Raw genomic sequence first — 125,676 nt, forward strand, 5'->3', positions numbered from 1 at the left:
CTGTGTCTTAAAAGATAGCAGTTCCTTTATGAATCCACTGTTCTGTTGCCAGTGACTATAATCCGGGCTGTGTGGTCCACTAAGCATAATACCACCCGGGTAAAGTACCTCTGTCAGGTATATTTGGATGTATTTGGATGTTGGAAACCAAAGTCTGCACTACTACTTTTCTACCACTAAGTGTCACTTTGTGATGTTCCGTTTTCTCTATGCACCGCTGAAGGAAAAGGGTTAACTTTTGTGTATTCTGTGTTATGTTTTGAATAATCACAGGTGCAGGTGCCTCACACACCAAACAGCCAACCATAGGCTTTCTTACACGTCTTCCCTCTCCTTTCCTCGCCAATCAGGGATGGTCTTAGTTTCCCCTACAAAAGGGTGGAAGTTTTTTTCCTAGTCAGTCTGGAGTGAGGAGCACACAGTTTGTCTGCAGCAGCTTCACCCAGGCCTGGCCTATGGACTTGGGATTGTTTTTCCAAGCCTATTCTACGTAGCCATATCAGGCTAGTACCACAAGTGGTGAGGCTATGGTCCATGGAGAAAAGGGAAGCACCCTATCTAGGCTGAGGGTGTGAAGTCCCACCACGGGTGTTTTTAGTTTGGCACCTGTCGTAAAAGCCCTGTACCGTAGAGTAAAGTGGTAATGAAGTTGTACTCTCAGGTTTTACCACAAGATGTCACAATGTATTATTCTTTATATTGCACAGCTGTAGTCATTCCAGGGTTATTGTTTTATTGTGTGATTATGTGCACCAATGAGAGAGACTCTTTCCTCCCTACCTTTCTCTATTCTCTTCTCTTCTATACACTCTCTTCTCCACCACTCACAGAGGCTGTTACACACACCCTGTAGGAAGTAGTCACATGGGGAGAGGAAGTGTAGGACCACTTTTAGTCAGTTCAGAGCAAGACAAAGATCAGGCATCCCTGCTGCATTTAGCCAGGAGCCTGGCTCTGCCAGGTTCCCTGTCCGGGACAGACCAGCTGTGGTAGTATACATGTATGGAGAATGCAGAGACTTTATTTTCTAAAGTTATACTTACATTCAAGATGCAATGCTAAACATTTAAGGAGGACAAGTCAGAGAACACCTCCACCCATGCCGTGAACCTCTCTATACAGTGCAGGGCGGTATCCTAAAGAAGAGGAACTGACCCAAATAGAGCAAAGCAGCCATAGCCAAGGCCTATGTACTCTAATCTTACAGTGCAGGTCATACCAGGACACATTGCTCAACTCAGGTAACCAAGACTGGGGCTTGTGTCACCCTTGTAGGACGGATACCCCAACACTGCAGGGCAGAAGGTGGTTTATAGCGGCAAAGGTCGACATACGGGCACAAGTTTTCTTCTCTTCTCAAGTATATCTTCTCACACGTTTCGGCAGACCACATTACTAAACTAGGTCGGGGCTTTCCCGACAAACTCGTATGTCAGACTATTTACAGGTCAATAACTATGTTTGTACCTAAACATATACAGATAACAGTGGAAGATTCAAAGAGGACAATGTAAAGCTAATATCAGGAGCAAGCACTGTGCCTGTTATGGACAGCAAGAGTAGACCCGCTGTACTACTAAACCGGTTTAGCTTTCGGCAAAGTGTCCTCTAGGTCTTCACCCTTTATCCTGTTCCAGAATGAGGAAGCGGCTAGAGGATACAAGGTCGCTCCACAAGTATGGTCCCAGTGTGAGAAGCAGCTGGCCCCCAAGGACCAGAGTTGGTGCAAGGCACAAGAGAACCGGACGATTATATGTGGTAAGCAGGCTGGATTATCAGTGAGACAGGAATTGTTGTCAGACAGGCGAAGCATCAGAGCAGGCGACTTAAACACAGGTCAAACAATCCAATTCGGCAAAGAGGACAAAGGTACAGACGAAGGCGAGGCGGAAAGCGTAAACCGAGAAACAGTAATGTGTCAGGATACATGGGAACAATGCAACAATGCTCAGGCAAGGAGGAGCAGATGGAGCAGGTAGGGATAAGCTGGCTCTATAAATTCAGAGCAGGCAGCCACATGTGCACCCTAGTGGCCAAAAGTATTATTGCAGCAGGGATTAGAAGGAGGAAGAAATACACAAAGATGGCTGTGAAGACAAGCAGCCCCAGAATCAGCATGGCGTACACCAGAAGAGTAGACAGGACTGCAGCAGGAGTGGGTCCCAGACAGTGCCATCAAGGCTCAGTGATGTTGATACCTGCTTGTTTGTGTGGCTAGCTGTGTTCCTCAAATGGTACGTAACCTGCCGGGTTGTAGTGGGTCCCTTGGGCTCTTGTCACGGCAGTCCTGAGTGGCAACTGACCCACCCGGACTGTCGGTACTGCCACCCACAGAAAGGAGACAAGTAACCCAAGGTGTGCGGTGCTGTAAGTATAGGTGCGGGTGCCAATGGAAGATGACTGAGTCCTGGTAGTATAAAAATATAACAGCTTTACTGTAAGGCTTCTCAATATAACAGTACATGTCTTTACAAGCAGATAATCTTTACACACTGGAGTGCTTGACCTTTGTACTGAAGGAGATATTTGAGAGTAACAAGAAAGAGAGGAAGTTGTAGCGGTGCTTGTAGACTGGAGTACAGGAGTTGGTCAGAGGAGCCCAAACCGAGTGTAGCAAATACTTTGCCGGAACCTGGAGATATCTTCAATAGTGAAGTGTTACTTGCACTTGTGTATAGACTTTGGTCTGACCACCTTCTGCCCCCTGGTATCGTCGAACCCGTCCAAGTAGGGTATTACAAGCCCCAACTGTTTCAAGGATCCGGAGGGTGTAGCGATCCCGGCTAAACTGACTGCGAGCTAATACTGGGCGTTGTACTGTATGGAGTGGTGGAAGTCTGCCACTCACCAAGTGTAAGTGTCTTAGTTTTGGTTTTTAAGTGTATTCAGATTTTTTTCTGACAGAGACTTGCCGCTCCCGAAGTATTTTTTCTGTTTTATCATTTATTAAGCCCCAGTTGTGGTTATTTGGGTGTAGCTAGGTGTCCGAGGTGTCCCAGTTACCTGCACTGCACAATAGGATACATAGGCATTCTGTACTGGCTGCTTTGTCTTATTAAGGCGAGTCCCTCTATAATCAGGATACTGCCCTGTTTATTGAAAACGTGTTCCTAGCGTGTGTCAGGGTGTTCCTTGGTTACCTCTCCTTTTAGTGTGCTTGAGTGTGTGCAGGAGAAAGATAATAGGCTAGAGGAGCATCTCCTATTGGTCAGCACAAAACACATGGTACACATAAAACATTAACCCATTACTTTCTTCAGCTGTGAAACAGATATGAATATAAAATACTTACATCTAGTGGTGAAACTTTAGAACACTTTATCACCACTTTAACACCACTTTAACCTGAGAGAAAAAGGCTTTTGTGATAGGTGCACAGGAAAGAGAAAAACACCAGTGGTAGGAAACCACACAGTTAGATGCTGTGCCCTACTCCAGCCACTAGGTGTTTCATTACCCCTTGTGCACAGTTGCAGTAGATGTGGAAAGGTTTAGCCTGTGTTTACACTTTGTACACCTCGCCCTCTCTTTCACACACTTTCTGGTAGTTCACTTGTAGTTTGGCTAGAGAAGAGACAACACCTGTTTTATTGAGAGACTGATACCAGTAGCTATGTGCTTCTAGACCTAGACTGAGGGCTGCGGCTCTTAACTTCAGAACAGTTACCCCCTAAGAAGAGATGAAGAGGGACTGATCCACAGTAGAGCACAGATTGCAAGTTGTCGCTCTTGACTGACTTTGCTCAACCTTGTGGGAAAACCTTTACTAGTTCAAGCACTTATTTATGCGAAACTCTGTCATCTCTGTCGCCGCACCTTGCACCTACACCTCACACCAGTTCTACCAAAGTTCTGCGGCCCGCGTGTCCAGGAGGTGGATACTACCACTCCTGGCCACCGTGACAAGTTGCCCCAAAACACCAGAGCTCACTAGCTGCATACATCTGCAACCAGCGCCCCGGGTCACGGCTACATGACATATTTGTGCTCTTTAGAGGGTTATACCACACTGTGGAGATGTGCACATTGTCCATGAGGTCAGATTCAGGAATATATTTTTAGACATGTCTGTCCTGTTAAAATTTTTGGGCATAAATGTTTTAGTTCTAAGCTCCCTCTTTCCCCCTCATCACACAATGGGAGGCATTTATTAAGTCCGGCGTTTTTTACGCCGGACTTAAAAATGCCCCCGCAGCTCCGGCGGTACGGGGATTTATGTAGAGGCGGACTGCCTGTGCGCACCGCCGAAAACCTACGCCAGCTGAGGACTGGAGTAGGTTTTCGGCGTACATTTGGGCGGAACGGATGATAAATCGCGCGGACTCTGAGTCCGCGCCCTCCGTTCCGCCCACTTCCCGCCTACTTTCCGCCCCCTTTCCGACCCCTGGCGTACTCGGCGGAAAGTGCCGATTTGCGATTATTTTATTCGCAAATCGGCCATTTGCGTATAAAATAATACGCAAATCGGCACTTTCCGCCAAAAATCATCCGTCCGCCGGATGATAAATGTGGCCCAATGTGTTGAAGTCTCAGCATTTAGGGAAGACTCCTCCTCTACAAGTCAGGCTCCGGTGACTCCAGACAGAGCAGGATCAGAACTCTGGACATCACTGCTGCTCTGTGTACTAACTTTATAATTTTAAAGCGAATGTACAATCAGGTACATTAGCTTTAAGTGTTAAGCTCGGTTCACACTATGTTTTTTTCATCTGTTTTTTTTGCAAAAACAGGATGAAAAAAAATGGATGCATTTGTGTGCATCCATTTTGATCCGTCTCCTATTTCCTAAAAAAAGGATCAAAATTTTTTAAAGTACACAAAAACGTAGTCAACCTCATTTTGTGTCTATTAAAAATAACGCATCTGTTAATCCTTTTTTTTTTTATAATGGAAGTCAATGGAAAAACGGATGAAAATAAAAAAGGGTTGCAAATATGTAGTGTGAACCCAGCCTTACACATGAATAGAATGGCATCGTCTTTGGGAGGCTAGCGCCACAGTCCATTTTACACCAGTCTCTGTTTCACACAGACAACCCCCCCCCCCCACCCATACAAATAATCACCTGGCTCGGTGCAGTCCCCCGGTGTTTCTTTATTCTCCCAGCTCTCCGGCGCACGAGTGACGTCACTGGCGCTGGGAGAACAACGGCAGGTGTGTAAGGCCGCATTCACACATTCCATGTTCCGCGCGAAACCCGGACGTGGAAGGCCTGTAACGGACTCCCCCCCACCCCGGGCAGCATCTGTGATAGGATACTGGGAGCGGAGGAACTGTGCACATGTGAGCCGCGCTATAATGAAGCAGTCACACGGCGCATATCTGTACAGTTCCCCCAGTCTTGGCATCTTATTACAGATGCTGCGGGGGGGGGGGGGGGGGGTATGGATTGGCCTTCCATGTTCCGTGCGGAACGTGTGAGCTTGTGGTGGTTGGTGTGTTCCAGTCCGGTCCTGACTCCGTCTACAATGCTTTCTTTACACTGTGTTCCAGGTCTGTGTTGGGAAAGCACGCCTGAAGCATACGCACCAGAAGTGTGAAAATGTATAAATATAGAATTGCCTACATCTGTCATTGACTTCCTTTAGTCCTGTAATATATTAAAAAGTGTGTATCCATACAGAAATAAGGGTACACCAACATATAGTAGCTAAATATACGGCAAAAGGGCAGCCCTGCAACGGTTTCAGGTAATATAAGCCTACCTAGGGAAGTGATCTTGTTGTATCTGTGGAACGTACACACAGACTTGAGTCCTGATCTCTGCTGGTAGATATCAGCCCAGGAAAGGGAAGTGATAGTGCCGTGGCCCAGGGCTCTCTGGATAATGGTGTTACAGCAGCTGGTGGGCTCTGGTGTTTTGGGGCGACTTGTCACAGTGGCCAGGAGTGGTAATACTCACCCCCGGAAACACGGGCACCGAACCTTTGTTAGAACTTGTGTGAAGTGCAGCGACAGAGATGACACAGTGCCACTTTAAACAGTGCAGAGTGCAGACATTTTCCTTCTTCATCTTAAAGGGGTTATCCAGTGCTACAAAAACATGGCCGCTTTCTTTCATGACTCTTTCATGACTCTTGTCTCCAGTTTAGGTGCGGTTTGCAATTAAGCTCCATTCACTTCAATGGAACTGAGCAGCAAAACCCTGCCCAATCTGGAGACGAGAGTGGGGCTGTCTCTGGAAGAAAGTGGCCATTTTTTTTTAGCGCTGGATAACCCCTTTAAGGGGGTGACTGTCTTGAGGTAAGAACCCACGGCATAGGCAAAGGTTACCCCAGGAGTGGCACAGGAAAACCAGGAACCTAACTGGCCTAGAGCTAGGCTAGAAATAAACCACACCAAAACTCCTCTTCCCCCCTGGCAAGGACTAGACTCCCTCTAACCAGGAAGCCCCTAACTTATTGTCACGGCCGCGGCGGCGTCCCGTGCTCCGGGCCGCCGCCGCAACCTCCCCCCTGCCCCCATGCAGCCCGGGGTCCATGTGCAGGGACCCGGCACTGCTACTAGTTCGGCCCCTGGGGGCGCCTCACCTTCCTTCGCTCCTGTCTCTTGCTGTGCCGGGCCCCGCCTCCTAGGGCGCGCGCGCGCTCCGGCTGTCTCAGGGTAAGAGGGGCAGTCCGCCCCTAATTGGTTCTTGCACATCACACTCTCCTGTAAATTCCAGCCCTGCCCCACTACAGGTGTTGGAGCCTCTACATGCTTCCCATAGCGTTTGGCCCAGCTCCCTGTTGTTTCCTGACCTCAGTCCCTGTTCCTAGTCCCTGTCCGCTGTCCCGGTTCCTAGTCCCTGTCCGCAGCTTACCCATTGTTCTGTCCACCTGTGGTTAAGCCTACAGACCTCTGCCTGCACTATCTTCTGCCTACTGCTCCTGCCACGCCTCGCCTGCTGTCACTAGCAACCAAGCCAGGGGTAGCGACCTGGGGGTCGCCTGCCGCAGCAAGTCCGTCCCGCCTTGCGGCAGGCTCTGGTGAAAACCAGCGGCCCCTTAGACTCCGCTCCCTGGTGAGGTTAGTGCCATCGCTGGTGACGGTCCAGTGGATCCACTACTCCAGGCGTTACACTTATATAGAGCCTTGTGACAGAAACTGTGTGTGTGAGAGTGTGAAAACAGGCTAAACCTTCCTACATAATAACGATGGTATCTAACAACCATCCTTCTGTGTAATATGTGAACGATTTCAGGTTAATGATAAACAATCTCTTTTGCGATCGTTTATCGTTAGTCGTTAATCGTGACAAAATGGCTCCGTGTTAATAGGACCCTATGTCTACAGTGCCACACCTATCCACAGGCTATGTCTACAGCGCCACACCTACCCACAGGCTATGTCTACAGCGCAACACCTACCCACAGGCTATGTCTACAGCGCTACACCTACCCACAGGCTATGTCTACAGTGCCACGCCTACCCAAAGGCTATGTCTACAGTGCCACGCCTACCCAAAGGCTATGTCTACAGCGCCACACCTACCCACAGGCTATGTCTACAGAGCCACACCTACCCACAGGCTATGTCTACAGCGCCACACCTACCCACAGGCTATGTCTACAGCGCCACACCTACCCACAGGCTATGTCTACAGCGCCACACCTATCCACAGGCTATGTCTACAGCGCCACACCTATCCACAGGCTATGTCTACAGTGCCACACCTACCCACAGGCTATGTCTACAGCGCCACACCTATCCACAGGCTATGTCTGGTATTGCGGCCCATGTACATTGAAATAACTGAGGTTTATCTACTATCATTCAGTGTAATTGCACATTGTTCATTGTTTTCCTTAGATCAGAAGTAATAAATGATCGCAATAACGATTGTAATAACGATGGTATTTAATGACCATCGTTCTGTGTAATATGTGACCGATCTCAGGTTAATGATAAACAATCTCGTTTGCAATCGTTTATCGTTAGTCGTTAATTGTTAAAAATCGCTCTGTGTATTAGGACCCTATGTCTACAGCGCCACACCTACCCACAGGCTATGTCTACAGTGCCACACCTACCCACAGGCTATGTCTACAGCGCCACACCTACCCACAGGCTATGTCTACAGCGCCACACCTACCCACAGGCTATGTCTGGTATTGCGGCCCATGTGCATTGAAATAACTGAGGTTTATCTACTATCATGCTCCCAACCTAATCCCGGATATAATAATTTTAGTATTATAAATATTAGTATCGAGGTCCAGCGTAACATAGTGACAATGTGGTGGTGGGGGTAAAAAAAAAAAAAAAAACCTTAAAAGAGGGAAATATACCTGTCCAGATATGTTAGTGTGCATAAACCTGGGCTGTATCCACAGAGAGCTCAGCAATTGTGCTGTATACTACAACTTCCACTATGCATTGCTGCCCAGGCACCTAAACTACATCTACCATCAGGCATTACAATTCTAACGGACTACAAATCCCATGATGCACAGAGAACGTTGAAAAAATGACGTCGAATTAAGTCAGGGGGTTTCTTTTTCCTTTTTTCCACGCATCATTCACCTAAATACTGTGAATATTCTCTGTTTTGAATAATTAGAATTCAATAAACAACGTGGCGGGGTAAAAAACTACATCTCCCGGCATGCTTTGCCATACCCAGGGCGACGTTATTCTACTTCCTGGCAAATGGAGTTAGCGCATGCGCGTAGGGATCGGTACGTCTGCACGGACTACAGTTCCCGGCGTCCCTTACTTCTCCTGTGAGAGGCCCAGCAGGGAGGACTCCATGTCCCAACATGCTCCGCGGCACTGAGGGAGAGGGGGGCGGTGCCAGCGGCGGGCGGAGGCGGCTCAGAGGCACTCAGCGCAGAGACACGGAGGAGGAGAGGGGAGAGCGGCGCTGAGACCGGGGATATACCGAGCAGACAAGCCACAGCGCCAGATACATATCCTCGAGGGATAGACGGTGCCTGCGCGGACGGGCGGACGGGGCGGCACCATACCGCGGGCTTGGCTGCTTCACCAGGGGAATACCTGGAGACGGAAGCGAAGACGCAGCAGAAAGAACCGGCGCTCACCGGGACACGCAGGGGTCTCCGAGCCCGCCGCGGCCAGCCGAGAGTCCCGGCAGCCGAGGGCGCCTCTCACCTCACCCCCCGGGGAATATCCGCTTACCGAGGCCCCGGGGACCGCACGGCCCCGTGATGATGTGACCATGCTGAGCGTGCCCGGACCTGGAGCAGCCATGAGCGGCCGAGAAGAGCCGGAGCCGGCAGGGAGCGGTCAGTGTGGGCACCGGGCACGGGGACACGTCCAGCCGGAGCGGGAGGAGGGAGGGAGGGGGAGCGGCGGGTGCCAGGGGGTTATCCCGGGGCATGTCTGCCGTGTGTGCGCCCGGTGCCAGGGAGAGGAGGATGGAGGCGGAATCCTCGGGGGGCCTCCCGGAGCCTATACAGCTATATACCCTATGTGTGTGTATATACCCTCCCCGGGGGGCCTCCCGGAGCCTATACAGCTATATACCCTATCTATGTGTATATACCCTCCCCGGGGGGCCTCCCGGAGCCTATACAGCTATATACCCTATGTGTATATACCCTCCCTGGGGGGCCTCCCGGAGCCTATACAGCTATATACCCTATGTGTATATACCCTCCCTGGGGGGCCTCCCGGAGCCTATACAGCTATATACCCTATGTGTATATACCCTCCCTGGGGGGCCTCCCGGAGCCTATACAGCTATATACCCTATCTATGTGTATATACCCTCCCCGGGGGGCCTCCCGGAGCCTATACAGCTATATACCCTATCTATGTGTATATACCCTCCCCGGGGGGCCTCCCGGAGCCTATACAGCTATATACCCTATCTATGTGTATATACCCTCCCTGGGGGGCCTCCCGGAGCCTATACAGCTATATACCCTATCTATGTGTATATACCCTCCCCGGGGGGCCTCCCGGAGCCTATACAGCTATATACCCTATCTATGTGTATATACCCTCCCCGGGGGGCGTCTCATCCTCCAGCACTCACCCCAGCAGCTGTCTAATCCTCCAGCACTCACCCCAGCTGTCTCATCCTCCAGCACTCACCCCAGCAGCCTGTCTCATCCTCCAGCACTCACCCCAGCAGCCTGTCTCATCCTCTAGCACTCACCCCAGCTGTCTCATCTTCCAGCACTCACCAGAGCGGCACTCACCCCAGCTGTCTCATCCTCCAGCACTCACCCTAGCAGCCTGTCTTAAACTCCAGCACTCACCCTAGCAGCCTGTCTCATCCTCTAGCACTCAACCCAGCTGTCTCATCTTCCAGCACTCACCAGAGCGGCACTCACCCCAGCTGTCTTATCCTCCATCTCTTACCCCACCAGCACTCACCCCAGCAGCCTGTCTCATCCTCCAGCACTCACCAGAGCAGCACTCACCCCAGCCGTCTTATCCTCCAGCACTCACCCCAGCCGTCTTATCCTCCAGCACTCACCCCAGCCGTCTTATCCTCCAGCACTCACCCCAGCCGTCTTATCCTCCAGCACTCACCCCAGCCGTCTTATCCTCCAGTACTCACCCCAGCAGCCGTCTTATCCTCCAGCACTCACCCCAGCAGCCGTCTTATCCTCCAGCACTCACCCCAGCAGCCGTCTTATCCTCCAGCACTCACCCCAGCCGCCGTCTCATCCTCCAGCTCTCACCAGAGCGGCACTCACCCCAGCCGCCGTCTCATCCTCCAGCTCTCACCAGAGCGGCACTCACCCCAGCCGCCGTCTCATCCTCCAGCTCTCACCAGAGCGACACTCACCCCAGCCGCCGTCTCATCCTCCAGCACTCACCCCAGCCGCCGTCTCATCCTCCAGCACTCACCCCAGCCGCCGTCTCATCCTCCAGCACTCACCCCAGCCGCCGTCTCATCCTCCAGCACTCACCCCAGCCGCCGTCTCATCCTCCAGCACTCACCCCAGCCGCCGTCTCATCCTCCAGCACTCACCCCAGCTTTCTCTGGTTCCGTCCGCATCCCCTGCATGTCTGCCCGCTGGCTGCCACGCATGTGCCCTGGGTCCCCCGTGGGCGCTGCACCCTGTCTGTCAGTGTAGGCCTCTCTGGCCCTTTAAGCATGATGTGTGTGCATGCACTAGTTATGGGCGAGTATCTCCCACTTGCACACCTGCACTCCCCAGGTCAGTAAACTCTCTGTCATCGCCTCCCCTATAGCTTGCACGGCTCAGTAAGCTGTCACTTGCGGTAAGCTCTCCCTCAGATAACCATTATCACCTTTACACTTGCTTCTCACCTTTAAGATCACTATAGTTTTTACCTAAAATAAGGGATGACACCATCTCAGCCTGTTATCTCCCCTCTCCCCCTCCTCCTCCTCTCTCTTCTAATTAAAAGGTGCCATTATACCCTGGGAGAGGTGGAGGAGGGGCGGGAGGGTCAGGGGACATATGTCCCAGCTCAGGTGACAGGCATTGTCTGAGTGCCTCTGCTTTCTCCCTCTTCCCTTAACCCGTGGTGGTCAGAACAATGGTCGGTCTGTATTTCCGTGCAGCTGTGTTATTTCTCAGCAAAAAAAAAAAAAATCCTATAGCGGGTAACGTGTGTGTCCTTTTATTGTTGGCCCCAGAGATGTGCGGGTATGGGTGATGGGGGGCCGCTCCGTCTGCGGAGGAGAATGTGGCGTCTCCAGGTGACATCACGAGCCCCGGGTCTCCTCTGACATATAGTGTTTATTATTTTTGGTGTGTATTATATAAAATGTGTGTGTCCTAGGCAAAAACAATGACACTGGGAGGGCGGCAGCCAATCGGTGGCAAGGGGCGGTGCCTGGGAAAATATCACACTCATATATACATATTTACATTTACACAGTAGTCTGGAGGAGCTTGAGGTGGCAGAGAGAAGGGAGCAGGGCAAGTTAGACGTAAGTGCTCGCCGGCTTCATGTCTAGCCACCATCTCGACTGGCAGTATTGATTGTCACCAATCCTGTATATATATATATATACTGCTGTATACACCCTCTGCGTCTATATGTTCCTGCTGCTCATTCTATCGTCTACTGGTTTCAATGATTTGCCGGCACCATGCAGCCACAGCTCACACATTGTCACTGTCTCCATCCTTTTTTTTTTTTTTTTTTGTATGCACGGCTTTTGTGTTGCCCATGTGTTGTATTTTATTATATATATATGTGTGTTTTAATATATATCGTTATAGTTGCGTCCGACGTTAAGGTTGTTTGTAAACTAGTTGGGTTTTGCTCACTGTGGAGGATCTACTAAACATACAGCAAAGATCAGAGCTCATTGTGTTACAGCAGGGAGCTCTCTATATGTGAGGAGGAAGAGGTAGTAGCTCTTGCACTAGGAGATGATGGTGTTCTATACAAAGCAGCCGAGGTCCTTTGAATGTATGGAGCCTTTTTGGATGTGTGTTGTATAGGGATCAGGGCTTGTTGTGGATATCTGTGGCTAAACCAGGGACCAGTGTTGGTGATGTCTGGTTATTCCTTTCTTCAGCTAGGGGGCAGGGAATCTTTGGCTCTCCAGCTGGTGCAAAACTACAACTCCCATCATGCCTGGACTGCCAAAGCTTTAGCTGGAGAGCCAAGGTTCCCTGCCCCGGAGCTAGGCCATTTTTGGTCATCTGAGGATATTTTTTTTTTCTTGCAATCATGGCACTGGTATATGGATAATGTCATATTGTATGATACTAGTCAAGGCAATATTTCACTTTGTATTGGTAATATTATGTTACTGTAATCTGTGGAACTGTGCCAAGACTTGGTGGAGGTTAGTGACCTATAGCGCCGGGTGATGGACTGAACCAGACTAACATATTCCTTTTTCAATCCTAATTTTTTTTTAACAACTAGTGGGACTGCTTATTGTAAAATGTGCTGATGGGATAGACATTTTATTGGTTTGTCTGGTCGGCCAACACATTCATCATTACCCAAACAACTCTCCGAGCCTCCATAAGCGGGCACACACTTATCCCATGTCCAGGTGGTTACATGCTCATAATCTTGGTAGTTTCCATCCCAGATAATTCAGCTTCATCTGATCTATTGCTGTCACCCCTCTGTATGGGACTTTCCAGCATGTAGGTTCTCTTCTGTTACTTTCTGGCATATGTTTGAGGGATGGTGTCATGTTTTAAAGGCTCCATTCCAGTCTGGAACAAAGCGTTATACTAGCAGGGACACTCGCAGTTCTCTCCCTTGTGTTAGGTCTTGTCTGTTAAATTTTGGAGTTCTTATGGTTTCCATCCAGAATTGCTCCTCTAAAACACTATTACAGCCATGGGGGGTGGGGGGTATTCTAGCCTAGGTCATGTATTGACGATGCTGGGGTATACTTCTGTATTCTGCTGTAAATTAGTGCGCCCTTCCGGTCAGCTATTACCTTCTCTTGATGTTTAAAGTTTTTTTTTATCAATGTAGCTCCAAAAGCGGTGAATATAGTAGATGTTCCCTTATATTCTGCATGTAAAGACTGTTCTTCTGGGGGTTGTGAAAATGCTGACCAGGAAGCATGTGCGGTGCGGCCTCCCTGGGGTTTCCATTAGCCTTCATTAACAATACAATCAGGTCATTAGACAATGGTACATAATGAAATGCCATCATTTCTAGTGCATTGTATATGTGATCATGGTGGAGCCCTATAGCGTGCAGCTATTTACTATGTATATTGTGGTTTTGTTGTTATTTATAACATTGTATAATCTAATAACCCTGACATGCCTCGTCATACATTGTTTCCAGTGGTGGAATGCTACATAGTAACAAGCATGGTTCTCGCATAAGGGTTATATAGGGGATGGGGATATAGTGTAGAAATGCTTATAAGACTCCAATTAGATCAGGTAGAGAGAATCCTATAAATTATTTTGGGTTTTATGAGTCTTTGTATCGTTGTGCCATGTCTGTAGAATACTTGCAGTTCTAAATTTAAATCCAGGATAGGGAACCTTAGCTCTCCAGCTGTTGCAAAACTACAACTCCCATCATGCCTGGACAGCCTTCGGCTGTCCAGGCATGATGGGAGTTGTAGTTTTGCAAAAGCTGGAGAGCTAAGATTCCCTATCCCCGCTTTAACAGAAACCCCCTTGCCCATTTATATCATGGCTATAATGGAGAAAGTAGGCACCTGTTTGTCTGACACGCTGGATGAGTTTATCACCAGATTGGCTCATTGCGGTAGAGTCCTTTTACACAGGCTGATTATCAGTAATGAGTAATATTTCCTGACCCCATGATCGGCCTGTGTGACAGAGCCAGTGATCGGCCGATTTACTTATTCATCGGCTGAATCTTTTGTGCGGCCGTGTAAATTATAGTTGTCGAACCCACGTTGAATTTTAATGGTCGTACGATTCATTGAGCTGCAATCTGGCGCTGATCTCGCTGATCGCAACCTGGGCCCCGGCCCCCAGACATTGCGCTGTGAGCTGATTATACTTATCTGTGTACAAGACCCTACAGGTTGTGATAATGAGATTAAAGGGTTCAATCAGGCCACACGTAATGCTTAAAGGGAACCGATCGTCACAGAATCCGGGCCAGAACCTATTAACCTAGCGTAATATAGGCAATAGCAGTCGTCCCAGACGTAAAAATACTCAGTTTCAGCGTAACTCGTAACCCCTTGAAGAGTAAGTTTTAAAAATATGTAAATTGCTGTAATCTAGTCATGGGGATGGTCCTCCAGCACAAAGTCGTGAACGTATCCCCTGTAATCACGCCTGTCTGGGTGGGATTCTCCATGTCAGAGACCCCCACCCCCCACCCCCGTGTCATAGGGGGGCCGTCCTGTAATCGTCCCCGTGCGATGGGGGCTCAGACTCAAAGAATCACACCAAGAGAGGCATCATTACAGAGGAATGTTCACGCCATCTGTGACTACTTTGTGCCGTAGGACCGCCCCCATGACTAGATAACAGTCATTTACATACAGTGTGGGAATTTTTCTAAATCTTGACTTTTGGGGGTTAAAGGGGTTATCCAATACCAATCACCACAAAATAGGGCCAGAACATAGCATAATATAGGCAGTAGCAGTGTTCCCAGATATACAAGTACTCTTAAAGGGGTTATCCAGCACTACAAAAACATGGCCACTTTCTTTCAGAGACAACACGACTCTTGTCTCCAGCTCAGGTGCGGTTTGCAATTAAGCTCCATTCACTTCAATGGAACTGAGCAGCAAAACCCTGCCCAAGCTGGAGACAAGAGCGGGGCTGTCTCTGGAAGAAAGTGGCCATGTTTTTGTAGCGCTGGATAACCCCTTTAAGTGTAATGCTGAGTACTTGTATATCTGGGAACACTGCTCCTGTCTATATTATGTTCTGGCCCTGGTACCTGGGGTTGTGCCATAGTAGTGTGGACCCCATTCACCATCATTAGTGTACTAAACATTGCACAACTAATGTAGTGCAACCAATGTAACTGTATAGTGAAAAAACAAATGGGGAGATGTATCACGAGGTCTTATAGTCAGATCCCCTGTTGCCCATAGCAACCAATCAGAACTCTGCTATCATTTTAGCAGAGCAATGTGAGAAATGAAAGCTGGGCTCTGATTGGTTGTTATGGACAACACAGGCGGCTTGATGAATCTCCTCACAGGCCTGCTTACCTCACCACTGCCAGGACATCTCTGCTCCTTTCCCTCCTCCCTCCCAATGGAAATAATGGGAAGGGTAATTTAGCAATGGGTTTTTTGTATAAAATGGCTTATTTTGAACCAGTTTCTTACTTAGCTATTTGTCAATTTTTGCGCATAACAAAGGAAAGGTCAATGTCGGGCAAAAACGTGACTATAAATGCCCCCGACGTGTTCACAGCAATTTTATAACACCTTTTTTTTTATATATATATATATTCTGTACACTGCATGGAGCTGTATATGTGTGACTACATAGGGCGCTCTTACTGATGATCCTTGTTTATCTTGTGTGTGTGTATGTATATATATATATATATATATATATATATACTGTACATGTGACTACATAAGGCGCTGTTACTGATGATCCTTATTAAATAAATATATATATATATATATATATATATATATATATATATATATATTTATGTACGTGTGATGACATAGGGCACTGAACTGATGTTTAGTGAATGACAAGTAGCTCGTCTTGGTGAGATTTTCCGTTCCTAATTACGAAGCCCCCATCACATGGCGCAGACCCTCCTCCTATGGATAGTTATTACCACTTTTTGTGTGTTATCTGCACAGGAAGGGAGAGGTGCCAGCTTAAGCTCAGTTATCAGATCGATGGTAGAGCCCTGTCGGATTTCTCCCCCCACCCTCCTCCCCCCCCCCTCGTGCCCTGGAGCCTGTGCTGGCGCTCTCTTCCCCCCTCCCTCCCAAACTGCTGCAGCAAGGAGCGGTTGGGGGTCAGCGGAAAATATGTGGCAAGGACCTGACAGACAGCAGGCATCAGAGAGTAGGCCGCATCCCAAAGGAGAGGGGGGGGAGGAGAGAGACAGGGCTGATATTCCTGAATAAGGCAGAAGGCTCGGAAAGGGAGGGGAAGTACGGGGGATAAATTGGAGCACAGGAGATAGTAGAAAGACACCAGGAAAGGGGAGTTGACAGGTAGAATAAAAGTGGTTCTGTACCGGGGGTTTAGGGGGGTTCAGCCTAATGGAACGAGGAAGTAATTGAAAGCAAATAATTTTCCAGGTGGCTGGAATGGGAAGCTGAAATCCAATTAACGGCCATGAAAGACTAAGGTGACGCATTTTAGGATTTGCTTTTAGTTTTGTTCCTGCACCCGATACCACCGATGCTTATGTGCAGAGAACGACCTGTTGAATTTATTGATAGAGCATAATAAAACTGCCTCATTGTGTGCAAGTCCGAAGCGCAGTGACCCAGACTTCATCAATCTATGGAAAAGAGCTGGGGTCATTTGCCCGGAGCAGCCAATCACATCTTTGTTTTACCTTGTTAAGGGTGTCTATACACCTTTAATAAAACCGTTTAGCCGACTGTTATGTCTCGAACGTTGATGTGTTATCCCTTCGGAAAATGGAGGGTCACCGTCGGACTGCCCTGGCTTATCTCTTAGAGAACAATGGGGTCATGCAGTGAAAATACATCACAGCTGACTTCTATTTCCACCAATATCTGTTAGTAGAGACTCAAGCCACTATTACATGGGGCGACTTGAGGTGTCAGCCATTATATGCAGCGGCAGCGAGCTGGTGAGGGGGAGGTGCGGGGGGCTGCCCGGGTGATCGCTAGATTGTCTGGTTAGCCCACAGAGGATAGCGGCGGTCTGCTACCGCCGCTCCTATTCCCCAGAGCGATGGCAGCAGATCGCTGCTATATGAGCCGTTTGTCTTTCAACTTGTTGAAAGACAAACGACTACAACGATCAGCCGACATCATTCATGCCGGCTAATAGTTGTTTTCTATTACACAGTACACCCGATAATCGTTTCGTGTCATAGGGCCTTCAGACGCCCCTTCATGCACGTTATACCGACGGCCTTCCCCACTGCCAGTGGCGGCTTTGGCTGACTAGTATAAAGATGCAAAAGCTGAGTTGTGATTGGTTGTTATAGGCACCAATTACACCAGTTTTTGTTTTGCACAGGTTGATAAATTGTATGGATGCTACTAACCTTGCTTGATTTTGATGTGGCTTTTGTGGATCCACTTTCCATTCTTAGTGGGAATTGGCGCTGTAGTTGATTCGATGTGGATTTGGGCCGAAACTGATATGAATTGCAGGGAAAAAAAGAATAATGTCACTTCCAGGTGTCCTGGATGCGGATTAGCCCTGTGGAATGAGAATAATCCATGGCCAAATCCACAGCGTACATGAAAGATTTGCCTTGGATTTTTGCCAAAGGCTTTTCTATATGTACCAAAAAGGTAAAATAGATTGTCCTCATGAGCAGTTTATTATTTTTTGTGCCAATTTTATTGTTTTATAATAAGTAACATCAATAAAATTTATAGTGCTGGAGTGTGTGTTCTGCTTTGATTTATAGGGATATCGCACTATTGCTTAGTGAGCTAGAGGGGCGTCCATAACTTGAATGCCAAATGAGAAAATATTTACTGAAATAGTAGTAGATGCTTGGAACAAACTTCCAAAATCTACAATAACAGAATGTAAACCTACCTGAGATATATAGGTATCTTCTCTCTCTCTCTATCTATCTACACTAATAGGGCAGACTAGATGGACCAGGTGGGCTTTTTCTGCAGACATTCTTCTATGTTTCTAGAATAAGGCGTCTGATAAGGGGTTGCCCATTGTACTGCTTTGTGTGATTAGTCGTTTCCATACATGATGCAGATAACAGAATACCTCACCAGCAGTTGGAACAATCTGAAATATCAGCTTCCCACCAGTTGCCCTGGGTGTCATTTACAAGGTATGGACATGACACTGTATGACTATGGGGTGAAGATGCTCCACAGACCATGTGTATAGCGTTGAGCGAGCTTCGAGCACGCTCAGGTTCGTCCAACCTCGAGTGTGCGGCATTTGATTAGCGGATGCAGTTGAATGCGGCTCTAAGGAGTCCTGAAAAACATAGATACAGCCATAAGGCTTTGTTCTCACACTGTTCAAATTTATTTAATTGCAAATAACGGCCAATGTTTTGCATTGACAGTAATTATTTGCCTTTAATGACGGCCATCCTCTCAATTTTAAGTGTGTGAACATAGCCTTACTGTGTTTTCAATCCACTCCTGGTTTTGGTTGCAAAATACTGTGTTGAAACATAGTCACAGGCCGTATCCAACTACTGCAACCACACGCTCTCGTTCAGATGAACCCGAGCATGCTCGACATTCACTCTACTTTAACCATATGGTGTTGGTGTCATGTGTACACGTAAACAGATATGTATAGTATCTTCCAGGGGGTGTAATGCCTCGCTTGCTCTGACAGAGTAGAATGGGAACACTTTGGACAACCATGGCCAGTATCATCCATCAGATGAGGATATGGGTGCACTTGCTTACAGCCCCGTCTCCATCTTCTCCACATCATATTCCTGGCAGCTCTGGCGTCCTCCTTTCTTTATTATCCCCCTTTTGAGGCATCTGATAGTTGTACATTATGATTTCCAAGCATTGAAGGAATTGACTTGATGTGCAATATAACTTCTCCTGCCTTTTCAGCATGTCTTTGCATAGTTCATTCATACAGTCTTACATTTATCTTTTCATGTATCTGGGGAAGTGACATGAAAAAGAATAAAACTTCTGTTATGAAGTGTGAGAATGATAGGAAATATATACTACACCCCAAGATTACTGGCAGCTGGTCCCTTACCATATATAATACACACAATTATACACGTATTGGCCCACTTTAGTAATGTTTAGGCATGTGTAATAGATACTGAAACAGATTGCATTAACAAGACCACAAGAGTCATCATGGGGCGTTTCAACATTAAAACCAACAGAACAGTAATTCCCATTTCTAAGATATACACTGGTGTATGGTTTATGGTGAGGTATTACAGTGGTGGTTTTCTCGTTCCTAATGATGGGCCTGGACCAGGGCGGATGGTCTTGTGACTCACCATTGTAGCGTGCGTACGATTGATCCCATAGGACTTTGTTTAGCAAAGTCCTATATGTATGACCAGCATTATGGTGAGTTCTCATGTCAGTTTAGTTGCAGAAATTTTTGTAGCTGCACCCATTTATGTCAATGGAACTTGTGGGAAACAAAGTGCTTGCTGCAGTGTCAACCATTTAGAAGATAGAAGCCCCATTTGAATTCACCCTTATTGGTAGAATTTATTTCTTTTCATTGATATCCTGGTAACTTGGGGTTCTTTTACACGTTCAGGTAAATCGCTTAAGCTTTGGTTTAGCTGAAGACAAACTATGTTTTTTTTTTTTCTTTCTTTTAAACAATAGGTGTTAGACAAGAAGATAAATCGATGGGAAAAGTCGTAATTGCATGCGCATACTGTATGTACCATGAATGATCATAATTGTTTTTGTATCTATATACTGTGATGATTATTGCGTTCATATCTATATACTGTGAACAATGAAAGAGCCCTATTACACAGAGCGATAATCAAGCGAATCGCCCCGATTCGCCTGTAATAGAGACAATGATCAGCCGATGGTACTAGACCTAAAACCATCGTCCGTGCTGCGCTACCTGTAATAGTGATGCACGGCCGACAATTTACATCACCTGTCCATATTCCCGGTGTTCTCTTGCACTCTTCTTCCGGTCCCGCACGCTGCAGCTTCCGAGCGGCCTGTCTAAGCTGACAGTCCGCTTATCCTATAACTGGCCGCTAACGATGTCTCTGCAGCCCTTGCTAAACGATTATCAGGCCATGTAATAGGCCTAGTAAACGAGCGCCGATCTGCTTGATTGTTTACAGAATTGATCAAACTGCAATCAGCCCATGTAATAGGACCCAAAGACTTTTTAACAGCATTTAGCGTTATGCTTTACAGCCAGTCCCGTGGACCTTGACGAGAATAGACCAGACCTGCCCAATTGAATTGAGTGTGAAACATTATGCTGCGTTTACACGAAACGATAATTGGCCCGATCGTACGATTAACAATGTCGGACTAACGTTTTTTTCATAACTATCAGCGTTTATACGGTACAATATATCGTACGGGAAATTCGTTTTGCGGTCGCTTAAGCCTATCTCACACGTTGGTTAAAATTGTCGAACGACTGTCCACACGGAACGATCTGCGAACGACTATTTGAGAACTTGTTCAAAGATCAAAATGAACGATTTTTCTCATCTTTTGATCGTTCGCTGCGTTTACACGTACAATTATCGTTCGAATTCGATCGTTATCGCGCAAATTCGCACGATAATCGTTCTGTGTAAACGCAGCATTACTGAGCGTGCTTTGTGACCTTTAAAGTGCTCTTTCCACAGGGAGCTGCTATTGGCTCATACTGGTGCTATCTTACTACTGGTGCCGCCTTTTACTGTAATGCTGAGAATGGAAATTGCGAGATCTCAGGATTATTTTTTATGTGCAAAGTGCAACATGAAGCATTAGAGAAAACATCACCAAAAAGTCTTTAAAATGTTTAATATAAAGTGTAATTTTCAAATTTATTGTGCTGCTGGAGCTACTGGAAACATAACAGGTGTGTACTTACCTGTCCCTCTTAGCCGCAGGTTCCCAGGCCGTCTGGTGTCTGCCGCTATACGCTTCTTCAAAACTTCCACTCATGTCTGGTGTGTTCAGGAAATGATCTATTCTGTATATTCTAGGCGGCTGGAACTAGCAGTTGCAGTGGATCAGGACAGGTAAGTATACACCTATGTTATGTTCCCTGTATCCCCAGCAGCATGGTAAGTTATCAATTTACACCCAACTACCCATGTAAATCAAACAATAGGTAACTTTCTGATGATCCTTTCCCTTTGTACAATTTAGAAATGGATTGTTTGTACCTAAAGACATTTCTTAAGCTAGTAGCAGAGAAGACAGCTGACTTTAAGGTCCTCATACACCTTAGACCTATGTCGGCCGAACCCGTCAGTCGCAGCGAGTTTGGCTTCCGGTATAAGGTGTATGGGACTGGTGATTTGCAGAAAAGTGTTTTTTCTAATACTAGGTAACCCCTAATGTAGCATGGAACCAGCAAATGAATGAAGCCAGTAAACAACATGAATATTCCTTTAAGTGGATCACTGATGGTAGCTTTTGCTACCTTGGGAACCATTTCTATAGCTCGCAGACTGCCAGTATAGCTGCATGGAAATTAGAATTCCAGACCCATAGCCCTATAATGAATTGTGTGTGAGCTGCTGATGTTGCCAGAACGCCAACCACTAGTGCCTGTTAAAGGGAATCTGTCAGCTGAAATTCAGGATCCAAACTGCTGACACCAGTGGATAGTTATTAGGATAAGGGACCACATGGTACCTTCCATAATATACATCTGTACCTCCATACCATACAAAAATGCTTGAATTTTCTAGTGGAAAGAGTCAGAGGCGTTCTTCAACTTCTCCAGTACAGCCAGATTAAGTGCTTCCTCGCTCCCCCTCCCATCCATATTGCTGCTTGATTGACAGCAGTGTTATAGCTCTCAGCAGGTCAGGAGCTTTGGAAAGCTTTTTTTGACGCTTTGCACTGAAGAATATAAGCATGTTTTATGTTCTGGAGGCTCAGGCAGATAGGCAGATATATGGGAGGTACTATGTGTCTCCTTGTGTGCTTGTCCTAAAGGTAGCCATACAGCTTCAGTAATTGTCAGCCGGCCTCCCCATACACAGCTAAGTGGCTCAGCTGAGTGTTCTCTATAGGAAGGCGTATGGGCCCTATTCCACCGGACGATTATCGTTCAAATTATCGTTAAATCGTTCGGTTGAAATGCAGTTAACGATTAAAAAACCGAACGAGAAATCGTTGATCGCTTTATAAGACCTGGACCTATTTTTATCGTTGCTCGTTCGCAAATCGTTCGCATTGAATAAGACGTCGTTCGCAGTAGATACAAACGCAATAGCGAAGAAAAAACGATTGCAAATATGATCATAAGTAACTATTATCGTTCCATGGAAATGAGTGAACGTTTTCAGGTGTTTCACAATAGCGGTCTTTTGAGATCGTTAACGATTATGCAAACGATAATCGTCCGGTGGAATAGGGCCCTTAGCCACAGCCAGACGGCTCTGGAGGTGGCTTATCTTCTCCAGAACAAAAGGGTCAGGTAGTAGTTATCCATTGCATCTGATCTTTGTCTCCAAAGTGTATGTAGAGTGTATGGGGACCTTAGCAGCTATCTTTATCACCAATTTGGGATTGAATTGCAGCTGACAGATTCCCTTTAACCACGCCTTTAAAATCCAAAAGTTCAACTGCAACCTCCAGAATGTTACTTAAGGCCCTATTACACGGAACGATTATCGTTCCATGTAATAGAAGGCAACAATCAGCCAACATAAATGATGTCGGCTGATTGTTGCAGTTGTTTGTCTTTCAAAATGTTGAAAGACAAACGACTGATAGCAGCGATCTGCTGACGTCGCCCTGTGAAATTGGAGCGGCAGCAGCAGACCCCCACTCTCCTCTATGGGCTGCCTGGACAATCGAGCCAGTCAGATGTCTTTTCCTTATGCTAACCTGCTATTTAATAGGGTTGCTGCACAAACACGTTAGGGCATATGTGCATCGTAGAAAGGGCTCACCTTTTTGGACCCCTCCCAAAGAGCAGAAAACATCAATTGATTCTCGTTAGCAAATAAGAGTTGACTTATATATTACCGTACATGGTTGGCCATTCATTAGAATTGTCACCTGCAATACCTTAATGTTCAGCCTGTAGCAGTTTCACCCGGAAAATAATTTGTCAGAAGAGCGAGAAGCCGGACCTACGGCTACATCCTAAAAAGGTGGTGTTACTGGTCATCCTATTCTATTCACTAGACTGGCCTAACACGTGCTATGTGATTGTATTTTTTCTGTAGCTACCCAATATTTGAGGTCATAGTAGTGAGCAGCAGTGCATATACAACAGGTCTGTCTGTCAGTGCAGATGCACAATCTTTCTTGAAACCATGAGTTCTCACACGGCAGATTTGTTGCGGAAATTTTGGCGACTGTTCTATACCTCTGAATTGAGTTATCTAAAAATTATGCACGAAGACCTCCATTCAGGTGTATGTAACCATTATAAAGTGAGTGTGAACGATCCTTATGCTGGTTTCAGGCAGGTGTAAGGTGCTTTTATACGAGGAGATAAATCGCTCATTTGAAGATCGTTTAGCATTTGTTTGTGGTTTGAGTTGATTGTCATTTGGATTGCTCCAAAAATGTATTGTCTTGATGACTTTAATATCGTTGATCATTCGTGCCTTTAAGACCAACCCAAACCAGGGTGAATCTGCGAACGACCGTTAGACGAGCCAATCTGAGAAATATCTGCGAGCGACCAGCAACAACTTTACAAGTTGGAAGACCACGATTAACGATTTATTGCTCTTCCGTTAGCCGTGTTTACATTTTGATATCATGAATTTTTGAACGATTATCGCTGCGTGTAAAAGGACCGTGAGACCCAGTTTTGCATCCATATCATGGCTGTGGGTCCCTGCCCAATTGTGGATCTGATGACATGAAGTAAAAGCATCATAAAGATCTATATTAGTTCAGGTCATTAGACCCACAATCGGGCCAAGGCTTGTGGTTGTAGCAAAAAAAAAAAACCTATTACACGTCTGAAACCACCTTTTACCTCTGGAAAGCAATTTTTTTTTTTTTTTATTTAATTTTTACGTTCTTTTCGTGCACTTAAAGAGGTTGTCTGGGAAAAATTAACTATTCCTCTATCCACAACACATTGCAAGGGGGTACGAAGGTCGGATCTAGATATCGGGCCCCCGGCTTCTTTGTTATGAATAGAGCTGTGGGTCATGTGCCATACCTGCGTGTCATTTCATAACAAAGTAGCCGGGGACCAGATACAGAGATCGGTGGGGGGTGCGGATGTCGGACCCCCGGTGATCTTACTTTTCCCCTATCCTATGGAGTAAGTTTTTCCCAGACAACCTCTTTAAGGCCGAATATTCCAAATAGTAGTAGGGTTGGAATTTTGGAGGATAGGGAATAAAATCTGTTTTAAGCAATTTTGCGTTCTCTGCCAAATGCATGTTGGATGGCAGGCTTGTTCTATGGTGGGCACAGGTGGATGTAGGATCCCCATGGTGTGTTGGCCATAGACACGGATGAGTTGAGTTGCACATTGAATTTTAGCCAAGCTAATCATTTTACTGGTGATGATTCTGCGTTATTGTCCTGACGTCTGCTCATGTGGACAGACCTGAGCTGCACGACAGATGAATGAGGAGCCCGCACACTTTACACCATTCGTGACTCGGGAATACGTTGGTTTTTGCCCGAGAATAAATAGTGTCACAACAATGCATTACGGAAGGCAATCCAAGGGGCTGTGAAGTCTTACAGAACATTTGTCTACTTAGGCTGTATAGGTCTTCTGTACGGCATTACGTTACTATGGAAACACCAGAACTTAAAGAAATCCTGCAAATCAAACTGAATTTAAATACTTTTTGAAGGCGCCAGTCACTGAACCTTTTGTGCTTAAAGTGCTCGAACTTTTTTTTATTTTTCTCCTTAACTCTGTGTTGTGCAACAAGGTTGCTTGTTCTTTACATTTGTGTTCTACCCCCGTCTGCGGGCGAGAGGTTTCATGAACATCTACTTCACCCATTCACATCGTAATATTTTCATTATTCTAAAGGAAAGCAAATCGGACAAGTGGCGTCATTGATGGCTAATCTGCATCCATTGAAGTGTTAAGGTTTTTCTAATTCACTTTTTTTTTTTTTTTTTTGGTTACTCGGATAGAAATCACCCCATTGGCTGAGTAGACTTCCTAGCTACTGGATGGATATGGATTTAAAACTCACGTTAACGTGTGGCCTGCTTACCAGGCTTGGGGTCCTATTAGACAGAGATTTTTACTACAATCATTTACTCCATCTGATCCCAGAAAACAATGTGCAATTACACTAAACAATTGGTGAGCAAATAGGGAAATACAGCGAATGATTAACAATGATTTTGGTATCGGTACCAAAGAAACTATGAAGATTTCTCGTCGGTAGTATGATCTCCATCTGCATTTACACAAAACAATTATTGTTTGAATTTGAACAATATAGCGCTAATTTACATGGAAATGAGTAACAAAACCTGGGGTTGTCTCTGGGAGAAAGTGGCCATTTTTGTGTAGCACTGGATAGCCCCTTTAAGTAGACTACTATTTAAAGGGGTTATCCAGCGCTACAAAAACATGGCCACTTTTCCCCTACTGTTTCCAGTTCAGGAGCAGTTTGCATTTAAACTCCATTTACTTCAATGGAACGGAGTTTCAAAACCCCACCCAAACTGGAGACAACAGTAGGGGAAAAGTGGCCATGTTTTTGTAGCGCTGGATAACCCCTTTAAAGTGGTTATCCAGCATTAGAAAAACATGGCCACACACTTCCAGAGACAACTCTACTCTTGTCTCCAGTTCAGGTGTGGTTTGCAGTTAAGCCCCCATTCACTTCAATGGAACAAAGTTGCAAAACCTGCAAACAAACTTGAGGCGAGTGGTGCTGTCTTTGAAAGAAAGTGGCCGTGTTTTTCTAATACTGGATAACCTCTTTTAAGCTATATGGGCTCTCTAATAACAATCTAGCTGATTATATAGTTCACAATGGATTTTCTGTTATCGTCGACATAAGCAAGTATGGATGGGTCAGATCATTTGTATAAAAAATGTATTGATCCTAATTGTAATGTATGGCCAGCTGAAACCCAGCCATAGACTTGAGCTGATTACCTGCAGATTATTGGCAAACCAGACAAATGTAATGGTGCCCATACAAATAATGATTGTTGGCCCAACCTGCCAATTTTATCAGCACCTGGCAACCATCTATTGTGTATAGGCGTCTCCTGATTCTTGTCCATTAGCAGATGTCAGACATGCCCTAACCTGTGTTCTCATAGGGAAATAAGCCACTGCCAGAGGGAGCAACATACTACCCCCTCCCATTTTACATATGCACGGTGACTGAAGGGCCTTTTACATGGGACGATTATTGGCAAAGAGCGTTGCTAGAAATGCTCCTTCAGCCAATAATCGGCCTGTGTAAAAGTGATGGTGGATCAGCTGAGGAGCGGGAGAACGCCTGATCCTCTGATGATCGCATCTTTTGTGCTGCTGAAAAACACATCTTTACATTTCCCCGAGTTAACAGGGGATGTGTGGGGAATTGCAATACATTTAAATGGCCGCGTTAACAATACAGTGATCATGTGTGCAGCCCAGCCCCTGCATCATGTAGCATTATGATGCCAGGAGCTCCGAAACTGTTTAAATCTTTGGTGGTACTGTGTTGGTACATGATTCTGGGAGTTCCGATAATTCATTCAGTTGCACACTGTATATACGCTTTGCACAGAACGTGGGAATAAGGCCTAAGGGAGCTGACAAAGCCAAGCACTGAAGGAAATGGGGAGTCTTACCCAGTTATGTATGCTTGCAGGTACTTTTTGGAGCTATACTAAAAGCAGTGCTAAAAAAACTGAGCTCTGTGCCCCAGATTGTTGTCCAGCGATGTGGGTGATCACATTTGCTTTTGGCTTACAGACTTTCTCCTACAAGGGCAGTTAGGCTAGGTTCACACTGTGTTTTTAGCATCCGTTTAACAGATCCGTTTTTTGGAAAAAAAACTAATTGCAAAAAACGGATGCATTTGTGTGCATCCGTTTTTCCATTGACTGCCATTTAAAAAAAAAAAAAACAGATCCAAACGGATGCGTTTTTTTTCACTCACAATAAAGTACTGTTGACGCTACTTTTTTGACCGTAAAAAAAAAAAACTGATCCGTTAAACGGATGCTGAAAACGCAATGTGAACCTAGCCTTAGCCGAATTATGTGTTTTTGTTTTGGTTTTTTTTTGCATATTCATGTTGTTTTTTTTTCCTTTGGTTAAATGTGTCTGCTCCATGTTACCATGTCGTAGGTATGGATACCATTTTTCAGTGTTTGCTACAGTGTAGGTGGTTTTTCAATAGGATTAGCTCCATGTTAGAGGATTATTCTAAAAATAAAGCGGGTAGTAAGGGGTTGTATTGAAATGGCATGTGTGTTATTATACGGCATGTTTTATGACAGCCTGTGTCTCCGGCTCACTAAACAGACTACAATGCTCTCACCGTGCCGCCGCTATGAGGTATGGACCATACTCTGCCCACATGTAATGGATGTTTTACCCGCAGACTGAATTGCAGGGCTGGGGGTTATATTTTATTCTTTGGGACCACGAGTCTGAATTGTTGGCAAGATCCCCTGGTAAAGGCAGCTTTACTTTTAGCCATCTGTCAATCCATAAGTGAACAATCCGTTTTGAGAAACAATCCTTTCAGGGTCATAGTTGATTTTTTTTTAATTGATACTGAACTATTGCCCAGAGACGAATGAGTTTTAGTTATTGCTAAATGTACACTGGTTATTATTGTGTTTATGAGGGGGGCATTGGAGTTACGTTTATTTTTATTCTTGGGGTCCTTTTACACAGTTATCTGACAGATTTTTGAAGCCAAAGCCAGGAATGGATTTAAAAAAGAGGAGAAATCTCCATTCTTTCCTGTATGATCTGTTCTCTGTTTTTAGTCTGTTCCTGGCTTTGGCTTCAAAAATCTGTCTCTGTAAAAGGACTCTTCACATACCCGTAGTGCGGGTAGCGGTGGCTTCATGGAGCACTACATTGCCGCTTCAGCAACATAGCAATCAGTATCGCAAAATGCAGTCAGCATGACAGCACGTCCTATGTATGGACGTGTGAACAGGGCCTTTGAATAACATTGGTCCTATGTTCTGTCCATGATTGCGTGCCGCAATTGCAGACAGAACGATGGACATGTGAATATAGCCTGCCTTTAACATGTAAAATGGGAAGAGTTTTAGTGAGACGTAACCTTATTAGAAGGTGAATTGAAGAAAACTGAAGACCTCAGCGGATCACTTGAAAACACCTAAAAAAAGCAGATAGAAATGTTATAGTAGGTCAACTGCCTTAAGTGTGGTTTTTTTTAGACCGTGGTTGAAGTCTCTTACTTTTAAAGGGGTATTCCAGCATTTTTTTTTCTTTCAGGTCAACTGCTGTCAGAATGTTATGTAGAAGTAACTTATAAATTTGTATAACTTTCAGTTAATTTAAAATAAAACGTTTTTGCCGGAGTACCCCTTTAAGTCTGGGGAATCGGGGAGCCAGGGTAGTACTTGGAAGTCTCGACAAGTGTCAGAGATTTTTAGCTGTGTTAATGTGTCCCATCCGCCCCAGGGAAGACCATCTTTAGGTATGGTTGTACATGATCTGCAGTTTGTATTCCTACCCATATCTGTTGAAAGTGCCTTCTACAAGGTCGAGTGGGCCCAGAGAATGCCATGAAAGGAGTCCCCAAACCGTAATGCTGCCACCACCACCACCGGCTTGTTTGTTCTTCCAGCAATGGTTGCAGGGTGTTTGTTCTCTGACGTCTCTAGCGTGACACACCAATGTCCATCTGTTCAGTGAAGGAGAAAATGTGACTCATCTGAGAAGGCGACCCCTTTGGCAATCAGCGGAGGTCTAATTCTGATACTGCCGTGAAAATGTAACCTTTTTCTGCCGACGTAACTCCATTAACAGAGGTGCGATGACCATCCATTCTTTGAAAGCCCATATGAAGTAGGGTTCATTTGTCTGTTTTGGGCACATCTGGTAGCCCCCTGGTTCATTTTGCTCCACTTTAGCATGTCTGTTCACCCTTGCATACTTACATAGCCAATGTTTACCTCGATGGGCTGTGGTGCTCTGCCGTTTCCATTTGGCTTATTTGCAGTGGTGCCATTTATGCACTTGCGATACTTTCACCACAATTCATACACTGCCCTGCCCTTTTTGTAACTGTGATAAATTGCCCCTCTTAACCCTATTTTTTATTCAGCAGCAATCGGTATCATCCTTTTCTGTTAAGTATATGGTTATAATGGACCACCTACACCACCTTCAGCTTGAAGGTATTATCCAGCATTAGAAAAATATAGCCGCTTTCTACCAGAGACAGTGACTATTTTCTTCTCGGTTTGTGTGTAGCATGGCAGCTTAGTTCCATTGAAGTAAATGGAGCCAAGTCGGAATACCACACACATCCAAATTTCACCTGAAGAATGGATTTAGACTTGGATTTGGAAGTCAATAGGAGTTTTCAATTCTTCTCCGAAATCCTATTTAATTCAACGGCGGAGAATCCAGTCAGCCTCCGTGTCATACTGGGAGTCTATGGGAGGCTCACGCGCCTCCTCTCTCTGCGCTGAAGAATGGACATGTCTATTCTTCAGCGCAGAGAGGAGGAGTGCAAGCCTCCCATAGACTCTCAGTATGACACGGAGGCTGATGGGATTCTCCGCCATTTTTACTCGTGTGAAGGCACCCTTAAGCTGTATTTCAGCAAGGACATTTTCTGTCTGTTTACTCTGTGTACATGTACGTTAATACTAAGAAACTAAGGCCTTATGCAAAAAGTGCCACTATTTTAGTCTAGCACAGGGGGAGGGAACCTTGGCTCTTCAGCTGTTGAAAAACTACAACTGCCATCATGCATGGACAGCCAAAGCTATAGCTATCCAGGCATGATGGGTGTTGTAGTTTTGCAACAGCTGGAGAGCCAAGGTTCCCTACCCCTGGTCTATCAGAAAGTGAAAGCTGAAGTCTGGTTGGCTACAATATGCAGAACTGCCCCTTTTCTTTAAAATAACTGCAGCTTGGGAAATTCGAGTTGTTTTTACATATATGTGACTGGATATAGTAAAAGTTTCAGGGCAAAATGTTAACAAGCACCTACGGTTTGAGTCATCATAGAGCTGCCATAGAGTTACACGGGGGCCCCTGCTGTACTGCCTCACCATACTTTTTGCAACTATCTTCAGCGCATGTACCAACATAGGCCCGGGTGTATATCCCAGCTGCAGCCGTATGCACCCATGTGCCCAGTTCATGCCGAAAGTGTGTCCTCTTGGCATAAATTTGAGAAAAATCATAGTGCCCTACGCTTTTCACAGCCAAAGGTGACCAAGACTTTTCAGTCCTGACGCTATTTACGACTATCCGAGATGCAGTGATGTCTAGTTGTAATTATACCGTTGGAGTAGCTTTAAAGGGAACCTGTCAGGTGCTTTTAGGCTGCTAAACTACCACCATGACACATGGGAATAACTGTACCGCATGCTGTGTGCTAATTATAGTTGGAACGTCATGGGGCGGTGCTGCCATCCTGGCCGTTCTTCTCAGCCTCCCCTCCGTGCGTGATTGACATACCCATAGCCACTCATCACTGCAGCTTCCTACTACCAGACTCCTCCAGATCTTCTCAGCATACAAAACAAAGAAATGGGGCAGAGTACATCTGGCTACACTGCGCATGCCCAGGAAATTGTGAAAGCGACTGAGATGTCGCTTTAAGGGTAGCTTCACACACACTATATCGCAGCGGATTTTATCTAAATAACTGAACACCGCATCAAATCTGCAGATCTGCTGCGGATCCTGTACGTGTGAACGCACGCTAAAGTGGTTCTCCGCTGTTAAAAAAAAAAACATGGCCACTTTCTTCCAGAAACAGCACCACACTTGTCTCCAGTTTGGTGGCAGGTTTTGCTACTCTTTTCCATTGAAGTGAATGGAGCTTTAAGGGGTTATCCAGCGCTACAAAAACATGGCCACTTTATTTCAGAGACAACATGACTCTTGTCTCCAGTTCAGGTGTGGTTTGCAATGAAGCTCCATTCACTTCAATGGAACTGAGCAGCAAAACCCCACCCAAGCTGGAGACAAGAGCGGGGCTGTCTCTGGTAGAAAGTGGCCATGTTTTTTGTAGCACTGGATAACCCCTTTAATTGCAAACCACACTGGAGAGAAGTCGTGCTGTTTCTAGAAGAAAGCGGCCATGTTTTTCTAAGCCTGCATAACCCCTTTAAGTTCATTTTATACATAATACAGCCATGTAGAATCCATACAAGGATGTCTTTTTAAATCTGTTCCCAGTTGGTAATATCCCATGCCTGGCAGTTTTGAAGCACAAATCCCGATCCTGAAGAGTTGGCGGTTTTTGTGGCATATATGGCCATGATAATGATAACTCACATCTGCGACGATTAGTCTCCGTCCCGACTCTTCATAATGCAAAGCTTCACCCCTTCCATCTGATGTGGCCAGACAGAGAACCTGTGCATATCATGGCGTTCTATGGAGGGACATGTGACCCCAGCTCAAGGGAGGTGGCTGAGATACGTTGCACAGGGACATGCTCCCTATAGGGATCTGGGTGGGATTACTGGATGGATACAGAGAAGCAGAGCACCGGATATTACACAGAGTGGGGGGGGGGGCTACAATAACAGTCCTAGGAGCTGTAAGTTCTCATTATGGCCATAAAACTGACTGTAGAAAGGAGAAATCAAGAGATGCCGGCCATTAGGTTTAATTTATTAAATTAAATGCTTAATTTAGCATTCTGATATATATTAATCTGAATATTTGTGAAAGAACTGCAAGCGGAATGCTCTGCTTGTCAAATGGGTGTGTCCACTCACTAAACAGACTATGCAAGGTCCCGCCCCCAACTGGTAACACCCAGCTGTCAACCTGTCCATAGCATTCCAGGAGGTGTCACTGAGGAACCATTACAGGGGTCTGAGAGGGCTTTCTCTTCACCCATATTGTGACCTGCTTAGCTCTGTGTGACGTCGTCTGACCTCTTACAGTGCAGGAAAACTTATAGGTGTAAAGGAAAGTCTTATTTATCTAAATATTAACTGGTAGGTTTATGTCTCTTTATTGGCTGTATCTTTTTTTTTTTCTTTTTTTTTTCCCCCAGGTTAATGTTATAGTTTTAATACGCCACCGCCAGTTGTTTCTATACCTAACCTGGGGCAATATGTAAACAATCCAGGCCCAAGGGTAGATGACATGTGACCACATACTCCACGTATCATCCTGTAACCAGAAGGTAATAAGTCTATGGTAGAGTCACATGACCACTCGGCTTATACCTGCGGTCACACATAACTTGTCGTTAGGTTCAGTATCTACAGGGCACATTATATATAATATATAATCTCCTTGAATATTAATGTAATCCAATTTGGTGACTAGTTACATCATGAGTGTAATTTGCTTTGGATGATTTTGAGTTGTTCAGGTCCCTGCATGCTATGAGGCTATTTCTGGGGGTTGGTTGAGGAGAGCACATGTGTTGCACAGTCAGAGCCTCCCTTCTAGGGGGCTGGCCAGCTGTGTCCTACCACCTCCTCTCCTCCTCCACCCCCCCTCCAGCCGCTGGTGTCCTGGCCTCTTCTCCCCTGGTTGTGCATGGAGGGAGAAGTAGCCAGCCGCATTCCTGGAGGCTGAGGGATGTGCAAAAAACCAGTGGAAAATTCCAGCCCTGCAGCCGGGGAGAGAGTGAGGAGAGGAGGAGGAGGGGGGAGTAGGATTTGGACGCTGAAAGGAGATTGAACAACATGCTATTCCTCTCTCCTCTCCTCTCTCTCTCTCCCCCCATCTGTGCTCTGTGTTACATGCTGAGGGCTGGCACTGCCAGGTCCCCTGCCTGCTGCTAACTGCTGCCTCTCTAACTCCTCTCTCTCTGTCTCCCTCCCTCCCTCCCTCGCTTCTGTCTTTTTTAATGCATTCCTTACAGCATGATTCTTTTTTCCTATATCTTTGCCTCTTGCTAATCGGTACCCCACCAGCGTGCAGTCAGACTCCCACTTTCCTGACTTGTGCGCTTCCTGATCTCCCCTACTTTTCCACCCCACCCCCCTCCTTCTTCTTCTCTTTCTGGCCATGTCTCCCACACCTTTGCTGAGCTATTTTTTTCTCCTCGCATGCTTTTCACGCTCATTCTCTCTGCTTGCATCGCCAACTCTCTCCCCTCTGTCTCATTTCTGCTGTTCACACTCCTTGGCTTCTCTCTCTGAAGCTTTTTTTTTTTTTTTTTTTTCCTCCCTTCCTTTCGTTTCCACTCTGTGGCGTCTGCACTTTTTCCCCTCACTCCCACCCCTTTCCTTCATTTTGCTCTGTCCTCTCCCCTCTGCTGTCTCCCTGGCTCCCTCATTTTGCTTTTCTTGCTCTTTTCCTCTTTGTGCTCTCTCTGCACTTTTCTCCTTCGGATTTCATTGCACTCAGCTTTTCTCTCCTGTGCTTGCTCTATGATGCATTTGTTTTTGCTCCAGTCTCTGGATTTGGTGTGTTCTCATATATTTAGTCCTGCCGTCCGTTGTCTGGTATTTGCTCTTATCATAGGGGACACTATTGCTTCCTCTTCCCCTGCATCCTCTCTCCTGGTTGTGCCGACTCTGGCACCTCTTCCTCCTCCTCCTCCTCTGCACCCTCCCCTTTTTCCTTTTAAACTTCATTGCCTGTGTATGCCATGTACCACCTTATCCGGTACTGTCACCTCAGTGTAACGTTTGCGGCTGAAGTTTTTTTTTGCCTTAGTTTTTGCTCTCTAAATGACAGCATTGCCAGTATGAGATGCTAAAACCCATCTCGGCTTGTGAGTAGAGTTGCTGAGTACAAGTAAGTATGCAGCTAAGCAGATGGTTACCATGTGGCTTTTGTCCCCCCTTGGGGCAGAGTCTACAGGGAGGAAGTGTTTATTTGGAATTCCCACCCTGTAAATAGTGCCAGGAAGGGAAGGAATAAAAAAAGCTTTGTAAGTGCACTCTCTGTACTGCAGTCCTTATGCACAGAGCTCCTCGCCACTTCCTGAGCGCAGCTCTGCAGGTCAGCATGAGATGTATAGATGTATATCGCTTTGTATATTTAACTGGTGAATATAACCTAGTGACAACTTAGAAAGTTACCCCTGTCCACAAGAGCTTACAGTCTGATGTAGTTTCTTTGCACAGGCAGATGCTCTTTTTTTCCTGTATAAGCTATATTGGTTGTCAGTGGATTTGACACAGGTCTCTCTGTGTCGTCTTCTTCTTCCTCCCCCTCCTCCTCCTTCCCCCCATGTCAGGTCCCACACAATGCTGCTCCTGTGAGCTGAGAGCTGCATTGTGCAGCCTAGCTGTGTCCTGCCAGGTGTGTGCTGATAGGAGGGGGAGGAGCGGCCAGGCCTGCAGCTGGGAAGGAATTCACTGGAACCCCCCCACTGCCACTGTCACTTAACCCCTCGCTGGAGGAGGACCAGCAGCCTGCACTCTATTGCATTTGACCAATAACACCTATATGGCTATGTTTTAGATCCGGCTGCTGCAAAACTTCAATTGCTATCCAGGCATGATGGGAATTGTAGTTTTGCAACAGCTGGGGGTCCGAAGGTTTGACATCCCTATTTTAGATAGTTCTGATCTAGAGTGAGTGCTGACTAGTGTTCTAGGTGGAATCTTGTTTGGCGATTTAGTAGGTTCCCTCTTCCATTGTACTTGTTAGGCGACAGGAATAATTGATGTATGGATATAAGTCGCTCCCTTCTGATCGAGTTCCCAGTGTGTTGTGATGAGATTCCGGATTTTACTTATTTTATATGTTGACGCTATAAATAAAGGATATTGGGAGATTTATCAGTCTTATAGTAAAAATGTTCTTTGTTGCCCATAGCGACCAACTGGAGCTCATTCATATTTAAATGCCGAGCTCTGGTTGCGAAGGGCAACAAGATTGCTTGATAAATCCCCCCAAATGTATTGGGTTGATAGGCCCCGGCTTCCAATTTATTTGTTTACTATATAGCAGCAGTAGGGAACCTTGGCTCTCCTGCATTTGCAAAACTACAACTCCCATCATGCCTGAACAGCCAAAGCTTTAGCTGGATAAGAGTTGTAGTTTTGCAACAGCTGAAGAGCCAAGGTTCCCTACCCCTGCTATAGATGCTCCTTGGTGTACTGATGTGTCCTCAGAAAACCAATAACAATTATAACTAAAATAACAGGTGTAAAAGTTTCTACTCTAGTAATGTAGGCCACATCTACTTGACTTTTTTTTTTTTTCTGGCTGTTTAAACGGACGTTGATATCTATACATTTTTGGGCCCAATATGACGGCCATCAGACAGCGTGTGGTCGTGGCCTTGATCTGGTTTTCATTGCAGCCATGAAGTGGTGAACTTCCTGTGAAAATCTCCATTATATTCTTTGGAATATATATATAATATATATATATAATATATATCTCCACACACTGTCTGTAGCACCTGGCATTGCCTGCAGAAAAGGCACAAGTTATTTTTGTAGACCAACTGATTTATTAGTTTGGGGAATAACATAGCTATTGTTTATAAACAAGTCAACCTGGATGGGACAATGGGGGGCGGACAGGGGACTAGCAAAATGTATTACCAGAATAGTTTACTTGCAGTGCTGTTCCATACAAACCAGGTAAACTAATACTACATATTCTATCCATATACATTCTGTATATACATAGGAAGCAATGTATATAGGATATAATGCCTCAACTGTGTTTAGCCCATTTTTATAACGTTTACCATAGTGTTTATGATGTTTTGGTATCTTTTTATTTTTATTTTCAGAGAATGTCACAAAAGTCCTGTGCACCTCTCCCGCACCCGTGCTCTGTGGTACACTATTCCACCAGCATTGCTGTCAGAGTAAGTGTAGAAGGAATCAAAGTTACCAGGTCCTCTTTTAAAAGATAACTTTGATCATTTTTGTGTTAAGTTTCCAGCACAAGGGCCAATTTCAATTCAGTATAGTACAGATGGACCCGCACAGCTATAAATACACACAAAACATTGTTAGCCGTTCAGTAATCTTAAACAAGCTTAAAATAAATCTGTAGTTTAGTATAAATGATAATAGCTTTGTGTACCAACCATTTCTGTTCTCATTCTGGTAATACCTGTCTATGCCCATTTAGGCAGGCTTGCCTTTTTGTGGGTTTTTCGTGAGAGACCCCATGAAAGCCATAATAGCCGAAGAATGGAGAAGAAAGTAAAGACTGCCTTTTTTAAATTTTATTTTTATTTTTCTTATCATACAGGGGTACTTCACACTTTACAGCCATATCAGATGGCCCGCTTGCCGAATAAGCAAGCAACGATCTGCTAGGTCGTCGCTTACTTAACTATTGTGTGGCAAGGGCTGTATATATTATGTATGATGTCTGTGCAGCCCTTGCTTTATATGATAAACAATAAACATCAATACTTACCTGTCTACGCTCCCCAGTGTCCTCCTGCCTCTTTCCAATTTACCAGAGCTGCCGTTGAAACTTCTCCACCTGTCTCTAAAATGAAAGGTCGCTTAGCCAATCAACGGCCGAGAATGGACAGAAGCATGGCCAGTGATTGGCTGAGCAGCCTATCACTTAAGACATGGGTGTAGAAGCTTCAAAGGGGGCTCCGGTCAGTTGGGAAGAGGCTAGACACTGGGGGGCATGGGCAGGTAAGTATATAAGTTTTATTATTTTCCATATCCTTCCATATCATCGGCCGCAAACCATGCACTTCCTATTACACAGGTAAATCAACATGTTGAACGAGAACAATCGGCTGATGATTGGCTCTTCAGCTCATTCTTGTTTTTATTACACGGGGAGATAATAGGGCCCTTAGCCACACAACAGTATCAAACTTACGCTGAATGCTACTGAAGACTGGGGTGGATACTAGGGATGGTCCGAACAGAGTTCCCTCGGTAATGATTCCCGCTGTCTGCCCGCTCCACGGAGCGGGCAGACAGCGGGAATCTGATGCCGAGCCTTCGGGTTCATACGAACCCGAACCTCGGCAGGTTCGGACCATCCCTAGTGGATACCACTTAGTGGCATTTCTGAAGCCAGAAGCAGACTTTAGGTTTGGCCATATGAAAGAGTCTTGTAGTTTTCTCCAATAGAAATAAATGGACCACACCATTAATAGGAGTCATGAAGTATAAAAGATGAGTACCGCTTACATGTATGTTATCGAGGACAGATGTGGTGTTTAGTAACGTATCTTGCATCCCTGTATACCACCTTTCTTTATGTATCTGATCACTTCCTGTGTTTTCCGTGGCACAATGCCATTATCTTTTACAGAAGTGGAACAGAACTTCCCATCTAAACTTAATCTAATGATAGTGTAACTTTTGACAGTCTTAACTTTTATAGGGCATTAAGGTCCTGAAGTATACTTGTGTTAACTAGTCTAGAGAAGCTACTAACTACTGTGGTCAGACATAGAAGTGAATCTGAAGTTCTAGATGGCTTAGTTGACTTAGAAGGATAGTCATTCTGCAAGTAATGAAAAGAAATAGGGGGTGGGGTGGTATTGTATGATGGGAAGCTGCCATGGCATCGAACAGTTGATAGGATTTTCAGTAATCCTAGACATTAAAGGATGCGTATCACTAGGACAACAGCATGGTTGTAGCTTGTATGAGGGAGTTCATTCTTTAGAAAATGTTGAGCAGGTGGATGTGCTATGAAGGAGACTGCAGAGAACAAGGTGACTTCTAAACCTCTATATACGAATGTGCGGAGAGTTACTGTGACTTAGGGCTATGTTGTGAAAATGACGGCAGGAACCAACCCATTACATGAAGGAACCATATGCTGCCCAGTGAACTCTGTTTACTAATATGGAGTATGTGTGGTTTTTTGCCCTGGATCAAACATTTAAAGGGGAACTCTAAAAATAAAAAAAAACACAAAAAGCATATCTGTACGCTCACTGATCCCCCGCTGACTGTTTGACACCTTTCCCACTTGTCTACTTTTACATCATGGCATCCGGCTAGGAAACTACATCTCCCAGCATTTATCGTCTTGTAGTATCGGCCCACCACTGGCTTCATCTGCTTCTCCTTTGCACAGTTAACACAGTATCAATCTATTCATCTTCATAGATATATAAGAGAAAGAGATGAAACAACAGTGTCTCCTTTCCCCTATGCTACTCAGGAGAGGCTGTTTTCCTGCCCTTGTTCAGGTGATCACTTTGTAATGTAATGTAGTGTGTGGGGTTACAGATGAGATGTTACAGCTTGCCTGGCCACAGAAGAGACAGATCACGTGACCTCTGTCTCAGAAGAAAGGGGGAGGACATGAGTGGAGACAGAGTGGAGCAGACAGTGAGGATATTCAGCAGCTTCAGGGTGAGAGTCAGGATGGGCTGCAGACAAACGGACCAATTCATGTAACAGAAAACTATTACACACAAGCTTAGATTATGGCTGGGGACTGAACAGGGATAAATCTGAACTGAACAAAAGCACACTGCATGTCACTCCACTCAGGGATTTTTGCTGAAATCAGCGACAGAGGTTTCCCATGCAGATGTGAACAGGACCTTATGACTGTGTTAGGCATACTGTGTGCAAAATGCATTGGCAACATCAGACCTGGTATTGTATAGTTTTCTCATTAAGTTATTTATAATAGAAAGGCAAATGTGTGATAAAATGTGTTAGGGGACATTCCGTAAATTCAGAGTTCTGTTTTCCCGGCATCATGATTCCTTATGATCCCGGGAGCTCCGAACTACGTATTGTCCATATTTACGGCACAGATTTAAAAGATGTTAGACATTAAATATAACCTTTGGGGGGGGGAGGGAGTGGCACTCACTGGCCATATTTTATAAAGCCTCCTTGTTTTCCAGTTTGGGGGAGTAGTTCTGTTTGTTCAACAAATTTATTAAGTGTTTGGTGTTTTCTGTAGCAAAAACTGGACATCTTACAAAGTCATAGCCAGGCTAGCAGAGTAAGCCTGATGGCTATGACTATATCGCAAGTGGGCATGCTGTAAAGGCTTCTAGCTGCCCCTTCAGTAAACTCTGTACTATTTTTGGTAATAGGTAAAGGCCGGCCTGAAACATTGTGCAGTCAAATCTTTGTAACCTGAAAACAAAATACTTTTTCCACTTGCTTTTGTGCTCAAGTCCATTGTACTTCCTAGGATTTGCATAAATGGTTTATTAAACCAACTGAGGGCAATCCGCCACAAAAGAAAGTATACTGTAATTGTTTGCTCTTATGAAAACTTGAGAAAATAAGGAGAAAATAAGAAGAAAATCTATTTAGTTGGCCATATTGGTCCTTGTATTTTTTTATTTTTTTTCCCTGTGTTTAAAAAAAAAAAAAAGCAAGCTTAAGTGTGGTTGCTATGGAAGACAAGGCCGCTCTTCCTCCGAGATGGGTTTGATGCCTGAAGCCCTGTGTGTATTAGTGTGCAGAACATATTGCGTGTCCACACTTCATATCGTACCCTGCGGATTTGCCATTGCCGGTATACACTCAATGGCTGATATATAGAATTACCTGCGCACAAACCTGACACTTGTCACTTTCCGGCAAAAAAGCAGTGGGAAAAATGTTTTTCTTCCACTTAAGGATGACTACCTTATGGTCAATAGAAGATGTCATTACATACATTATATAGTAGTGAAGCCCTTACATGACCGCTAGGTAGACTAGGCCCAAAGTGCAGCATGTAAATGCATTTATCCCTTTGCAGTGTAAGGTCATGTAACGCATCATTCCAGTTTTTACTGATCAAAGACGGGTAGAGTTCGTTCCAACCTGAGCGTGCAGCATTTGATTAGTGGTGGCTGCTGAAGTTGGATAAAGCTCTAAGGCTGCCTGGAAAACATAGTTATGGCCTATTGCTTATGGCTGTATCCATGCTTTTCTGGCAGCCTTAGGGCTGCATCCAACTTCAGCATCCACTTTACTTAAATGCTGCACGCTGTGGTTCCGATGAATTTGAGTGTGCTCAAAGTTTGCTCAACTCTGGGGACTGGTACTAGAATACAGAATAATTTTATTAGTTTTTTCTGATTCTGTCATTTTCTTTCTTGTACAATATTATGAAGGCTGCCATCTTGCCTGAACTTTACAGCAAGCCCCATAGGCAACAATGGTCAGGAGCTCTCCGATTCAGATGAATAATGAAGAAGGCTTTTGAGCAGTTACCATTATTCTACAGGAAATTGGATGCTTAGTTGCAAGCAACAGCTATTTGTGCGTACCTCTGTTATCTATATACTGGTGTCGCCTGACACTGTACTTCTATGAATAGTAAAATAAAAAAGTAAAAAAATCACCTGGAAATTGAGTACCTTAGTTCTGGTAATGTTACATAGTTCTTTGGGAAAGGGTACCCATATTACCGTCATTTAGCTGCCTGTGGTTCCAATATGCTACAAAATGCCGTTTTATGTTGCAGTAAAGTGCCAAAGAGGCGTAGTCCATGCTATTAAGAGGTATAATCTGTCTGGGCCACGCCTCTTTGGCACTTCATGGCAGCATAAAACAGTATTTATCAGCACATCGCAGTCACTGACCACTAAATGAAAACTATTCAATATTGTTAGCACTTTGGTGCTCAGTTTCCAGGTTTACTCTACTGTTGTGTTTTTACCAGACCATCGGCACTCAGGGACGCCCCGCAGTGATGCAAAGCATGCCTGCTGCGTGTCACAGAGGGGCGTTCCAGACAGGCATGATAAACAGAAAAGTTTTTATTTCGGTGCTGAGAACCCACATGCCTAGCTGAAGGGTAATTTGAATACAACATGAGACAATTTTTTATGTTTTTGGGGGTAATGTGGAAGTCAGATTGGCGTCAGTGAAATGTTTGGTGTCATTTGGCCGGGGCCTTATTGCCCTATATGAATAGCTTAATGGGCATTTTTCCAGCAATTTATTCCCTTTAATGTAAAAACTTGATTTAACCAATAGGGCTTTTTCTGGTTGCACGTCCCTTTAATGCTACATATAGGTTTTGGTTTTCATTAGAGGAACTATTGTTCCAGTTGGTAGCCTTAGCCTTTATGTGTATCTTTACAGTTCACCGCACAGTGGATAGTAATACATGACAAGGCAAAAGGAGCAGTTTTTCTTTGGCATTCAGGTTACCCAGCTCTTCGGGTTTGTCTGGCTCCAGTATTGTAAATGTCACATTGTGGGACTTCTCTGGCCTAGTTTGCAGGATAGTGTCTATATATTTTTTAATTTATGTATTATTTTCCAGCATTTCTGAGTTTATTTTTATTAGGCGAGATATACATATGTATATTTTAGGGGTTGTCTGACAACTTTTTTTTTTTTTTGACAATTCTTGCAAGGGGGGGGGGGGGGGTGGATGAACACTGTAACACCCACTTACCTCCCTAAGTCTCCAGCGCTGTTGACCACATTTCTCTGCCCTGGTCTCCAGGGTCTGGCCACTTTCAGGGTTCCATGACGTGGCAGTCCCAACATCCCACCTCTGTAATTGTTTTCACCCACCCCTTCCCCAGCATTGACAACAAAAAGGGGGGCCCAGACAACCCCTTTTGAAGAATGTTGTCCTCAACAATGGGAAGAAAAAGTGAGTCAGGCACTTGTTAACCTGTGCCCCAATGCAGGAAATATGGGCACAATGTATACATTACATATCACAGATACAACTATAGATATTCTGGCCCATGTCTCTAGTCCAGCGTCCCCCCAACTCCAGTCCTCAAGTACCGCCAACATGCCATGTAGTGTTTCACCGGAGATATAACAAGTCAGTGTTCTTTATATGGAATACCTTCATATCGTGATATGTTGTTGGTCCTATAGGCCTAGAACCTTCTGTAGAGTATGGAGCACCTCCGCTATATTATAAAGAAAGCCTCTTCTGTAATAAAATGATGATCCATTGATGAGCAGTAGGGCAGGATGGAGGTGCCGGCCACTACACTGACTCATCTCTGGATATAAATCCACCATTAGTTGTTCCTTAAATAGCCCGGCGTTCAGCAGGCCATTACTTACCAGGCAACTAGACTGTCCTTTTTCACTCCTCCAGCGGCCTTGGTTACAGTCTTATCGCCTCTACTTGTTTACTTGGCTTAGCCGCCCCCCCCCCCCCCCCCCCCCCAGCCCCCAGTAAGATCACTAAGGGCATATGGTGTGGAATTTAAATCCCCATTGGGAGCCGTGCAGCATGACCCTTCTTGGCCATAGTGCTTTAGCAAGCACTGCAGTATAACCCATGCCGCGCCACATAGATCTGTGTAGTGTGTCAGCGCCTTTCTCCCCCTCCTCCCTGTTTCCCTCCTGTGTGCCTGTGTGGTTATTCCTGGTCTGTCTCAGATGTTGGAAAGAGGTGATAATGTCTTGGCGGATCTGTCTCCCTCCCCCTGCTCTTCCTCTCCCACACTCCCCCCTTCCCCAAACCTTCTCTGCCACCCCCCTCTCCGCTCTGTTTATTCTCTCCTGTCTATGTCTTGAATTCCACCCCCCCCCCCCCCCCCCCGCCCCCCCCAAGCGCCCCTGTTTTCATCTTCTCACTTATTTCTCTCACCCTTTTTCTCCTCCTTTAATCTCTACCAAGTTTTTCATTCTGGTATTTTTTTTTTATACTTTTTTTTTTTTTTTTTTTTCCCCCTCCCTTTTGCACTCACAACCTATTCATGTTTATTCCAATTTATTTTGTCCTTTCCTCTAAGTCCCCATCTTGTATCTGTATCGACGCCTATTCGCCGTCCGTCCGTCCCTCCCTCCCTTCCTCTCTCTCTCTGGACATTGCTTCACATATGTTTGAGAAGACAGTATCCTCTCTGCTCCCCCCTCTCCCCAGGGCTGCAGGCCTGGAATCCCAGCTCTGCCCTCTTCTGCTCCAGGCCGGATTAGAAGGGGGGTGGAGTGATGGCCATGTGGTGTTAGGGCAGAAGAACAAGCAGGGTGTGAGATTACAGAGCTTGTTTATCCCTTCTATGGCTAGTTTTCAGCTTTTCCAAAGTCTCCTTACACATAGAACTAGCAAATAAATGCTCATTGAGTTCCTGTGTTCTTGGCTAGCGTGCCATAGGGAGGTGTGCGGAGCTGCCAGGTGAGATAGCGGGCAGGATTTATAATGTGCGATTGCTGGGAGAGTTGTGACAAGGGGAGGGGGACACAATGCAGGTGAGGCAGGAATTCTGCAGGGACAATGATGGTATTTTCCAGCTGTATAACGTGTGAGGTATGTGTTCTGTGGCTGTATGGCCGAGGGCATTCTCCTCTCTCCTCCCTCTCTCCTTGGCCTTATCTTCCTGCCTCCTAATCTCTTTCCCTCTGTCTCTCTCCCTCTTGGCTCTCCATAATTACAGGGTGGAACAGATGTCCCTGGATCTGTTTCAGATCCAGCATCCATTAGAATAACCTTCAGCACCATGCCTGGAGGGAGGCCCGTATTCTTGGTGCAGTATATACCGGGACTGAGCACATTACTCAGCTTCATTATACGTTTTATGTTCCTTATCCGGGTGCAAAGATAATGCTCGTGTTATGCTGCATAGCCTTACGTTTTATACCGCCATGAGAAGCGTACGCAGGGTGCAAGTCGTGATGCCCACAATAGTTAGAAGCACCCTGTACATCATGGCTAGGGAACCTTGGCTCTCCAGCTGTTGCAAAACTACAACTTCCATCATGCCTGGACAGCCGAAGGCTGTCCAGGCATGATGGGAGTTGTAGTTTTGCAATAGCTGGAGAGCCAAGGTTCCCTACCCCTCCTGTAAAGACTATAGTGGAAACGTCAATGTTAACCCGCTGAATGGTAAACCACTGAATTCGCACACAGCCATTGCCGTTTCTTTGTTGGTGGTTTAAAAAAAAAAAAAAAGCCAAAAAGTTTGACATTTTTTTTTTTCCCTGCATGTTACTCCTAAAATGTCAAAGCATTGTGCTCCACCTAAAGCGTTGTGCGGTATTGCATCGTCTCGATTTCTAATATTTGTGACATATAATTGCCATACCGGTATGACAGGCTCGCCTCACCGTCCAGGGGAAGTTGCACAAATTTCTGGCACACAATGGTTTCACGGATGGCATCATACATACATGCAGCACTGTGTGCACATAACCAGAGTTGTCATACTTAGTACACATATATTCACATATACAGTGCCGGCCTTATACAGAGCGGCAGCTGGCACTTACGGCCTTGGATAGAAATGACTGCAGACACACAGTGTTGCCCATAGCAACAAATAAGATCAGTTTTCTAATTCTCTGATCTGCAGTAGAGGAATCCTGGGATTGGAGTGGTCACTTTGGGGGGCACACCTTACTGAATAGGTATATTGCTGGTTAATGTATGGTGCACGATCTTAAATTACCTGTTGTGAAATGTTGCTTTTTTCCCTTCTTCCTTGAATAACATCAGTAGTATAGTATAGTGTGATAGTGTGGAGATTAAAATTACTGCTGTGTTAGTAAGTCAAGTAGAATTCTGAGTAAGTATGAATGGGGGGCTTAGACCTGAGACCCCTCGAAAGTGGGGTCCAAAGTCTCCTGTTGGATTCTCAGCTGTCATAGAGTACTGCATGTCCATAATGTGGTGATTTTTTTTTCTTTTAAGACAGTTACATAGATTTGTAACTTACTTCTATTTAAAAATCTCCAGTCTTCCAGTACTTATCAGCTGCTGTACGTCATGCAGGAAGTGGTGTATTCTTTCCAGTCTGACACAGTGCTCTCTGCTGCCACCTCTGTCCAGAGCAGGAGTAGTTTTCTATGGGGATTTGCTGCTGCTCTGGACAGTTCCTGACATGGACAGAGGTGGCAGCAGAGAGCACTGTGTCGCCCTGAAAAGAGTACACAACCTACTGCAGAACGTACAGCAGCTGATAAGTTCTGGAAGATTGGAGATTTTTCAATAGAAGTCAATTAGATATCTATCTTTCTGACACCAGTTGATTTGAAAGAAAAACATTTTCACTGGAGTACCCCTTTAATAGTGGCATAACCCGTCTAAAGGCTTGTCAGGGTTTTCTTTTTTTTTATTTTAAGCTGACAGGTTTAGTTTTTTCTGTATTTTCTGTTCCCCCACCCACAAGTCTAGGTGTTCATTCACATAGTGCACAACACAGTACAAGTACATTGTTCTATTTAGTAGCGTGTATGTAGGTTTGTACAAATGTCCAGGATCAGACCATCTAGTGGTAGCAAGCGGACTCTTATCGAGGTTGTCCCAAGAGGAACGTCCTTTACTAAGAAATGGAGATTGCTTTTACCTGATCAGAGATATCTGGAGAACACTCCATATTTATTCTGCTAGTTCTTATAGATAGGAGGACACTGCTGAAAACCTCCTCTCCTCTCACACCCCAACTTGGAATACTTCCTGCCCTCTTATGAATCATCCGTCTGGTTGTCAAGTACGAACATATACTCCAAGTAAGCCCTGAAAATAAGCCAGCCGCCATACTAGAATCAGAAAGCTGCAGCAGTACATTGGTCTGATATCTTGTGTCACCAGTCACTCATATATTCCTGAACATCAATGGGCAATGATGAGATTTGAAATTATAATGATAAGCCTGAACAGCTGGGCTTCAGGTCAAGTAAATAAGTTGTCGATATAATGTACCACTCCGTCGGACCCTTCAATGTGGCCTTCAGAGGTGAGCACGATTTAGGGCCATATTACACCAGCAGATTGTCTGACAGACAAAGCCAGGAGTGGACTATAAACAGAGAACAGGTAATAAAGGAAAGACTGAGATTTCTCCTCTTTTCAAATCCATTCCTGGTTTTGGCTTAAAAAAATCTGTCAGATAATCTGTTGGTGTAATAGGGCCCTTAGGGTAGTATTACACAGCCCAATAATAACTGTAAACGAGCACCAATCTGCTAGATCGGCGCTCGTTTACTGGGCCTATTAAGCTACGTTTACACAGAGCGATAATTCGCCCAATCGATCGTTAAACGATTTTGAAGCAACGATTTGTTTTTTTATAACGATCAGCGTTTAGACTAATAAATCGTTAGAAAAATCGTAAGATTCGTAAGAAAAATTGTTATTGCGATCGTTTTTAAGATTGTTTAAGCCCATCTTTTACATAGGGTAAATCTTTGAAAGACTGTTTACACGAAGCGATCTGCGAAATTTTAGAACGAACGACGATTTGAGAACATGTTGAAAGATCAAAATGAACGATTTTTCACTCGTCGCTTGATCGTTTGCTGTGTTTACACGGAACGATTAACCCTCAAATGCAATAGTTATTGCGAAAATTCGAACGATAATCGTTCCGTGTAAACGCAGCATTACACAGCCCAATAATCCTTTAACAAGGGCTGCATGGACATCGTTACCGATGTCCTTGCAGCCCTTGCTTAAACTGCATACATGACCTATCCATGGTCCTTGGCTCCTGCTTACCGCTTCTCCCCGGCTCTCGCTCTCTGCAGCTTCAGAGCGGCCTGTCTAAGGTGACAGGCCACTCAGCTAATCACTGGCCACAGCGGTCCTGGCCAGTGATTGGCTTAGCGGCCTGTCAGCTCAGACAGGCCGCTCTGAAGCTGCAGCGAGTGGGACCCGGGGAGAAGCGGAACACAGGAGGAGCCCTGGACCATGGATAGAAAATGTGTGCACTTTGCAAATCGTCAGCTGCTGGCTGCGCACTGCTATTACACGTAGCGATACTCAGCATTAGTCACTACACATTTTTGTATTCAGTTTAGTGGTGTATATGTAGGGGCTCATTTTTGTTTTGCATACTATACGGAATTGTTCAGCTAACGGAAAATTCTGATTAATATCTGGCTGTAGCCCAGGCTTCAACACATTGGCATTGAGTGTTTCTTGGAGAGTCCACCACCTTGTCATTATGGTTTAGATTCTAGGTGGTAGTGCGTGAACAGGAGGATGCATGCACGTCATTCATACATAGGAGCTCCTTTTTAGGGGATTTAGCTTTTTTTTTATTGTTTCACTTTCAATACACCGGTAAAGAACGACGTGTGGACAGTCATCTGCAGGTAGTGAGGTCTGTAGTTTAGATATTGACCAGTTTTATGTGCCAGGTGACTGGCAGAGCCTAAAGTCTTGAAGTGAATGATCATGGGTACAAACTGCCTGAAGACTTACATGTTCACCTGCCATGATGTGAGGTCCACTCCAATGGGGTCTGATATCCCCCATGTTGTAGGCCATGGCTCCTTTTGTTGATGGTGTAAGCAGTGGGGTAAGACTATTCAATGGCCTGTAAGTTACCATAAACCTTACAGGAGTGTTGTTTGTAAGACAAGTGCTTTACCATTCAGTGATCTATGTATGAGGTGTGTGTAGTGTGAATAGTTACTGGTGAGTTCGAGGAAAGAGAAACTCCACCATCCATTATTACATGTAATATTCCTATGGTCCCTGTGCCAGGCCCATCATCTACAAACAGTACTGTACTATAAATGCGTATAAGGGTTAGACATATCCGTGGTGCCAGTTAATGTATATACATGTCCTCTTCAGCTTACTCGCCGATCAGTGTTACTTTTACATTGTACAGTTTTGTTGACTTCCACAATTTGCATCTTTAGTGATTCTCACACTGGAGATGGGAGAGAATTTTTTCCTCTCCTTTTTCTTTTTCTTTTTTCCTTTTAACACATCAGAGGTTGTCTGGGAAAAATTAAGAGATCACGGGCGTCCGAGCTCTGTACCCCCCAGCCGATCTCCGTATAGGCCCCAGGCTGCTTTGTTATGAGAAGAGCCATGGGTACGGCACATGACCCGTGGCTCTATTCATTCCTATGGAAGTGCCGGAAAGAACCGAGTGTAACAGTCTTCTGGTTTACTTGACTGTTTCTGGCACCTCCATAGAAATGAATAGAGCAGTGCATCACATGCCGTACCCGCGGTTCTATTCAAAACAAACAAGCCAGGGGCCCAATATGGGATAGGCAGGGGTTACTGAGGTCAGATTCCCCCTAAAATTTCTTACTTTTCCTCTATTCACATAGGGAAAAAGTAAATTTTTCCTGAACAACTTTTAAGTTTTTAGAAATCTCCCTTAAAGGGGTATTCTCAATTGCAGTTTGTACCTTCGCTGCTCTGCCCCGCCTGCTCACTCTTCCTGGCTCTGTTGGTTGGCGGGCTCCTTTCCATTGATTGAAACCTTCCATAGCAACATCGGGACTTCCCATGACATGACAACTTGCATCCCTGACTCACACGCACTATACATAGAGACAGGTTTAAGTGTTTTATAACTAAATAAAATGTACAGACCTAAAGTAGCACACCATCTTGTGTTAAAGGGGTTATCTTGAATTAATTTTAAAAAATTGGTTGCAAAAACAGCACCACGTCCGTCCGCAGGTTGAATGTGGTATTAATATGTTGGCTCCATTCACTTCAATGAAACTTGGCTGCCATACCGCACCCAAACTATGGACAAGTGTAGCGCTTCTTCTAGAAGAAAGCAGCTATATGTTTCTGATCCTAGAGAACCCCTTTAATATAGATGTACATGTGTAAATAAAGTGGAGGCGTCCCTGGTAGAGTTAAAAATTTAGAAAAATTGGCTGAAATCACCATGGCCTGTGATGTACATGTGACCGTTCCGGAATACCGCCATGAGCCATGGAACTTGTGGCCACTAGTTATCATTGAATTGTGATATTGAGTTGCTGTATGTCCTGCAGGAAGGGGTGTATCCTCTCTAGTCTGACACTATGCTCTCTGTCCAGAGCAGTAGCAAATCCCCATAGAAAACCCTCTCCTGCTCTGGACAGTTCCTGACATGGACAGAGGAGGCAGCAGAGAGCACTGTGTCAGACTGGAGAGAATACACCACTTCCTGCAGGACATACAGCAGCTGATGAGCACTGGAAATTTTTTAAATAGAAGTAAATTATAAATCTATGTAATTTTTTGAAAGGGAAAAAAAATTGTGTTCCACATTATTGCTTGCTTTATGCTTGCTGTTGGCTTTATTTCTGGAGCACCAGAGGTCCATTCAGTGCATCATGCTGCTCATCCTTCTGTATTTCACTCTGAGCTGGTGGGCAGGCCCTTAGATCTGTTAGTTTATTGAGCACAGGGTTGTGCACGGCCGATGGCTAATCAGATTTCATCTTCATTTGACCAGTCTAAGCATAGGGACAACTGACATCACTTCTTGCATTTGGTCTCTTTTTTTTCTTTTTTGCTGTTACAAAAGACAAAATGGCCTTAGTGACGGAGCATCGACAGCAGTTCCCAATAAGTGAGACACCTAGTGGCCGATTTTATAGCATTGGTTCTTTTTATATAGAAAACAGGCAAAATATGAAGTAAATTGCAAAAACTATGCTATGATAAATATTGTCTACGGCTCCAATACTGTGGTAATATCCACCTGCCAATAAGCTTTTAGATGTAAACCTGAAGCAGAGTGTTATGGTATTTATGACCTGTAGAAACCTTTTTGGGCTCCTTGCAGGATATGTTTGTATACATTTTCCTATTAAACAGAGCTTCTGATAAAACCAGAGCAAAATAAAATCAAGCTGGCGCCTTCTAATGCTGTAATATACTATGCTGTGGCGGCCTTCTCTGCCCCAGGTCTACCTGGTCTCTCTGCTTTCCTGATGATGCTCTGTCTGTCCCACCTCTCCCGATGACGTTATCCGCAGAGCAGGGAGAAGACTTCATCAGAGGGACAGGGGCGACCCAGACTGGTGGCATTGGGGCAGGTGAGTATTGTGTAGGTTATTTTACACCCCTTTAAATAAGCGTGTTCCTGTTGTAACCTAGAAATGTGGTATGAATTGAGCATGAGTGTCCAGCTAGCAGCTTGGGGGCTTCATTTTGGCCCTTATGTGCTGGCACTTTGGGAAGGCAGATTTGTATTCTGCAGCTGCTTTCCCAGCATAGTAATGAGATTTAAGTGCGTCTGTGCCTAACCCTAAAGAACAGCAGCTCTGTCTTCCTTTCTTTTACTGTGTATGTTTTTCATTAGGTTGTATGTATATATGGACATAACGATTTAAGGACCCCCCCTCCCCTCTCTCATACACACTATTTATTTGATTGATCTCTATTGGAATATAGCCATTGGGATGCAATAATATTAAAAATGTGTTATTTTTAATTGATATGCAAAAGGCACTTACATCATGTTGCATCCACAGGTAAAAAAAAAAAAAAAAGAAAAAAAAAATCAATCACATTTCCTTATACCTTCATAATCCCGTCCTAAATAGCAAAAAAATAGAAGGGCTACAATGTCTGATGAGGTTATAGGCAATGGGTAGGTCTGTGTCGTGTGTAGGTGGGCTTATACAAATGGGGGTGGTGGTAAGGTGTTGCATGTACTTGCATGAGTAAAGTATGGCAATGGAAATGCATGTTAGTAGCAACAACTTTATTACTATAAAATAATATTCCATGTATTATTCCTACAACTCAAATATGACTGATCAATAATGGTTACAATATTAGGCTATGTTCACGCCGAAACAGCTGTCTGTGGATACCTGGCCTTGGTTTTTCCCTTGTCATTACGTTGACTTATAGGGCCACTTAATATGGTGGTTTTGGTGGTTTCCTTACAGGAGCCACCCCTTGGCTGGGTCCTTCCCGGAGGGATATCTGGCTAGTCCTGTGTTTGGAGACTTTTCGATGAGGCTCCACGGGCTCTTCTTTTGCATATTCTGGTCTGTGGGGGGCAATTCCCTGGCAGCACCCTGGTCTGCTACCTGAGGGTTATCTGATATAGAGCTATGCCCCTGTGAATGGCTACAAGGAGACTGCAACCCATGAGAAATTGGTACTCTTGTATATTGAAAAAATTGTGTAACTTTACATTATACAGTAACTTTCCTTTATTTGCATACTCTGTACAACCTCTTTATGTTATGGCCATATTACAGCCATATGACTGAAATGTGCCGCAAGGGCTACATTGTCCAGCCCTCGCTTTATTGGAGTATTCCATGTATGTAGATAATATTGAAGTTAGGCTTACCTGTCCACGCTCCCCTGGTGTCGTCCTGGGTTGTTTCTGCGTTCCCCACTGACTGCAGCCACTGCAGTCACTTCTGATCCTGTCTCTGCAGTGACTGATGAGACAGCCCAGTGAGCTGAGTGTGCAGAGACTGGATCGGAAGTGTCAGTGAGGAAGGCACAAACAAGCCAGGAGGACACCGGGGGAACACAGACAGGTAAGCATATCATCTTAATTTCTCTCACTTGTTACATAGAGCGATGCACGGTCCGTGGCCAATAATATTCAAACATGTTTAAAGCCAACAATCAGCCGATCATGGTCTTTTATTCGGGTATATTCCCTATGAGAAATAGGTGAGGAATTCAAGAGGAAAGTTTTCTTCTTCTCTGCTCGAAAATTTAGCTGTGGGGACAACAGAGCGGAAATCTCATAGAACAGAATGGGACGTTGCACTGTACATGTTTTATGGGCAAAATTTCAAGCCGAATCCGCGAGAAATTCCTCGCCTATTCCTCAGTGGGAACATACCCTCATACAGAGTGATATGTGCCCGAACTGAGAGGATAGGATTCCGCAGAATGGGAGTTATGGGATCTTCTGCTTTTCCTTAGTTTGAATGGACCAATGGCCGAGCATACATGGCGCCTCTCTGTTAAAGGAGAAGCCTGGCGAAAATTTTTATTAAAGTATTGTATTGCCCCCCCAAAAGTTATACAAATCACTTTATACGGGAAATGCTTATAAAGTGGGGGTTTCCCTGCACTTACTACTGTATCAAGGCTTCACTTCCTGGATAACATGGTGATGTCACTTCCTGGATAACATGGTGATGTCACTTCCTGGATAACATGGTGATGTCACTTCCTGGATAACATGGTGATGTCACTTCCTGGATAACATGGTGATGTCACTTCCTGGATAACTTGGTGATGTCACTTCCTGGATAACATGGTGATGTCACTTCCTGGATAACATGGTGATGTCACTTCCTGGATAACATGGTGATGTCACTTCCCGACTCCCAGAGCTGTGCGGGCTGTGGCTGCTGGAGATGTTGCTAGCAGGGGGACACTGAGGGACACAGGGCATCGGAGGGACACTGAGCATCCCTCTGCCATCATCCTCTTCAGCACAGCTCTGGGAGTCTGGTCGTGACATCACAGTTTTATCCAGGAAGTGAAGCCTTGATGCAATAGTAAGTGCAGGGAAAAAAGCACTTTATAAGCATTTCCTGTATTAAGTGTATATTGGTGATGTGTATAACTTTTAGGGGGCAATACAATACTTTAATAAAACTAAACTAAAAATAATACTTTAATAAAAATTTTCGCTGGACTTCTCATTTTAAGCTCTGTGGAGTCCAAAAGGTGGTCCCAGCTGTTACCCATTCTGTGTATTAGACAGTCACTAGGAGTGGTGGGTAAGTTTTTGTGATTTCCTTACAGTCCATTTGAGCTTTTCTTCCCCATTTCAATTAAGTTTGGTGTGAAATGAGTCTCTGGTTTCATGAAGTGTTTGTGCCATGTAAGTGTATATGGTGGTATTGATTTCTCACACTAACTGATGATTATTATTGTAAGTCTTTATAAATAGCATTTTGTGTCTGTGCTCATCTGGATGCGTGTACCTGTGAGCGGCCTCCTCTGCTCGCTGGATGAGACTTACACATACATCTATGGAAGTGATTGATCCCAGTGTGAAGATGTATGATTCATTTGTACAGGCTGTAGCATTTCTAATGGAAGCACACCATTGTCAGCAGTGACACGGAGGAATCTGGAGCCTTGGAAGTACTCCTTGTCCCCAGTCACAGGAGGATGGTTGGGGGGGTTGGCTGTTCTGTCCGTGCCGCTACAGATTTCTTATAGCCCTTCTATGATATTGCCCCTAGCCTCTTCCTGTGTCTGAAGGAGATTATTAGCTTGTCGTTTACAGACTGATCATATGTAAACTGCTATGGCGATATACATATATACAAAGTGCCAATCCTTTCTAGGATTTTAAAGGGGTTATCCAATAAAAATATTTTTTCTTTCTCCCCCCTCCCCCACTTTTTTTTTTTTTTTAAAATCACCTGGTTTCAGAAAGTTATATAGATTTGTAATTTAGTCTTGCCATACTTATCAACTGCTGTATGCTCTGCAGGAGATGTTTTCTTTTCAGTCTGACACAGCGCTGTCTGCTGCCACCTCTGTCCAGAGCAGGAGAGGCTTTCTATGGGGGTTTGCTGCTGCTCTGGAAGTTCCTGACCTGGACAGAGGTGGCAGCAGAGAGCGCTGTGTGAGACTAGATAGAATACATCACTTCCTGCAGCAGCTTATAAGTACTAGAACACTGGAAATGTTTTAATTACAAATCTATATGCCTTTCTCAAACCCATTTTATTTGAAAGAAAAATATTTTTACTGGAAAACCCCTTTAAATAGTCTACGATGTCTTCTATGTATAACAGTTTTCTTGGTCTCTGGGTCTCCTAGGTTGCTGTGTAGTATTGGCCCTTATGTTTGTGTCTTTCTAAAACAGCCGACCACAATATCATCATTACCTTACATGAATAGGTGACACTATAAAAATTACGGGAAATACATTGTGCACACCTACATCTGCAAAACAGGCCCACATTACACAGTAACTGCTGCAGGCTACTCATACGCAACCAATCACAGCTCAGCTTTCATTTTAACAGAGCTGCAAGCTGGGCTGTGATTGGCCGCTGCGGGCAGTTACTCTGTATAATACATATCCGGGCCTGTACAGTGGGGGAAATTTATCAAACATGGTGTAAAGTGAAACTGGCTCAGTTGCCCCTAGCAACCAATCAGATTCCACCTTTCATTCCTCACAGACTCTTTGGAAAATGAAAGGTGGAATCTGATTGGTTGCTAGGCGCAACTGAGCCAGTTTCACTTTACACCATGTTGGATAAATCTCCCCCCAGTGTTCTTATACCCATGTACCAAACCAGAGTGGGCCGTGGATTCTCCAGTCCCTTGTGGGCTGGAATAATGATGGATCCACATGTAAAACACTCAGGTCGGGTCCACGTATAATCCGTTAGGTCGGGTCTGCGCAAACGTCCTAACGGATTATACGTGGACCCGACCTAATGGATTATGTGTGGACCCGACCTAACGGATTATGTAAATGGGCCGGTGGCCGCTCGTCGTGAATGGGGTGACCACTTCAGCCGTTAAAATGCTCTAAAAGTCTGTTTTGAGAGAGTCGCTTTCATGGCTTTGTTCTCTGTATCAGTTATCAGCGGCCAAGTCAGCTATACTGGGGCCCATCTGCTCTCTATTTAGAAAGCTCCAGCAGCATCGCCATCTCTAGCCACAGAGTCCGAATCACTGAACTGATTATACTGAGAGAGGTCAGACTGTGAGAGACCATTCACTGCAGTGTGGTGGCAATGTGTAACCCTTTCCTCCCCGCCCCGCTCGTCTCATTGCCGCCTCTGTAGAGCTCTGTATCGCAGCACCCTGCAGAGCACAGCCATGGAGTAACACTTTCCTTGCTGAGCTCTTGTACCTATGGTAACCAGCACCTTGTAAGTAAGAAAACACCCCTCCCTTGTCATATGATGTCACTGTCAGCTCTGGGGATAATGTGACCTTGTCACCTTCCAGCCAGAGACAGCTCGGAATAAAAGCTTCCTGCACACATAATGTGTCTATAGATGTACAATGTCTGGGGGAGAAAGGGAAAAAAAATTCACTTAGCTGCGCTAGAATTGGGAAGGAAAATCAATCGTCTTTAACAGATGCTCTCCGCACCTTGTACCGTATATAACAACCATGTGATGTGGCGGTATTAACAGGACGGGCATGTGACTACCTTACATTATTTACGGTCTTGTCTGACGAAAACGGAGGCATCTGCGGCGCTTTTTTTTTTTTTTTTTAGTTTGCACAGTTGTGTTGAACTTCAACAAATAAACCTGTGTTCTAATCCCACCTGCCTTCACTTCTTACCCAGAACTAGGTTGGATCATTCTGCCATGGTGGCGCTCGCTTTCCACCCTGCTGCGATGCTGTATACGTGAGTAATAGTAATAGCGGTCAGGAAATAGGCAACGATTATTTGGAGTTTTCCTCCAACTTTTTAATTTTTTAACTTTTTTTTTCTCTTTCTTATGTAAAACTTTATCTCCATCACATAGTTGCAATGCATCTGATTGTATTTCGACCTCGCCGGTACTCGTGCTCGAGTGTACAACAGGTCCCTGGCTCGCCACGGGTTAATGGCGAGCACTCCCCGTTCGGATGTCACCGTGTCCCCACTGCTGCATGACCCACTTCCACATTCGGTATCCAGGCAACATGCTCCTGCTCCCTCTGCCCTACCACATGTAACGCCCGGTACAGCGGCATCCTGTTAGAACAGAGAGTGGCACTGAGTATCTGTACAGAAAATGCACACGCTGAGCTGTATAATGATGCTGAGTATCTGCACACCCCCTCTCTGTTTGTAGCTGTGTATTTTATCTGCCTGTCTGACAGATCCTGGATCCAGCGGGGAGCAGCTAATCTGTGCACACAGGAGGAAGCAGATAAATAAAGGATGAGAGAGACAGAGGAGACAGGACAGACAGGAGAAAGGGAGGGAAGGAAGGAGTTAGTGTGTAGGGTCTTTGTAGTGGGGAAAAGAAGTAAAGAGAGACATCTGCTGGGAAGAAGAGATTTTTCTGCATTGGGCCGAGATGTGATCACTTACCGATATCGATGGCGGCGGCGATGTATGTATAATGGATGAGGGGCCCGATGGCTGTGAGGTGTTGCAGACAAGTTTCATTGCATTTTTAGCGTTTTCACTTAAAGGGGTTATCCAGCGCTACAAAAACATGGCCACTTCCTTCCAGAGACAGCCCCACTCTTGTCTCCAGCTTGGGCGGGTTTTTGCTGCTCAGCAAAGTGAATGGAGCTTAATAGCAAACCGCACCTGAACTGGAGACTAGAGTGGTGCTAAGAAAGTGGCCATGTATTTGTAGCACTGGATAAGCCCTTTATTGCAGGGGAAGGGTAACCTTGACTCTGCAGCTCTTGCAAAACTACAACTCCCATCATGCCTAATACAGGGGTAGGGAAACCTTGGCTCTCCAGCTATTACTAAACTACAACTTCCATCATGCCTAATGCAGGGGTAGGGAAACCTTGGCTCTCCAGCTATTACTAAACTACAACTTCCATCATGCCTAATACAGGGGTAAAGAAACCTTGGTTCTCCAGCTGTTGCTAAACTACAACTCCCATCATGCCTAATACAGGGGTAGGGAAACCTTGGCTCTCCAGCTATTACTAAACTACAACTCCCATCATGCCTAATACAGGGGTAAAGAAACCTTGGCTCTCCAGCTGTTGCTAAACTACAACTCCCATCATGCCTAATGCAGGGGTAGGGAAACCTTGGCTCTCCAGCTATTACTAAACTACAACTCCCATCATATGGGAGTTGTAGTTTTGCAACAGCTGGAGAACCAAGGTTTCCTTATCCCGACCTAATGGGATCTGCTGGAGTTTGGCCCTATAAATGTGGAGGATAGAGCCCAGCAGTAGGCCATTAACTTCAGCCTATCCGCAGAACATGGACTGCTTTACCTCCACTAATAATGTGCTGGGCTAGGAATAAACCATGAATAACTAAATTAAAAAAAAAACTGAATAACTAAAAAAAAAAAAAAATTAATATTTTTTTCCCTTTTATTTAACGTATGCTTTTGTGAGCGCAGAACATGCCTGCACAATAAATACCAGGTCAGGCTGCGGATGTCATTTTGGACAGGGAGAGGTTCTAGAAGGTTTCGTCGGAGCGGAAAGGGTTATACTGTCACATGCTGCTCTCAGGCAAGAAAGAGGTTGGTCAAAATGCCAAGGTCTGCAGGGCTTTCTGGCTGGAAAGGGAATGCTTTGCCAGGATGTGGTTCCCTGGCTGAGTGCTTTCTGCCTCAAAGCATTCTGGGAGGAGGGCAGCTATAATTAGTCCTGTGCCTGGAATCCAATGCCTGCTCCCTCCTCTTATCACTGCACCATCTGTCTGCCCTCTACCCTTCCCCCACACACACTCAGCTGTGACACAAGCTCACTTCCTGATGGCTCACTATATAGGTATATGAGCACAACCTACTTGCTGAAAATCATCTGCCACTGGCAGCCTATGCACAAGGTACATTCGTTTGCTCAGTCGTACACCTTTACGGTGCGTTAATGATCATTTTCTCTTACGGTTGTGGCTTCCTTCATCTTAACCTTTGTGTACAAGGCCCATTTGACCTCCAAGCACCTCCAGGCTGTAACTGTCTATAAGAGAGAGGATAAAATTTGGCACAGTGACTACTTACACCAGGGGTAGGGAACCTTCAGCCCTCCAGCTGTTGCAAAACTACAACTCCCATCATGCCTGGACAGCCAAAGCTTTAGCTTTGGCTGTCCAGGCATGATGGGAGTTGTAGTTTTGCAACAGCTTGCTCGCTTTGGCTGTCCAGGCATGATGAGACCTGTAGTCTTGCAACAGCTTGCTCGCTTTGGCTATCCAGGCATGATGGGAGTTGTAGTTTTGCAACAGCTTGCTCGCTTTGGCTATCCAGGCATGATGGGAGTTGTAGTTTTGCAACAGCTTGCTCGCTTTGGCTGTCCAGGCATGATGGGAGCTGTAGTTTTGCAACAGCTTGCTCACTTTGGCTGTACAGCAATGTTGGGAGTTGTAGTTATGCAACAACTGGAGAGCCAAGGTTCCCTACCCCTGGGCCCTACACCTTACGTGGTTGCACCATCCCACTTCCCTTTCCAATTGTGCAGACTGACATCTGTTTACCTTCATTGTCACAATTGGTCAGTTATATACAATAGGACTCCGTGGCAGCTTTTGGCCATGTGACACAAGGTTGTAGTGTTGCACGGCCAATGCTAATAGTCGCACTGAAATCATGTAGGTTTAAAGTTCTGCCGACTGTCGTACCGAGCAGGCCACAGCACAACCACCATCGGCAACATTAGGTGTGATGTAGGCGCGTGACATTGCCGTTATGTTACACAGCCCTCTCTTGAATTTCAGTTTAAATATTGGTTTTCGGTCACTTTTTACACCCTTAAATATTTTGGATCTTACTTAGCCTTTTACTATTCTCTTTTTTATGCAGGTTAAAAGGGAATGTGTCAGCTTTTTGTAATGCTGGTGTCAAGCAGACAGTGCCGCAGCGTGAATGTCTCCACCCTCCCACTCCTCCCTGTCCTGAATGATTGATGCTTCCAGCACAGAGCTCTCTACCTAATCAGTCAAGGGGGGAGGAGGTGTGGGGGAGGGAGGAGGCATGCATGTTAGGCCTTGGCACTGCCTGCTTGACACTTGAGCTCTGAGCTGCCAGATTCCCTTCATGGAAGCGCTTTCCAATGGTGTAAAACCTGAACTTTATTTTTTGCTTTAAACCTTTTATAAGTAAAGCATCCTCCATTGTCCACTTCAGTGTTTTTGTATATCCTTACTGCAAGTTGTTCCCTTGTCTTTGCGATAACATGTCCGTATGTATGTATGTCTATGTGTAGCTGGTTCTTCTAGGTCAATTTATGTTTCCATTAAAGCTGTGCTGTTTAGCTGTTTTTTGTGTCTTCACGTCGAATACACAATCGGGCTATTGGTTTGTTAGTAAATTAGTAATCTTACCCATCTACCTAATGGTGCGTTTACACAGGCAGATTTATCTGACAGATTTTGGAAGCCAAAACCAGGAATGGATTTGAAAAAAGGAGAAATCTCAGTCTTTCCTTATAACCCGTTCCCTGTTTATGGTCTGTTCCTGGCTTTGGCTTCAAAAATCTGTCAGATAAATCTGCCTGTGTAAACGCACCATAACGCTGTGTACTTAGTTTAGATATTAGGACTGCTAAGGTTTCCATACACCTTAAGGCCCATATTACATGGCACAATTTTCCGGGGAAAGTGAGGACTGACCTGTCAGCTTGGCACTCTCTCTTTCCCCCCTTGTTCTCCACTCACAGGCAGGGAGGAGTGGGAGGGGGCACCCGAACGATCCTTAGATTGTTCCGTTGGCCCATTGAAGTGAGTGGTGGTCTGCAGCCACTGCTCCTAATGCTACAAGCAGAAGACAGCTGCTGCACAAATCATGATTTTCTAGAATGTTCAAAGACCAAGATCAGCCAATATCGTACTTGTCAGCTGATTTTCCTTTCAGCATTCGCTATGATCGGTTGGTAATTGGCCAAGTAAGGCAGATAATCATTTAGTGTAATAGGGTTTATGTGTGTTTATATGTGTGTGTAATAAATATATATATATATATATATATATATATATATATATATATTATACATATACACACACATTCCTATATTATGTACTTGTAGGCTCTCTTTTACTTAGATCAGATGGATAGCATTGTTTCACATAGACGGAGAGGCATAAGGTGGCCATACACCTTCAGGGTCCATCCACACGCACAGGAGCTGCAGCGGATATCAAAGTGAATAAATGATGGAACACCGCATCAAATCTGCTGCAGAGCCTGAATAGCCCCTCTTGTCCTCCCCATACACTCAAATGTTCCGGATGCAAGGGGTTAACTGCAGCCAGACTGGACCAGACTCTGGCAGCAGCTTATCTCTCTCAGAACAAATGGGTCGGGAAGTGAAATACAGCCACTCCCGACCCCTATCTTCCCCATTGTCGTGAGTCTAGACAGATCCCATACACTTTATACTGACATGCGAACATGAGCGTCAGGTTTAGCTAACATAACTATAATGTGTATGGGGACCTTTATTCACATAGGAATGTTCCTAAATTTGTGCTGGTTTTGCAGAGGCAGAGAAACCCTTGAATAGACAGGTGCTCTGAGGCCGCAGGTGCACACATGCGCACGTAAACTTCCCTCGGCACAACCATGATAAAGGCACATAGAAAAGGTTGGCATTGGATTAGCGCCCGCAGCCAGGGAGCACATCGTTCTGTATAATGGTTTGTGGAATGCATTGTCATATATTGGAAAACAGAAGAACAAGGATGAGTGCCGGGGTATATAGGTCTTGTAGGATAAGTGAGTTATAGATGGCAAAGCAGTGGCTGCAGTGAGAAAGCATGAAGCCTTGAGGGGAGGCGTGAGGAGATCATGGGATTAAAGGGGGGGGAGCGTGCAGCCCTGAGGTGAGGACCTGTGTCAGTATGTGCAGAAGAGAGACACATTATATATACACCACTCTGCTGGATACTGCGATACAGATAACAGGAAAGAGAGAACGGAGGAGAGAGGCAGGAGCAGAGAGACAGCAGGGGAGAGAAGAGTAGAGGAAATAGGGGGAGGAAAGGGAGGGGAGAAGCTGGGAAAAATGTGGAGAGGGACACGAAAAAGCTAAACAAGTCCAAAGGTTGTCAGAGAAGGGTTTTGTAAGAGGTATGGCGGATGCAAGGCGCGACTTCACATACTGCTAAATGTTCAAATGCACGTTTTTGGTTTTTGTTGGATTTATTTGCATGAATGTGCGGAGAGCGTTTGTACTGTGCTTTATGTAACCAAAGGCTAGCAATCGCACCCCTAGACAAGTGGCGTAAGTGTATTGTTTTTGTTTTGTTTTAAAGATGTCAGTGCTGCTGGCCTTGTCCCTCCTAGACTGGAAAATGGAGATAGTCCTGCCGAAAAGCGTCCTCCACACTCAAAGGAGACCGAGAGGGGTCGCAGAGTGACCCTAGTCTGTAGACACCCTCGTTCAAGGTGAGCATCAATGTGCAATGAGACTTGTGTTTGCATGTCAGCTGTATGGAAATATTCTGTATGTCGTCATTTTTTGCATAGGGATCCATTTTCAGCTCCGCTACTAAATCGGCAAGTTTTTGTTTTTTCACTAGTAGGAAACTACTTGTGGATTTACATTATATATATATATATATATATATATATATATATATATATATATATATATATATATATATATATATATATATTATGCTGAGGGTTTTGTTCCAAGGCGCCAAAGATACTTCTGGAAAGCTATTTACTCTGAGCATACTATACCTGTAGACCTCGCAATACGCTTTTTTTTTTTTAAACAAAAGGTTGGCAAGTGGCACTGCTGGGCACCAGTTGGTTATTTGTTGTCAACCTTCAAACAACTTGATGGTCTTAAATGGATTGTGTCATCATTGCTTAAATCAAGTTTTTACGTTAAACATAATTTTTGAGAATCTGGTGTTTGTTTTTTTTCCAGAATTTCTATTGTTGGAGCCAACATGGAAAATCTCCCATATGAGGATATTAAACTTAATTTAATATATATGTGTATCATGGACTGAGATTGATGGGAGCAGCTGAGATTCTGGGGGAAAGCTAGCATTTTCCAGGGGGCTCATATTTTTACGTTAAACATAATTTTTGAGAATCTGGTGATTTTTCAGAATTTCCATTGTGTATTAAAAAAAAAAAAAAAAAAAAGAGTTACGAAATCTTCTAGTTACGAAATCTTCTATCTTCTAGCAGATATCTCCACATGTAATGAACATAACAATCAGCTGAGGAGCGAGCAAATGTTCACTCATCGGCTGATCGTTGTCTTTCAACTTGTTGTCGACGGCTGGTGAAAGCCCTGGCTGCACGTTTATCAAACCCTGTACTAGGTTCGGTCTAGCGATCTAATACGGCCTTAAGCTGAGACTTCATGTTCTGTCTGTACTAATAAGAAGAGGGCTGCTGTAAAGTGATCTGTTCAGAATTAGTGACATGTGACACCAGTAGATAGCACCAGTATAAGAGCTCTATTACGCAGAGCGATAATCTGCTGAATCAGGCCGATTCACCAGATTATTGCCCCATGTAATAAAGACAATGATCGTTGGTTGATCGTGTCTTTTGTTCCTGACCTTAAATCTTCAGCCACAGACCATGCATCGCTATGCCTAATAGCTGATTGCAGTCCACGGTGTCTTCCTGGCTTTTCCCCCCAGCCACCGATCTTAGTCCCAGGCTGAAGTCACAGGCTGCTCAGCCAATCACTGGCCGGGACAGCACCACCTTAGCTAGTGATTGGCTGAGCGGCTCTCAGCGCTTGAATTTTATCTTCCTGATCCATTTGTGGCAGTGGCATACCCTCGGTTTCCATTCAGAGCATATTTTGGAGGAAGATGTTGTTGCATATACCCTGTTGAGTGCTCCCCATGACCATATATTTCATACATGTCCATTGTCTTGGAGTCTTACTGCATTTCCCTATTAGAAGTTTTTACCTTTTTATAGTACTCATGAATCTTATTGCCCTGCTTTTACATGTTTCTCTAGTTGTCAAGCTAAGACTTTTTCTTAACTTTTTTCCACAGAGACCACAAGTACAGCGGGAGAAGTTCCAAGCAGGACAGACAAGAAAGTAAGTATATTTGCAGCATCCGCATGATTAGGGTGTGTTACATTTGATCCACCCCAAATTTACTAATGAATTTAACAATGTGTCGTGCATTAATAATAAAGTCTTAACATAGAATTAAAAGCCACATTAAATGACAGTCATTACGTAAGATGGTATATTGCTCTTATTTGTTCAGTCAATGTCCGTTAACAATGTTAAAGGGGTAGTGCGGCGCTAAACAATTATTCATTAAATAACACACATTACTAAGTTATACAACTTTGTAATGTATGCTATGTTAGTGAATGGCCCCCTTCCCCGTGTTCCCACCCACCCACGCTAGACCTGGAAGTGTAGTGCTCTATACTCACCTGATTCGTGTCAACAAGATGGCGGACGGGGGTCGACACAAATTAGTTGAGTATAGAGCACTACACTTCCGGGTCTAGTGTGGGTGGGGGGGAACACGGGGAAGGGGGCCATTCACTAACATAACATACATTACAAAGTTGTCTATTCCCGAGCACTGACCCGGCATGAAACACTGGAGGCAGACCCTGGTCTTGCACCAAAAGTGAATGAGAAATGTGTAATGGTAAAAGGTTTGGGCTTAGTCTACTTTGTCTCCAGCTGGAAGGTAGTTTCCTGTTGGACGATACTTCCCTCACTGGTTTGTCTACATTGTAGGCTATTCCAGCCAAGACTTACCTCCTTTGAGATGTGCTAGCAAAAGATGAAGACAACCAAGAGTTAAAGGATCCATGTTCCTTGCACATTATATCAGATTGACAAACTGGTGTTTTTCTCTCTGGTTTCCATCTTCTAACTCATTTTAGGGGTATTTTTACGTTAAGGTATCTTTGTTAGGTTGCATGAATAAGCTATATTTTTTTGCAGCTCCAATGGATTTTTTTTAAGGTACATATTCTTAATTTTCATTATATTCTTGGTTTCGCTTTCAGATTCAACATCTATCCAGCTTGAACACCAAGGAGAAGACAGCCGATCCCAGCATTCTTGTGGCCGTTCAAACAAATCCTACTGTCGGTCATCTGCTGGAACCACAAAGCTAGGTGTCGATGGAATCATTGCTCTTCTTAAAAGCAAATGTGGCAATGGTCGTGTCAACCTACAGCCAGTTGTACGCTTGATGGATATTATGAAGGACCTTAGCCAACTTTCAAATGACCTACGATCCAGCGGTGTTCGTCTTGACTATACCCATGTTGTTAGCCCTCCATCAGAGAATGAGGATGTAGATCCTGGATTACAGTACAGCTTCTTTTCCTCTCAGAGCATTGCATGTGGACTGAGGAGCCCAGAAGAGAAACCTTCCGATACAGTTGATACCAAGGAGCCAAGCCCTGTCTCACCTAACCCAGACTCAAGTGAATCTGCCAGCTCCAATGTTCTTAGAGAGTTAGCAGCCCTTGCCTGGATGGAGCCACAACCAACAGAGAGTATGCAAGAGAGGCAACAGGAAGAGTTAGGCAGCCAAAGTTGGGAGGAAAGTGCAAATAAAAAGCAGACAGGGCACAAAAATGAAAATAAAGATGATTCATCAGGGGATGAGCAGGGCTATGATAGGCAAGAGATGGAGGAATCTGGGGAAGAACAGGAAGATAATATACAGGAAGGGGAATCTGGTGAAGAGCAAGAGGCAAGTAAGCAGACAGAAAGCTTTAGGCAAGAGCAAAGGGAACGAAAACAGGCAGAAGAATCATCAGGTGAAGAACAGGAAGACATTAAACAGGAAGAGGAGTCAGGGGAGGAGCAGGTTGATGGTAAACCTGAAGAGTCATCAGATGAGCAGGAAAATGAATTAGGAATAAAAATGATGAAGGAGGAGGAGATAAAACCTGAAGGGGAACAGGGTAATACACATGCAAATCAGGAAAGAAATTTAAGTGTTAAAGATGAAGAGAGGAGAGAAAGTGAGGATGAAGGGGAGTCATCAGATGATGAAAGTAGGGCTGAGCAGTGTAGAAAAAGGCTAGAGAAATACAAAGAAAGGGAAGCTATAGCAGAGCCCAGAATGGAAGAGATGCCCTGGATGCTACCTCTCTTTTCTCCAACATCAGAAACACTTAGACGAACCCCCTTTTCAACTCGTGGAGGCCACAGGTTTGGTCTCAGAGGCCGCAGGGGGGACAGACCTGGAAGGGGCCGACGAAGAAGACCTGGAAGACCTCGATCATCTGAAAGCCTTTCTCGTGCATATGTAATGCCTCCTTACCACCGAACACCAGAGGAGCCAAGAGCTTATCGAATGCATGAGCAGAGCTCCATATTCCCTACTCCTGATCAAAAAACATCTACCGTTGACATGAATGAGGAGCAGGGTCCACCACAAAAACCGAAACGAAGAGGTGTACGCAAGATGGTAGTGCGGATTGCCAGAATCCCAATGCCAATGGGAAGGAGAAATAAAACAAGCTATAAAGTATCTTCATTCAGTAGCACTCTCAGTGTCGAAGGAGGAGAACTGATTGGTGGTACAGGCCCTGGTCCGACTTCTCTACTAAAGATGAAAAACAATGGCCGAAATGTTGTAATGGTTTTTCCTCCTGGTGAGCTTCCAATCATCCTAAAGAGGAGAAGAGGGCGACCGCCTAAAAACCTAGTCCTGGCTAGAGACACTCCACCAATGCTGTCTCAGCCTCCCTCTATTGAACCATCTGTACCACCTTCACCGAATCCCCAGCCACCCCCAGCAGTATCTGATGGGGAATTTGTGAAGAAGAGAAGAAGAAGAAAACAAAAATTGCCATCTCCTCAACCTTCGTATGTAGCCGACACCAATGACAGCAAGTGTGAATACAGTGATGTTCTGGCAAAGCTTGCTTTTCTGAACCGCCAGAGTCAGGGCGCTGGGCGGACTTCACCACCTCGTTGTTGGACACCTACACTGCCTGACTCAGTACATCAGGCTCCTGAAACTCATAATATCTCACAATTCCTACACAGAGTCCAGGGTTATCGAAGAAGAGGTGGTCGTGGCGGAGGACCTGGCCGTCGCGGTGGATGCAACAGTCATAATGCTGAATTGTCTCGATGTTCATTTAGTGAGTTTTTTGAAGGAATCGGAAAGAAAAAATCTAAGCCGAGACCTGTTGACCCTTTAAAGCCAAGAAAACGTAGACAACCTAAGGCAGAACCAGATCCTAATGCCAAGCCCAAACGCAAGAGAAGATCTAGAAAAAATGGTGCTTTGCTGGGTGAAATGGGAGGGGAGTCTGGTTTAGGATATCAAGGCATGTCAGAGTGGGGAAGTGAAGGCAAAGGTGGGCCTTGGATGACACAGGTTTCCCATGGACAGTCAAGTGGCAGACACTGTAATTACCAAGGACCTGAGCACAGAGGCTTTTCTGCCTTGCATAGTGGATCACCATCGCGCCCAGGTTACTATACTGGAACAAATGCTTCTTTGTCTCAGGCTGAAAGTGGAGGACAGGATCACCATGGACTCTTTACTGGCTATTTCCGATCTCTGTTGGACTCAGATGATTCCTCAGACCTGGTGGATTTCGCTTCTGTTGCTCAGAGACAGGAAGCAAGAAAATCTGCATCTGCATTTTCTGGGTCATCAGCTTCCCCAAACCCAAGGGCTCTCCAGTCCTACTCCAGTTCTCGAGGTGCAAAATCTGGTACCCAAGAATCACCATACCAAAGTTCAACAGCTGCCAGGCAACCATTCCCTCCAAACCGGGGAAATGCAAATTTTGGTTCTCTTTCCCAACAAGAATGCCGTGGGTCAGATGCCTTTCAAAAGCTGCTGTCACGTTCGCCCAACTCCCAAAGTGCTGGAGGCTTTGGCCAATTTGGAGGCTTTTCTGGATCTAGTGGACAGAATTTACCTGGTCACGGTATATTTGCACCAAATAAACAGTATCCAGCTCCTCCTGACTGTTTAGGTAGTAAGGACTGCAGCTTTTCCTTTAGTGGTGGAGGTAATAGCCTTCCTTCATCACCAGGCAGTGCCCATAGTAGCACAAGTTTCAGCCAGCAACAACAATTATCAGCAGCAGGGACAGGTACTAACACAGCTAAAACTCCCTTTTTCAACACATCAGAGTTGCCGCCATTCCCACCACTTAGGAGTGAAAGTCGTTCAAGCACCTCTTCACCAGCCGGGTACATGATGCCCAAAGTTTCTGGTCCATTGTTTCCTGGTGAGAACAACCGCAGCTTTCCAGGATCTGTAGGGGTAGGTCAGTGGGGATTTCGACAAGGTTATGGCCAGTCAGATTGGGGAAATGAGAGTTTTGGTCAGCTTTATGGGCCGGGGTTTGATTGCCACATGACAGAATCTAATGTTATCTTGGACATTAGTAATTATACACCACAGAAGGCCAAGCAAAATACTGACAACATGTCAGAGTCATCCTCTGACAGCACACAGTACACACAACCTGGTGCTGGTTATCGAAGGGCCAATAGTGAAGCCTCCTCCAGTGAAGGTCAGTCAAGTCTCTCCAGCCTTGAAAAGCTTATGATGGACTGGAATGACACATCATCTGCACCAGGATATAGTTGGAACCAGACTGTCCTCTTTCACCAGTCTGCTAAACCTGGTAGAGGACGCAGGAAGAAAGCAGACCTATTTGAACAATCACACCAACAACACCATCACCTAGGCTTCTCATCATCCTCCCCATCTTCTTCCTCATCATCAGCTGCTGCTCCACCAGCTGGTTTTCCAACCAAGAGAGGTGGTGGCCCCAGGGGTCCAAGAGGAGGACGTGGTGGCAGCTGTGCAGCCAGCAAGAAAGAGAGAGGTTCAGGCAAAGCCAAATTTTCCCCCAAACCACCTGCTCCACCACCTGCTTCCTCAGTCAGTTCCCTCTTTCAGGACACCTCAGACTTAGGACTGGACTGTTATAGTGGGGACAGCAGTATGTCCCCTCTGCCCTCCCACTCGCGGGCGTATGGGGTGGGTGAGAGGGAGCCTACATGTGATTTCTCTGGACCTTATTCCATGAACCCATCTACCCCTTCTGATGGCACATTTGGCTTCCAGAGTGACTCTCCTGGGCTGGGCCCTCCGTCAACAGAACTTGATCCTGGTAAACACTTTCCCCATCTCCCTACAGTTGGCAACACCAATACTGGTGCACCTCATCCACCACCACCCCCACCACCACCTGGCCTGGGATATGATCACCCACTACAAGACTCTCCTTTTTCACCTAATTGCTCCCCCACTCTAGAGCTACGGCCGGGAGAAGGAAGAAAGCTTGTACCGCCTCCCCACTCATCTTGCGATCCCTTAAAACATAGCCTCCCTCCCCACTTGCCCTCCTGTAGGGAGCAACTGCCTGCCCAGCCATCAACTCACCACCGCTATGACCCTCCCAGCTGCAAAAATGCTGGTTACTGGTACCCACCTCGCAGCCCCCCCTATGATGGAAAGGGTGGGTTACTTTCAGACTTCATGGGTAGGCGGGGAGAAGGAGTATCCTGCCTGAGCCCCCATATCCCAAGCCCCAAAAGAGACAAAGAGACGCTGGACATGGTAAGGGGGCACCATAGATCATCATACCCTTGCCCTTTGCTCAACGATATTACCCATTCCCCTGTGCAAAGAGACTCAATGGTGCAGCTCCAGGATTCTTATCGTTACCCGGCCTTTCCCCCCCAGGGTCCCCCAGTGCTGTCGCCCCCAAATCTGAAGGGTGGCTTCCTGGGACCTGAGAATATCCCAGAAGAAAACTTCACAGTCACCTCCCTCTAGGGGGAGTGGCACGTCCAGAGTCATCAGGAGCCGCGCAGTCAAAGGGGTGAGGTGAGACGCTGCAAAGTTTGTTTTGTCGTAACAAAGAAACTAATTTTATCTGCAATCTAGGCACGTTTGGTTACTCTTTACCACTGACCATTTTTTTACTGATCTTGAGTAATTTCTTTTTAAATTTCAGTATTAAAAAAGGTTTTCACATGTCTCAGAAACATGTCAAACGTTTTGGTCGGTCAGTGTCTGGTTGTTCAGACCACCCCACCAATCTCTAAAATGAGCCAGGAAAAGTGTGTGGTAAAACGCAGAGGTCTTCAGCCCCGTTGCATGAGACGTGCTACATTATAAGTCTATGGAGCTAATCTCAGGCCATCATGGAGTGAGGCACTCCACAATGCTTCTCCCAGCTTTATCTAAGCTATGACACAGACAGATATATCTGACAGATCTTTGAAGCCAAAGCCAGGAAAAGACTATAAACAGAGAACAGGTAATAAAAGAAACACTGAGATTTCTCCTCTTGTCAAGTCCATTCCTGGCTTTGGCTTAAAAAAATCTGTTATGTATATGTCTGTGTAATAGGGCCTTAATGATTGATGGGGGTCTAAACATCCAAAGCCCAACTGATCAAAACATTCGACACGCCAAAAGTTTGTTCCAATTTCACTTAAATGATTTGTATTTTTTTTTTTTTTTTCAATCTCCATAACTCATACATTTCTGTTGGTTTACTTTAGATCCTTACTGCCTTTTTTCTTTTCAAAATTCTACAGCTGGACACTGTTTTTATTTAATATACTGTGTCCATATTGTGAAACTCTACAATACAGTTTTAGTTAATATTTAAAGGGAACCCGTCACCATGAAAATGCTACCTAAGCTATCACCATCATGTTATAGAGCAGAAGGAGCTGAGCAGATTGATATATATCTCTATGGGAAAAGATTTAGTATAATTTGTCACTTATTATTTAAAATCTGTTTCCTGGCTAAAGAGTCCAGACCCCGCCCACTGGACTCCTTATCACAGAATGATCAGGGATTTCAATTAATAAATTACAAGTTATACTGAATCTTTTCCCACAAAAATATATATCAATCTGCTCAGCTCTTCCTGCTCTATAACCCGATGGCGATAGATTAGATAGCATTGTACTGGTGACAGGTTCCTTTTAAATATCAAGGAAGAGAAAAACGAGCTTTATTATTATTATTATTATTATTAAATAATAATAATAATATTATTATTATTATTATTATTATTATTATTATTATTATTATTATTATTATTATTATTATTATTATTATTATTATTTATTATTTATTATTATGTCACACTTGTCTTTAGCCTGTGTGTGGTATTACAACTTGACTCCATTAACTGCAATGCAACTGAGCTGCTGCTGTACCACACACAAACTGAGTATGCGAGCGGTGATGATTCCGAAAGAATCCAGCTATGTTACTGTAATCCGGGATAGTTATTTCTGTAATCAATTTTTTTTGTTGGCTATTTTAAGTCGCCATTTTTTAACAGTAGTCAAGCAGTCAGTACATAGTATAGTACATAGTATATCTTTTATTTGGATTAGTGTGCTTTAGGCTAGGTTCACATCTGCGTTATTTTTTTCAGTTCATCAGCTCCATTATTGATGCAGAAAAATGTAAAAAAAAAAAAACTGAGCTGGCGAATCTGCTATATGACAGTCCCATTGGGGGGGAAAAGCTAATAGTATAGCCTTTTATTTTGTAGCGTCTCTTTTATAACCTCAGTGTGTGGATCCCCTCGTATTTCTTGTTGTGGCACGTTCAACTTTTACGTAGTCATACACAACAGTAACAAATCTAGAAACCCAAAAATACAGACAAGATAAGTTCAAAAGGTCAGCATGTTCACACCTGTGTAGGGTCAGATGATAAATCTGTTCTTTCCTAGAAGGGTGGCCATGGCAATGAATTAAAAAGTATGGCATACAGACAAAAAAAGTGACTTAGAGGTACTCTGTCAAAAAATAGTTTTTCTTTCAAAATAACTGGTGTCAGAAAGTTATATAGATTTGTAAATTATTTTTATTTAAAAATCTCAGGTTTTCCTGTACATATCAGCTGCTGTATGTCCTGCAGGAAGTTGTTTTCTTTCCAGTGTGACAGTGCTCTCTGCTGCCACCTCTGTCCATGTCAGGAACTGTCCAGGAAAGGTTTTTTTTTTACGGGGATTTGCTACTGCTCTGGACAGTTTCTGGCGTGGGCAGAATTGGCAGCAGAGAGCACTGTGTCAGACACCTCTTCCTGCAGGACATTCAACAGCTGATGAGTAATGGAACACTTGAGATTTTTAAATATAAGTAAATTACAAATTTATTTAACTTTCTGCTAATCATTTGATTAGATTTTTTCCCACTAGAGTACCCCTTTAGGTAAATCATGTCCAATAAGGTTTCCAGCATGTGTGTGTCTTTTGACCTAACAAAAAAATAATAAAAATCTTGTATTCTGCACTATTTTGTCTGGAATATGTGATTGACGCAACCGACTGAGCCTCCAGCGTAGATGTGAACCTATCCTTATTCTAGTTTGCAGCTGGACTAACTCACTTGGGGACTTTTTTCAGCATGTGAAATACCGTAGAAAGAAAATCCTATAGAAACAACCCACCCGGCTTATAATACAGGGAATGTTGCATTATGGTCACCAATGTGTGAGAAACTACTTGGTGTACATGAACAATGTGAAAGGGGTTGTAATAAGTATACAAGTACTCAGGGAACAGACTGCATTGGAGATGACAGCATTTCCTGTGATATCTTTTAGGAGCAGCGTTGCCAAGGAGACTGGATCCAAAAAACCATTCACATCAATATCTACACATCAGGCGCACGTCCGTATTTGATATCCGTATCACACGGATCCTGAATGTGACTCCACTAGGAAACTGTTGCATTAGTAGAAAAAAAAAAAAGTTTTTGGCACGCACTAAAGGAGTACTCCGGCAAAAAAAACATCTTTCATATCAGCTGGTTTTAAAAGGTTATATAGATTTGTAATGTACTTCTATTTACAAAATTTCAATTTTTCCAGTACTTATGAGCTGCTGTTTGTCCTGCAGGAAGTGGTGTATTCTCTCCAGTCTGACACAGTGCTCTCTGCTGCCACCTCTGTCCATGTCAGGAACTGTCCAGAGCAGGAGAGGTTTTCTGGTTCAATGTTTTTATTAGGTTTTTTTAAGAACAAATTACAAAAGAGAAAATCTATAAGCCCTGACTTTAGTGCCAACAGTATAGTTAACGTTTAGAAACAACAGGAATAACATTCGGTATATTATATAGATATAAAATTGTGGTTTTTTTATGGGGATTTGCTGCTGCTCTGGACAGTTCCTGATATGGACAGAGGTGGCAGCAGAGAGCACTGTCAGACTGGAAAGAATACACCACTTCCTACAGGACATACAGCAGCTAAAAGTAAAGAAAGACTTTAGATTTTATATAGGAAGTACATTTTTATATAAATTTCTGACACCAGTTGATATAAAAGAAAAACATATTCACCGGAGTGCACCTTGAAGTAGAAGCTAATGTTTTGAGAATTTATAATGCAGCAAGCACATGGGCCTGTAACGTCAAGTGATGAGTATTGTGCTACCTTCCCAGAGCTTAGAATAGAAGACACTGTAAACTGATTGTATGACATAGTTTTATAAAGTTATCTCCATGGGCCCATCCGTCCTGGGAAACAAAGGTCAAACTTTCCTTCAGATTTAGAAGCCGATCATTGCATAACATGGTGTATAGTTTCTTCTATGTATGGCCATCTATTACCTATGATGGCAAATGTTGTGTGCGCGTGTGTGGTATACATTGGTCTATTGGTAGAAAGGCATCTATAGCAGGGTTATGGGGAATCTTTGGCCCTTCAGCTGTTGCAAAACTACAATTCCCATCATGCCTTGAATTTGGCTGTCCATTCATGATGGGAACTCTAGTTTTGCAACAGCTGGAGGGCCAAAGCTCCCCCATCCCTGATCTGTACGATAGCCGACACTTTATTGAACCGAATGCGTTGTGGGTTTAAAACACAAATCTTTGAGATATAATTCTGACACTTAACTTCCTCCTGATTTTTGGTTGAAAACTGACTGATGGAAATACTACGTCAACCCGCCCCAATGGGATTCAAAAATGTGGTCACAAACAGACCGAACTTGGTCAATAGTGGTCTAAACTTAGTTCCCTTTAAAGGGAACTTGTTACCCCCCGTGCCAGGACAGAGCCCCGCCGACGAAACCACCCACCCCCCCGGTGTAGACGAATATACATACCGCTTCTGAGAAGTTCCGGAGCTCGTCTTGCCGCCGAGACATCCCATCTGAAGCGGCGCGCGCTCACCAGAGATGTCTGACGCCCATAGAGAATGACGGCTACAGTCATTCTCAATGGACATTGGACTCATCTCTGGTAAGCGTGCATGGCTTCGGACGGGGATATCTCAGCAGCAGGATGGGTTCCTGGACCAGGACTTCTCGGAAGCAGTAAGTATGTGTGTCTGCATCGGGGGTCGGCTGGGCCCTGTCCCGGCACGGGGGGTGACAGGTCTCCTTTAAGTAAATAGGCCCCTGTTATATAGCAAGCTGCCAGTGTGCTGATCTATACCATGCATACACAGCACTTTTTGTAATGTGCAACCAGCTTAAATATCCTGGTGGGTGACATCAGGCTTTTGGACTACTAAAATAGAGTATGGGCTAGCTGGGTAATATCACAAACCACATGTTCTGCCTGTTATCTCATTGTAAGACACCGCCGTGAATTGTGGGAGATGTACACATTGGTTGCTGATAGTGTTGAAAAGCTGATCTGTGAATGTAGTTACTGGTAAGGTATATTAGACGATATTGCTTTGTTGTGCTTTCCTCCGGTCTTTGTTAGCAGCCGCTTCATAACTGTTTAGAAGTAAAGCTAGTAAAAGCTCCGGAACAGGAGTCACAAATCTATGTTTAATGCTGCCCTGTGTAATGGGAGGATTATTATAAGGACCAGGCCATTCTCCTATTAGCTAAGGCTATGTTCACACACCATATAAACAACCGTTATTTGGCACTCAGGTCAGCGGCCGATGTTTTGCATAAAAATTGCATTGAAGGCTATAGACAACAGACGGAAATAATTGACACGATCATCATTTCAACGGCCGTTCAATTCATTGTGTGGAACTACGGCCAGTGTTTGCATTGACTTCAGTGCAAATCATTGCAGTATAAAAAGAATGGCCATTGTTTTATTTGAAAACAATGGAAGTTCTTTTAATAGAAAGTAATAGGAAGAAAAAAGTTAAAAACAGAATAATGGTGCACCCACAACTATAATCCATTATAACAAAATGACATACATTATTTAAGTCCCAAAAATAACATACATAACAAAGATTTGCACTTACATTTAAAAACACTTGAACCCCAAAACGAGTGAACGATCACTTGGAGGTTGGTGAAAATATACCTAACCACCACCGGAGACCTACCCAGCCCCCCAATCTTATCAGAGCTCCTGTTGTAATACCAAGAATAAAAAGTCATCACATACATATAAACACCATTAACATAGGACAGTCAGCACAATAGATTTAAAAAAAAAAAAAGATAGCCTAAGTAAATTTTACCTAGGGCTGTGCCAGTGCACTCCGTACAAGTGTCGTCACTTGCCATGACTTAATCATACTCCTGATGGCCCAATGGTACTTACACTCTTTTATTATCCTGTGCCTGTCTGGTCGGGGAGAAAATACCGCACACATCCATTTTGTAGTTAAAGGGGTTATCCAGCGCTACAAAAACATGGCCACTTTCTTCCAGAGACAGCACCATTCTTGTCTCCAGCTTTGGCGGGGTTTTGCTACTCAGTTCCATTGAAGTGAATAAAGCTTAATTGCAAACCGCATCTGACCTGGAGACGAGAGTCGTGTTGTCTCTGAAATAAAGTGGCCATGTTTTTGAAGCACTGGATAACCCCTTTAAGACTTTTAATAGAAAGTACCTTGTGTGAACATATCCTAAAATTGCAAAGTATTGTGCCTTTTGTCTAATAGGGGGTCCGCCAGAGGAGTGCTGCTGCGTTCCACCACTACTAATGACCGTCTGCTGGGTATCTGTATATACAGCAGCCACTTGCTCTATGGCTATGTAGATTGCTGGTGCTCTTGTATAGTAGTCTATAGTGTAAGGAGGCAGACCTTGATCTATTACTGCACTTAGGAGGTACCGCCGATGCAATAATGAGATTTCACCCCCTCTCTGCTAAGCCGGATGCACCTTAGACGCCAAATGTAGACGGCATTAGGAAACCATTTCAGTGGAGAAGTGGAAATAAGGTTGAAAACACTACATAAGCTAAAATATAGTATAGTTATAAATTTACAGAGATATCACTTTTTAACCCCTTTAGGACCCTGGAAATTCAAATTTTTTTTCCTCCTTTCCTACTAAAAGCCATAGCACTTTTTGCAGAGACAAACGAAGCAGGGTGATTCCTTTTTTTTTTGTAATAATCATTAAAGGGGGATTATCATCAGATTAGACTAAGCTGCTCATAGCTCCCTAGTGGGCACCAGATGCTGAGGATGATGGTATATCTGTTACCTTCATCCTCAGTGCTGTTTCCGTGCTGTTAGCTGTGCAATCGTCTGTGCTGTAAGCTGTTAGGCGCCCTGGGGGTGGGGCAGATCACACTAGAGAGCAGTGTGGACCAGAAGTGGCATACTATTGGAGAAAGGTAAATCAAGGCTTCCATCCCAACAGCAGTTCAGTTCTTAGTGTAACCCCTTCCTTACTGTGCTGCTATTTTTTCCTTTCTGCTCACATAGCACCATGCAACACCGGTGCATCAGTAACCCCATTCTTCCTACACATTCCATCTGTAGTTATGAATAGTAAATTAGTCCCTAGCAAAGTGGCAGTATGTTAATCGTACCCCTCAGAAGGGTAATCTAACAATACTACGTAGGTTTGTAAAAATCTTTTGAAATTATAGGGATGGTCCGAACCTGCCGAGGTTCGGGTTCGTACGAACCCGGACTCTCGGCAATGGTTCCCGCTGTCTGCCTGCTCCGTGCAGAGGGTGGATACAGTGGGAAGACCGCCTGGAAAACTTGGATACAGCCTATGGCTATGGCTGTATCCAGGCGGTCCTCCCGCTGTATCCACCCTCTGCACGGAGGTTTAAGACAGCGGGAATCATTGCCGAGAGTCCGGGTTCGTACGAACCTGAACCTCGGCAGGTTCGGACCATCCCTACAAATTACAAAAGAAAAAAAATCGCTATGTGGCTCAAGGCTCTAGTAGGGTGCACAGCCCTCCGGTTCCAGACCCAGGTCCCAGAAGTAATACAAAACTGTAGAAAAAGGCGGTACTCTAAAATTAGTGATCAAAAAAAGTGGTTTGGTTTATTCACCCAACATGCAGCGTTTTAATCTTCTCAATGAGATCTTTATGGTTGCTCGATAGAGATCTCATTGAGAAGATTGAAACGTTGCATGTTGGGTGAATAAACCAAACCACTTTATCACTAATTTGGGAGTGCCGCCTTTTTCTACAGTTTTGAAATTACATGTTGGCTTTAAAAAAAATAAAATGTAGCAGCAGGTTAGGCGATCCCAGCCTACAGATAGATTTTTCATAGGATAGGGGACTGGGAGGCCGCATTCACCTGTTTATCAGTTTGCTGAGTAATGGTGCGTTTACACAGACAGATTTATCTGACAGATCTTTGAAGCCAAAACCAGGAACAGACTATAAACAGGGATCAGGTCATAAAGGAAAGACTGGGATCTATCCTCTTTCCAAATCCATTCCTGGCTTTGGCTTCCAAAATCTGTCAGATAAATCTTTCTGTGTAAACGGACCCTAACTTTTGGTAATATGTAAATTAGGGTGTTCGGCACCCTGGGGGCCGCCCTTCAGCCCTCAGTATACAGATTTGCCCGTCCACCTGCCCCTGCACTACTGATGTATTATTATTATTAGAGATGAGCGAACTGGGTTTGGGTTAGAGTCCATCCGAACCCGAACGTTCGGTATTTGATTAGCAGGGGCTGCTGAACTTGGATAAAGCTCTAAGGTTGTCTGGAAAACATGAATACAGCCAATGACTATATCCATGATTTCCACATATCCTTAGGGCTTTATCCAACTTCAGCAGCCACCGCTAATCAAATGCTGAAAGTTCGGGTTCGGATGGACTCCAGCATGCTCCAGGTTCGCTCATCTCTAATTATTATAAATTATTCAGCACTCTGCAGTGAACAGCAGCCTAGGGAGACGCGAGCTTAGGCTACATTCACATGTTCTGTGGTTTAGTCTGTAATCGCGGATCCACAATTAGACAAATTTAGGGCCCATTGTTTTCACTTGGGCTGTTCTCACTGTCAGTATATTTACAGAGCACCAAAAATTGCCTCTGCAGAAATGACTGACAAGCTCTAGTACGGACCGTAATTGCAGCACAGATTGTCCCACAGAAGTCTATGAGAACGTCCCTAATTTTTACAGATCTGTCATTTTTACATATGAGAAATCCATAACATCCGCAAATCCGTACAAAAAAATTATGTATGAGTAAATACTTTAAACCATCCCCACTTGTCACCTTCCCCTTTTTAGTGATCTGCAAAAATTATGGTTTACAGATGCTTTACTGATTTTTATTTTTTTTTTCGCCTGATTTGCAGACATCACATACGGTCTTGAAAAATTACTGAATTTGTGAATGTAGCCTTAAAGGGGTTATCCAGAATTAGAAAAATATGGCCGCTTTCTTCCAGAGACAGCCTGATTCTTGTCCTCAGTTCAAGTGTGGTTTTGCAGTTGTATCACTGTCATTTGGGCAAATTTTCGACATGTCACACAGACGTGTCAAAAGTTTTGATCAGTCTGCCTCTGAGCAATCTGACCCGTACCGATTGGAAGAAGGAGCAAGGAGAAGAGCGCACTAGCTCGTGTCTGGTGATGAGTCGGGCTCCTAATGGAAGTCTTTTAAAGTGAATGGAGCTTTATTGCAAAACCACACCTAAACTGGAGGCATGAATTGTGCTGTTTCTGGGAGAAGGCGGCTATGTTTTCAGAAGAATCGCCTTCAGTGCACTAAAAGCGCTCATTTACATGTTAACAAAAGTCAGTAAGTCAGTCAGTAAGACATGTCAATTCTTTGAGCAGGGAGCAGAGGCGTGCAAGCCATCCCATAGAGACACTGTGTATGACACTGAGGCAGGCGGGGTGCAGGAATTTTGCCTGTGTGAACATACCCTTACTCAGTAATGCCGCAGCACCTAACCTACTGCTATATTCCCCATAAGTCACTTGCCTCATCTTTTCAGTATGGTAAACAGTACTATGTAACAAAGGTCCAAGCTTTTTGTGCTTGTTTTGTGGTTTATTTTGCATTTATTTCCATGATGATGTAGATGCTTTTGTAGATTAGATTTTTTTTTTGTGACTTTTTGACGTTTTTGTGATTTCTAGTGTTTGGCCTGCATGGTTTACTTGTCATGGCTTTTCACTATACTTTGTAATGGTCACAACATTTTTGCTCGACGTAATAGGTTGGGCACAAAGCACATGACTTAGAAGCGCAGTAACAAAAATGTACAAAGTCAACATATACATCATGTTACACAATGATACATTCTGGTCAATCAGTGATAATGTGAAAGCTAGAAAAATAGGGGTGAAAATTTCCAAATGATGGATTACCCCATAGTGTTTTTCAAGTTCATAAGCAGTTCAAGGGCTAGCAAAACTTTTTGTTGCACAATGTTGTGTGACGCTAGGGCATATATCATGGTGCTATTGCCAAAAGGGCAGAAAGTAAGGGTGTGCTCCCTCACTGCTGATGGTTCTAGGCCCAGCCCTAATGTTCAGCCCATTGGAAGCAAGGGAAACCTATCTACATGGTTATGTCCAGCCCTCGTTTCCCACACAGCCAAGTACTGGGGGAAGAATACCCAACGTATTGAAAATATTAGATGTGGGTGATCTGTAAATGCTCTATTAGGAGTCATTTTTATTTCAGAGAACCTTTTTGAATGGATTGGGGTTATTTTTGCCTCGGTACAATGAGAGGAACATTTACAGTGGTGCCTTGTATTACGAGCATAATTCGTTCCGGGACCGCGCTTGTAATCCAAATCCACTCTTTAACCAGAGCAAATGTTCCTATAAGAGATCATTGAAATGCCGACAATTGATTCCACACCCCAAAAATAATGATTTAATATTCTGAATAACATGTAAAACTAATGAAACAAACATTCAGAAACAGCTGAATCTGTGATATTATAAGTTACTGTACAGTATAGCAATCAGCATGTGGAGTATAATGTATAGTAACTGCATAACCCTGAAGAAACAGCAGCAGTTTGTAGATACAGGAGGAGGTGCAAAATCCCATAATGCAGTAGTGTAGTACAACAGGATAGCATAGAGGAGCAGGGCTGCTTGTGTGTGATCTGCATGGACCAATCAGGACTGACAGACTGCAGGGAGCATGAAGGAATGAGCAGGGCAGATGTGGGCATATAAATGCAGCGCTCTGTCTGGGGAGAGAGGGGTTACAGCTATAGAGAGATGACCCCACCACCACAGTCCTGTCCCCTTATGTAAGCCCCAGCCTGAAGTGGATCTGCTATGATTTGGGAGGTGAGGGAGACTTCCTGGGTAAGAGTACAGGGCTATAGACCCCGCTATGCAGACCATGCCATTCCCCCACTCCCATCCAGTACCAATACAGCAGATTGTTATGGATGCCATGCAGAAAGCTTTGGGGCAGAGGCCTGAAGGGCAGGTTTAGTGTCTCCAGACTCGAGGCCTGTTACTCTCTTCTCCAACCAGGGTAAACTTATTATCTCCCTCTGTCCTCACCAGATTTAATGATCTATCTATACATCTGTATAGACTGCTATATAATGTGCATACTATCCCCTAGCAGCACCAAACCAGTGTACAGTGCAAAAGTATGTACTGCTCCACCTGTAGTAACCCAACACTACAATACACACTGCTCCACCTGTAGTAACCCAACACTACAATCCACAATACACACTGCTCCACCTGTAGTAAACAGACTACAGTGCAGCAGACCTGTCCCTGTTCCCACCCTCGCACACACCACTTTCCCCAGGACAGGTTGTCACTCTCTGGTAAATATATTACCCTGAGAGCCCAGGAGATTCTGGAGGAGGGTCATGAGCTTCACCTCTGCTCAAATGATGGAGGTGGGAGGGGGAGAGTTTCACCTGTTCTCTCACAGCTCCCCTGTACTGCATCTTGGGTAAAAGACCTGGTGTAAAACATAGAAAATGTATGACCTGCCACGATTAGGGATTTTCCACCCAGATTGTTCCACTCCTGTCAGTGTTGTGCTTACACGCTTTTAGGGTAGAGGGTCTGCTGCAGGTTCGATGTTGTGTTTAAAGGGGTTATCCAGTGCTACAAAAACATGGCCACTTTCCCCCTTCTCTTGTCTCCGGATTGGGTGGGGTTTCAAACTCCGTTCCATTGAAATAAATGGAGCTTAATTGCAAACTGCACCTTAACTGGAGACAAGGGAGGGGGAAAAGTGGCCATGTTCTTGTAGCGCTGGATAATCATTTACTCCTATCTGCTGCAGATCATGTATGTGTCAAAATACCCTTAGGCTATGTTCACACTATGTAAAAACAGCCATTATAAAATTAACATAGTGTGAACATAGCCTAAGGGTCCTATTACACGGAGCGATTTTTAACGATAAACGATCGCAAACGAGATTGTTTATTGTTAACCTGAAATCTTTCACCATATTACACAGAACGATGGTCGTTGGTTACAATCGTTATTGCGGTCGTTTATTCCTTCTGATCTAAGGAAAACAAAGGGCAATGTGCTATTACACTGAACGATTAGTGAAAAAATGCTGAATTACAGCGAACAATTAACGATAATTTTAGGTTCAGATCTAAATCACCGATCAACGACATACGAACGGTTTTTCGATCGTTGCCTGCAATTACACAGAACGATTATTGTTTAAATTCGAATGATATAACGATTTTTCGTACGATAATCGCCCCGTGTTATGGGGCCCTTAATGTTAATTTTAATTCACAGAGGCAAAGGTTGTGTTCTCATATGGTGTTTGTTTAGTGTTTTAAGTCCAATGAAAGTTAAGGAAGGCAGATGGGGGTGTGAGAACTTAATAAGCAAAGTGCACTTACCAGTCCTTGTGCCTCCGTAACACTGCACCTTCCATACCCAGCCCTTCCAGCTGCTGTGTCACAACCCGGCTGATCGATTGCCTGCTCAGCCGGTCAGTAAGGGTGTGTTTACACAGAGATTTTTCTGACAGGTTTTTTAAGCCAAAGCCAGGAACAGACTATAAACAGAGAACAAGTCCTAAAGGAAAGACTGAGATTTCTCCTCTTTTCAAATCCATTCCTGGCTTTGGCTTCAAAAATCTGTCAGATAAATCTTAATGTGTAAACACACCATAACTGAGGCAATATCTGGCTTGGAGGGCAATCGATCTGATTGGCCGGATACATAACATTGCAGCTAGAAAAGCTGCAGAAGGCCGGCGAATGTCAACTGGACCTGGGTGCGGCGCTACGGGGGCACGAGAATAGGTAAGTATACTTATGTTCCCGCACCTCCATATATTGCTATATTATCACTAGTGCACAACGAACTGTTGCCAGATAGCGTAAAAATCCTGGTGAAAATGCATAAATAACACTAATTAAACGCCATGTATGAACATAGCCAAAACCACAACAAATGGGCGTGTCTAGTTTTAAACGGGTGATTGTGTAAAATAAAGCTGCATTACACGCCTTACCAATCTTGTGCCAACGCTTCTGTGTTTCCCTGTTGGTCTTTGTTCCCTTGTCTAGCGAGCAGGTAATTGGTGGATGTATGGGCAATGTGTCTATGGTGGATCTATGCCTATACAAACCAAGGTGGGAGCTGCAAAAAATCTACACACGGATGCTGCCCATGTCCCAACCACAGAACATTCGGAAGACATAGAAAGACAATAAATAAATAAATAATATTATAGTATTCAAGCACATGGTCACTTTTTGGATGCGTTTAGATAACAATTTTTTCATTAAGTACTTATTTATTTAACTATTTATGCATTTCTGTGAGCACGTGCACTTTAGAAGGTATTTATCACGAGTGTCATCATCTGAGACATATTTGGTTATAGAGTGTACAGGGCCTGGATATATTTTCTGTGTTGGGGCTGCGGTGGGAGCGATATATATATTTTCATGTGTGTTCCCTGTGATGGTTTATCCTTATTGGGCTTTTAAGTGTTTTTATGTGTGTGTCCATTTGTTGTGTTAGTTGTTGTATTTTTTGATAATAAAGAAGCTATTGAGATATTGATTTTCTTGTTAAATGTTTGTGGGTGCGCCATTTATTGTCTTTCTATGTCTTCCGAAAGCATGTTCTGTGGTGGATGTATGGGCAGTGTGTCTATGGTGGATCTATAGGCAGTGTGTCCTATGGTGGATCTATGGGCAGTGTGTCTATGGTGGATGTATGGGCAGTGTGTCCTATGGTGGATCTATGGGCAGTGTGTCTATGATGGATGTATGGGCAGTGTGTCCTATGGTGGATGTATGGGCAGTGTGTCTATGGTGGATGTATGGGCAGTGTGTCTATGGTGGATGTATGGGCAGTGTGTCTATGGTGGATGTATGGGCAGTGTGTCTATGGTGGATGTATGGGCAGTGTGTCTATGGTGGATCTATGGGCAGTGTGTCCTATGGTGGATCTATAGGCAGTGTGTCTATGGTGGATGTATGGGCAGTGTGTCTATGATGGATGTATGGGCAGTGTGTCCTATGGTGGATCTATGGGCAGTGTGTCTATGGTGGATCTATGGGCAGTGTGTCCTATGGTGGATCTATAGGCAGTGTGTCTATGGTGGATGTATGGGCAGTGTGTCTATGATGGATGTATGGGCAGTGTGTCTATGATGGATGTATGGGCAGTGTGTCCTATGGTGGATCTATGGGCAGTGTGTCTATGGTGGATCTATGGGCAGTGTGTGCTAAATTAGCAGCAATATATTTTACGTTTTTTTTTTTTTTTTTTTTGTGGTCAGTTAGGAAAATCTGTACCAAATTTGTGACCCATTCATGACAAGCATTGTAGTGTCTGATCAGCTTTCCTGGTATTTATATTCTGCTTCAGATTTTACCTATATTTGCTCTCTCAGCTAACCACTGGGTGGGTGGTGCCCACTATGGGATGGCCCGTGAATGGCTGAGTGGGCATTTTCCCTGTGTATTTGTGCAGTCAATTTACTCTGTATGTTCATGGCCTCCTGACATCCTGTTTTACGTTTTTTGACACTGAAATGTTTGCTTTCCTTTAGCTGCTGGGTAGGTATAAGGGTCCGGTGACATGTTAAAGGGAATCTGTCAGGTCCGTACCCGGTACAGAGCTGCAGACACAGGCCGATAGGTCACGGGGGAGATAAACAAATGATACCTTTTAACTTTGAAGGGGATGAAATTTCACAGTTATGGTGGTTTCATGGAATAGAAGAAGAGATTGGTGGCTCCATACCATAAAGTGCCAAGGTGATTGGAAAAGCCATAACCACCTACCTTGCTGTCTTTTTGGTCTGCGGTACAGCTCATGAAGTAATCTGGGGTAAAGTTAACACAGTAGGCTGTTTTTTCTATATATATATATATATATATATATATATATATATATATATATATATAATATATAAATATTACATATTCCCAACCCTGGCATGGGGAGTCTTCTAGCAGTGTGACTTGATAGAGCAAAAGTGACACTGTTTGATCATATATATGGGTGTGTGCCATGTTTTCTGTGGCAGATTATGTTGGGATCAGGCAGGTTGGGTTTTTATGCTCATTTCAATAGTTTTCAAATGAAATAGGTAGCCACCAGGGATGAGTGAATTTACAGCACTAGCAAAGCACCCTGCTAGGCTCGACTGATGCCTTTGGGTGCCTGGAGAACATGGATCCCAGTCCTGGTAAACTGGGAGAAGGCGTGGATCCAGCTTTTCCTGGCAGCAGGCTGACAAGTTGATGGCAGAGCCTAGCGAAGCGTTTTACTAGTGCTATAAACTCACTCATCCCTAGTAGCCATCAAAGGTGTCTGGTAGCAGCCAATGGCCCTCCCCCCACACACTTTCTCCTGTCCATAGATCAGCCATGGAAGCAGAACAGCTTTGGTTTGGCCATTATTACACGTAGATCGTCAGCCAATCCTAATGTAATGTGTATGGCCAGCTTGGGTTAAATTTGAATATTTATGACAACTTTGGCATCACCTGAAATTCCAGCCGTTAGTAAATGACTAGTAGTCGGCCTTTGGAATGGTTGCCAGTCATGATCAGAGTAATGCAGCCTTTGTTGTGGTTCTCTCAGAAACAAAGGGTTGTATTTTTCCCTCTCGTGGTCGCACTACTTCTTCAGAATAAACAATTGTTCTTGGTTTTGTTTAACCATTCACTATAGAAAATTAGTGGCCCATCTAGTAAGACCAGGGTATTGAATAAAGTGCATCCTTTGGAGAGGGTCTCCTTGCTGCATATAGACTCCATGTGATTTACCATTCAGGATAGTGAGCCATGGACTCCAGCGGCCGGTGGTAACAATACCATTTCCTACTTCTCTGCTCTGTGACTGCAAAATACTTTGAGTGTTTTGTTTATAATTTGAAACCTATCGAGAAATTTGTATAATGATATTGTATAGCCTGCAGATGTCACTGTTTCTGCTTCTGTCGGTGCTGATCTTGCAGCTTTATCAAATACTGTACTTTGAATGCACAAAAATTTGAATACTGACACCTGCTGGGCAGCTACAGGTACTACACAATTTTCACCAAATAACAATGTGAAATTGTAATTAATGAAACCTTTACTCTGTATTTATAAATGTCATTAAATACTGTAGTGTCCATTTGAATATTCCTTACAGTTATCCATTAGAGAGATGCGTCTTTCGATCTTTTTATTTGAATTTAATAAGCAATAGCTGTCAGATATAGCACAGTTTGTTTATTTTATCCTGGTGTTCACCATTCACACACTGCTTTGGTATCTCTCACGTCTGCCTTTTTAATGACAGCCCTAAACAACGTAGCTTTCCCGGCTTCAGTCATTGGATTAGTGTAAGGTGGTGATACATACTGCTCTACAAGGTTATATGCTTGGGTCTCGTATGATCTATCAGGCGGCATGACTATGGTAACTGACTACATCACCAGGCCAACCCTTTGTATCAGCTGAATTTCTGTTGTCATATTTGTACTAATCCTTTATACTGTTGTATATTGTACAGCTTCATGAGTCATGTCTGTATTGTGTCTCTTTGCTACAGTAGTGTTCTGCCTTCTCTCTGGTTACTGCGGACTAGGTTACTGACTTTATTTTTATATTTCTTCCTAATATCCGCAGCTGAGACCATCATTCCCCTCTACTGAAGCCAGAAGCAAGGCCGTGGGACCCCCTTCTGAGCCTGCACCACCTACATCATGAGTGCTCTCCCTCTCTCACCTCCTCCAGCTCTGGAATCTCCTCTCCTCCAGTTCTCCCCCCTAAGAAGAAATTTGTGTTTTTCTTTTTTTTTATTTGGTTAATTTTTTTTTCTTGTTTTACTTTCTTCACAAAACCAGCAAAAATTGTACATAAGAAATTTTTTTAAATGTTTCAAAATGTAAAAAAAAAAGATGAAATATGGGTAATGGGGAGTATGTGAGGGGGGAGGTAGGGAATGTGACAGGGTGGAAAATCTGATCTTCTTTCCATATGATGTGAGTTGCCTGCAGTGCACTGGCACCTCTGTCATGGAGATGGTTACACAGTCCAGGCCCTTTCTCTCACATACCCCCCCCTAGTCCTGCACCACCACCCTGTGTCCCCCATCTACCGGCTGCACTGAAATTGCGTATGTTAAAAGCCCTACCACCACCCTCGGCGGTTAAAACTATTTATTGTAAATAAGGATTTCTCATAAATTGTGTATTGTCCAAAACCAGCCTTGTGTCTTCAGTCTGAGAGAGTGAGGATCCAGACACGACTGTGTGTGTGTGTGTACATGTGCGCTCCTCCCGGAATCTGTATACAGAAGTGTTATTTGAGTAGTGTTCTAATCCAAGGTGACAGTGATCAGGTCTCGGTTTCCATTAGGCTTCTTTGTGCCTCCTTTCTTTCATCAGTACTTGTTTCTCTATTACTTCTCACAAAGCCTTACCCAGCTTTCTCTGTTTTCTGATCACTTCCCTCTTTTTCTCATGTCTTTTTTTTTTTTATCTTTTATCTCACATCATTGCATTTCTTATCTCTCCCTCGCACATTCTGCCTTGCCTCCTTTATGTTATCGTTTATCATCTTTATTTCACCTTTTATATCATCGTCACCCTCTCCTTGACGGTGCAACTCTGCCCGGCCGATCGCTTTGTCAAATCCTTCCTGTGTGTAATCTGCATGCACATTAACTTTTAGACCTTTTGCGGTGATCTTTCTCCTCTCAGCTGTTCCCTGCTATCATCCCTTTCTTTTCCCTGACCTTGCCAGTGCTCCTACCATTTCCTGCCATACACATTTCCACCCCTTCCAGTAATTCATCATATAAGCTTGGACCAAAAATCTGCCTTTTGTGTTCCCTTCTTGCTATTTTGTCAGAATTCTGTGTGTATTTATTAGCCCTGTTTCTGCGCTCAGCAGTTGCCGTACCCTGCTCTCCTCCCCCCCCCTCCCTCATCGGTTCACACCAGGCTCTTGATGTCCCCATCGTCAGTTCCTCTCTCCTAGCTGTGCCAGCAGTGTGACAATCTCCTGCTGCTCTATGACCCTTCCTGCTCAGAACAGACTGTCCTCCCACAATCCCCCCAGGCCTATACCACTATCGCCCTCCAATACTAATTATCCCAGATACACCTCATTGCTTGGCGAGAGCCTTTCACATACTGCGGTATCCACGTGTAGCGCACACACATACATACATGTACGTATAGATCATCGTGAACTTGCCGCATACGATGTTACTGCTTTTAATGGATTATGCATTTTGGTCTGGAAATGTTGGTTTGATTCCCTCTAGAAGGAGCCGTTCGATGCTTAGCTTTGAGTGTTTTCTCAGGCTCGGTAGAGGTTACATTGATACGCTCTGAAGGGTTTATACATTGCTATGCTTTGTATGTCTTTCCCCGGTTGGGGAAGGGTTACTTTTCAAAGCTCTGCAGGGTTCTCTCTGGCAGGGTGCTAGTTAATCCTCTGTTCTGGCCTTGCTGTAGATTAGTGGGGGGGTGGAGGTCACTGCTGCTCCTCCAGATTTGCCTGCAGGGGGGTGTCTCACTGCCAGGTAAGTGGCGAGTGGGGGGGCTGCGTTGCCCAGCAACAGCCCAGATGTCTGACCCTGTACAATGTGCACTGACACAGCTGTGTGTGAGAGGTGTGCACGCAAGAAAGGGAGAGCGTTGTTTGCGAGATATAATGGATGTGTTTGTGCGAAAATGAGAAATATTTCCAGGATGGCCGTGTAGGATTGAAATCTGTTGTGTTTTTTTTTCTGATGCAGGTATAACTTCTCATGCACACGCATGTAGTTAAGGGAGAGGAGCATGGTAGAGATTTTTTTTGACTGTAAAAAAAAAAAAAAGATATATTAGAGATGAAACAAGTCCCTGCGATAAGCCATGCTGTATCAGTTATCCATGTATATGTATGTGCAGTGTGTGGAGATAATACCCTGTTGCTCCCAAAATAAGCCCTACCCCCAAAATAAGCCCTAGGCTTAAAATATAAGCCCTACTCTAAAAATAATCCCTAGTTACTGTCAGCACCTCCAGCACTAGGTTATGTCACGGGGTATAGGCATAGCGTGGCTTCCGACCATCCTGGACAGGGGCCCTGCTACCTACCTCCTGCCATGGGGGGGCCAAATCTGCTCACCTGCTTCAGAGTCCCCCTCCTGCCTCCCGACACTGCAGATTTGGGCTAGATAGATTTGCTCATCTCTAAAGACCCTATTACACGTAGCTAGAGATGAGCGAATCCCTCGTCTAAATGAAGCGAAGCTCTTCGTTTGATTGGAAAGCGGCTTATCAGCCTGCTGTCTTTCGACTCCGCTTTCTGCCGCTTCATCCCAGGTGCCAGAAAAAGCTGGATCCAGTCCTGAGATTAGCCATTTGCCAATCAAACTAAGCACTTTGCTTTGTTTATACGGGCAATTCGCTCTTCTCTACACAGTGATTATCATTTAAAAATTTACTATAACCGAAAGTGATCAATTATCTGTCAGTGTAATAACAACCTGTGGTCAAACAACAAACGGTAAGTCGTTAATCGTTGTCTTTCAACATGTCGAAAAATCATCGTTTGTAGATTGCCAATCGTTCTCGTATCTGTTTATTAGTCGATCACAGATAAAACATGCTGTGTGGGTTTTCCTAAGTAAAGATTAGCGACCATATAATGATGCAAAAAACAGCATCGACGAATGTAATAACATCAGAATCGTTAGCTACTAAATCGCTAATTTTCACTAGCGACCAATTGTTATAGCGAATCTTCACACAATAATCCATACAGGTAATAGGGCCTTAACTGGTGTCTTGTATAGGTAACTGTTTACCCCCAGCCGAGGTGAGTTCAAGCTACTATGTGAAGTACAAAGAGATTTTTCATGGGGAGGTGAATAAGACCTACCCTGAAAATAAGCCCTAGCCCTTTCTTTCAGAGCAAAACAACAATATAAGACCCTGTCTTATTATTGGAGAAACACTGTACTGTATATCCTCTCTAGGAAAGTAAATAACATAGTCCATCTCTATACACAACCGTATATTTATCACAAAATGGCATGGCAACATTTCTAATAGAAGCAATTATCCTTTAAACATGCATCAAAACTGCACATCACTGTGTTCCCACACGCCAAGGAACACGTGCAGCTGAAACACGGCCTTGTGGATTCACCGATAGCCACACAATGTTACCAGCAGCGTTGGTGAACTGCATGTGCTCCTCGGCGTGGTGAACGAACAACAACCTACTTATGAGTCTTGACTTAAAGTAGAACTGTGGAAAACGTAAAAACTGTGCAGACAGTGGGTACATATTAAGGAATGTATACTTACCTGTCAATACTGGCCCGCAGTGCTGCATCACTTGCTCTCTGACAGCCGCCAGAACTCATTTTCTGATTGATTGGCTGCTCAGTCCGTCACTGATTGGCTGAGTAGGCAATCTATAAGATGTGATGTTGTAGCTGCAGGGTACTGGCGGGGGCCCTTAAGTGGCACTGCTGGGGGCACAGGTAATTATAGATTGTTTATGGGGTTACCCTCACCCCCTGCTTGCACAGGATTTTCAGAACCTTCCGAACCTGCAGTCTAATTCTGCTGCAGTGGTGGGGCACCCCATCCCCTTTCTGTGCAAAGCCAGATGCTTTATGGAAAATGTGGGCAGCGTTAGGAAATCATTTCGGTGTTAAAATAGAAATCATCATTAGAAACCTATGCCTGCCGCTTCGGCTAACACAGGTAAGTGTTAAGAATATATATAAGAACCTCTACCTTGTTCTCTGATGGCCTATGCTGCACTATGGGTATGTTTCCTTCTCTTCAGCACTGGCGGAATGCAAGCGGAAATTGAAAGCCTCAGTGACTTCTATTGGATTCCACTAGCAGAATCCGCCCAAAGAATTGGCATGTTAATTATTTGGGTGGATAGCTGATCCGCAGTGGAACATTCCACGTGTAAATTCCGCCGTGTGAACAACAGAACAGGAATCCCATGGAATGGGACATTGCTCTGTACATATAGAGGTGGAATATGCATGAAAGTAAAGAAGTCTGGATGTATGAAGAACTCTACAGGCGGCAGGGGAGAGGATAACAAGCAGTCCTTACCTCTCCCTGTGCCTAAGTTGTGCCACGTGACCGGCTCTGGAACCCTCACCGGAAAACATTTTACCCCGTTGTGATGACTACCTGCCTGATGGATAGAGATGATGGAACAGCGCTGATGTTCTGGTTCGTTCGAACTCGAACCATCGGCATTTGACTCCCGCTGCCTTCCTGCTCCGTGGGGAAGGTGGAGACAGCCCGAGTACCGCCAGGAAAACAGGAATAGGCTGTATCCCTGTTTTCCAGGCGGTGCTCGGGCTGGAACGGGAAGGCAGCGGAAGTCAAATGCCAATAGTTTGAGTTCAAACGAACCTTAACATCAGCGCTGTTCGATCATCTCTACTGATGGACAGCCTCTCAGCCAATCGGTGACAGGAGCAGTGTCTCACCCCAGTCACTGATCGGCTGAGTGGGCTGTCCATCAACTAGGTCGTAACGTCTGCTTAGGTGGATATCCCGGAGCCCGGTGGTGGTGTCCTGGGGGGGGGGGGGGGGGGGGGGGGGGGGGGGGGGGGGGGGGGGGGGGGGCGATCCGTCGCAGCGGAGGCATGGGGAGAGGTTTTGTTATTTTCACCACTGCCCCTGCATATGGGAATAAACTGCCTATGGCTGGACTTCTCCTTTAAGCGCCGATTCCGCTTGAAATTTGTCACCAATTCCTCAGTGTGAACATAAATTAAAGTAAAAAATCCTGTAGTAGTGCTTTTGTTTTTTGCAAATTCGAAAACAATGATTTGCAAGTTTAGTTTGTTTTATTGTTCTGTAGTGCTTCCTTAATGTTAGTACTATAATATCTGAGGGCTATGGAGTCATGCATCTATGTAATGTCCCTTGCTGTCTATGTGGTTGTTGCTATGTCTAAGATGACATGCAAAAGGTGTCCCCAGAGGTTTATCAAAATATAAAAGGTTGTCACCGGCATTTGGTTTAGTATACCACGATATGGATCAGCATCATATTTGTCCTCTCTTCTGTTGATAGGTAGCAGCCATGCTTCCAGATTTCAGGCATGTTTTTCTTCTGAGTGGTAAAGCCATATAGAAGTAAGCAGCTGGAACGGACAGGCATAGGGTGCTGCAGCGCTGCTCTTACTGGAGGTCACAGCTGCTATCACCGTTTTCATCCAGCACAATTTATGAGCCTCTTGGGCACTGGCTCATTGTCTTGGGGGTCGTTTTTTCCTTCCAGATTAAGGGGGGGGAGAAGGGTATGTTCACACATGGCAAATTTGTTGTAGAAATTTCCAGGTCAAGTCAAGGGGTCATCTACATATTAAGTACACATTACATGTTTATTTTGTAAGCTAATGCAGGAGTTGGCTGATCATCACTTGTCATAAGGGTGTATTCACACAGCAGATTTTCCACATTGAAATTTTTATTTCTGCATCCAAATAAGTAACAGAAAAGCTACACTATATTGTGCAGATTATGTTCATGTTCCTCATTGAAGTGAATGGGGAAAATCACCAATAAACCCGCAGCATTTCTACGGCATAAGGGTGAGTTTACGTAATAAGGCAGATAATCCGCCGCAGATTCTGTCGCTCGCACCCATCTCTGCCCGTGCCATACACTCCATTTTATGGCCAGGAGGTTTCCGCCGTCCGACAAAAGAATTAACATGTCAATTCTTTTGTCGGACAGCGGAATTCACCCGACCATAAAATAGAGTCTGGCACAGGAAGAGATGCGTGGGGGCAAATGATTATTATTATTTATTTATAAAGCGCCCTTAATTCCAGAGCGCTATACAATAGAAAGGCAACAGGCAGGAACCATACAAGATCAGAAAACATTACGTGACGGCAAAAGACAGACTGGTACATGGGGGAAGAGGACCCTGCCCGCGAGGGCTTACAATCGATGGAGGTTATCCGCCCGGATTCCTCAGTGTGAACCCATTCTAAGGCCTTAAAGTGCATCAATGCAATCAAAAGCACTGCTCGAAGAAATCCGTGCCTGCATCGAGAGTGTGGCAGTCCGCTAAACTTTATAGTTATCCTTTAATGTTGTATTACTAGAAGAGAAAGCCTGCGCTGACCTGTCATATCAACAGTTGCTTCCACCTCGTTCCCTGCTCGCTGTCTGGAACAGTCGGTAATCTGTGAGTGTAATAGAGCCCTCTACGTTCCATGCACAGACCATATATATGTATATATATATATATATATATATATATATATATATATATATATATAGTAGGGATGGTCAGAACGAACCCGAAACCTCGTTAATGATTCCCGCTGTCTGCCTGCTCCGTGGAGCGGGTAGATCCAGCGGGAGGACCGCCTGGAAAACTGTATCCCAGTTTTCCAGGCGTTACTCCCGCTGGATCTGCCTATATATATATATATATATATATATATATATATATATATATATATATACAGTGTGCAATGAAACGGATTATCAGAGTTCCTGTCATCAAGTATCGTAAAAGAGCTTAAAGTGACACGATCACCCCCATTTTGCATTATGTGTAAAGGGTAAATTTTGCAGTTTTCATACCCTATTGTATATCATACGTCATGGTGCTTGTTCCAGTTAAAAGTGATCTTTTATCATCTGTGGATTATGCCACCTGGGCAGGACTTCTGGAACGAAGCGCCACTTAGCCGTGCCCCTCTGTGACATCGTAGCCATCTAGGCCCACCCCCTCGACGGCCATTGGCACGAACAGGCCTAAAGGTCTTTGTTGCACACCAAAGTAAGGGAGCATTCACACGTACGCAAAAAAAATTTGTGCACGGCCAGTGTTCATTATAATGCTGGGAGGTCCAAAACTATTTAAAAGTTTGCCCTACTGTACTGACAGTCACGCGTGATATGGTCAACTTAAAGGGGTACTGTGTTGTCAAGTTAAAAAAATAAAAAATGCAGTAGCATATAGAATTGCTTACCATTCTGTCCCAGTTTTGAAACCACCAAGAATCCATTTGTTTTATGTGTCTGTTATCCCCCCCCCCCCTGTCCACTTTCTACACCCTGCCAACTCTCCTGCCACAGCACTTCTGCCAGTTGCTTGTCCAGGCCTGGTGCAGAACATTATGTATCATTTCCTGTCTGCTCATTTTCCTGTGGCATTATTCAGCACAAGGTAATATGCTGTAAACACAAAGAGATTTATACATAATCTGTGTATGTGGTGGTAGGGGCTGGGCAGAGGCCTGAGAGAGCAGAAAATCGTATGATGGAGACAATATTATGTTGAGAATTAAGGAACTGCATAGATTTCTGTTGGGTAAACTAAGCAAAACATGCCAAAGCCAGTACTATTAGTGATAATACTATGTTAATATGTTTTGGCATGTTAAATTTATTTTAAAAGAATTTTCTGATGGCGAGACAACCCTTAATGGGGTTATCCAGGATTAGAAAAACATGGCCACTTTCTCTTGTCTCCAGGTTGGGTTTGGTTTTGTAACTGAGCTTTAATGAAACAGAGTTGCAAAACCTCACCCAAACTAGAGACCGATTGGTCACACTGGGGGCCGGCGAGTCCACCTCCAGTCCCCCATGCTCGGACGGTGCTGTGCACGGGAACCATGCAGTGGACCATCCCTGCGCCGGTCTGTTCATGTAAAAAACACCAATCAATGTACCTGATGGTCTTTGCGCTACTGTGCTGACATGCTGGGTGAAGATTTAAACTGTTTCAGAGTTCAAGGCATCGTAATGACACATGATGACGGAAGTTCCAATTTGTTTCATTGCATACCATCTGTATGTAAGGAACGTGTGCATGAGACCTTAGTGTCACTGTCGTTTAAATTTTTTTTGCAGAAATCAATAGTACAAGCAATTTTAGGAAACTTTGTAATTGGGTTTATTAGCCGAAGAATGCATTTTTATCATGAAAAAGCAGTTTGAAGCTCTCCGTCCTGTCTTCATTGTTCTCTATGGAGAGGGGAGGGGTGGAGGGAGATGAAGCACCAAAACAGGACAACAAAGAGTTAATTTACAGCTACATCACTGGGCTATCTCCTCTGAAGTCAGCACTGACCTCTCTGACCTCTGAATAAAGCTGTAACACAGGTCTCGCTGTGTAATCCTTTGTTCTCTGCTGCCGACTAATCTCCCTCCTCCATAGAACAGACAGGGGCCAACTGATGTAAACTAGTTGAGATTTCCTGATAATGAGCAGTGAATGAGAGAGGAGGAAGGGGGGGGACCTGGGGAAAGGCTTTTTGAATGCAGATAATGGCATATTTGCCTAATAAACCCAATTACAAAGTTTCTTAAAAATTGCCTGGACTATTGATTTCTACAAAAAGAAATAATAATAATTTAAACGACCGTGACACTTTAAAGTAAAAGAGGTTCCAAAAAAACAAAAATTGCATGGCCTTACTGCTTTTCTTTTCTCCTGTTGATCCCAAAATCCCCCACCCCTCCATTATTTTTCATCCTGTCTGTTCCAGTGAGTGTGAACATAAGCCTGAGAGGAGTTCCACCACTGTGCTGCCCCCAGTTTCTAGGGTGCTTCAAGCTGTCCTCAGGCCGATGAGCTGCATGCACTGCTCGGTATGTTCGCTGCCCCCCCCCCCCCCCATGCCTGTTCCTGAGTAATTTTCAATAAATCAATGTATAAAATGACACAAAGTTTAGCTGCATGTAATTTGCCACCACAATGTGTATATGTATATATATACAAGTATATATCCTGCACAGTGCAGCAAAGTGCACATATACTGTACGTGGATGTGGTTTGCTATACCCTGCCATCCATGAATTTACAACAGGGAGGTGAGTTGGATGCGGGCACTGTTTCTATAGCTACTAAAATGCTTGAGAGTACCAACTAATCGATAAGAGTCACACTTTGTAGGGAAGCTAAATACAGTGGGCACAATGAGAGCGGGATAGCAGAGGCTCAACATAAGGGTATACAAATGGTAGACACGTCCCTAATGGTAATGCGGCCAGTGTCCTTAGAAGCTAGCCCAAGGCATGGGTAAACAAAGGTAAGGATGTCCGCAAGTTATTTCGAACCACAACAATAAATTCCCAATAAAACAAAAGTGATCTAGATTAGTGGTGGAGATGAGCGAACCTGGAGCATGCTGGAATCCATCCGAACCTGAACATTCAGCATTTGATTAGCGGTGGCTGCTGAAGTTGGATAAAGCCCTAAGGCTATGTGGAAAACATAGATATAGTCATTGGCTGTATCTATGTTTTCCAGACAACCTTAGAGCTTTATCCAACTTCAGCAGCCACCGCTAATCAAATGCCGATCGTTTGGGTTCGGATCAACCCGAAACCGGTTCGCTCATCTCTAATTAGCGGTAATAAAAGTTGAGAAGAAGCAATTGGGGTTCAGGATGCCACAGACCCCTTTGTCACGTTTCAACAAAATAAATTTTATTATTAAATAAAACCATATACTGTACTAAAATAATTTAATCTCTTGGTTTTACTAATGGTAGTTTTTGTTCTATTTTCTGCAGATGTGGGCCTCCATCTTGCCTAGGCAGCTGTTAGCCGCATTTAGAAATTAGCTTTACAATTCCCATCATGCCTGGGCAGCCAAAGCTTTAGCTTTACAGCAACCACATGGATTATAGAAAACTATAGTCTGGAGATAACTCATTGATTTCTATGGGAGTGTTTTAGGCATGCTCTGTGACCTGTGGAGGTAAGAAGAGTAGGGAAGCCGTGACCATTAGAGATGAGCGAACTTTAAACACGCACTGGTTCGTCCGAATCTGAGCGTGCAGCATTTGATTACCGATGCAGCTCTAGGGAGACCTAGAGAACATGGATACAGCCATAGGCTATATACTGTATGCATGCTTTTCAGGACTTCCTAGTGCTGCATTCAACTTCTTTAGCCACCGATAACCAAATGCTGCACACTTGGGTTCGCTTATCTCCAGTGACCATGACTTATTGTCCATGGTGTACATCTGCGTTTCTACATATAGTTAGTAATCCTGTCTGTGATGATTAGATGGCTACTGAAGAGTTATTTCAGGAAGTGTCGGTCTGTTACGAGTCAATGAGGCCATATTATGGAAATGATTTACAACAGGGCAGTAAGACCCTGACTAATCAAAACTGTTGACATGTCCCTGGGACTGGTATGCTTTGAGCCTCCTTTATATGAACACACAGGCTGCTGTCAGGCCCCCTTTAGGGAGCCTTCACACGTAGCGGATCCGCAGCGGATTTCACGCAAATTACAGTGAAATCCGCTGCAGATCCAGTGCCATTTTTGTGAGTATGTGAGTTAACACCCCCCCCCCACACACACTGCCCGCAGCCCGCCACTGAGAGCATACATTACCAGCTGGCGCTGCCAGCCGGGAGCCTCACATGCAGCCGCAGCGCCGAGCAGGTAATTCTCGGCGGCGGGCAGTGTGTGTGTGTGTGGGGGGGGGGGGGGGTTAACTCACATACTCACAGCGGGTTGTCAATCCTGCTGCGAGTATGTGCTGTCATAGGGATGAATGGCACTGCATCCACTGTGGATCTGGTACATGTGATGGCACCCTTAAAGGGGCTGTCTGGAATTAGATCACTTTTATTATACTGCTGCTGTTATAGAAAACCCTTTAAAAAAAAAAAAAAAAACGAAAAAAAAACACCCCTATGCTCACCTCTGCATACTCCCCCAGAGTCGTCCTACGGGTCTCTAGTCTCCCCCCACTGATCGCAGTCATCACCACTTCTGAGATGAATTTGTCTCAGGAGTGACAGCCCGCTCAGCCAATCACTGACTAAGGGTACATTTACACAGAAAGATTATTTGCCAAATTATCTGCCAAAGATTTGAAGCCAAAGTCAGAAACAGACTATAACCAGAGATCAGGTTATAAAGGAAAACCTGAGATTTTTCCTCTTTTAAAATCCATTCCTGGCTTTGGCTTCAAATCTTTGGCAGATAATCTTTCTGTGTAAATTAACCCAAGACAGGACAGTGCCGCAGCCAGTGATTGGCTAAGCGGGCTGTCACTCTTGAGACAAGCTTATCTTCAAAGTCGTGGCGGCTGCGATCAGTGGGGGACACCAGGGGAAAGGGAAGCATAGGATTTTCTTTGTTTTCTATATAACAGCAGCAATATATTAACAGTTGTCTAACACCGGACAACCCCTATAAGTTTGTATTACTGGGGATTGCATCTGAAAGTTAAATGAGAAGTCCAGCGAAAATTTTTATTAAAGTATTGTATTACCCCCCACCCCAAAATTATACAAATCACCAAAATACACTTATTACAGGAAATGCTTATAAAGTGCTTTTTTCTCTGCACTTACTACTACATCAAGGCTTCACTTCCTGGATAACAGGGTGATGTCACTTCCTGGATAACATGGTGATGTCACTTCCTGGATAACAGGGTGATGTCACTTCCTGGATAACAGGGTGATGTCACTTCCTGGATAACATGGTGATGTCATGACCCGACTCCGAGAGCTGTGCGGGCTGTGGCTGCTGGAGACGATGATGGCAGGGGGACACTGAGGGACACAGGGCACTGGAGGGACACTGAGCATCCCCCTGCCATCATCCTCTCCAGCAGCCACAGCCCGCACAGCTCTGGGAGTCGGGTCATGACATCACCATGTTATCCAGGAAGTGACATCACCATGTTATCCAGGAAGTGACATCACCATTTTAACCAGGAAGTGAAGCCTTGATGCAGTAGTAAGTGCAGGGAAAAAAGCACTTTATAAGCATTTCCCGTAATAAGTGTATATTGGTGGTTTGTATAACTTTTGGGGACCAATACAATACTTAAAAATTTTCACCTTCTCCTTTAATCTGTTTTGCCATGTTTCCTGCAAACATCCTTTACATATCTGCATAAATGGCTTTTATAATTCGCCTACTTCCTGTATCCAGGTGGAGGTGAAAATAGTGTAAAAAGTTGTTGTTATAAAAAGAACAGCACACTAATAAAACAAATACACTGAAAGCTTATTTTGCAATCATTAAATCATCACTTTTTAACTGGTGTTAAACAGTGCCGACCAGTGGTCAAAGAAAACATAAATGTTAGGAAAATATTGCAGTTTGATTGGTTAAATAAATGTAACCCCTTCTCGCATAAGGATGTGCCGGCATATTCAGTTTTATAATAGCTTTATAAGGCTTCTTGTTAAGACAAGAAATTAACCCCTCAGGACCAGGGACGAAACCTTAAAGCGTAACTGTCATTTCAGGGTCATTTTTTTAAAAACATTAAATATCAGTAGTACAAGCGATTTTAAGAAACTCTGTAATAGGTTTTATAAACCAAAAGAGTTTCCTTCTGGACTGAAAAAGCAATCTCCCAGCCTCCCCCCTCACTTCAGAAGAAGCAGGATTTCTATGTCCATTATGTGGCTATGGAAAGGGGAGGGGCTGTTAGGAGTGACTGAGCACGGAGCAGTCCTGCACAGCACAACACCCTGCAATCTTCTCTCAGTAAGTTCATAGATAAGCACTGACCTTTCTGACCCCTGAATCCTGCAGTTTAGGTGCCCAGAGAGTCTACAAACAGCTGACCTTCATGTCACCTCTTCCTGCTCCCTCGGCCCATCCCCCCTCCATAAGGATAGAATGGAGAGAGCAGAACCCGTCTTCACTGGCATCTCTGTAATAAAGACGTGTTTGGTTGATAATGCACAGATAAGAAGTCAGGGGGGGAGGCTGGGAGATTGCTTCTTGAGTACAGAAGGAGGGTTTTTTGGCTAATGAAACCTATTACAGAGTTTCTTAAAATCGCTTATGCTAATGATTTCTGCAATAAAAAAAAAAATATGACGGTTACGCTTTAAGTCCAATTTTGAGGTATGTTCTTGCTCATGGACATAGTTACGTCCTTGGATGAAAGGACAGGCCTCTGTGCCCCTCCCATCCGCAGCAGGTTCTAGCTGTCAGTGATAGCCGGTCACCCGTCACGACTACTGGGACCTGAGCTGTGCTCCGATCCCAGCAGTTAACCCTATAGATGCTGCAGTCAGTGCGATTGCAGCATCTGTAGCGAAGAAGGCAGCTATGACAACTGGAGATATATATATATACATTGCAGCGGAGTGCCGACTCCAATATTATACTGAACTTTAGCATTTTTCTAACTTTACATTTTTTGAGGTTAACGTGTGGGTTTAGTCATGGGATAACTTTATTGCCAGTATTGTTACGCACGTGGCTATACCATGTATACTCTAACTTTATTACATCGGTGGACAGTGTCACTTAGGTGGAGCTTCAAAGTAGTTTGGTCTTATCTCCCAGCTGGGAGGAGGGCCCAACTGGCATGAAGCCCCACCCAGGTGACAATGTCCACCGATGTAATGAGGCAATATTAGAGATGAAAGAAGAAACAGACATGTTTTATACAGGTATATATCATATGTGCAGCATCTAAGCTTGTGGATGGTGCGGAGAACCCCACAGTGTGTGTGTGGTGGGGGGGGGGCGCTAAGTTTACGTGACGTGGACGATTTGCACAATAATACGACTAGAGATAATCCTGATTTTGGTCAGGGAAGAATGTGCAGCGTGAATATAAAGATGCCTGAAAGTGTGTGGTGATGCATAACTGTGCGAGGAGGTGTGAGAGAGACATGGCTGTGAGTTCTGTCTGTACAAGGCACATCCCTTTCCACTGTCACTCAATGTCAGGGGCTGGGGACAGAGCCAGGAGCTGTGTGACATGTCAGGGACAGAAGGTGTGAGGGTGACACGTTGCCATGGATACAAGAGGAGAGGAGGGAGAGAAGAGGAGGAAGAGGCCTTCACTGGTTTTTGTCTGTCTCATGCTGTCCATTTAAGGTTTTTCCCTGTCTTTAATCTCCTCAGCACCGCTGTCTCCCTCCCTTTGCTCACCTCCCCCTCTCTATTCTGCGCTACCTCTTGTTTCCCATCTTTTAGGAAAGAGCAGCCAAAACACCTAACGGAGAAAAGAAAGGTTCAAAGGTAGATTGGAGGTGGGGGTAGTAAGACGGCGGCGGCGCGCTATTCACCGACGATGGGAGAGACTGCAAAACAGTGAATGTTAGGAGATTTGGGGAGAAACAGACTCTGCTGGAGAGAAAAAAAAGGAGGGAGTAGAGGGGTGTAAGTAAGAGAGAACAGATGGAGACCAGGGAAAGGAGTGGGGGATGTCTGCTGTAGAAGCCTGAGGTGTCAGTAATGAGGTCAGCAGGAACTGGCACCAACAACACTGCTCCCACTTCAAAGGCCGCACAAGAAGACGAGTCTGTCCCTTCTGAGTTGCTTTCTGGTGTTAATGAAATATTACATGCTAATAGGCATCTATCTCATCTATCTATCAGCTTTCCTCCGATCCAAGGGTGGTGATTCAGCTGTGCCCGTAATGACAATGACGGGAAGGCCGAGCCTCCGCTGCTCTGTCCAAGCATGCAATTGGCACATGATCCTGCACACTGGCTGATGAGATTTTCTGTGCATGTCCAGTCTGTTGCGGTTGGCGTATTCCCTGCTCCTCAGTAGACAGTCATATACGCATGAGGCCTGCTCCGAGCCTGTGGTCAAACATGTTGTCAGATAGAAGTATTGCACAGAAAATGTTGTACTTTTCTCTGTACATATTATCAAGCCTCCACATTAAACTGGATATGATGCTTTTTGTGGGGGTGACAATAAAGAGCATTTGGTCATCCCGGGCAATAGGATGAAATGGAGCCATAAAGGGCTAACAAGAGCGTTGCTGTTCACATTATACTTTAGGATTTGTTCCAAGCGTAATTTTGAGTAAAAGGGGAACTCAGAAAAAGGGGATCACAGAAAAAAATAAAATGCACAAAAAACCTATAGGAGCACGCGCCAATCCCCCACTGATTGTTTGACACCTTTCCCACTTGTCTACGTTGCTCTTAGCCCCAGATTTAAACTTTTACAAATGATCCCAGTTTTACATCATGGCACCCGACCAGAAAACTCTCCCAGCATGCATTGCACCTGCTGCCTGGTATACACCCCTGTCTTGTAGTATCTGGGTTGTGTTAAAAGTGTTATCCAGCGCTACAAAAACATGGCCACTTTTCCCCCTCTCTTGTCTCCAGTTCAGCTCCATTTACTTCAATGGAACTGAGTTTGAAACCCCACCCAATCTGGAGACAACAGTAGGGGGAAAATGGCCATGTTTTTGTAGCATTGGATAACCCCTTTAAGGCCATATTACACACCCCTAAGTTCCGGGGGAAGCAAGCACTGGCCTGTCAGCTTGGCGCTTGCTTCCCCCTCGTTCTCCACTCGCTCGCATGGGGAGCGAGGATTGAAGTTAGTGGTGGTCTGCTGCCGCCACTCCTGTTACACAGAACAACGCACAGCAGAATGTCGCTGCACACATCGTGATCTTTCAACATGTGCTATTACGTTAAATGATTATCGACCTGATTGGATGGTAATTAGGCCGAAGTTAGGCCGATATTCGTTTAGTGCAATAGGGTCTTTAGTGATGTATGTTTGTGGTTTTCTCGTTTTCTCGTTATGTATCTGACATATTGGAGCTTTAAAAAGTACCAGCCATGGCAGACCTGTATAGCCCCTGGGCCACATCCAGGACGCTAATTTTAAACAGCCCGCATCACCTTTCAGTATCACTCAAAGCTGCGGTCGTGCAGCTTCTAGGGATGCCCCTCCGCTGTCCTTTTTAGCCCGCTGACTGTAGTGCAGGGTGAGCAGGCTGAACATAAGAAACAGAAAAGAGCAGCAGGATCTGTCAGTATTCTGCTCCTCTATTTATTGTCATTACGCTATTGCGCCTGCTGGTAGATCGGTCCCACGGCTCACAGGGTGGAGTCAAAAGATGAGGAGAGCTGCTTACAGGCATGGGATGGGTGAGTGATTTTTTTTTTAAATTATGTTAGAGCACAACAGGGGGGATCATCATTACTATGGGTGGGGGGTTGAATACAGCAGGGGGCAAATTACTGTAAGGAACTGTTATTAACATGGGGCATTATTACTGTTATTATTACTGTGGATGGTAGGGGTGCATAGCTGGGGCATTATGTGAGAGGGCACAGTAGGAGGCATTATTATATTGGGGTGCACAGCAGAGGATATTATTACTATATGGGGGATCTTACATACAAAGGCAACTCACATACCTACTTTTCTGCACATGACGCCAAACAACTGGATTATTATTGTATGGGAGCCTATAGGTAGGAAAAGGGGAAGGAAGTTGATGGAAAAGTACAGAGCCTAAGATGTTTGTCAGGCAGGTTCTGAAGAGATGAATAGCTGGAAGAAATCACGGAGGCCTGGGCCAGATGGAGAGGAAAAGGGAAAGTGAAGACGAACAAAGAGGGCGTCAACTGTTAGTCTGCTCTCCCATAACCCCCCAACCCACGGACACACACTCCCACCTCACTGCCGTCCTCACCAGAACAGAGTCAAGTATATTAGTCTGGCCCTCCAAAACAATTTCTCATGTGGCCCCATGGGAAAGTGAATTGCCCACCCCTAGCCTATGGTCGTATTTAGAAGTTCTAACTTTATTTTTATTTTTTTTGGTCCTTGTAATGTTTAATACACCAGACTAGCATTACTCCATCTGTTTGGGACTTGTCATGTCCCAATGGATTCTACTGTGCTACAAGATCTCAAATAAACCCTTCCCAAATTACAGCTCCCCTGGCGTGTATTCACAATCCAATAGCCAAATAGAGATAACGTGAAGAAATTATGTACACCTATATTGATCCTTTCTACTTGACATCTTCAATTCTTAGATTGAATAATGGGCAAGTATGAAAAATTTCCCATGATGCCAATGTTACATAAGCGCCTGGCTAGTAATCTGTGTATAAGGTCATCCCAAAGATGTACCATGGGTTTAATGCCAGGAATCAGTGTATACTAGTCAGGTTCTTCCCCATCAAACTCACCCAACCATGCCTTTATGGACCTTGCTTTGTGCTCTGGGGTACAATAATACTGGAACAAGAAGGAGCCTTCCCCAAGCTGGTCTTACAAAGCTAGAATCGTAAAATTGTCCAAAATGTTTTGGCATGCTGAAGGGGTAAGATGTAAGGGAAATGCAAGTACCTGCTCCTCCCCGCCATCATTGCGGGGTCCCAGGCCTTCTGCTTCCCGCCAGAAATGGAAGCCCAGTATACTTTACACTGGCTATACTGAGCTTCCATTTCCAGATGGAACGGCGTGTCATCGGATGTTTTGAAAATGCTGGTGGTGGCAAAGACGGCGGAACGGGACCAGTATGTACAGTATATGTATATATGTTCCTGACATTTATCTATCTATTTCTACAGCTAGAGCTAAATAAATGGGCGGTTTCAACCACATTCAGGTTATGTTCACACACAGTATTTTTGCTCAATATTTTGGTCAGTATTTTACAACCAAAACCAGGAGTGGATTGAAAACACAGAAAGGCTATGTTCACACACTGTTGAAATTTAATGTCAAAATAATTGACGCTATTTTAAAACAATGGCTGTTGTTTTAAAATAATGACTGTTATTTGCCATTTAAATGACTGACATCCACTCAAGTTCCACAGTGTGAGAAGATAGACTTTCTGTGTTTTCAATCCACTCCTGGTTTTGGTTGCAAAAATACTGTGTGTGAACATAGCCTCAAAATGTATTTCAAGCGCAAATGCAGAAACACGGGCTACATGGGCTAGGCCTCCCATTGAATAATATACTGTAGAATAACATTCAATTTCATCATTATAATCCGTGTAACCACTAGATGTCAGCATATGTGAAAAATATTATGTTTTAAAGTCACACACCTAAGCACTGCCAAATGTCTGAAGATATTGTATTTGCCTTTTGTTTTGTTTTGTTTTTTGTTACAAAAATCTGATAAAGTCGGATCCTATTAATTTCCAAGTGTGTGCGTCCTCATCAGTTCTCATCCTTGTCCTCATCTCATACAATCTGCTCTGCCATCATTATTTTGGTCATATTATTAAAGTCTATAGGTTATAAGTTTAAAACTGCCAATGTTATACCAATCCACAAGAAGGGGAGTAGAGAAGAGCCCAGTAACTACAGGCCAGTGAGCCTGACATCTGTAGTAGTGAAAATGATGGAAACTCTTCTAAGAAAGAAGATAATGGATCACCTAAGAATCAACAATTTGATGGATCCAAACCAGCATGGCTTTACTGAGGGCCGATCATGTTAGACTAATCTCATTGATTTCTTTGATTATGCCACAAAAGTGCTGGATGAAGGTGGTGCTGTGGATATCGCCTATCTGGACTTCAGCAAAACCGCAGATACAGTTCCCCATAAAGAGCTGATAGAGAAGTTGGAGAAGATTGAACTTAATCCCTGGATAGTTCAGTGGATTTGTGGTTGGCTGAAGGACGGATATCAGAGGGTTGTTGTTAATGGTGTATATTCTGAGCAGAGACTGGTTACAAGTGGTGGCCACAAGGGTCTGGTCTGGGTCCTATTCTTTTTAATATGTTTGTAAGTGACATAAGAGAAGGTTTGGTAGGTAAAGTTTGTCTGTTTGCTGATGACACAAAAGTGTGCAATAGGGTTGATATTCCTGGAGGTGTCAGTAATATAGAAAATGATTTAGCTTTGCTAGATAAGTGTCCAAACAGTGGAAATTGAAGTTCAACGTTTCCAAATGTAAAATAATGCACTTGGGGAGGAGGAATCCTCTATCCGAGTATCACATCGGCAATACTGTGTTGGAAAAGACTTCAGAAGAGAAGGATTTAGGGGTAGTGATATCTGACTGCCTTAAAATGAGTCACCAGTGCAACCAGGCGGTGGGGAAAGCAAATCGTATGCTGGGGAAGTGTATATATATATATATATATATATATATATATATAATAATATGCTGGGGTGTATAGCTAGAGGTATAACCAGTAGGAAGAAGGAGATTGTGATCCCGCTGTATAGAGCTCTGGTGAGGCCACATCTGGAATACTGTGTCCAGTTCTGGAGACCTCACCTAAAAAAGGACATTGATAAAATTGAACGGGTCCAAAGACGGGCTACAAAAGGTGTGAGGCATAAACCATATCAGGAAAGACTTAAGGATTTGAATCTGTATAGTCTGGAGGAAAGAAGGGAAAGGGGGGACATGATTGAAACCTTTAAGTATGCTAGAGGACTGAATAAGGTTCAAGAGGGAAGTGTTTTTAGTAAAAAAAAATTGAGCTCAAGAACAGGAGGACACAGTGAGAGGTTAGTTGGGGGAAAGATCAGAAGCAATATGAGAAAATATTTTACTGAAAGAGTAGTAGATACCTGGAACAAACTTCCAGCAGAGGTGGTTGGTAAATCTAATATATACAAGAGTAGTGAAGGAAAAAAGTGATTTGCTCACCATGTAGCCGCCAACTTCGGGTTATGAAACCCACTGTGCTCCAATTGTAAGGAGCAATATACTGACAGAGTCGATATGACTTAAATCTTTTTTATTTTCTTCTTTTAAAGTGAATGCAGCATAAAGTTAACATGCTCACAGCTGATGTTACTCTCAGACTCGGACGCCCAAGTACGTCCTCCTCGCGGACGTTTTCGGAGGTGTGGAGGGTGCTCATGAGCATTATAGTGCGTGTTACTTTTTGCTAAGTGGTTGGTAAATCTACAATAACAGAATTTAAACACGCCTGGGATAGACATATATCTTGTTAGGATCCGGACAGCAGGACAAGACAAGACAGTGAGCCCTAAGCTCAGCCCCGCCCACTGTCCTCAACCTACTTGCCACAATCCGCCCTAAGATGGCGGCGAGCAACTTGGCGGCGGTCCCTGCACTGGCTAGGTGGGACACAAAGACAAGACAAACAGACAGACAGACAAACACAATGAAGAATAGTCAACAGTCCGGGTCACAACAATCGGGCAGCAAAAGTACAAAATCACAATCCAATAAACGTAGTCAAAGTCCAAGCAATATGGTCAAGGGCAGGCGGCAAGCAAGGGAGGTCAAGGAATAAGGCAAAGATCAGGAATAGCAAATACACAGAAGATACAAGCAGGCAGAGACTAAGTCAATAACCAGCAATGATATCCCAGACTAAGGAGGTTATATAGGAGGCCAGTGTTCTGATCCAGAACATAATTGGACCATCCCCCTGATCTCCAAGCACAGACAGCTGAGAACAAACCAGATCCACTGGCAGGATGACCTGTCAGTCACAGCAGAACCAAAACACAGATTAACCCTGACATGGCCAGACAGAACTCAGCAGGTGAAGTCGGGTGTGTCTCTCAAGGTGAGCAAATAACCAGAGTTCACACACTACAAAACAAAACACAGAAACAGAATGGCAAGAAAATCAGCGCCTTCTCGGCCGCACAGCACGAGCCGAGGGGCGCATAATGCTCCGCAAAGATACAGTCCTGACAGTACCCCCCCTTTTATGAGGGGCCTCAGGACCCTCACAGGACTCAACCTCACTTAGAAAATTGCCATCTGACTCCCATTCATCAGAAGACGAGTCCATGGCATGGAGAACAGGCTTACTGACAGGACGAGCAGAAGAACATGATAAATTCACATCAGATACAGGCAAATAAGGTACAGCAGAACTAGAAACATTTATTTCGCCGGAGGGTACCTGTGCGCCCAAGTGACTTTCCTGGGAGTCACCTGAACGCTGATGATCTGAGTGCAGGTTTTCTTGCCGCTTGGGACCCTTGTGGCAGAAACTGATGTAATGGCCACTGTCACCACAGTAGTAACATAGACCGTTGTGTCTCCGGTGTTCTCGCTTGGTCCTGGCGTCCAATTGTCCCAGCTGCATGGGCTCGTCCTCATGAATATCAGGGATAGCAACAGAGTTTTTGACAGAGCAGGGGACAGAGGTCTTAGAAGGGTCAGAGCCTACTTTTTCCCTATGTCTGTCACGGAGCCTACGGTCGATGCGAATAGCCAAATTCATGGCCTGCTTTAGGGTGGAAGGATCTGGGTGTCCTGTCCAGGCATCCTTAATGCCATCAGATAACCCCTGCTTAAACTTGCACCTAAGCGCAGGATCATTCCATCCGGATGGAACGCACCACTGGCGGAACTCAGCACAATACTCCTCCACCGGTCGCTTGCCCTGTCTCAAAACTGTCAACTGCCTCTCAGCTGCTGCTGCCCTGTCAGGGTCATCATAGAGTAACTCCAATGCAGAGAAAAACTGATCTACAGAAGACAATTCCGTGGCATCTGGAGGCAAAGAAAAGGCCCACTCCTGCGGAGGTCCTTGTAAGAGTGACATAATGATGCCCACTCTCTGGCTCTCATCCCCAGAGGACCGGGGACAAAGTCTGAAAAACAACTTACATCCCTCTCTGAAGATTCGAAAGGCCTTTCTTTCGCCTTTGAACCTATCAGGAAGCTGCACTGGAGGTTCTGGGGGAACAGCAGCAGATAGCATGGCATTTTGGCCCAGGAAAGACTCTACCTGCTGCACCCGTTGCGTAAGGTCCAGAACAAGCTGGTTGAGACTTTGCATTTGCTCAACCAGAGCTTTCATGGGGTCCATAGCAAGGTGGAGAGAGAGAAAAAAAAAAAGTATGGCTGGTTATTCTGTTAGGATCCGGACAGCAGGACAAGACAAGACAGGGAGCCCTAAGCTCAGCCCCGCCCACTGTCCTCTACCTACTTTCCACAATCCGCCCTAAGATGGCGGCGAGCAACTTGGCGGCGGTCCCTGCACTGGCTAGGTGGGACACAAAGACAAGACAAACAGACAGACAGACAAACACAATGAAGAATAGTCAACAGTCCGGGTCACAACAATCGGGCAGCAAAAGTACAAAATCACAATCCAATAAACGTAGTCAAAGTCCAGGCAATATGGTCAAGGGCAGGCGGCGAGCAAGGGAAGTCAAGGAATAAGGCAAAGATCAGGAATAGAAAATACACAGAAGATACAAGCAGGCAGAGACTAAGTCAATAACCAGCAATGGTATCCCAGACTAAGGAGGTTATATAGGAGGCCAGTGTTCTGATCCAGAACATAATTGGACCATCCCCCTGATCTCCAAGCACAGACAGCTGAGAACAACACAGATCCACTGGCAGGAAAACCTGTCAGTCACAGCAGAACGAAAACACAGATTAACCCAGACATGGCCAGACAGAACTCAGCAGGTGAAGTCGGGTGTGTCTCTCAAGGTGAGCAAATAACCAGAGTTCACACACTACAAAACAAAACACAGAAACAGAATGCAAGAAAATCAGCGCCTTCTCGGCCGCACAGCACGAGCCAAGGGGCGCATAATGCTCCGCAAAGATACAGTCCTGACATATCTATCCTAAGATAATAAGAAAGAAAATAGGGCAGACTAGATGGACCCAGTGGTCTTTTTCTGCCGACAATCTTCTATGTTTCTAAAATAGCTGATGAAATTGATGCTAATCTCTCTTGATTAGATGAAATTAGATGAAGAAAAAAGTAAAATAAATACACAGTTCTGAAGCCTAATGCCAGCAGAATATAACATGATCCATAGCTCCATGTACACCTCCTTGTTTGATGTGTGCATTCCATCCCCTAGGTCAGTGATGGCAAATCTTCAGAACTTCTATCAAAGTCATGGTTGCCCATGTATGATGGAAATTGTAGTTTTGCAACAGCTGGAGTGCTGAAGGTTCTCCATTACTGACCTCCTGATTTCCTGTATAACCGTTCTATTTGGGGCAATTCATGCCCTCTGTAACTATGTAGAGAGGATCGAACACCGGAAAAAGTTAGGTTCTATCGAACTTGAACCTTGTCGAACCTTCTGCATTTCCGGTGTTCGATCATCTCTATAATTATGGTCCATGCAGGGACAATGTGCTACGGACTGGAATTCAGAAACTCCCAACATCACCATTCATTATGATGCCGGGAGCTCGGAAACTGACTGTACTGACATGCTGTACTGATTATAAAAGAACAATAAGACAGCAGGTCACATCCTCTCATAATGGAGGATGGGAAATGTTGGAATACAGGCAGGGGTTGTAGCATTATCATGAAATTTTGTGAACACATATGGAACGTCTGCTGAGATCTGGTTAGGTAATTCTAATCTTGTGTTATACTTTCCGCTGAGCTGCTGTATGTACAGTGTAGCTAGGCTCACAGTGCATTGATGCTGTACATCCTTGAGGTTTACTACAGAGGACTCCATTCATTTTTCTGGTGTACACTAATTTAACAGGATATAACAAACCGATTTCACCCAACTATCCCCGATAAAATGGACATATGGGAGGTCTGGTTGATACACATGCCCACCTGCGTTGCACCTATGGGTGTTATTCTTAGTTACTATTGTATGTTTACAAATCTCTTAATAGTTTGGCACAATTTGACAAAGCCTTGGAAATACCTGGAATATGGTGAAACCATGGATTACGAGCATAATTCATTCTGGGAACGTACTTGTAATCTGAATCACTTGTATATTAAAGCAAATTTTCCCATAAGAAATCTTTGAAACACAGACAATTTGTTCCACAACCTAAAAATAAGGTGGGTAAGGTTTTCTGTATCAATAAAGAACGCTGTGTCAGTAAAGAAGGGGTTAATCAGTTAACTCTCCCTCCACACACAACCCCAGGTGGCTGCAAACCTATTGGTGCTGGTACTAGTGTCAGCTGCCTGGAGTAGATATTGGGGAAAGGGGTTAATTAAGGGGTCATACATAGAGATGAGCGAACCTGGAGCATGCTCGAGTCGATCCGAACCCGAACTTTCTGCATTTGATTAGCGGTGGTTGCTGAAGTTGGATAAAGCCCTAAGGCTATGTGGAAAACATGGATATAGTCATTGGCTGTATCCATGTTTCCAGACAACCTTAGAGCTTTATCCAAGTTTAACAGCCGCCGCTAATCAAATACCGAACGTTCGGGTTCGGATCGACTCGAACCCGGTTCGCTCATCTCTAATGGCTACATTTCCCCCTCTCTTGTCTCCAGATTGGGTGGGGTTTCAAACTCAGTTCCATTGAAGTAAATGGAGCTTAATTGCTAGAGATGAGTGAACCTGGAGCATGCTCGAGTCGATCCGAACCCGAACTTTCGGCATTTGATTAGCGGTGGCTGCTGAAGTTGGATAAAGCCCTAAGGCTATGTGGAAATCATGGATATAGTCATTGGCTGTATCCATGTTTTCCAGACAACCTTAGAGCTTTATCCAACTTCAGCAGCTAATCAAATACAAAGGGCCACATGTATCATCCGGCGAATGGATGGTTTTCGGCGGAAAGTGCCGATTTGCGTCTTTTTTTAAGCAAAAATGGCGGATTTGCGAATAAAATATTCGCAAATCGGCACTTTCCGCCGAGTACGCCAGGGGGCGGAAAAGGGGCGGAGAGTGGGCGGAACGGAGGGCGCGGACTCAGAGTCCGCGCCATTTATCATCCGTTCCGCCAAAATGTACGCCGAAAACCTACTCCAGTCCTCAGCTGGCGTAGGTTTTCGGCAGTGCGCAACGGCGCGCACGGGATTTATGTAGAGGCAGTCCGCCTCTACATAAATCTCCGTAGCGCCGGAGCTGCGGGGGCATTTTTACGTCCAGCGTAAAAAACGCCGGACTTAATAAATGCCTCCCAAAATGTTCAGGTTCGGATCGACTCGAACCCAAACCCGGTTCGCTCATCTCTATTAATTGCTGAACTGGAGACAAGAGAGGGGAAAAAGTGGCCATGTTTTTGTAGCGCTGGATAATCCCTTTAAGCACTCACCACTAGGGCTATGTCTGTGCACACAGGATTTAGGCTGCCCGAACACCAGAGTAGGATGGTGCCGCAGCCCCACTCACACTCAGTCCTCTGGCAGCAAGGAGAGGTGTTCAGCATGGACCTATCAGGAAGTGAGAATCACATAGCAGTGCAGGAGGACAGTGATAGAAACCTTTCTAAACAGCAGTGTGTTTAGCGGAGTGTAAGTGCAGGCACATTATAGCCTGATGCAAGCCTCTGCCTAAAGTGGATCTGCTATGATTTGGAAGGTGAGGGAGACTTCCAGGGTCATAGTACAGGGCTGTAGACCCCGTTATACAGACCATGCCCCTCCCCTGCTCCCCCTCCCACCAAGTACAGAACTGCCAATTTGATACTCGGATAGAGGATTCCTCCTCTCCAAGTGCATTACTTTACATTTGGAGACATTGAACTGCACTTTCCATTGTTTTTACCACATATCTAGTGATGCTGCATCACTTTCCTGGCTGCAAGGGGCATATCTGACTACAGGGGGCATATTTAGCTACCAAGGACATGTCTGGCTGCAATGGTTAAACCTGACTACAAGGAGCATATCCAGCTGCAGGGGTCACACCTGGCTCCATGGGCCATATCTAGCTACAGGGGACATACCTGGCTACAACAAGCATATCTGATTACAGGAGGCATACTTGGCTACAGGAACCATTGCATCTAGCTGCAGGGAGCATTGTATCTGGCTACAGGGGGAACTGTTACTGGGGAAGGGTTAATGGTCACAGAGGGCATTGTTTCAGACTACAGAGGCTTTATATTTGGCTACAAGTAGCATTATTACCGGCTACAGGAGGGCATTGTTATTTGACAATATTTGAGCATTATTACTAGGACCTAGAGGACAGTCACATTACTATGGGGGGGGGGGGGGGGGGGGATAATCTGATCTCGGAATCCACTGCTGACAGAGAGTTTCTACAGAGCCTATGGCTGCAGTGTGATCTCAGCCTTGTTCTATTCAGCTATTGAAAGTACGAGCACTTGGCAGGGACAATCCTATGTTTCTGTGCTGGAGAGCGGTGGGATACACTCCCTTTCTCATCTATTCCACCCTCAAGAACGCAGACTGTTCACGTTTCCTGAGTTGTGTGCCAAATATTCTCTACACAAAGGCCAGTTTTTATCCTACCACCACCACCAGTCTCTTGTCCGCCAGACTCATGTGACTGGTGGAGAAGGACCCTATGAGTAATAACCCGCCAACCAAACCCACCATGTCCTACATCTATTCTACACTCGGGGATACAACATGTAACTTGCCAAGTATAACAAATGGGCCTCTATATTTGAAAATAATGACAGATACAAGGCCTCCAACCACCCTTATATGCTACAGGGAATGAGGCAACTCAAGAGCCCATTGGCTTAGGGGAATGAGGAGACACTTGTGGGGCCCTGATAGGCTGAGCGTGGAGCTACATGTCAGTGAATGAAGTAAAGTACCAAACGTATCCACAGAATACCCCTGAGATAAAGAATTGGGGATTACCGTCCTACATATTAACATATTCAGCAGCAGGAGAAATGGGGTTCAGAGACACTGCATCCTTTTGATTTCAAGCAATTCTGTACCCACAATCTAACCCCCCCCCCCCCCCCCCCCCCCACACACACACACACACACCACTGTCCTGGGGTCCATGCGGCAGGTGATGCAGTTATTGTCCTAAAGAACAACTTTTAAACTTGCAGCCCTGTGTCAAATGGGCCTGGCCTAGAGTATCCATGCCCTAGGCCCGCACTTCCTCTCCGTCCCTCCTCCCCGCCCTCCTCATCATTAGGAATGCTCCAGGCAGGATTTCTCCTATTCATCACTTGTCTGAACACTGCACAGGGGCCTTAATGATCCAGCACATGTGCAGTGTTCAGACAAGTGGTGATTAGGAGAATTCCTGCCTGGGGCATTCCTAATGATGAGGAGAGACTGAGAGGCGTCGCAGGCCTAGGGCATGGGTACTCTAGGCCACACCAATTTGACACAGGGCTGCAAGTTTAAAATCATCAGTGATTGGCTAGGCGGGTTGTCACCGCCGAGATAAGTCAGTCTCTGAAGTGTAGGCCGGATGCCGGTAACCGAAGATGACATCAAAGGATACCAGAGGAATGCAGAAAGGTAAGAATAGGATGTTATGTTCTCCCCAAGGGCAGAAACCTGTTGAAAATGTTGTTGACTTTTGTTACAGCATCATAACCTCATTTTAGTATGACCATTCTCCACATACGGCCAGCATTAGAGCTGTGAGTACGGATAGATTGCCAATAATGACCATTCAAGTAAAATACATATATGCAATGCACGTTTTACATCTAGATAAGGATTATATCAGGTAACAGACAAAAAGAATAATCCAAAAACTAGCCAAATGTTAAAATCTTGTGCGTTTCCAAGCACGAGTGCTATAGACTTCCATTACCCACAGTCATGATTTTCAAAAAATTGTCAGCACATCTGAGGCAGCATTGTCAGAGGCTTTGTCTCCTCTTTTCCCTGATCCTCTGACTTCCCTCCACCGCTGCCCCCGCAGCCTGCATACAGAGGAAATCAAGGTTATGTTTTCAGTTACACGCCACATTAAAGCTTTGTTACTTCAAAACTTTTGTTTGTTTAATTGTGTCCATCACACGGAAATATGTGAGCTAGACGCAGCCGGCCTATGGGCAGTTACTGGAGTCTTCTACAACGTGATAGCGGGAAGAAGAATTCGATCTCATTTAAAAGGCTGTTTTTTAGCTGTTTTTTTATTCTCCAGGAGTTCAAGAGGAAAATCAATGTGATTATCTAGAAAGGACCCCATCAAGCACTGAATCTCTTACAGAGGAAAAATAAGAGCCCTATGGGCGATTATCGCTCCGTGTAATGGATCAGCTGATGAGATCAGCTGATGAAACGATCATCGGTTGATCAATTCTTTAGGTCCAGACCTAAAATCATTGTCCACCGAGCACACCTCACCACTAGGGATGGTCCGAACCTGGTCCGGGTCGGGTTCGTATGAACCCGAACGCTCGGCATCAGATTCCTACTGTCTGCCCGCTCTGTGCAGCGGGTGGATACAGCGGGAGGACTGCCTGGAAAACTGGGATACAGCCTATGGTTATGGCTGTATGCCAGTTTTCCAGGCGGTCCTCCCGCTGTATCCACCCTCTCCACGGAGAGGGTAGACAGCGGGAATCATTTCCGAGGGTTCGGGTTCATACGAACCCGAACCAGGTTCGGACCATCCCTATTCACTACACGTAACAGCGATGCGTAGCCGACGGCTGACGATTGCCCAAACAGTTAATACTTCACCTGTCCACGCTCCCGGTCCACCATGGCTTTGAAGCTGTAGGCCGCGGTGCCAGGACGCACACAGAGAGCAGGAGTAGAACAGGAGTGTGGATAGGTAAAGTATATACTGTTTGGACAAGGGCTGCACAGACATCGCTAACGATGTCCATGCAGCCCTAGCTAAATGATTATCAGGCCATGTTAAGGTCCTTTTACACAGAGCGATAATTTGCCTAATCGAACGATTTCGAAGTATTGATGTGTTTTTTTTATAACGATCAATGTTTAGACGGACTGACATATCGTTTAAAAAAATCGTTATTGCGATCGTTTCAAGATCGCTTAAGACCATCTCACACAGGGTAAATTGTTGAAAGACTGTTTACACGAAGCAATCTGCGAATTTTCAGTGAACGACCAACGATGATTTGAGAACTTGTTGAAAGATCACAATGAACGATTTATCGTTCGTCGATTGATCGTTCGCTGTGTTTACACGAGCCGATTATCGCTCAAATGCTATCGTTATCGTGAAAATTCGAATGATAATTGTTCGGTGTAAAAGGGCCCAGTAAGCGAGCACCGATCTAGCTAGTTTACAATATTGATCGGGCCGTCGTCAGCCAGTGTAATAGAACCCTTATGGTCCTTTTACACTGAACGATTAGCGTTCGAATTTGCACGATAACGATCGAATTCGAACGATAATCGTACGTCTAAATGCAGCGAACGATCAAACGACGAGCGAGAAATCGTTCATTTTGATCTTTCAACATGTTCTCAAATCATCGTTGGTCGTTCGCAAAAAATTCGCAAATCGTTCGGTGTAAACAGTCTTTAACCTATGTGCGAGATAGGCTTAAGCGATCGCAAAACGATTTTTCCGTACGATATATCGTTCCGTCTAAACGCTGATCATTATTAAAAAAAATTGTTACTTCGAAATCGTTAATCGTGCGATTGGGCGAATTATCGCTCCGTGTAAAAGTACCATTATGGTCCTTTTAGACGGAACGATTATCGTTCCAATTTGCACGATAACGATCGAATTCGAACGATAATCGTATGTGTAAACGATGCAAACGATCAAACGGCGAGCGAGAAATCGTTCATTTTGATCTTTCAACATGTTCTCAAATTATCGTTGGTCGTTCCGTGTAAACAGTCTTTCAACGATTTCACCTATGTGTGAGATAGGCTTAAGCGATCACAAAACGATCGCATAACGATTTTTCCGTACGATGTATCGTTCCGTCTAAACGCTGATCGTTATTAAAAAAAAAATCGTTACTTCGAAAACGTTAATCGTGCGATTGGGCGAATTATCGCTCCGTGTAAAAGGACCATAAGGGTCAGTAAGCTAGTCACACAGCCAGTAAGGCTTGGTCCACACTGTGATTTCCCTTTACATTGAGCACACACGTCAGGAATGTTCCCGATCTACGCGCTATACACACCTGTTGCAGTATAAAGCAGCTCAATTGTGTATAGATAACATAAAAGGTGTTCCTGGCTGAAAGCTCTCAGGGTACTCACTAGGAGTTGTTGTGCAATGCTCATAAAGTATGTAGCACATCAGTATATAGCATATACAGCATATACTTTGGTTCCAAACTCTTCTATCTGCAGCTCCATGTTGATACTGGGGCCTCATCGACAAACACATGCTACCGTGCATTGCTAAATACCGTCATGAAGTGCACATAATATCCAAAATCAGCACCATGGTGTAGCAATAAATACTGCTCCACCTGTCGTAAATGAACACTGTGGTGAATCCTTTAGTACCAGCGCCAAACCAAAACTGCAATGCAGAAATAAATACTTTTCCACCTGTAGAAACTCAACACCGCATCGCAGAAATATATACTGTCCCACCTGCAGTTACCCCAATCCACGGTGTAACAAAGAATAATGCTCCACCTGTAGTAACATAACAACATAGTCCAGAAATGCATACTGCTCCACACGTATATTCCAACAAAACAGTGCAGAAATACATACTGCTCCACACGTATATTCCAACAAAACAGTGCAGAAAAACATACTGCCCCACCTGTAGTTACCCAATACCATAGTGCAGAAATACATACTGCCCCACCTGTAGTTACCCAATACCACAGTGCCGAAATACATACTGCCCCACCTGTAGTTACCCAATACCATAGTGCAGAAATACATACTGCCCCACCTGTAGTTACCCAATACCACAGTGCAGAAATACATACTGCCCCACCTGTAGTTACCCAATACCACAGTGCAGAAATACATACTGCCCCACCTGTAGTTACCCAATACCACAGTGCCGAAATACATACTGATTCACCTGTACAACTCAACACTACAGTGTGGAAATACATACTGCTCCACCTGTATAACCCAACACCACAGTGCAGAAATACATACTGCTCCACCTGTAGTAATCTTACATTATACTACACTAATAAATACTACTCCACCTGTATAACCCAACACCACAGTGCAGAAATACATACTGCTCCACCTACTTAGCACACCTTGACAAAGCAAAAGGTGAAATGTGTTTCAGTCTGGGGTCAGGGTCCCTGCTGCACTACTTTGGGGGAAATGTGTGGGTAAATATTTGTTGATGTTGCTATTTTAGCTGTTATTTACATACCCTAATACCCCATTACCTGTTACCTGTTTACTTATTCTTTTTATTGTACTGCACTTGCACTTTTTTTCTATACATGGTTTTATGTTAACAATTGTACCGTTTTGGCAATCCAGGGCCCTCATATCTCCACGATTCAACTATTCATGCTGTTTTGATGTTTTTGGAGAGATTACATTAAAATAGATATTTTCTACTAGCCAATTTTTTGGACATTCTGACCAATTTAATGTATACTGGGTGATCATTTTGTAGGTATTCATATGCTCCACCTGTATAACCTGGCACCACAGTGCAGATATACATACTGCTCCACCTGTAGATCAGCAGTCCTGTCTCCATATCCCACCCCTCTACCAACCTGGTAGTTTTTAACGTCTTTCTAAAACGACCCCCTCCCCCCAACACCCCACCACACACACTAACAGCAGCACTGATTCCCTTCTTCACCTTCTCTTCGAGTGACAGCTCCACCTCCCCTTTTTACCCTACTAACTTTGTATGGCTTCCGAGGGGGCGACATTGTTCAGCTATTGGACATTAAATGTGGGTGTGATGCCACCTGCACACGGTGATCGGGATATATGCCCGCCCCTTCATCTCGGAAGGCATACTTTCAAGGCGTGGATTCCCAGGAAGTTAGAAGGCTTCACCCATCTCCTGCTCCCCAGGCAACCCCTTTAAAGAGATTTTCCATTTGGACAAGTTAGGCCCTATCTACAGTGTCCACAGGATAGGACATAAGAAGGGGATCGTGGAGAGTCCCAATCACTGGGGCCCCCTACAATCTTGAGTATGCCATGTAGGCCATGCGTGTGCGCCATCGTTCCATCTATTAAAGGAGAAGTCCGGTGAAAATTTTTAAGTATTGTATGGCCCCCCAAAAGTTATACAAATCACCAATATACACTTATTATGGGAAATGCTTATAAAAAGCTTTTTTCCCTGCACTTACTACTGCATCAAGGCTTCACTTCCTGGATAACATGGTGATGTCACTTCCTGGATAACATGGTGATGTCACGCCCCAACTCTCAGAGCTGTGCAGGCTGTGGCTGCTGGAGAGGATGATGGCAGAGGGATGCTCAGTGTCCCTCCAGTGCCCTGTATCCCTCAGTGTCCCCCTGCCATCATCCTCTCCAGCAGCCACAGCCCGCACAGCTCTGGGAGTCGGGCCATGACATCACCATTTTATCCAGGAAGTGACATCACCATGTTATCCAGGAAGTGACATCACCATGTTATCTAGGAAGTGACATCACCATGTTATCCAGGAAGTGACATCACCATGTTATCCAGGAAGTGACATCACCATGTTATCCAGGAAGTGACATCACCATGTTATCCAGGAAGTGAAGCCTTAATACAGTAGTAAGTGCAGGGAAAAAAGCACTTTATAAGCATTTCCGTAATAAGTGTATTTTGGTGATTTGTATAACTTTTAGGGGGCAACACTATACTTTAACAAAAACTTTTGCCGGACTGCTCCTTTAAATGTAGTGCTGCCAAAAAGAGCCTAATGTAGCTTAGGGTCCTATTACACGGAGCGATTTTTAATGATTAATGACTAACGATAAACTATTGCAAACGAGATTGTTTATCATTAACCTGAAATCGTTCACCATATTACACAGAACGATGGTCGTTAGATGCGATCGTTATTACGATCGTTATTGCAATCGTTTATTCCTTCTGATCTCAGGAAAACAATGGGCAATGTGCTATTACACTCAACGATTAGTGAAACAGTGCGGAACTTCAGTGAACGGACATGAAATTACAGCGAACGATTAGCGAATGATTAACAATAATTTTAGGTTCAGATCTAAATCAACGATCAACGACAAACGAACGATTTTTCAATTGTTGCCTGCAATTACACAGAAGGATTATCGTTTAAATTCGAAAGATATAACGATTTTTTGCACGATAATCAGCCCGTGTAAAAGGGCCCTTAGTAATGCCCTATCCCGTGGATGGTAATACCCCTGTAAGGTGTTTGTGCTATAGTACTTTGTTGACGAAAAAAGGCATATATATATATATATATATATATATATATATATCTCAAGGATACATACTTGTATAAGTATAATCAAGACTAAGCGTTAAAGGCGTCATCCAGTGTTGCAACCATTTTTTATGTTTTTTTTCAATGGATCTGAAATGGTAAATCAAACCTTTTTAACAGCTTTATTAAACATTTCCTACTGTTTTTTTTTTTGCCTTTGGCTCCAATGCAGACCTATGTGTCTTCATGTCAGCAGACAAGCCCTGAGCAGTCTGATCCTTTTCATCCATTCCTTAATTCTTCCTAATATATGAAATGTATAATAGATAGAAGTAGGGGATACATAAAAGGTATATGAATGCAGAAACAGGCTACGCGGGATTTGCTTGTTCTCTGTTACTGTGAACATGGACAGTTCTGCATAGGAAATATAGTCACCAGACAGAAGATATTCTTAATGTAGACTATTTGTAGGTGCTTCTATTTAATTTAGGTGTAGCGGAAAAATTAATACAATGGTACTTTGGTTTAAGAGCAACTTGGATTGAGAGCGTTTTGGTTTAAGAGCGCAGAGTTTTCCAAAAATGTGACTTGGTTTAAGAGCATTGCTTTGGTTTAAGAGCTCCCTGTACTGGGTGGGAGGGGGATTGGGGGAGGGGCATGGTCTGCATAGCGGGGTCCCAGGAAGTCTCCCTCACCTTCCAAATCATAGCAGATTCACCTCAGGCTGGGGCTTACATCAGGGGACAGGACTGTGGAGGTAATCTCTCCATAGCTGTAACCCCTCTCTCCCCAGAGAGTACTGCTATATACTGTGCTCACCCGTTACCCTGCTCACTCCTTCCTGCAGTCTCTGTCAGACCTTGTGTTTCCCATCCTCTCCATTCCTGCTATGTGCCTGCACTTACACTCAGCTATACACACTGCTGCTATAATGTGCCTGTACTCACACTCAGCTATACACACTGCTGAATAGAAAAGTTTCTGTCACTGTCCTCCTGCACATCTCTGTGATTCTCACTTTCTGATTGGTTCATGCTGAACACACCCCCTTCCCCATTGCTGTCATGTGACCACACAGACCTCTGACAGCAGCCCTGCTCCTCTATTCTTGCCTGTTGTACTACACTACTGCATTATGGGGATCTGCAGTTCCATCCTGTATCTACAAACTGCTGCTGTTTTTCAGGTGTATGCCCTTGGTGTATACTCCACATGCTGATTGCTATACTGTACAGTAACTTATAAAATGACATATCCAGCTTCCTAAATGTTTGTTTCATTTGTTTTACCTGTTATTCAGAATTTAAAAAAAATCATTATTTTTGGGATGTGGAACCATTTGTCTGCATATCAGTGATTTCTTATGGGAAATACATGGACTGTGTCTTGTATTAAAGTGACTCTGTACCCACAATCTGTCCCCCCCCCAAACCTCTTGTACCTTTGGATAGCTGCTTTTAATCCAAGATCTGTCCTGGGGTCCGTTCGGCAGGGGATGCAGTTATTGTCATAAAAACAACTTTTAATCCGGCAGCGCTGTGTCTAACGGCCGGGGCTTACATTTGTATATGCATTAGGCTGGCACCACCTCTCCGTCATTCCTCCCCCCCCCCTCAGCATTAGGAATGATCCAGGAACATTTACTGCTGTTTGAGCTTTGCACAGGTGTATTAACGATCCAGCCCATGTTCATTATACACACAGGTGGGGAATAGGAAGCAATCTGCCTGGAGTATTCCTAATGATGAGGAGGGTGGGGAGGAAGGACAGAGAGGTTGTGCCAGCCTAATGCATATACAAATGTAAGCCCCGGCCGTTAGAAACTGCGCTGCAGGATTAAAAGTTGTTTTTATGACAATAACTGCATCACCTGCCAAACGGACCCCAGGACAGATCTTGGATTAAAAGCAGCTATCCGAAGGTACAAGTGGTTTGGGGGGGACAGATTGTGGGTACAGAGTCGCTTTAAGTTCAGCTTCAGGGTTGGCCTTAGGGGTATGCGGCCTATGCAATCGTAAAGTAAGTACCTGTTCGGAGCATCTACTGATTTTGGGAGAAGCTAACTAACTGCTGGAGGCATCTACCGAATTAGAGATGGGGGGGACTACCTGCTGGGGGCATCTACTGAATTTGATTGACGGGGGAAGTAACCAACTGCTAGGGACATCTACTGAATTTAGAGGATTAACTAACAACTGTGTGCATCTATTGAATTAGGGGGATTAATTAACTGCTGGGGGCATCTACTGAATGGGGGGGCTATCTGCTGGGGGCATCTACTGAATGGGGGGGCTAACCAACTACTAGGGCATCAACTAAATTCATAAGTTTAACTGCTGTGCTGTGCACACCTACTGAATTGGGAAGGGTGGGGGGTTAACTAACTGCTGGGGGCATTTATTTAATTATTAATTTCATTTTATTAGACTTACCTCTCCTCATGTCTCTGTTTTGCCGCTCTCGGATCCCATTGATAACCACTGGCTGTCATCTTCTGCTGGAAACCGGGTATGTCGCGTACCCAGCTCTTCCAGCTGCAACAGCATGGCACGAGTGATTGAGTGCTCAGCCAGTCACTGACTGCAGTGGTGTCACACCCCAGGTACAGATCTGGGAGCAGACCTACGGGGCATGAGGATAGGTAAGTTTACTTTATTATTTTCCCACAACACTGACAGCTTTATAAAGCCAGGACTGGAAAGTGTAATTCCTGGGTATATATTCCCCATTATTTTTATATCCACTCTTATCCACAGAACAGAAACATGGCCACTTCTTTCAGAGACAGCCCCACTCTTGTCTCAGTTCCATTTAAGTGAATGGAGCTTAATTGCAAACCGCAGCTGAACTGGAGACAAGAGCGGTGCTGTCTCTGAAAGAAGTGGCCATGTTTTTTGTAGCGTTGGATAACCCCTTTAAATGGGAAAAGTTATTAACAATAAATAATGATAAATCAGCAGGGGAGGGAGGATATACTATATATTTGCAATTTATTTATTTCACTGCCTGTTTTCTATATGAAATACAATGCTATAAATGTATCTGCTGGGTGTCTCACTGAAAAACTGCAATCGAGGTTCATCCATCACTGAGCCCATGTGGTCTATAGTAAAAGCAAAAAAATAAAAAACACCAAATGCAGGAAGTGATGTCAGCTGGCCTGTGAGCGGGCCTACCATGTCACATCCCCAGTCCCTTCTCACCTGAGCGGGCCTACCATGTCACATCCCCGGTCCCTTCTCACCTGAGTGGGCCTACCATGTCACATCCCCGGTCCCTTCTCACCTGAGTGGGCCTACCACATCACATCCCCGGTCCCTTCTCACCTGAGTGGGCCTACCATGTCACATCCCAGGTCCCTTCTCACCTGAGCGGGCCTACCATGTCACATCCCAGCTCCCTTCTCACCTGAGCGGGCCTACCACATCACATCCCAGATCCCTTCTCACCTGAGCGGGCCTACCATGTCACATCCCAGCTCGCTTCTCACCTGAGCGGGCCTACCACATCACATCCCAGATCCCTTCTCACCTGAGCGGGCCTACCACATCACATCCCAGATCCCTTCTCACCTGAACGGGCCTACAACGTCACATCCCAGGTCCCTTCTCACCTGAACGGGCCTACAACGTCACATCCCAGGTCCCTTCTCACCTGAGCGGGCCTCCCACATCACATCCCAGTTCCTTTCTCACCTGAGCGGGCCTACAACATCACATTCCAGATCCCCTCTCACCTGAACGGGCCTACAACGTCACATCCCAGGTCCCTTCTCACCTGAGCGGGCCTACCACATCACATCCCAGATCCCTTCTCACCTGAGCGGGCCTACCACATCACATCCCAGATCCCTTCTCACCTGAACGGGCCTACAACGTCACATCCCAGGTCCCTTCTCACCTGAACGGGCCTACAACGTCACATCCCAGGTCCCTTCTCACCTGAGCGGGCCTCCCACATCACATCCCAGTTCCTTTCTCACCTGAGCGGGCCTACAACATCACATTCCAGATCCCCTCTCACCTGAACGGGCCTACAACGTCACATCCCAGGTCCCTTCTCACCTGAGCGGGCCTACCATGTCACATCCCAGATCCCTTCTCACCTGAGCGGGCCTACCACATCACACCCCAGCTCCCTTCTCACCTGAGCGGGCCTACCATGTCACATCCCCGGTCCCTTCTCACCTGAGCGGGCCTACCATGTCACATCCCAGCTCCCTTCTCACCTGAGCGGGCCTACCACATCACATCCCAGATCCCTTCTCACCTGAGCGGGCCTACAATGTCACATCCCAGCTCCCTTCTCACCTGAGCGGGCCTACCACATCACATCCCAGATCCCTTCTCACCTGAGCGGGCCTACCATGTCACATCCCAGCTCCCTTCTCACCTGAGCGGGCCTACCATGTCACATCCCAGGTCCCTTCTCACCTGAACAGGCCTACAACGTCACATCCCAGGTCCCTTCTCACCTGAGCGGGCCTACCATGTCACATCCCAGTTCCCTTCTCACCTGAGCGGGCCTACCACATCAAATCCCAGCTCCCTTCTCACCTGAGCGGGCCTCCCACATCACACCCCAGCTCCCTTCTCACCTGAACGGGCCTACAACATCACATCCCAGGTCCCTTCTCACCTGAACGGGCCTACCATGTCACATCCCAGGTCCCTTCTCACCTGAGCGGGCCTACCACATCACACCCCAGCTCCCTTCTCACCTGAGCGGGCCTACCATGTCACATCCCAGGTCCCTTCTCACCTGAACGGGCCTACAACGTCACATCCCAGGTCCCTTCTCACCTGAACGGGCCTACAACGTAACATCCCAGGTCCCTTCTCACCTGAGCGGGCCTACCACATCACACCCCAGCTCCCTTCTCACCTGAGCGGGCCTACCACGTCACATCCCCAGTCCCTTCTCACCTGAGCGGGCCTACCATGTCACATCCCAGGTCCCTTCTCACCTGAACGGGCCTACAACGTCACATCCCAGTTCCCTTCTCACCTGAGTGGGCCTACCATGTCACATCCCCAGTCCCTTCTCACCTGAGTGGGCCTACCACATCACATCCCAGATCCCTTCTCACCTGAGCGGGCCTACCATGTCACATCCCAGGTCCCTTCTCACCTGAGCGGGCCTACCACATCACACCCCAGCTCCCTTCTCACCTGAGCGGGCCTACCATGTCACATCCCAGTTCCCTTCTCACCTGAGTGGGCCTACCACGTCACATCCCCAGTCCCTTCTCACCTGAGCGGGCCTACCATGTCACATCCCAGGTCCCTTCTCACCTGAGCGGGCCTACCACATCACATCCCAGATCCCTTCTCACCTGAGCGGGCCTACCATGTCACATCCCAGCTCCCTTCTCACCTGAGCGGGCCTACAATGTCACATCCCAGCTCCCTTCTCACCTGAGCAGGCCTACCACATCACACCCCAGGTCCCTTCTCACCTGAGCAGGCCTACCACATCACATCCCAGATCCCTTCTCACCTGAGCGGGCCTACCACGTCACATCCCCAGTCCCTTCTCACCTGAGCGGGCCTACCATGTCACATCCCAGGTCCCTTCTCACCTGAGCTGGCCTACAACATCACATTCCAGATCCCCTCTCACCTGAGCAGGCCTACCATGTCACATCCCAGGTCCCTTCTCACTTGAGCGGGCCTACCATGTCACATCCCAGGTCCCTTCTCACCTGAGCGGGCCTACCACATCACATCCCAGCTCCCTTCTCACCTGAGCGGGCCTACCATGTCACATCCCAGCTCCCTTCAGATCGTGTATAATAAAAGAAGATCGTTACTAAATCATCTTTTCTCAGCTGCTGCTTTTCAAGCCCAATCCAAAAACCGCATTCATTTTGTAAACAGTCTGAGGGGCCCCACACACATCTACAATATACAGTGCACAGACTGTATAGTGCTCACTGGACCTCTGAACACCCAACATCATGATTCAGCTCCAAAACTGTTTGAATATTCGCACAACTGTTTAAAGAAATCAGCAGGGGTTGTGATCGCAAGCAGTTTTGCAATATACACTCTTAAATTTTTTTTTAAAGGGGTACTCTGGCATGGACGCCTTTTTTTCACAATCGATGGGAATATGAAGCAATCACGTCCACTTACCCCTCCTCTTCCAGTGCTCCTACGACTGGGTTAGCTGGATGCAGAGGACAGCACCAGAAGAGGGAAGGTAAGTAGATGTAATTGTTTTCACCCGCTCCCTCCCCAGTGACTGTGAAAAAAAAAACAGTCCCAGCCAGAGTTTTCTGGGGTTTTCTATGTTAAAATCAATGCTATACATATGGCCACTAGGTGTCTCCCTTTATAGTTACTGCGTGTCCTCAATCAGTAGCAGAAAATCCTTAGGTGCTTGCGTTGTATGGTCAGCTCTCCTGTCACCAGTAGAAGAGAATCCTGGGGGTGCTCGCATTGTATGGTCAGCTCTCCTATCTTCCAAACCTCTGTAACCACACAGTGACATTATACTGACTGAATTGTTACATAACAAAGAGCATTGTCTCCCGGTAAGCTGCAAGAGCTCATACTATAATTAGCAAAAGTTAATAATATAATTATCCTAAGATAATTGCCCTCAGCTGATATACAACCTGCATGATGTACAGGCGTCTTTCCTTGTGTGAGCGGCAAAGGATGGAGACAGAGAAAAGACCAAATATCGGTATGGAGGAAGCAAGGAGCACAGTTTGGCCATATGTCTAATGTTCATTTAAACATAGAAAACAAACAAAACAAAAAAATAGAAAAAAATAGTGTGGCGTGAGCCCTTAGTGATCACTTGCTTGGTGGCGAGGTGTGACTCCACTCCGGAGGAGGTTGGTCGAGATACAGCCGGACCTTGAGGTGTTATATCGTGATGCCAGTGCCAGTTGGGCACTAAGGTGTGATGGCACGCCTGATTTTATTTTACAAGGCCGGTTGTTCCCTTTTTCCCTGTGGTCAGTGTCCTGTCGGGTTCCTTGGGTTAGTGTAATCATGGATGGCCACAGAGGTGTAGTGACCCTCCCAGACTATCGGAACCCCCACCCACAGAAAGGGGAAGTGTCCCAAGGTTGCGGTGTGTGCTGTGTCGGTATAAGGCGAAAGATCACAGAGTCTCTTTATCATAAATAAGTTGGATTTTACTAGAAAAGTCTTGCTGGAGCAGGATACACTATTATGGTGTTTCTCTTGGTAAAGCACTGAATAATACACTTGATAACACTCAATAGACAAATACTTGGCAGTACAGTACCTGAATCTGTGACAGGAATGCAGTGTGGAGTACAGCTATGCTGACGGGGTAGTTGGTTGAGTGATACAGAAATGCAGAGTAGCAGAGAGGAGGATGTCGCTAGAGTCTTAACCCAGGTAGTACTATGCTCTGCCGGGATGTTGGAGGATGAGGTAGAATACTTAGAAGAAGAAGAAGAGAACTCCTGTGCCCGTGTATTGACCTTTTGTCAGTCTTCACACCACCTTATGCCCACTAGATTTGGCCAAACCGTCCTAGAGGGTGACACAGGCCCCAGACCTCGTTACCTGGGATGAGTGGAATGCTGAGGGTTCCCTGCTGACAACCGTGCTGCGAGATAGGCTTACTGCAACTTTGCTCTATCTGGATCAGTTCCTAGCTTCTGTGGCTTTTGTGGATACTATCCTGCTCTGTTATTCTCCTAGTCCACGGCGTGGGTTGAGGTTGTCTCTGACTTGTCCTCTTCTGGGGGACTTAACACTGCATAGTTTTGTGTAGCGTTACTGAGAAGAAACTGTTAGCTGTGTACTGTCTGACGTCCTAGCCATACGAGGTTCTGACTAAGACTGACCTACTCTTCCTGTCTCCCACGTGACTTCCTTCCTCACC

At 44.9% G+C, this 125,676-nt stretch overlaps 1 protein-coding gene across 2 annotated transcripts; it reads left to right on the forward strand.

Annotated features, from left to right (window-relative positions):
- The first annotated feature begins 8,715 nt into the window (after positions 1-8,715).
- On the forward strand, positions 8,716-85,326 carry AHDC1 (AT-hook DNA binding motif containing 1). 2 transcript variants are annotated; one of them, XR_011363237.1, is made up of 5 exons: positions 8,716-9,227; positions 60,778-60,910; positions 62,506-62,552; positions 63,494-68,316; positions 84,750-85,326. XR_011363237.1 is itself a non-coding variant. In XM_069971633.1 (5 exons), the coding sequence occupies exons 1-4, from the start codon at positions 9,161-9,163 to the stop codon at positions 68,263-68,265; spliced, it is 5,019 nt and encodes a 1,672-aa protein (XP_069827734.1). In that variant the 5' UTR covers positions 8,716-9,160; the 3' UTR covers positions 68,266-68,311; positions 84,750-85,326. The 2 variants fall into 2 exon arrangements, 1 of the variants encoding a protein (XP_069827734.1); XM_069971633.1 differs by having other exon boundaries at positions 63,494-68,311.
- The last annotated feature ends 40,350 nt before the right edge of the window (positions 85,327-125,676 follow it).

Source organism: Dendropsophus ebraccatus, chromosome 5 (genome assembly GCF_027789765.1).
Source record: "Dendropsophus ebraccatus isolate aDenEbr1 chromosome 5, aDenEbr1.pat, whole genome shotgun sequence".
NCBI classification, from domain to species: domain Eukaryota; kingdom Metazoa; phylum Chordata; class Amphibia; order Anura; family Hylidae; genus Dendropsophus; species Dendropsophus ebraccatus.

Coding starts and splice junctions, on each gene's coding strand:
- AHDC1 (XM_069971633.1), top strand. CDS start 9,161: ATGCTGAGCGTGCCCGGACCTGGAGCAGCCATGAGCGGCCGAGAAGAG. Junction 60,911..62,505: donor TGTAGACACCCTCGTTCAAG/GTGAGCATCAAT, acceptor TTTTTTCCACAG/AGACCACAAGTACAGCGGGA. Junction 62,553..63,493: donor CAAGCAGGACAGACAAGAAA/GTAAGTATATTT, acceptor TTTCGCTTTCAG/ATTCAACATCTATCCAGCTT.